A 144,179-nucleotide genomic window follows, 5' to 3' on the forward strand; every position below is an offset into this window, starting at 1 on the left:
ATAAAAGCAACATCCAAATCAAGAGTTTTTTTTTTTTTTTCTTTCTTAAGGCAGACCTCTTATGGTATTGCTCTGTGTGGTTTAAATGGTACCAAAATCCTACCCAATGGCTTGAAGGACCAAATAAGATGAAGCTTCTCACACATAATGCTGCAGGTCCTTCAACATTATCTTGCATAGCTTCGCCCTTCTTCTCCCTCTCCTTTGTTTTGGAATTACAGAAGGCAAATGCCACAGATTTCAGTTGGAAAACCAGGAGCCCAAGCTGCAGGAACAGCCAGCAGACAACATTGTCTCTGAACTGCTATTGTTTCTATTTTAGCAGCACATTGAGTGATTAGCTTGGGTAACAGTAACATCGCATTACCTTGCAAAGGCTGGAAATGTCTTTCAATAAGGAGGCAACACCGAGTCCATGTGATACAATCCCGTAGACAGAGCCAAGTGGAATACATCAAAGAGAGCCTTGATGCAGATGTTTCATGCAGAAGAAAATTAGGTCAGAGACCACTTCAATTTCAGCTTCTGCCAGCCTCGTTTGAGAGCTTCCAGTGAATTCGTAATGAATAGCTTCTAGGGCACTTTTCTCTCATTCAGTCACAGGCTGCCACAGCCAGATGAGCGTTCCATGTGGAATCTTCTCTCATTATTTAAAACTGCTACTTTGTGTTCTAAAATTCCAGAACCCTTCCAATGCACCACAACTATGGGCCTGAAACAAAAAGACTCCAAAAATACAGAGAGCCATTAATCTGTATCAGATTCTTGCGTGCTCTCTCTCTCCCCATCCATCATATACATGCATGTTTTTTAATACATCCCCAAGCCCTTTTTTTCATCTGCCTATGCAGGTACATAAACCATTGCTGAGGAATATCGGAGATGTCGGGCTTTTTTAATCTTACTCAACTCTGAAGAAGCTGAGTGGCCTATAGATGACCAAAATGCTTTGTTGGCTTCTTGCCGGGAGTGTGCATGCGTGAGTGAGTGTGGCGTGCATGTATAAAAAAAAAGCTTTTCTCTGAAAAGAGCAGAGAAGGGCAGTGTGACCTCGATGAAAGTGAATGATGCATCTTTTCCCTGCCCACCCCCCGCCCCATCTCACATGTTATTTATTATATTGGAGGGTTAGAATCTGGGGCACCCTGGTATCTTCCTGTATCCTGTGCTCTTGCTACCTACCCTTTTGGGGGTTCACACTGACAAATCCTTGCTGACTGGAGTCAGGGTGTGTGGAGTGGATCACTTCAATTCATGCCAGGAGAAGAATCATTAGATTCTAAATGCATTCAGAAGAGAGGGGGCAGAGAGACAGACTCGGAGGATCACAGAGGCTCCTCAAAGCTGGTGACACTCCGATTTCCCATGGGAAAGGAAATGAAGTGGCAGCCCTAGCTTCAGCTCCCCGTGACACAATTGCTTTGTCTTTGCTACCTCCAAAGCACCAGGGCATTCATTAATTGGTTTTCTCAATTCTAGGTTTTGCAAAGCTGTGGCAGAAAGCCTCAGAAAAGCACTGGAAGGCTGGCTTCTGCTTCAATCCATCATGAGAAGCCATCAAGAAGATGTTGCCTTTCTTGTACTGCCATTAAAAATGCAATATCTGGCTTTAAAATATACTGGTCTTTCTGCCTTTCTTTCCCAACCTGGTCTCCTCCCTGTCAGCACTCTCCTGCAATCTTTTTTTTTTTTCTCTGTCTCTCTCTCTCTCTCACACACACACACAAACTCTCACACTCACATGCTCAATTAAAATTTCTGAGGAAGGCAGAAATGCAAGGGAAGAAGTGGCAGTGGCGTAGAAAGATGAGCTGACAGATAAACCTAGATTTAAGCTCTAACTCCGGGTGAGTTTGGCCAAGCAGCTCTCTTCTCTAGGTTCAGTGTCCATACCTGGAAAAACATGAGTGCTACTCCCTGAGCCCCTCACAGCTTTGACAATAAATAATCTTTCTCTTGTGTTGTAGACAACTAATATCATTCTTGAAATGTCTGGCTATGAGTTGTAGCCACAGATCTACCTATTAAGGTGCTCACAAAGGTCTCGCTCATAGGATTAGCGCCGAGGCATTAGGGGCATGTTCATATCAGCAGGATATTCTGATTTTTTCCAGACACGCTTGCAATGGGATGCAGCTCGATGTAGGAGAAATAACATTGCTTTTGAGTCAAACAGACTTGAGTTTGAATTTAGGATGTCACTTCCCAGCTGTGTGACTGCAGGTGAATCACTTAGCTTCTCTGATCCCTAGTTTCTTCTACAGTAACATAGGAATAATACCCGTAATGGAAGGTTGTTAGAAGAGTAAATGCAATCATATGAAGGTAGAGAGCTTGGCATGGTGCCTGGTACATGGCACGGCAGTTACTCAATACACAGTAGGGTGATTTTTTTTGCTCCTAAAAATGAATACTGGAGACATACATGCATACATGCAGAAAAGGCACATAGGACCTAGAGCAGTGAAAACAATTTAACATACTATTTGAATTGACTGTTGCTGCTCCATATGGAGAATATTCTAAGACACACACACACACACACACACACACACACACACACACACAGAGTTCAGCTTCTAAAGGCAGTAGCAACCAATCCTAATTTCCTTAAGGTAATACACTTAAAATGCTGAGTAGAGATTTTGGTACATAAGTTCTCAGTAAATACTAGTTATACTCATTTTTATTTAAAATATCTTTCAGTATGGTAAATTCCAGTTTATTATATACCTCTTCCCCATTCTCCTCTCTGAAGAGGCCTGGTTTTTTGCTTTTTTTTTTTTTTTGAGACAGAGTCTCACTCTTGTCGCCCAGGCTGGAGTACAGTGGCACGATCCCGGCTCACTGAAACCTCTGGAAGAGGCCTCTTTTTAAGAGGCAACATGGGGCACAGAAAATCTTTATAAGTAGGAGCCTCAAGCCATCAGTCTGATGCTGAGTTCTTAATCACAAAATCATAGCACTTCAGAGCTTGGCTGGTAGAGAAACTGAAACAGAAATGGTTTACGTGATTTGACCAAGGTCGTGGAGGAACCCCAGTTCTCACAGAGTTCTCCTCATGTTCTTTGCCCTTGTAAGTTCCAACTAAGTCTATGAGAATGAAAATGCTTGACAAAGTCCAGGTGCTTTCCAAATGCCAGAGGCCCCTCTCCTGCACCTGCCAGCTCCTACACCAGCCTTGGCAGAGGGCCACGGCCACTGGAGGTATTTAAGGCTGTCTGCAGCAACCGCACCACTGTCAAAGTAGAGCACTGCTGCCCAAAGCTGGCCTTGGTTTCTGTCAAGGCATGGAGCACAACACCTGGAAAGGGACTCCAGGACCCTCATGCTGAGCAGGCTGTGCCAGCATCAAGGCAGAGGGTAGCCCAGTTGGAGCTGCCCAGAGTTAAACATTAGTCTGCCAAACTCTGGCTCTGTGTGCTGGTATGTGGCCATGGGGATGCACAAAAGCTAGAAAGGCCAAAAGAAGGAAAGAAAAACATCTCTTTTTCTTTTTCTACATTTATTCATTCACTCATTGCTTAGTCATTTCCTTATTCAGTTTTTCTTTTTTACTATCACGGAGAAAGGGCATGGCTAAGATTTCATTATTTAGTAAAAGAGACACAAATAGAGATACAAATAGAGATACAAACCAATTATAATTCAATATGGCAAGTGCTCTAATAGCAAAATACTGTGGCAAAGGAGAGGGAAGCATTCAATTTTCTTGGTTTCCAAATATTAACGGAGTAGAGATTGTGTAATAATCAAGGTTTAATCAGAGAAATAAAACTGATAAATATATGTATATTCATAAACATATACACATATGCATGCATACATTAATGTATATATAATACACATATATACATACACATGAATGTACATACATATATACACACACGTGAATGTACATACATATATATGCACACACGTGAATGTACATACATATATACGCACATGCACATTTAGGGATTTGACCTTACATGATTGTGGAAGTTGGTTTAACAGCCTGTATATGGTTACTGTCTTTGCTCAGATCTGGCAAACCTTTTCTTTAAAGGAGCAGACAATACATATTTTAGGTTTTGGGAGACATACGATCTCTGAAGCACAGAAGCAGCCTCAAGCAATTAATAAACACATGGATCTGGCTATGTGCCAACAAAATTTCATTTACAAAAACAGGCAGTGGTTTGGATTTGCTCTGAGGGTCATAGTTTGCAGACTACTGACCATCTTTGCCACTACTGGTTCTGGAGCCTGAAGTTAGTAGGGCAGAGAGTTGGGCAAGGAAGTTGATATGAAGTGTGAGAGAGCAAGGATGAACTGGAGCCTGCAAAGATGGAAAAGAGCCTAGAATCTGCCTCAGTTTCTCATTGTCTTCCAGCCTCCAACTTTAGTAATGTTTGAGTCCTGAAGAGGTGGTGTCTCTTCATGCACTAAATTCACATGCAAGCCAGGAGTTAAAAAAACTGAAGAAGGATCCAGTGGGAGGTGGAATTGCTGCTAGTCTGGCTGCTGGCCCAGACCAACAAGGTTTGCAAGCAGATAAGTAGCATTGGACATGGTTTGCAATAGCACCTGGTGTTCCTGCATTGACCCTCTGAATGTTAACTAACTACGGCTTCTGCTTTAATTCATCCTTCCAAAACTCATGCAAAATGTCTCCTAAGACCCATGCTAACTTGAAACAATGTAAGAAAGGAAATTCTAGGAGGCATAAGTCTACTTGAACTAAGTTGACCCAGTAAAGTCCATACAGATGAGGAAGGTTTCAGACAGGAGCTTACATTGGAACTGGACCTCAAGTATGAATGAGCATTTTTACCAACTGAAAGACACCCCTAGAATCCTCAGAAAGCATTCTTTATGGGTGATCTGTTGTCACATGACTCTAACACAGAGTTTATAAGGAGAAACAACCTGTTCTTTTGCTTGCCAAGCATTTGAATAATTTATGTCCCCCCCCTTTTTTTTTTTCACTAATTGACTACTTCCATTAAAATCCAGATGTGAGCAGGATGGTGACTTCTGTGACCATCTTGGCTCAAATTTTTCCATGAAAGTCCAGCCAGTTTGTTTGTCCATACCCGGCAGGAAAACCTACCTCTGGGAAAAAGAGGCTGCTGTGTCTAGGCAAATCATTCAATGCTCAAGCATATTCATATTTAACAATGTTTTAGCAGATAATTCCCATAAAAATTTTTTATTCTGTGTCACAGAACTGACTTTCCCCCATTTTTAGCAACTTGTTCTTTCTCGTGTTTTTCTTCATTAACATCAGATTTTACTAGATGTTCCAGCACCAGATGTTATATTTAATTCCTCCTTCTTCCAGTTCTTTCATGTTTTGAGCTTACCTCCACACCTCTTGCAATCATCCACTCATTCATTGACTTTCCATATATCTATCTTGTTATCCATCTTCGTGTTTATTTATTCGCTCATCTATCCATCTATCTCTCCATTCATTTGTCCATCCATCCACTTATCCCTTCATCTCCTTTTTTTTTTTTTCCTTTGGCTACTACCCTGAAATAGGGTAGATAGAAGACTGAAATAGTCTTCTATCATCTCATTCTTAAATGATTACAAGGTCCAATAAACTGGTTTTCCTGAGAGGCTTAGTGAATGCATAGGATGTGGAGTAACATGGGCTTACATTTGAATTCTGTCTCTGTCCTTTACTAACTCTATGATCTTAAGCACATAATTGAAACTCTCTGGGTCCATTGAGGAACTAATAATATCCACATCTCAGGATTGTTGTAGGCATTTATTGAAAAAAGGCTTATAAGGCAAGTAGTACAGTGCTTGGAACATGCAAGACACTCAATAAATGCTAATTCATTCCCTCCTCTCTATTTCTTATATCCTAACTACTTTATAATGTTTTTTTCATACATCTTCACAAACCCTTGAAATTGTCACCTAACTCTCGGGCTTTTGCTGAAACCATCCTTCTTCGAACAACTGTGTCCACCCCAATTCCTAACTTCCTATTGAGACACATCACTATTTCTAACTTCAGGTCTTCAATCATGTAAACTTTTCTTCTTGAATTATCTGTCTTCCTATTTCTTTTTGTAGAAAATGGATCTGATTTCTTGGACTCTATCCTTCCCCTATGAAAATGCTACCTCTTTCTATAACCTTCTTGAATCCCCCAATTTAAACCTTTACCCCCACTGTATTACTGTAAGACTTTATTTGCAGGTATGAGAAAAGGGATCTTCATTTCTGAGCATACATTGTTGAGTGTGGATATACTTGTTATGTGCTTTTCACAGCAATTTCATGAAGTAATTAGTATTTTTATTCTTTTTTAGTAGAAGAACTTTCCCAAGGTCACTCAGTTAATAAAGACCAAAGCAAAAATATGAACCCAGGTCCAAATATCTTAATTCAAAATATCTTCCATTTCATACTACCTTGCCTTCCATCCTCTATCATATATAGTAATAATTCTGTAAAAATGTTAAAAAACATAATTCTGACATTTATCAAAGATTTTGAAAAATGAAAAGCTATGATTGACCCCATAAATAAATGATATTAAAGGATAGGGATAGTGTTTTATTTATTCCTGTATCACCTTCACTGTCCTGGTATAAAAAACCTACCAATAGGCATATGGTAAATGTCCCACTGAAAGACATCAAAAGCATAAATAGGACCTTTCACCAGAGTCGTATTCTTGAGATTCTGCCTCAATTTCAAATGTTACAAGTGATCGTAAATCCTTCAGCCATCATATTGTCAGGGTAAGGTCAATTTCGGTGTTCTTTCTTTTTTGTAAGAATGTCTGCAACAAACATGGAATTATTACTGTTCAATTCTTATCATAATAAGACTCTTCATAAATTAGAGTCCTTGGCTATTTTGTGAAAATCCTTGGCCTGATTCCTGCAGCCAGAAGGCAGCAAGCTTCTTTATTTGTCTCTCCGTAGCATTAGTAACCCTGTACAAGTTAAATTTGTTTTATGTATAGGTTGGACGAGCTTTCACCCATAAGGAGTGCCGAAGAAATAGACTTTTTCTATCATTCTCCAAAGAGGTTGGAAAGGAACTACTCAGGAGGAAAGCCTGGAGGGTACAAATGGTCAGAATGAAGTATAGTCTTTTGTTCAGAATCAGAAGAGTTAACCACTCAAATCATAAAACACCAGATGAAGCTCACTTCACCCAATAGGAGTGAGCAAAGTGAGAAGAAGGAAGACATGGTGACACAGAAAACCTCCAAGGAGTAATCTCTCCAGTTTGAGTCAAGACAAGTTCACCTGGGATCCTCAAGGTTATATTTTTGCCTAAAAGGCCAAGGAAGTATGCTTTCTGATAGCACAGAAAAGAGTTATAGTTTAAAAAAACAGAGATTGAGAGGGCAATGCAGAATAATCTGTTGATCTGTGGAGCGTCTATGTCTAGTTATTTTTACTTGAGTGTGAGAAGAGCAACTCAAAGTTATTGAATTGAAGGAGTTCAAAGATCAATGCAACATGATTCAATAATCATATTGTGAATTAAATAAACATAAATAATCATATTAGACCTTAAATCTGCTATCTCTTTGGAGAGAAATGAGATGGTTATCATCTTTGATAAACCCCCAAATTCTCTGTTGTCCTCATGAAAGGAACATGCTGCTGTTTCACCGTGAGCTTTGAGAACCTTTCGAAGAGAAAGAATGGGTTTTTGTTGCTCAGTACATACAAACTTGCCTGGTGCCCCTTCTAATTAATGGCATTTATTTCCCCCAGAGAGTTGCCTAAGGCTGAAGGCAGGGATGTGGCATTGAGACAGAACTAACCTAACTGGCTCTCATGGGGATTGATCGCATGCATTGACCTTCCACTACAGTGTTCTAAGCATTTGAGTTAACTGAGTGTGCCTTCCCTACAAATAAGTCTCAGTCACTCCATAGAAAAGAAGATGGGATTGTCAGGTATTAGGTATAAAACACTGTATCTTTAAGACAAGGTGAAGTTTACTTTCAAAGCAGGGTGTGGAACTTTCTAAAGAGAAGCCCTGCACGGTCATAAACTATTCATGAAAGTTCTCATGTTTCTAGAACTACCTACTTTCTAGTTCCCTTAACTGGTCTTATTACTACCTGACTCATCTTGCTGACAACTCTGACCTCAGATCTACCTTTAATTTATTTTAATACATTCCCTTTTTTATCCTGGACATAAGGTGTATAAATTGTTGATATCTTGTCCATTTGATACCGGACCTTGACCTTCCTTGACACCACTGTCCTTACTTTTGCTAGAGATGTCAGTGTCAGACACATTTCTCACTGCCTGCTCTTGATATCCCATTCCTACCCCCATTTTTGGCTTTGCTTTCCCTGTGAAAACTTTACAACTGAAAGAGGTTCCACTCCATGACACAAAGCCAAAGGCAGGACAAGGGACTGCAAAGGCTCCCACAGCAAAGTCTTCAGTGTCATAGGCCAGAGGGAATGAGCTCCATCACCCTTAGCACGTAAGCAACAAGAGGCCTGGCCTAGTTTCATACACCCCAGAGACCCCTTAGCTAAGCAGGTGGTCACACCAACTTCAGACTGTGCTTCAACTGTATCCATGTCCTGGGAAAAGCCAACCACGTCATTTTGCATCAGCCAATGCAGTGCAATAGAATAGTACATGCTTTGGAGCCAGGGCTACTTGGGTTGGAATCCTGGTTCTACTCCTTGCTAACTGTGTTACTTCAATCAAGTTTCTTAACTTTTCTAAGCCTCAGTTTCCTTACCTATAAAATGGGGGTAATTGTACTTGCCTTTCACTGTCATTGTGAGAATTTAGAGATAATAATTATAAAATATAGGACATTGCATATAACATACGATAAATAGAGTTTATTATTATTTATCTTTCCTTGCTATTTTTGTTATTAATTATTATTATTGTTATGACAGGGCTTTAATGTCTAGATTCTGGCAAGAATAGCAAACATTTCAAATATCCAGGCAGCTCATTTCTTGAGAGATGGACCACAGGTTTCCTCACAAACTAGGCTGGTTGCTCAGTGTTGTAAATCACCACTTGGCTTCCTGCCTGAACTTTTAGTCTTGTCCCCATCTCAATTTAAAGAGGGTGAGAAAGCAGAGACATCAATCGTTTCCTTGTCAAGGACAACAGCCCCTTCCTTCTTCCTTGGATCTCTCCTGGGGACCCATCTGCCTGGTGCCAAGGGAGGGGGCTGCTGCTGAATACAAATCACCATGTGGTGGGGGAGGCTTGTGCTTCTATATCAGCCAAGAGCCATTTCGCCATCTCTGTGTGAGACTCCAACGAGCCCAACCCAGTCCTCCCACTGCTCCTGGGGTTAAGCGCCCCACTGCTTCACAGTCACCCTGGATAGTGATGTAACCATGAAGATGGCAGTTACCCAAGGTACTGGGACACAGACTTTATTGATTTGTTCTTCTAATGCATTAGGAGGAAACAGGAAACCTCAGGAAGGTCATAAGCGACAATTGTGCATTGACTGGCACAGACATTGACTTCATTCAGAAAGGCACGACTCAAGAGGCCTTGCTTTCAGAGAGGAGGGGGGCCATAGAGGCACGACTCAGAAAATAAAGACAATAAGCACGGGCTGGATCACAGGGAATCAGAAGGAACTGAAGAACCTAACGCTCAAGCTCACACTTGAGGGAAAGTCTTTGTTCAGTTCCTGGTAGAGCCAGATGTTCAATCAATGTTACTAAACAATTGGATGAAGGCATAAACCAGCAAGGGTGAGCCCCTTAGAACTTCCTCTATCGATTTTCTGGGCACCTCTGTACCATTTTCCCATTTGATTCTGTGGTTACATGCCCTTCTTTCCATCTCTTTTTCATGATCTTTAAAGCTGAGCACGTCAGAGAACTTTTAATGGACTCCTGCTGTTTCCTTCAGCTTTCAACCTCTTGCGATGCGCCCTGTAATCACTGACCACTGCAAAAATCAGAATGACACGTTTGAAGATCTCCTGGCCCTCCTGTACCCTCTTTTCTTCTAGGTCTGTGTTCTGGATATTTGGGGTCTGCCTCTCAAAAGTTTTGCCTTCTCTGATGATTATATTAACGAGAAGTGCCATCTTTCTTCAAGGGTTCTGGTTATTTCAACTTTATCATCCAATTCTCACTTTCTTGTGAGCAGTGATTCCAGATGAGCATTTGAGTTAACTGAGTGTGCCTCCTCTACAGATAAGTCTCAGCCACTTCATAAAAGGGAAGTTGGGATTCTCAGGTATCAGGTTTAAAACACTGAATCTTTAAGACAAGATGAGTTTACTTTCAAAGCATGGTGTGGGACCTCGTAAAGAAAACTGTGAAGCCACATCTTTCCAAATGTTTGGCTTTAATCAATTCAGCGGACTTTTGGATAGGATCCTAAGGTCTCTTCTAACCCCATAACTACAGTCAAATCATTAATCCAGAACTCAGTGGAACATTGCAGTTTTTGTAGAAACGGTTCTCTACTGATTGTTAATACCGAGAAACTATAGACCGCCAAGCAGAGATGGAACTTCAAACCATTCTTTTGTTTAGGCTTTTGTGGGCTCTGTACAGGCATCAGATCTCTAGTCCTGGTTTTAGTATCCATGTAAAACACCATCTTGGCAGAAGGAGACGCAACAGAAAAGTGATATCTCCAATGAAAGACGTAATGCAGGGGTTTACTCATAAGCAGCGTGGAGATTAAGGACAAAGACTTCTGTAGAGCTCAGATTCTAACACAAGGAGGTGATTAGTCCCAGCTCTGCAAGTTACTCTCTCTGTAATTTAGGCACATGACTTAAACTTTGTAGCCTCATGTTACATTTTTACTAATAAACTAATAGTAGCCTCAAGCTTAAAAGGGATTACTAATAAACTGATTTGGGGGTGCTATGAAGATAAGTAGACAATGAATTTTCAATAGCCAAGCACATAGTAACTGCTCAATAAACAATTGTTGGTTTTTTCCCTCGTCACCCAAGATTCCAGTGAGTTCTGGACTAATAATTTGGCTTCAATTATAGACTCACGGGTTTAGAAGGAACCTTAATATCATATCTTAGGATAAAACATCTATATTTATTAACCACTAACTGTGTGCCAGGCAATGTGGTAAGCAATTTGAAAATAATATTTTATTTATTGAGATAACAGATATTATACTCATATTTCAGATGAGAAAAGTGGGGCTCCCATGTATTAAATAGTGTTCCTTAGGTCATGCACCTCATCATTGATAAAGCAGAGGTGCACATCTTGGACTTTCTCACTCAAGAGCCCATTCTCTTAACCACACTGTTGTAAGAACATTATAGAATGAGAAAGCAGTGGTATGACTTTAATAAGCTAAAAAATCAGTGAACTGTAGAGTCCTTGGGGAAATAGGGTTTGGAGAGTGGAGGTGGAAATGTACTAAAATAATAGATTCCAGTATCGATCTAGTGAGCGGAGCTGAGGAGACAGAGATTAGTAGGATTTGTAAAGTTGTTATTAGTATTTGCCAAAGATGTTTGCCATTGCCCATGTTTTTCTTGGGAATGTTGCCTTTTGAATATTACTCTGGAAAACAGGATCACATAAAAATCCTTTCTTTCCTGTGTCCCAACATGCTTATTAAGTTTTCTCAGTACTGGGTACCATGATAGGCAGGGAGAGAACGGAGATATCAAACACAGGGCAAGTTTTGCATTTGATGTGTTTCAATTAGATATAAGAAGCTATATCTGGAAAAAAATGTGGGGCAGCATTTGGATGAGCTTTGAGTCTACACTGAGGAGTCTTGACTTCAGCAACAACCTGACATATGGAGTTATTTAGGAGGGGAGTGCTGTGAGAGCTGCAAGTTCTAAAACTCACCCTGGACCAGAGATGATGCTATAGTTTGTTACTTGGTATCCCTGAACACAAAGAAGTCCACAGATGTGATGAGATGAATACCTTAAATTTGTAGGTGAAAAGCCATGTCTATGTGCACATGAGCTTTCTTTTCTGAAAAGAATGTCGAAAATGTGATTCTCAAAGAGTCAGTGATGCAAAATTATTAAGGTCAAATACTACTAGTATTGGCTCAGAAGGAAGAAAAATTAGAGGAAGATACATAAGGGTTGGTGAAGAATACAGTTGAGAGATGAAGATGAGCAGAGATAGTGTCATGGAGATGGAGCTGGCAGATATAAAGGCTATGCTTCCTAGGACCTAGGAATGACACCTGAAATGGGCAATTAATCAGGTGTGGAAGGTAAGAGAAAAAGGAAAGATGAACCTCCAATGCCTCTTGATTTTCTAGCCTGGGAGATGAATCAACATACCAAGAAAGAAAATACAGAAGATACTATAAGTGTAGGGAGGAGATAATAAATTTAGTATTGGTATTGGTATAGATTGCTCTTTGGAACGTAATTATGGAATTGCAATTTTCTCTATGAAGCTTAGAACATATGTCAGAAAGTGTAATTTAACTCATTGACATACCATACCAATGAAGATGAACTTGTTGGTTTGAGATTTGTAATGCAAACACAAAAAGGATTGTTTTCTATAAAATTTGGATGTATACCTAAAATTGAAGGTATGACCCCATCTCCTATTTTCACCTCTCTCATTCCCCCACAGTCTCTGGGACAAAGGTAGTAATTCAAAATGGCTTAAAAATGTTTACACAATGCCCAATGTTTAAATAAATTCTTAAGAATTGGCACAATCCAGATCTTTTCCAAACTAGGTAAAAGAACAATCCAGTTATTGCCAGAATTTTCTTTTTTTAATAAAGATATTTGGTATTTTGTAGACATAGTTCAAATTATACCAATGCCTTGACCATCAAAAGTATAAAACCTTACAAGGAAGATTTTCAGCAAATACTGTGTGCCAGTACTAGATCTCTTTGTAAATGTTAATCATTCTAGGCAATTAACATATTTTCATTGCATCAACCCTATGAGGTAGATATTATTTTCCCTGCTTTACAAATGAAGAAAAATGAGAGCGAAAAACTAAGAAACTTACCCAAATGTGTCAAAGTAGGAACTGGCAGATCTTTTCTAATCCCTAGTCTATATATTTTCTGACTACATCTGCACCTCTGGGTCATTGAGCCCATTCCTTTTTAGTGTCCCCATCCCCTTTATGCCTTCCTTTCACTCACCACTCAGCTTAGGTTCCAGAATCTGAAGCTGTAATCATCTTGCAAATCCTCACCTTCCTGGCCCTTCCGTCATTCTCAGCCAGTCAAACTCAGTCCTCAAACCCAACCATGCCTACCTCGTTCCTACACCAGGGTCACTGATGGTGAACTGGAGAAAAATATTCAACCATACTGTCTGGTCAACCTCAAATTTGTGACCACAAACCTCAAGTGGACTTTCTATTTTCCCTGGCAACCTTGCCATGTTTTTTGATTCTCTCATTATCCAAGACAACCATAATGGAGTCTTCTCATTTCTCAACCTTCTTACTCTGCCCCCTTCTTTTTATTCTCAGATGATGACCTTGCTTCTTATCCAGCTAAGAAAAGAGTTGTGATCTGAAGATAAAAACATGTATTCTCATTACCAGTTTTCCAACCTATCTGCATCTTAACCTCCAGAGCCAGCTTTCTCCTGTTTATATATTTATTCATAAGGATTGTTCATGCTTCTACTAAGACCAACCCTTCTCCTTGTGCACTAGATCTCATCTCACTTCTTTCTTTTGGACTTTGTTCCTGTAGTAGTCATCCCTTTGTCCTCGTGATCATTTTTTCCTTTTCTGTTGATCATTGCCATCAGCAGACAAGCATGCTATTCTGTTATCCTGTTTCCCATGTTAAGAAAATGAAATCCGCCCTTGACTCATATTCTCTTCTAGTTCTTGCCATATGCTTTTCCTCTCTTTTAAAGCAAAACTCAAGAAAAGAATTGTCCATCCATACTTGCTCTCTCCACTATCTCACTGCTAATCCTCTTTTTAAAATGTGCCAATCAGGCATTAGTTCCCATTCTTTCAAAAACATTTTTTGAAAACTGTTATTATCAATGCCATCAAACAACGACATGTTGTCAAATCCAGTGATCAATTATCAGTGCTACTCTTAAACTCTCAGGTGCTCTGACAAAGTTATTCACTTTTTCTCTCCTCAATACTCTGTTCTCTTGGCTTCTGTGATAGTCAGTTCCAGATTTTCTTCTCCTTCACTGGTCAACCCATCTTAGTACTTTTTTTTTTTTTTTTTTTGCTGGCTCCTCCATCCCTGCTCTGACGATTCAGTGTGTTTCTCTACTGTCTCCTCGCCACCTGCATTTGTTTACGGATTTTTTCATACAGTCTGATAACCCCCAACTTTCTATCTCTTGTCCTAAATTCTTCCATGATATGTGGGATATCAATTACCTGCCAAACATATAGAATGTCTATTATTTATCTTATATGTAATACAGCTAAAACAGAAATCCTGATCTTTTCTTCCCTCTCAAAATACTCTGATTATTTCCAGTCTTTTTCAAAATACAGAAATCATTATTGATTTCTCATTTCCCCTTATTTCTTACATCTAAGCTATCAGCAAGTTTTGTCAGCTTTACCTTAATCTCACTTCCCTCCATCCGACAGTTCTGGTCTAAGTTACTACGCTGTCTTTGTTGGACTACAATTGCCTACAAATTGATCTCACTGCTTCTACTCTTCCTTCTTTCCTCTCCTCATATCTCTTCTCTACCTCAGTAGCCAGTGTTCCTTTTAAAATGGATTGTGTTTCTGTCTCTAAAATCACTTCAATTGCTTTCCATTTTACTGATAATGAAATTCAGACTTCTTAACGACCCACCAGGCATTACCTGATCCAGTCACTGCTTACCTCTCTAATCTTATTTTCTATGACTTTCCCCATTGGCCAATTGTGCTGTATCTACATTGGCATTTTGACTTTCTTCTAACCCATACAACTCATTGTTGCTCTAAGGGTTTTGCATTTCTCATTCTCTGGACTCAAATGCTCTTATCCCAGATACTTATGAAACTCTTCCCGTTAAAAAACATAGAACATCTTATTGCAGCACTATTCATAATAGCAAAGACATGGAATCAACCTAAATGCCCATCAACAGCAGATTGGATAAAGAAAATGTGATACATATGCACCATGAAATACTATGCAGCCATAAAAAAGAATGAGATTATTTCCTTTGCAAGAACACGGATGGAGGTGGAGGCCATTATCTTTCGCAAACTAATGCAGGAACAAACCCAAATACTGCATGTTCTCACTTATAAGTGGGAGCTAAATAATGAGAACACATGGACACATAGAGGGGAACAACAGACTCTGGGGTCTACTTGAGGTTGGAGGGTGGGAGGAGGGAGAGGATCAGAAAACATAACCATTGGGTACTAGGCCTAGTACCTGGTGATGAAATAAGCTGTAAAACAAACCCCTTTGACATGAGTTTACCTCTATAACAAATCTACCCATGTACCCTTGAACCTAAAATAAAAGTAAAAAAAAAAAATATGAAGAAGGTGACAATGTGACTAATAAAATAAAAATTTGGTCAAGACAGCAAGAATACCATAATTAGTATAAAACAAAAAGAAAACCACACACACTTGGCCGGGCACGGTGGCTCATGCCTGTAATCCCAGCACTTTGGGAGGCCGAGGCGGGCGGATCACGAGGTCAGGAAATCGAAACCATCCTGGCTAACACCGTGAAACCCTGTCTCTACTAAAAATACAAAAAATTAGCCAGGTGTGGTGGCGGGTGCCTGTAGTCCCAGCTACTTGGGAGGCTGAGGCAGGAGAATGGCATGAACCCAGGAGGCGGAGCTTGCAGGGATCCAAGATCGCACCACTGCACTCCAGCCTGGTCCAGAGAGTCTCAAAAAAAAAAAAAAAAAAAAAAAAAAAAAAGGACACTTGAACTACTTAGATAAAATTCTGCTTGTATTAATGTGCATCATATATTAGTATAAAAAGATTTATTTTTATACGAACACCCAGTTAAATATGTTAAAACAATCCATTGTTAATACTTGCCTGTGTAAGTTGTGACTTTTTGTTGTATGTTTTACTATCAAAGAGATTGTATAACTAAAAAAATGTAGAACATCTTTTTAAAATTTTATTTATTTATTTATTTTTTTGTTGAGATGGAGTATTGCTCTGTCACCCAGGCTGGAGTGCAGTGGCGTTATCTCAGCTCACTGCAACCTCTGCCTCCCAGGTTCAAGCGATTCTCCTGCCTCAGCCTCCTGAGTAGCTGGGACTACAGGCATGTGCCACCACGCCCAGCTAATTTTTGTAGTTTTAGTAGAGATGGAGTTTCGCCATGTTTCCCAGGCTGGTCTCGAACTCCTGACCTCAGGTGACCCACTTGTCTTGGCCTCCCCAAGTGCTGGGATTACAGGCTTGAGCCACCATGCCCTGCCCAGAACATCTTAAAAGCCTAGAACTTCTGTTAGAAGAGCCTTAGAGATCTATAACACAAAACTCATTTTTGCATTTTAGAGCTGAGAAAAGTGAAGCTTAGAAAGCTAAGAGACTTGCCCAAATCCAAAAAGGAAGTGATCAAGCAGAGACCTCCATTCCTCTGTGACCAATTCCCTTTGCTTTAAATTTTTTAGGAAAGCTAATTACTCTGTGTATGGCACTCTTCTTGTTTTCTACTCACATTAACTGTTATTAGTTATAAACAATAGCACAATTTGTGTATTAGGATTATATTCTTTTGAATTCTTTTCACAAACTCTTTCCTGGTGCAGTATGCTTACATGGGCAAGATAGATCAGAGAAAAGATTATGGAAACTCAAGGATGATAGTATTTTAACTTAATAGATGTATTTGGCTTTTTCTCTGTGGAAATCAAAGTGCTTCACTCAGAGGTGTTAATTCTCCTGTGATCCCTCTGAAGTAACTTACAAAGACCATTGCACAGATGAGAAAACCGAGTTTGCATCCCCTGTCTATACTACTGACATCAGCTGGAGGGACATTTCTAAAATATATGACTGGCTGCTTTATTCCTCTGCTTAAAATCCTCATGACCTCCTTTGCCCTCAGGATAAATTCCAGACTCTTTCACCAAGCTAAGCAGCCCTCATAACCCATACTCTCACAGTTAACCTCTACCCCTTCCACTTCCTTTGGTACACCCACTGCTATTGCCCAGTGATTCTTAACGCTTCAGCCACACATGTCATGCTCATTGTCTTTCACCTCCAAGGCCTTTACCCATTCTGTTTTCTGCTCTGAGCGCCCTTACATACCTGTTCTTTGTAAAGAGGAACAGGTGTTACCTCTTCTCTGTATCCTCTGAGGCAGTGGCATTTGCTTTCTCAGTATTTTAAACATCTTATGCATGACCCTATTAAATAATTTATAAGAGTATGAAGGGTTTTTGTTTGTTTTGTACTTCTCACTTCTCTTCTAGCTTGAGCTCTTGATGGACAAGCATTGGGCCTTATTCCTTTTGGTCTTCATGGAACCTAGTTCAAGACTAGGCTCATGGTAGTATCTGAAAAGGTACTGGATGAATGAGTGAATGAGTGAATGTGACTAGCACCCTGGCAGGAAGTGAGAACAGCCTCCCTACAGAATGTTTTAATGGATTCTCATCTGCCACTGCCTTGACTGTGCCTCTTCCAATTCCACTGATATTTCACAGACTTTAAAATAATCTCTCCCAGGGTTAAAGAGAGCAATTACTCTTGCCAGGCTCCTGGCAGGCACTGCCAACGGCTCTTTAAAGGCCTTCTTGAGCCATCTCTGAGACTCCAAACATGGACACATGCTATGGAATTTACATCCATTTGTTTAGTGCAGTACACTCACCTCTAGTGTTATACAAGATGATTTCTAGGTGATTTGTGGATGTTGTAAAATAGATATGCTATGTCATTTAAAAAGAACTCTTTTTTGATTGATGATAGCAAGTTACAGGTTCTGTTTAAAAATTATTTAGGTTTAAAATGAATAGATTTAAAGAGAAATATTAAGTTCAAAAAACACAGGTGTATGGCAAAACCTGTGAAGTGGTACCTGAATGACTAATGGTAGAAAAATAGCTGATTTCATTCCTGTAATCATTCACATACTAATTCATCAAATGTTTATGGCACGTTGCATGGTAGACCCTATCCTAAGTAAGTGGGATATAGGCAGTGAACACTTTGTTTTGGTCTCTGTCCTTTAAAATTTAGACCATTTCCTTGGGCACATTGCACATTCCACTACTGGCAAGAACAATTCGCTAGTGTTCACACTGGTGTGGGTTGACTAGATTGGATGAGAATGGCATAATCACTTTCTGGAAAAAGAAAAATATATACAAATATACATGTACATCTATATGTATGTGTGTGTACATGTGTGATCTTGTGATCTGGATTACTGTTTTGCCAATTCTAATCAACAGGATATGCCAGGCCGGGCGCGGTGGCTCACGCCTGTAATCCCAGCACTTTGGGAGGCCGAGACGGGTGGATCAGAAGGTCAGGAGATCAAGACCATCCTGGCTAACATGGTGAAACCTCGTCTCTACTAAAAAATACCAAAAACTAGCCGGGCGAGGTGGCGGGCGCCTGTAGTCCCAGCTACTCGGGAGGCTGAGGCAGGAGAATGGCGTGAACCCGGGAGGTGGAGCTTGCAGTGAGCTGAGATCCGGCCATTGCGCTCCAGCCCGGGCGACAGAGCGAGACTCCGTCTCAAAAAAAAAAAAAAACAAAAAAACAAAAAAACAACAGGATATGCCAGTGGGTATATACATATACACTCACCACACAACCACCCGAATATTAGAATTGTTAAGTCACACTGCATAGGAAATGGAGCTGTAAAACAACTTGCCAGGAGTGGAGCTGAAAGGTAGACAGTGAGTAATAGGAACAGAACTGACATTGGCATCAGATCAGAATTCAAATATCAGTTTTGCTATTTACTTCAAGACTTTGGGCATGCTCACAACATTCAAGGCCTTAAATGATTAGTTATGCCTAGCATGGATATGGGAAGGGGAATTGGATGATTAGTTATGTCTGACAGCAGCATGAAAGGGGAGAATGGCAACATGCTTGCTGCACTGCATTTACTGTTTCTGAGCTGGATAGCTTTGAAGAGATCTTTGAAGGCTAACTTTATGCAGTTCTGCAAAAATCAACTTCTCCATATTTTTCAAAAGAGTAAGTAGTGAGTGAATATGGCAAAGATGGCAGTGATGGTGCTGGTGGTAATGGTGTGGAACAACTTCAATTTACCTCCACAAAACTGGTGGTAGGAGGCCTCTAAGATAGCCCCCAATAATCCCCACCCCCTGCTGCTCCTCCCCATCTGTGATTCTCTGTCTTTCAATGTGAAAGACTTATCATTTCCCTTGTAACAAGTAAAATACAGCACAAGTAATGGAATGTCATTTCTGATATTCGGTTATAAAAAGTCTGTGACTTCTGTCTTGGGTTCTCTCTCTCCCTCTCCTTCTCTCCCTTTCTCTTTCTCTCTCTGAAGGAAGCTAGCTGCCATGTTTCAAACTGTTCAAGGGAGAGGTCCAAATGGTAAAGAGCTGATGTCACTGACAAACAGTCAGTGAGGACATGAGCCTGCCAACAGCCACATGAGGAAGCTTGGAAATAGATCCTCTCCAAGATTACTCTTGAGATGACTGCAGCCCTATCTCACACCCTGACTATACCCTTTTGAGAGATTCTTAGTTACAGACAAACAGCTAAGCTCCACCTGGATTCCTGACCCACAGAAATTGTGAGATTGCATATGCTTAAGCTTCTAAGTTTTGGAGTAATATGTGGCAAAAGCAAACAAATACAGAACTCTAAGTTCAGCAATCACTAAGATGAGTCTTGATGGTGGCCTGAGTCCTATATTTTGTATATTAAGAATTACCTTGAGCTCAGATCTCTATTTGGATACAAAACCATCCTCTGCACATATAGACACTGGGGGACCAGAGTCACACATTGCTGTGAGCTCCAAAACAGTATTCCAACTTCCAACTGGATATCGCTTAAAGAATGTCTCCACATATAACGTTCCTAAATTCTCTCTAGTCCTGTTCCTCTACTGTTAGTCTCTATTGTTAGGCTCAAGTCACAAACTTTGGAATATCAGCGATTCCCTCTCACTCTCACTGACTATAGCTTATCTCTAGAATCCTCCCCTTACTATCACTGTTCAACTTCACTACCAGGATCTCATACCTGGATTAGGGCAATAGCTTCCTGTCTATCTTCTTGCTTGTCCCAAGACTTCCTCTTGCACTGTACCCATTACAATCCTTTGTCCTTTTATCATTGGATCTGTAAATTTGTAATATTTAATGTGGAAACAAGCATATAAAAACAAAACTATCTTGAATTCCATCATCTTTAATCTGATTTAATTTCTGTACAGCCTTTCAGTCTCTGTCTACATGCAAAAAATATATCTCTGTCTATATGCAAAAATGTATATCATTTGATGGTAATAATATCTATATAATTTGTGTGTGTGTGTTTTACTTTTAACCATTTTCTCAATTTGCCACATTTTGTCTTTGAAATTATTATTGCCAATGACTGCACAATATTCCATGGAGGGGATATCCCTAAGATACTTAACTATTTCCCTATTGGACATTTGAGGTATTTCTAATATTTATTATTATAAGTGATATTGGATTATCTTCCTGTGAAAAATTGTTTTCCCCTTGTCAATTAGTTCACTATAGTAAATTTTCAGAAAGATAATCACTAGGATAACCATTCTGAAAACTTTTTGTTATTAGATAGATGTGCCTCATATTTTTCTGAGAAGATTGAACCTGGGGTATTTTGTGCCAAAAATGTAAAACAACATCTTTTAATTTCCAAATTTTTTGACATAGCAACATAATTATTTTAAAAATTCCCATTATAAGTGACTCATTTGACAGCATCAAAAAATTCCCATAGTAATGTGGACAGATGAAAGCATTTAGGAGGAAGGGAAGAGCAGAAGTACTTTAAAGTTTATTAGGACTGGACATATTTTTCTCCATTCCAATATGCAAGCAAACAAACAACTCTCACTCTATTTATTGACCTCTAGGAATGTAGATGCCTATTAATTTTCATACCAACTTTGTAAACGTAAGCCCCACTCTCAGTACTGTGCTCCTCCCCAGCGGGTGACAAGGCAGCTGTGCATAGAACCCACAGACCTCTCTTTCTTCAGAATACCCTGGGTACCTGGAATGCCAGCATACTCGGCCCAAATGGCCCTAGCCCAGATTTTCACGATCATAAACAATAAATTTAACTTTTATTCTAAATCTTCCTCCCTGTCCTATTCTTCTCCTTCCTTTTGTTCTCCCTCTCCCCTTCATCCTTCTCTCCCATCCCTCCTCATTCTTTTTCTTCTTCCTCTTCTATTTATATCAAGCTTTGTGCATAGAGGCCACACTAGTATAGAAATCAAGAGTGAATACTGTGAAATCAGACCACCTGGGCTCACTCTCAGCTTTTACACACTTAAGCAGCATGAATATAGATACAATTGTCTCACTGTTCTTTGGTTTCCTCATCTGAAAAATGGGGATAACCTGACTGCTTCCTCCTGGAGTTGCCATGATGATTAAATAAGTCAATATATACCCGGCAATTATAACAGTGTCAGCACATGGTGAGTGCTCAGTAACTACCAGCCACTATGACCGAATCCTTTCACATCATTTCCTTAGAAAAGGTTTCCAGAAGGGTAATTACTGAGACACGGGGTAATAACACCTTTTATGCTCTTTTCATGCTTAACCTCCTGAAAGTGCAGCACTGATTTCCACTGGATGGTGATAGTTTCAAGGACTCCACCTCACTCAGGGCTGGAGAGGAAGGCATGGAGGATAAATGATTCACTGTGGCCTGGCCTGATGTCACCTTAGCAGTGGGCAGCCAGGCTTGTGTCTGAGGAAAATGCAGCTAGACTCACCCACATTATACAGTTGGCTGTGCAGTGGTGTCAAGCAACAAGCTGATACTAGAGAGAAGTCAAGGAGAAATACGATTGCCTCAGGATAGGCACTGCTCTTGTCAAGAAAATTCCTAGGAACATGAAGAGAGACGTGCTTAAACGGTTCTGTGAGTCATATCCAGGAATTTGTAGAACAAAAGGGCAATCACTCCATGGCCACGCAGGGCTCCTGACAGAGGGCTTTCATGGAAGGACCAAGGAGGGCCAGAGAACACAGAGCAGACCAAGTCATTACCTCCCTGGTGATTCCTGACCCACATTTACAGGAGCCGGTTTCCCTTTCTTCTTCTATGAGGGACATTAATAGTTCAGTTCTTTTTAGTAGACAGAGAGGTTCTGGGTATCTGAGGGGTTTAAGAAAGACTGACACACAGGACTGCAAGAAACTCGACGCACGCTGACAAGACCTGACTTCCCCAAAATAACTTACTCACCAGATCCTTGTTGCTGGTAATTTAGCAGCAGTTGGGGCGTTTTCATGGTTGTCTTGAAAGTCAGGACACTGGGTTGATGCGACTGCTACTGACAATGATGAAAAAAGGTGAGAATGTGATAATGATGATAATGAAAATAATGAAGAGAATGAGAAACTAATATGGACTGAGCATGCCAGTGCTGGGAGCTTTCATATGTTTTATCTCAACTCATTTTCATGACCTCCCTAAGAGGTGAATATAATTATCCCCATTGTACCTTACAGAGGTTAGGTATCATGCCCATGGTACCATAGCTGCTATGTGCCCACCAAGGATTTAAATTCCTGTCCACATTTAAAATCCTGGGTTTTTTCCCCCAAATTCTATGCAGTAGATAAAAACACCATGAAACAAAAACAAAAAACAGACCACCCAAAACAGAACAAAACACAATCCATCTTGGAGAAATATCCCCATGTAACCTTTCTGAAGGGCATCGGACTTTCTGTAATTACAAAACTAACTTTGCTGCATGTTGTGTACTTTGTGTTTTCTGCCTTAAAGCCAATTAAACACATTATCCCTGCCAGGACCTTAGACTAAAAACCAGTTCCAGATTTGTGAGAGTCTGGAGATGTGGGGATTAAAACAGCCTGATCACAGAGGGTTAGACTATTTGAAGGGTGAGCAGCCTTCACCCAGCGATCCTAGCGACCTGGTTCCCCTTATGGGGCAGCCATCAGATTTCTCAGCAGATCAGTTGTTCCCAGCTGACTTGCTCATCTGAGCAGCCAGAGAGCCCTCACGGTTGACCACTGAGAGCACACCTGAGACTGCCCGGCTTGTCAGTGCCCGGCAAGTTTGCTGACCTGATTAACCTATGATAATTATTTTGTGAAGCTACACAGAAGGCAGAAGGTACTAGACAGACAGCCCTGTTGGCCAGGCCTTCACAGTTCATTTCCACAGGGCATTCCCATTTAAGTCTCTGGACATGAGCTAGATTCATCCCTACATATTTCTTTCCCTTTTCTGTTTGTTCTCTTCCCTGCCCTCTATCGTGCACATACCAGGGCAGGGTCAACAAGTTCCTTGTATAAAAAGATGCAGAGTGAGGAAAAAAAGAGAAAGGTGACTAACTCATTTTCAGGACAAGCTAAGCAGTCTAATGCATATTTAATAGAACAGCTTTGCAAAGCAACAGTTGTGTCTCCCAAGAATTATGGAGTTTTTAAGGCAAATGACAGAAGGGAATTTCCCGAAATGTTCCTCAGTGGAAAGAGCAGAATGTTGACTTTTATGGAATCATGATCTCCAGGCATGGTGACTGAGACAGTTTTTGTTGGTTACAAACCTGGTTTGAATCTTGTTCTTGAACACTTCTGGTCTTATGATTTTGCACTGAGTTTTTCATTTCCTGGAACCTCAGTGTCTTCATCTTCCAAGTGGGAATAATAATAGTCAGTCATAGGGTTGTTATAAGGACTGCATAAGAAAATATAGATAAGAAGCTAAGCACAGTGCTCAACACAGAGAAATACCAAATAACTGGAAGCTGTGATGATAACACATGTTGTTACTCGGGGTATCATATCTAAAGGAGAGTCCAGGAAACAAGGTCATACAGTCCAGGTACCATGATGCAAGGTAGAATCAGGAGTCCAAGAATCATGGAATGAAGGGATTCCTGAAGGGGTTCTCTTAAGAAGGCTGGAGATGTCTCTTCTACTATAAAGGGGATTGACTAAATGTGCATTCAGGAGATGGTATGTGGAAGAGTAATTTTCTTTGGTCCCAGTAGACTGAAAACCAGAACTTCTTTTAATTAAAACACAGAGGCTGGGCACGGTGGCTCAGTCCTGTAATCCCAGCACTTTTGGAGGCCGAGGTGGGTGGATCACAAAGTCAAGAGATGGAGACCATCCTGACCAACATGGTGAAACTCCGTCTCTAGTAAAAATACAAAAATTAGCTGGGCATGGTGGCGCATGCCTGTAGTCCCAGCTACTCAGGAGGTTGAGGCAGGAGAATCACTTGAACCCGGGAGGCGGAGGTTGCAGTGAGCTGAGATCACGCCACTGCACTCTAGCCTGGTGACAGAGCGAGACTGTCTCAGAAAATGAATAAATAAATTAATTAATTAAATAAATTTAAAAAAAAACCATGGATACCCCTTGAGAATTATGACTTCATTCTTTTCTTGAAGTCAGGCTCAAAGAGCAGCTGTCAAATTATATCCATCCACTTCAAGACCTTGATCTCTTTCAGAAAGTTGCAGGCAGGGAAAGGTCATATCACATTCTAGGCTCATATTATTGAGGTCTGGTTTTCTGTTCTTTCATATTTACTCTCCCTTTTGCTCATGCAAGAAGACTAGATGTCAAATCATGCAAATAATCTGTTAAATTTTTTAAAGGGAAGAATGTAATGACACTAAAATTTGGAAAAAGAAAACAAATCATTCAAAATCATTTTGTGTCATCTCCTTTTATTTACTTTATCTGAATCCACTTAGACTTTAGGTAGTCATAATGAACTTTTAAAATGTTTGCTTCTTTCCCCTATACTTATATCATAAGTGCTTTGTGCTTTTCATTTAGTCTTCATGGTTATCACTGAAGATCGTTCCATAGTATTATTGTCCCTAATGTTGGATAGCTAGGGTTTTTCACGTTTTTTTTTTCTCCTTCGAGTTAATGCTACAAAGAACATTATCCTGTATAGCTTCATTTTATTCTTTTTAATGATCTCTTCAGGATAAATTCCACATTTGGAATGATTTATAATTCTTGATATGTTATCATATTGCTTTTTAGAAGATCTATACTAATTTTTATTGTCTCCAGAATAGAACACTTACGAAATTACCAGACCTGGATGCTATTTTTCTTAATTTGCTAATTCTTTTTCTGATGATTTGTTAACATAGTCATGTTCACAAGACTTATTAATTGTTTACAATTCCTCTCAAATTATCTGCTTTTACAAAAAACAAACCTACCAGGTATCCTAAGTGTGACTGTGATGGGTCAACCCTGGGTTCCCCGAGGCTGGACCCTCAAGAGGCTATAATAGGTTGGATTGTCTCAGAAGCAGATCCTGATATAGAGAGTAGCATGGAGAAAATCTGCTAGGGAGGGCTCTTAGGATTAAGACCTTGGAAGGGAAGAGAAGAAAGCAGGATCTATTGGGCAGAGAAAGAAGTCAAGGTATGGTGTAGTCTTGATGCACAGGAGTTCACAATGTCCCACAGGAAGTTGTGAAGATAGGATGACGGCTTTTGAGAGCTATCGAATTTTAGGTTGAGAAGCTTGAGCATATAAACACCCTGACAATCAGTCACTGGATGCAGATGGCTCTGAAAGAGTGTGTGAACTTGGGTCAGGTCATCTCTTCAGCTGAGACCCTGCAGGGGCTAACAGTTGAGGGCTAGCTTCCCACAGAAATCCTTCCAGGCAGTGACAAATTCTTGATTCCTGAAGGGGTACCTGGGCAACCAGTCACAGTGTGCAGGGCCGCATAAGGAGTTTAGACACAAACCCACTTCAGTTGCATTTTTTGCTCCAGCATTAACAGAGGTGTTATATCTCATTCCACCGTGGCCCTGAAAATCTGAGCATCTGACCCTGGCCTCCTGCTCAGTCCACTTCTCAAGGCACTGTGGTGCTGGGGATGAAGGGAAGAGAGACTGAGCAGGTTAAGGGGCACAGTTTAGTAGGGGAATCAACAAGTGACACACAGTACTGTGCAGGGAGTCTCCAGAACCAAGATGGGGAGCTTAGGGAAGGCTTCTCAGAGATAAAGCTTAAGTTAACATTGGAAGGAGGAATAGGAGTTTATGAGGGGAAAAACAAACAAACAAACAAACAAACATTATAACCATCTGCCCCTCATCCCTCCACTCCTCTACATTCTTACATTCTTAACAGTACTTGAGCCTGCTCATATTGGTCTGCCACGAATGCTCTTCTTCATCCTCATCCACTTGCTTAAGTCTTACTTATTCTTCAGAGCCCATCTGAAATGCACCTCTTCCCTACAACTTTCCCTGCCTTAGTCCAGAGGTACAGGTGACTCCAAAGGAGGTTCTCTCTCCCTCCATGTCCCCTCCCACAGCACTTAGCATCCATGTCTGCCACAGCCTTCATCACATGCTTTGCCTCCTCCACTGAACCATAAACTTAGATTCTGTGACTCTTCTTTTCAGGCTTGCCACAGACAGAGAACTGGGAGACTGCTGGACCATGGTAAACCAATTGAAAGATCATCTCTTGAATTCAATCCTAAATGCCATTGCTGGAACTCAGTAGCTTCTCAGTAAAAAATACACACTGAATAAATTTACATATTCAAGTTCATTTTCCATTAGCTTTCCTTTAAGGAAATCACTTTCTTTTTTCCTCAATGGTATTTGGGAGAACGTCCACTTCCTAATACGTGTGGTTTTCTCTCCTGCTTGAGAAACCTGAGCCTTCCTAAAGATCATCAGTCCACTCCACCAGCCCCACCTACCAACGAGCAGGCCAATGCATGTCTCCTTAATTAATACAGAGCCTTTTTTTTTTTTCCTTGTGAGAATGCCAAACCTACTCTCCTATCTGAGATGAATAACCCCAGCTAAAATAGAACCCACTGAGTCTTCTAGCCAAGGAAGTGGCTGGCAGAGATGGGAGTGGGGGGCAGTTGGGGGGATGGGTAGAGCACATTTTGAAGCATAAATTTCCCAGGGTCAGGACATTTCATTAGGAGACTTCTAGATGTGTTTTTCTCTCTAAAGACTCAAATGAAAGTCCAGAGAATTTACCAACTGCAGTGAAACATTCTGGTGCTTTAAAACCCTTTCTTTATCACCAGGAGCCCTGTTGCCCATTAATTGTAAACAAGTTTGCTCGTTGATCTAACAAATGCCTATTTATTTTTTTAGGTTCACCCTGTTTCATTTTTAATTAAAATTGTTGCATTGATTTGTTTTTAAAATAATAGCGAAGACTCTGACTTTGTAGGTTGAGAAATAAATTATCATTTGAAGGATTAGAGTGGCTCTTCTTTTGATTTTAATAAAGATTAGAAGAAGAAAAAGAAGCACAAAGGAATGAATGCAGCTCCCCCAATATAATGAGTTAGACGGCTTCCCCCCTTGATCAAACAAAAGAACAAACATATTAAACAAAGAGTATAGATTTGACAAACCATCTCTGCTCTGGCAAAGGATTTTCAAGGGGATTTGGAAAGTTGTAGCCTGCCCGTGTTCTGTTATTTCTGAGTATATTAAAGCCAGTACTCTGTTAGCTTAGGTATTGTTTTTGTGTGTGCTTTGCTTCCTGGCAATAGAGTCTTTCTTTAAGAAAAGCAATTGGGTGGTACCCCGGTCCTGGTTAATCTGTTCCCCTTTTCACACACAGACCATTGTCTGTATATGCTTCCCAAGAGGCACAGGCATTATGTCCTGGGCCCCCTCTCCCAAGTCGGCAGCCTGTACAAAGGAACAGTACATCTTGAGAAGAGCCTGCTGGATTTCCATTTGACACTGGAGCTGTTTTGCTTTGTGTAAACCTCAATGCAAAATGTGCCAGTTCCCAAGGAAAAGCAACACCACCAAAAAAACAAAACAAGAAATAAATTTGGCTGTGGTTTGTCAGGCCCTCTACCCCAAAGAAGAAGAGTTTGGGAGGTTCCTGCTGTCTTCAAGGGTGACTTCAGGGCTCTGAATAACATCCATCCCCCATGGAGGTGCTGAGGGTCTGGCTGTATCCCTAGAATAGGAACTTCTGGAACTGCCCCTTTGTCCTAATGTCCACTGTGGCTTTCCACCCCAATGTAAACGTCAGGGGAGCTATCTACACACCTATCAGTCAACTCTGACAACTGAACTTGCACAATGGCTGCCCTTGTCATGTTGATATTTAATTACTCCCTGTTTACTAGTTCTTTTTTTCAGGTTATAAATATGGCCCCAGACAAATACACATACACACACACACACACACAAAAATGCCTCTGATAACTCTGGATCTCCCTCTCCTTCTCCTTCCTTCTTTCTCCATTTTAGTTTCTTAAGAGTGTGCTATATTTGCTATCTCCTAACTCCAACTTTTGCTTGCTCCTCAAGTTCCTGCAGTGTGGTTGCTGCCCTTCACTCTCAACCATGATTCCAACCTGCCTGAGATCACTAGCTACTGCCATGTTCTTAGGCACTTGCTTATTTACTTCCTCTTCCTCCAGACCATGAGCAAAGTCAGTGTTGGGGTCATACATTATTTATCTCTGTGTTCATAGCATCATGGGGCTCAGTGCCTGTAACATGGTTTGGCTGTGTCCCCACCCGAATCTCATCTTGAATGGTAGTGCCCATAATCCCCACATATCATGGGAGGGACCCAGTGGGAGGTAATTGAATCATGGGGATGGTTTTTTCCCATGCTGTTCTTGTGATAGTGAATACATCTCATGAGAACTGATGGTTTATAAAGGGCGGTTCCCTTGCACACGCTCTCTTGCCTGTGGTCATGTAAGATGTGCCTTTGCTCTTCCTTCACCTTCTGCCATAATTGTGAGGCCTCCCCAGCTGTGTGGGGCTGTGAGTCCATTAAAACTCCTTTACTTTATAAATTACCCAGTCTTGAGTATTTCGTCATAGCAGTATGAAAACAGACTAATATAGCCTGTTTAACTACATGGATGTATTTCAAAACTATCACATTGTCACAGTTTCTTCTTAAATTATGGAAAGAAAAAAACATTTCCTGAGCGTTTTGCCTATAGTAGGCATAATACTGGGAACAGCCACATACATTTTCTCAGTCGTCTTTCCTACAACAAGGTATTTTGCAGATGAGGCAGCGGAGGCTCTGAGAGACAAATTAACTTGCTCTAGATCACACAGCTAGTACATAGAAGATAGTAAATCTAGGAGGTTGTGTTTTAAAAGGAATTTCTGTTCTTTGGGATGGTTTAGATTTTGGTCCAAATGTTTCAGGCATTGAGAGCACTTCATAGAAATGAAAGACTCATCTGAGGTGAGTGTGGGAGTTTCAAATGCTGAGGAAGTGGGGAGTCATCTCCTAGCTGCCATTATGCCTACGAGACAGATTCTTCTCTTGGGCAGTGCATGGCCCACTTAATTGGAGAAAGGATAATAGCATCAACAAATAATATTTAATGAGATTTCTGCTCTGCTATAGCAATAGCTTGTGTTAAATTTATGAATTGTATGAACTCATTTAATCCTCAAAATAATCCTAGGAGGAAGGTACTCTTATTAGTTTAATTTTATTGATGAGAACCCTGAGAGACAGGTTAGATAACTTACCCAAATGATTAGATAAATTGCTCAAGGTTGTATAGCTGGTAAGTAGTGAAAGTAGGATTCAAACCCAGACAGGTATCATTCCACTGTCCAGTACTGTAACCACCATATTATCCCAGGTAAATTATCCCTGTCTTAAAAGTCCTAGGGTTTCTATATTTGCTCGGGGGTGGGAATATCTGGAATTCATTTCATTGATTCTCCAAGCTAAACATGCTGAGTTTTTTCATCGTTTCTCTATATGGTGACATTCTGATACGTTACCATCTTGTTTTCTCTTTGGGGATCGTCTTTCACTTTATATAGCTTCCTCTTAAAGCATAAACCCCAAAATGGAGCAAGATGTTCCAGGAGTTGTCTGTCTTCTTGACGTAGCATAAAGTCACTAAAGTACCAGTTTTTGTGGTCCTGTCACATATAATGATTTATGCTGTTCTTCCTGCTAACCAGACTTCCTGAGTCTTTTTTCAATGAGCTGCTGGGACATTCTTCCTCACTTATTTGAGGGTACTTTTGGCATAAATTCAGACAGTACCTTAAATTTATCCTTGATAAATTTCACCTTGTTAGATTCCTTTAACCCATAATTTTTGCATGTGCTTTCTTTAAATCAGCTACCAAGTTGCTAACCAGACATACTAAAAAGTGCATGAGATTTGGAATTGGGAAACCTTGAATTTAGAGTATGGTTTGTCACTTAATGAATTATTTTATCTTAGGCAATTTTCATTAACTGCCCTTGCCTCAGTTTTCCCATCTGTAAATTAAGACTCAAAGGACTGTGAGAATTCATTGAGAGAAAGGCTTTAAAAATAAAATCTTGTTATCATTATAATTATAAATATTTCAATCCTCACCGACCATTCAAGAGCCTATCCAAAAGTCAAAAAAAGTCCCAATATACATTTTAAGCTTTTATTTTTGTTCATTTGCATTATATTTATGTTACAAATGTAACATAAATAATTCCATGCAATGTTCCTAGGGTTTTGCATTAATTTTAAAAAATGCTTAGTAATTGTTTACACTGTTTTTTGAGAAACTAGCTATGAAATATGAAATATGTATTCTTAGAAATGCTTCTAATGAGCTCTAGTATTTATATAACAACTGTAGTAACACAGTTACCTGCACAAGATGTTAATAGAGCATTATCCTCTTCTGGAGATATAACTAGAGCTAGGACACATCAAGCAGAGCCTGATGATTTTCTGCCTTAGTAAGAGGCAAGGTCATCTTTACTTTCTGGGCTTCCTCTAAGGACTCAAGCAAATAGCCTCAGGAGGAAATATGAGAGAATAAGAGAACAGAAAAATGATAATTAATTTCTGATCCAGATCTCATTCAGAATTGCACCTTGATAATACTAAGCTCTCTAACCATTTGAACCACTAAATTCTGAACATTTTGCTAGTCTTGACTTTCAAAGTCACCCCAATCCTTCACCATTTTACTGACTTCTCAGATTCTTCCATGACAGGCTCTGATCACTAATATTAGCCTGAGCTTTCCAGACTTAAAGAACTGGCCCATCACCTCTTCTGACATCAGATGCCTGTCTAACCCTTCAAGTCTTCCACATTCAGCTGGGCCTACACTTTGAGCTGTAGATCAAATTCTGCTACTATCAGCAAGAAAAGAGCTATAAAATACATTCTTGAAAGGCTCTATTAGGTCTTCAGGATGAAAATAAAATATTTTTTTCCTACTCTCAGGCAATGTAAACCTACACAGCTGATTCAAATTGGATTTCAGTCTAATGGGACAGGCAATACATCTTAGTGGTTAAGAGGGTGAGACAGACCTGGGTTTGAATCCTAGTGATATCAATTGTCAGTGGAATGTGGGGCAAGCTCTTTCCTTCCTAATTCTCAGTTTTTTACCTGTAAAATGAAGATACTGATTCCTATATCACAGAATTATTAGAAGAATTATATTAAATAATATATAAAGTGTTTATGATACTGCTTTGTACATAATAAGCACTTCATAAGTACCAGATACTAGTTTATAATTTGATGTGGTGCACATTCTACAAAATTCTGTCCAGTCTGTCTGGCCCCAAGTCCCATGCTTTTTCCACTGTGTCAGTGGCTTCAATTTATAACCTCAAATTTATCAGTCAGTTGGTCTTTTGTAAACAAAAGGTCTTCGTTTAGTTGTAGACTGTCTATTGAATTTTTTATTTCAATAACTATATTTTTCATTTCAATAACTATATTTTTCATTTCTATAAGTTCTAATTAATTTTTAAGTATCTATTCTTTTCTCAGTGTCTCATTTTTGCAACTCTTTTTTATGCCTTTAAACTATTTAAATATACTTGTATAGTCTCTATGAAATTGGTTAATTATTGGCGTTCCTTAGGGCTTAACTCTGTAATTTTTTTTTCTGCTCATAGCCACTCACAATAGATCAATTGTTAATGTGTTTTCAGTTTGGGATTGAGAATTTATCTTGAGTGAGTTATTATCCATAGGAATCATGTTCATTTTTGACTGAAAATATTTGTCCATAAGAGTGGTATTCCAGATTCTCTAGGGATATTAAAAGCCTAGGACCCATTTTGTGTAATATTCTAGCTTGGAGGTTCCAGGATTATGTAATATAAATTATAGCACCAGGCATACATGTTATTCAAATTGGTGCTTACAGATTTCAAGAATATATTATCCTAACCACAACCTAGCTGAGAGAGATAAACTTTCTTCTTATCTGTCTTTGGGGATAGGCAGCTCATTTCTAGTGTATCCTTTTATTGTATGTGTCATTCTTCATGGGTCCTGGTTTTATGCAAGTGTGTAAGTTCTGACTCTCCTCACATTTCATAAGCACAAGACTTCATTTCCTTTCACAACATGGGCATTAAAACCCAAACTCCTAGACTACCATGAGTGACTGTGCCTGCCCTCTGTCACCTCAGGGAAGCGACAGCATAAGCACACATGCTTACAACTTTGCTTTTGAGTTCCTTCTTCATTTCTGACCTCTGACCTTGGGGGATTTCCCTTTCTTGTGAGCTCAGCCATGCATCTAAAAGGATGTTTGTTATATTTTATCTAGCATTTATATGTGGAAGGAGTTTTTTCAGAATATCTACTGTGCATATTGCTGGAACCACAAGTACTGCATGGAAGACTTTCTCCCATTGCTAAAGACTTCCCATCCTTTGTGCTTCCTTTAACATGAAAGTCTCTATTGCAAGGATAGTGCTCACAGGAGCTGAGTGGCTCTACGATTGTTCTTTAAAAATATAAGAGGTCTCCTTCAAGCCTTTGTGGTTTAACTATTCCCTTTCCTTTAGGCATGACTAATCCTTAAAGTGGGCTTTGCCATTTTGACTGAAATTATAAGGTGATAAGCAATATCCTAGATAATTTCCATTTCATTCAATTTGCATGTTCCTGCCATTGGGAACATTTCCCCCAAGAGACTAAGAGAGGTACCTGATTATAAAAGTATATATTTCCTATGCAAATTAATATACTTTCAGAATTTAAGTCTGAAGAGAAGAGAGATACCTTCATTTGCTGGAATACATGAATCTTGGAAGAGACAGTTGCTTTTATTACTTTGGCTAGTGACATCTAATTTCTCTCCACAAAATGATTGGTCAAGCCCACTGGGTCTTTTCTCACCAAAACCAAAAAAACTAGAATTGTTTGCCAGAGCAGGAACTAAACATGTGCCAAATGCACATATATACTGCCACTTCCCTTCACTGCTTTTTGTACATAAATGGGCCTCAGATCTCAATAAAAGTCATCAAGTCTGTGCAGTCCAGATAGCCTTTCTTTGGCCTGGAGATGTGTCTGTTTTGTTTCATATCACCTCATTCTGCAGTAAATTGTGACTTCTGGGGCATTGGGGCAGCATAATTACTGAGCTACTCTTTAAAGGGCTAAGGCTTCAAGACTGAAGGAGCAAAATGTTTGCTGATTGGCAAAAAGCCACAGGATTATTTTATTTTAACTAAAGATACATGAGGCATGGAAGAATGAACATCAGCTTTGGAATCAGTTGGAAATGAATTCCAGTCTCAGTTCTGTAACTCACTGACAGTATATTTGGCAAGCTACTGAACTTTTCTGAGTCTCAAATATATGAATTAGAGACTATTTTCAAGGCATAGGAAACTAATATTTGGGAAAGGCTTAATTTAGGGGTAGTGTGGTATAGAGGAGACGACTTCAGAGCCATCTAGATACAGGTTCAAATTTTGGCTGTACCCCATTCCCTTTTGTCTAAAATGGGAACAACGATACCTTCCACTCAAAGTTGTTGTGAGGATTAAAGTCAGTAGGAAAACCTCACTCAGCACTTGGTTCACCACATATATTCTTTTCTTTCTCTCGTTAGCGTGGTCTTTGGCTCGAAACATACCAGTGCTAGCTAACCCCTTGCTCCCTGAGAGACTCAGGAATTTGACTCAGGTCTACCCTCGGAGTACCCTCTGTCCAGGATGAGGCCAACTGCTCAGGTTTTTACCTAAGTAAGATGACCCTTTCATTCTCCTTCCCTTGATTTTCTAGACAGAGGGGTTATTGGAAGCTGGGGATGGCTCCAGGCCAGCAGGCTGCTTCCTGCCTGCCACCTGGCCCTCCCACGGAGCTTTCCATCTTTCAACCGCTGGGGTTGTGACAACAGGACCCAGGCAAGAGGCCACTGGTCGAGGCTTGGCCTTAGACTCCTGAGAGGCCCCTGGAATTTTCTGGAGACAGACTGGGCTCTGTCAGCAGACCACAGCCTGGAGAAGAGCGAACAGGGGTGTATGGGTTGTTACTCTGAGCCTACTCCCTCCCAGAGGCTTGTGGTTTTAAAGCTTTAATCACTGAGATCAGAGCCATCCTATTTTATTACAGTGCCAAAAAAGGCCATCCTGGCCCAGCACAGGAGATGGCGGCTCTTTCCAGAGGCCATCAGCCTGGCAGAGAGAGCCATGGCTGCCAGGTCCCAGAGCTTCCTGCGGGGCTTGTGTTTCCCTTCCTATTAAATCCTCCCTGTGCTCAGAAGGCCGCTCCACTTTCCCATCTCTCCAGTTCTGCCTCTGGCTTCTTTAAAGGCTTCAGTGTTTCCTCAAATTAAGAAACCCAGCTGCTCGAGGCCCTTTGTTCAGTGTCTCTAGGATGACCTTTCAGATAATTCGTCCCCACTTGCAGGGGCTGAGCTTTGCTGGTATTTAGACTCAGAGCTTCCTTGGCTAATCGGAATTTATTATCCTCTTTGTTAGGAGACTATGAGGTTCTTTTTCTCCATGGAGGGCTGTCTTCTGGGTGAATGATACATAGGCTGGCCTGGCTCTCTAATCCTGGCAAGCCCTGTTTCCAGGTTGTGTCTCTATGGGCCCCAGAGACTCTGTGTGTGTGTGTGTGTGTGTGTGTGCATGCACGCTCGCTTCTATGGAAAATAAAGATTTGCAGGACCTCAACATCATTCTGAGATAAAGGAATCAGATTACAGTTTGAAGGAACCTGGAGTCTTCACTTTAACCTTCCAAAAGCCCTCCTATGAGTTTTACTATGCAGTTGGCTTTACTGTAGCTGTTTAATTATTCTGGCAGATCTGATTAAACCTTGTTCATTGAGTGTTTTTATTGTGGTAGAGTATGCTTAACATAAAACTTAACATTTTGATCATTTTTAAGTGTACAGTCCAGTAGAATTAAGTACATTCACATTACACAAATTGTTGCTATGCAACCATTACCACTGTTCATCCACAGGACCTTCTCATCTTCCCAAACTGAAACTCTGTACTCATTAAACAATAACTCCCCATTCTCCTCTCTCCTCAGATAATCACCACTCTGTTTTCTATCTCTATGAATTTGAAGACTGCAGATGCCTCATGTAAGTGGAATCATGTGACATTATTTGTCCTCTTGCTCCTGGTTTATCTCATAGCATAATGTCATCAAGGTTCATCCACGTTCAGCACATACTAGAATTTCCTTCCTTCAAAAGGCAGCATAATATTCCATTGTATGTGTACACATTTCATTTCTCTATTTACTTGTTTGTTGGTTGGCGTGGGTAGTTTCCACCTTTCGGCTATCGTGAATAATGCTGTTATGAATATTGGTATACAAATATCTGTTTGGGTGCTTGCTTTCAATTCTTTTTTTTTTTTTTTTTTTTTTTTTTTTTCTGAGACGGAGTCTCACTCTGTCGCCCAGGCTGGAATGCAGTAGCGCAGTCTTGGCTCAACACAACCTTCGCCTCCCAGGCTCAAGTGATTCTCCCACCTCAGCCTCCTGAGTAGCTAGGATTACAGATGACGACCACCACTGCCTGGCTAATTTTAGTATTTTTAGTAGAAACAGGGTTTCACCATGTTGGCCAGGGTGGTCTTGAATTCCTGACCTCAAATGATTCACCCACCTCAGCCTCCCAAAGTGCTGGGATTATACACATGAGCCACCAAGCCCGGCCTCAATTCTCCTGGGTATATACCTAGAAGTGGAATTTTTGGATCATGTGGTAATTCTATGTGAATTTATTTGAAGGAGTCACTACACTGTTTTCCACAGTGGGTGCACCATTTTACATTCCCTAAACATTCCAATTTCTCCACATCCTCACCAACACTTGTTATGTTCTTTTTCTTTTTTTTAAATAGTCATCCTAATGGGTTTGAAGTGGTATGTTTGTTGAATTCTGAGGATAAGAATGAGAATAACTGCAATACTAATCACATATTAAATTGATACTATGCACTAAATATTTAACACATGTTTTCTCCTTGAATCTTCAAAACAACTCTATGTGGTTTGTTGTCATCTCTAATTTATACAAGGGGAAACTGACACCCAGAAAAGTTAGGTAACTTGCTTAACGTCATCTCTAATTTATAGAAGGGGAAACTGACACCCAGAAAAGTTAGGTAACTTGCTTAAAATAAAACAGCTAAAAGTTAGCAGAATTGAGAGTCAGGTGCAGGGTTGTCCATTGTGTCCATGATCTTTCAACTATGCAACTGGTTTTCTAATCACGTAGTTGTGCTTAGATAAAAACTTGAGATTTTCCTTCTGCTAGTGCATTGCTAATTCTAAAAGCCTTCAATATGTAAAGCCAAAGGCTTCCTATAAACGTTTGACTTTAGGATGTTGGCCAGTTTCCTGGAAACAAGCCACATAGACACATGAGCATACAAGCCACTGAAAATCTAGTTACCTGGGACACACTCCAAGGCTTCTTTGAGCCCTTGTTAAGCATAATGTTACTGTGCTGGATCTGGAGGCTGGGGTGAGGCATGGACCCTTCCTTCAGGCAGCACACAGTCTAGTGGGGCAAATACCTTCTAAGGTAGTTACAGTACAGGGTGCTGTGGGCTGTGGTACAGGAGATGATTACAGTACAGCATGCAGGGTGTTATGACCAAGGAATAGGGAGAGGGCCTTAGGAGGACAACTTATGAGAATGATGAACTCCATCCTTAGATACAGGACACTAGGCAAGAATTCACATCAGAATCATCATGTGAATTGACCATAGGAGGGTAAGCTGCATGCAACATGAGAGCTGGAAGTATGGTGACAGTGGACAGGGAAAGGTATTCTGTATGTAGAAACAGCAAATACAAAGGATTAGAAGAGGGAGGGAATGTGGTTTATGTGTCGTGGTGTAAATGTTTCTGTGGAATAAAGGGCATGTTAAGGAGTGGCAACAGGATTGGACACAGGACTACAGGATATCCATTCAAAACCTTTTCTGTCCTACAAAACATCTGGATTGGTCTTGTAGCTGATGAAAAGGCATGGAAAAATCTATGTTTTAAACATGAGAATAACTTGGTCAAATCTGTGTTTTAGAGAAGTCACTTTTACATAAACTATGGTGAATGAATTGATACTGCAGTGAGATGGGAGGTGAGGCCTGAGTCTGGCAATAGGAAGGCTAAATGTAAGAATAGGGTACATAAATTAATTGCTATGTGCTAGCACTGTACAGAAACATTACCTGCGTTGTTCATTGGATTACCACAACAACTCTGAAAAGTCTATTGTTATCCCATTTTACAGATGGGTAAACCGAAGTTAAGCAGATTAAATAACTTGCACAAAGTCACATTGCAGTAACAGTGGGGCTGGCATTTTAACCAGGGTTGTTTTAGTCCAAGGAAGAAATGCCAACTGAAATTAGGGCAGTCATAGTAGGATAAAGAAACTGTGACTGATATGTGTGGTATTTAAAAGGTAAAGATAACTAAAAAGGGTGGATGACAAGGAAGTAACTGAACATGATGAATGGCTAGATTTAGGGAATAAAAGAGAATGGGGCATTTGTGAAGACTCTCAGGTGTCTAGTTTGGAGGACTGGGCAATTGATCATGTCTTTTACTGAGAGTAGAAAGACCATAAGACGGTGGAGGGAAGAGACGGTGGGCTCTTTCTGGAAAAGTTGTGAGGCCTGTAGAAATACTGTATTGATCAAAGAAACATTTTGAAATATGGATTTATATCCATTATCATTAATGATGAATCTTTTCTTTTTTTAAGTTCCAGGATACACATGCAGAACGTGCAGATTTGTTACATAGTTATATGTGTGCCATGGTGGTTTGCTGCACCTGTCCTCTAAGTTCCCTCCCCTTGTCCCCCAACAGACCCTGGGTGTGTGTTGTTCCCCTCCCTGTCTCCATGTGTTATGTGTTCTCATTGTTCAACTCCCACTTATGAGTGAGAACATGCAGTGTTTGGTTTTCTGTTCCTGTGTTAGTTTGCTGAGGATAATGGCTTCCAGCTTCATCCATGTCCCTGCAAAGGACATAATCTCATTCCTTTTTATGGCTGCATAGTATTCCATGGTGTATATGTACCACATTTTCTTCATCCAGTTTATCATTGATGGGCATTTGGGTTGGCTTCATGACTTTGCTATTATAAATAGTGCTTCAATAAACATACGTGTGCATGTGTCTTTGTAGTAGAATGATTTATATTTTTTGGATACATACCCAGAAATGGGATTGCTGGGTCAAATGGTAATTCTGGTTCTAGATCCTTGAAGAGTCACCATACTGTCTTCCACAATGGCTGACCTAATTTACATTCCCACCAAAAGTGTAAAAGCATTCCTATTCCCCCACAGTCTCACCAGCATCTATTGTTTCTTGACTGGTATGAGATGGTATCTCATTGTGGTTTTGATTTGTATTTCTCTAATGATGAGCGATGTTGAGTTTTTTTTTCATATGTTTGTTGGCCGCATAAATGTCTTCTCTTGAAAAGTATCTGTTCATACCCTTTGCCCACTTTATGTTTTTTTTTTTTTCCTGTAAATTTGTTTAAGTTCCTTGTAAATTCTGGATATTAGACCTTTGTTAGATGGGTAGATTGCAAAAATGTTCTCCCATTCTGTAGGTTGCGTGTTCATTGTTTCTCTTGCTGTGCAGAAGCTCTTTAGTTTAATTAGATCCCAGTTGTCAATCTTGGCTCTTGTTGCAGTTGCTCTTGGTGCTTTTGTTATAAAGTCTTTGCCCATGCCTATGTCCTGAATAGTATTGCCTGGGTTTTACATTTAAGTCTTTAATCCATCTTGAGTTAATTTTTGTATAAGTTGTAAGGAAGGGGTCCAGTTTCAGTTTTCTGCATATGGCTAGCCAGTTTTCCCAGCACCATTTATTGAATAGGAGATCCTTTCCCCTTTGCTTGTTTTTGTCAGGTTTATTGAAGATCAGATGGTTGTAGATGTGTGGTGTTCTTTCTGAGGTCTCTGTTCCATTCCATTGGTTTTGGTACCAGCACCATGCTGTTTTGGATACTGTAGCCTTGGAGTATAATTTGAAGTCAGGTAGGATGATGCCTCCAGCTTTGTTCTTTTTGCTTAAGATTTTCTTGGCTATACAGGGTCTTTCTTTGATTCTATATGAAATTTAAAGTAGTTTTTTTTCTAATTCTGTGAAGAATGTCTATAGTAGTTTGATGGGAATAGCATTGAATCTATAAATTCCTTTGGGCAGTATGGGCATTTTCACAATATTGATTCTTCCAGTCCATGAGGATGGAATGTTTTTCCATTTGTTTTTGCCCTCTGTTATTTCTCTGAGCAGTGGTTTATAGTTCTCCTTGAAAAGGTCCTTCACATCCCTTGTTACCTGTATTCCTAGGTATTTTATTCTCTTTGTAGCAATTGTGAATGGGAGTTCATTCAGGATTTGGCTGTCTGCTTGCCTATTGTTGGTGTAAAGGAATGCTTGTGATTGTTCCACATTCATTTTGTATCCTGAGAGTTTGCTGAAGTTGTTTATCAGCTTAAGGAGTTTTTGGGCTGAGATGATGGGGTTTTCTAAATATAGAATCACGTCATCTGCAAACAGAGACAATTTGACTTCCACTCTTCCTATCTGAATACCCTTTCTTTCTTTCTCTTGCCTGATTGCCCTGGCTGGAACTTCCAATACTATGTTGAATAGGAGTGCTGAGAGAGGGCATCCTTGTCTTGTGCCAGTTTTCAAGGGAATGCTTCCAGCTTTTGCCCATTCACTATTATATTTGCTGTGGGTTTGTCATAAATAGCTCTTCCTATTTGAGATATGTTCCACCGATACCTAGTTTATTGAGAGTTTTTAGCATGAAGGGATGTTGAATTTTATCAAAGGCCTTTTCTGCATCTATTGACATAATCATGTATTTTTTGTGTTTGGTTCTGTTTATGTGATGGATTAAGTTTATTGATTTGCATATGTTGAACCAGCCTTGCATCCCAGGGATGAAGCCAACTTGATCATGATGGATAAGTTTTTTATATGCTGCTGGATTTGGTTTGCCAGTATTTTATTAAGAATTTTGGCATCAATGTTCATCAGGGAGATTGGCCTGAGGTTTTTTTGTTGTTGTGGCTCTGCCAGGTTTTGGTATCAGGATGATGCTGGCTTCATAAAATGAATTAGGGAGGAGTCCCTCCTTTTCAAATGTTTGCAGTAGTTTTAGAAGAAATGGTACCAGCTCCTCTTTGTACCTCTGGTAGAATTTGGTTATGAATCTGTCTGATCCTGGGCTTTTTTTGGTTGGTAGGCTATTAATTACTGCATCAATTTCAGAACTTGTTATTGGTCTATTCAGGGATTTGACTTTTTCCTGGTTTAGTCTTGGGAGGGTGTGTGTGTCCAGGAATTTATCCATTTCTTCTAGATTTTCTAGTTTATTTGTGTAGAGGTGTTTATAGTATTCTCTGATGGTAGTTTGTATTTCTGTGAATTTAGTGGTGATATCCCTTTATCATTTTTTATTGGGTCTATTTGAGTCTTCTCTCTTTTCCTCTTTCTTAGTCTGGCTTGCAGTCTATTTTTTTTTCCCCAAAAAATCAGCTCCTGGATTCATTGATGTTTGGGGGAGGTATTTTCATATCTCTATCTCATTCAATTCTGCTCTGATCTTAGTTATTTCTTGTCTTCTGCTAGATTTTGAATTAGTTTGCTCTTGCCTCTCTAGCTCCTTTAATTGTGATGTTAGGGTATGATTTGAGATCTTTCTAGCTTTCTGATGTAGGCATTTAGTGCTATAAATTTCTCTCTTAACACTGCTTTAAGTATGTCCCAGAGATTTTGGTATGTTGTCGCTTTGTTCTCATTGGTTTCAAAGAACTTCTTGATTTCTGCCTTAATTTTATTATTTGCCCAGGAGTCATTCAGCAGCAGGTTGTTCAATTTCCATGTAAATGTGTAGTTTTGAGTGAGTTTCTTAATCCTGAGTTCTAATTTGATTGCACTGTGGTCTGAGAGACTGCTATGATTTCTATTCTTTTGCACTTGCTAAGGAGTGTTTTACTTCCAATGATGTGGTCAATTTTAGAATAAGTGCCATGTGGCATTGAGAAGAATGTATATTCTATTGATTTGGGGTGAAGAGTTCTATAGATGTCTATTAGGTCCACTTGATCCAGAGCTGAGTTCAAGTCCTGAGTATCCTTGTTAATTTTCTGTCTCCTTGATCTAATACTGACAGGGTGGAGTTAAAGTCTCCCACTATTGCTGGGCATGGTGGCTCATGCCTATAATTCCAGCACTTTGGGAGGCTGAGGAGGGCAGATCACCTGAGGTCAGGAGTTTGAGAACAGCCTGGCCAACATGGCGAAAACCTGTCTCTACTAAAAATACTAAAAAATTAGCCGGACGTTGTGGTGGGCACCTGTAATCCCAGCTACTCAGGAGACTAAGGAAGGAGAATCGTTTGAACCCAGGAGGTGGAGGTTGTAGTGAGCTGAGATGGCACCATTGCACTCCAGCCTGGGTGACAAAAGCAAGACTCTGTCTCAAAATAAAAATAAAAATAAAAAAAGTCTCCCACTATTATTGTGTGGGAGTCTAAGTGTCTTTGCAGATCTCTAGGAACTTGTTTTATGAATCTGGGTTCTCCTGTATTGGGCGCATATATATTTAGGATGGTTAGCTCTTCTTGTTGAATTGTTCCCTTTACCATTATGTAATGCTCCTCTTCATCTTTTTTTTGATATTTGTTGGTTTGAAGTCTGTTTTGTCAGAGACTAGGTTTGCAACCCCTGTTTGTTTGTTTGTTTATTTTTGCTTTCCATTTGCTTGGTAAATTTCCTCTCTTGGTAGATTTCCTCCGTCCCTTTCTTTTGAACCTATGTGTGTCTTTGCATGTGAGATGGGTCTCCTGAATACAGCATATCAATGGGTCTTGACTCTGTTCAATTTGACAGTCTGTGTCTTTTAACTGGGGCATGTAGTCAGTACATTTAAGGTCAGTAGTATTACGTGTGAATTTGATCCTGCCATCATGATGTTAGCTGGTTATTTTGCACACTAGTTGATGCAGTTTCTTCATAGTGTCGTTGTTCTTTATATTCTGGTGTGGTTTTGCAGTGCCTGGTACTGTTTTTTTCTTTCCATATTTAGTGCTTCCTTCAGGATCTCTTGTAAGGCAGGCCTGGTGGTGACAAAATCCCTCAGTATTTGTTTGTCTGGAAAGGATTTTATTTCTCCTTCACTTATGAAGCTTAGTTTGGCTGCATATGAAATTCTGGGTTGAAAATTTTTTCTTTAAGAATGTTGAATTATTGGCCTCCAATCTCTTCTGGCTTGTAGAGTTTCTGCTGAGAGGTCCACTGTTAGTCTGATGGACTTCTCTTTGCAGGTGTCCTGGTCTGTCTCTCTGGCTGCCTTTAACATTTTTTCCTTCATTTCGACCTTGGAGAATCTGATGATTTTGTGTCTTGGGGTTGTTATTCTTGTGGAGTATCTTAGTAGTGTTCTCTGTATTTCCTGAATTGGCATGTTGGCCTGCCTTGCTAAGTTGGGGAAGTTATCCTGTGTAATGTCCTGAAGTGTGTTTTCCAGCTTGTTTCCATTCTCCCGTCTCCATCAGGTATTCCAATCAACCCTAGGTTTGGTCTTTTTACATAGTCTCATATTTCTTGGAGGCTTCGTTTGTTCCTTTTCATTCTTCTTTCTCTAATCTTGTCTGTATGCCTTATTTTAGCAAGGTGGTCTTCAAATTCTCATATCCTTTCTTCCACTTGGTTGATTCAGCTATTGATACTTGTGCATGCTTCCTAAAGTTTACCTGCTGTGTTTTTCAACTCCATCAAATCATTTATGTTCTTCTCTCAACTGGTTATTCTAGTTAGCAGCTACTCTAACCTTTTATCAAGGTTTTAGCTTATTTACATTGGGTTAGAACATGCTCAGTGGAGTTTATTATCCATCTTCTGAAGCCTTCTTCTATCAATTCATCCATCTCATCCTCCATCCAGTTCTGCACCCTTGCTGGAGAGGCACTGCAATCATTTGGAGGAGAAGAGGCACTTTTGGGCTTTCAGTGTTGTTTTTTCTCAATTCTTTCTCATCTTCATGAGTTTGTCTAGTTTCGATCTTTGAGGCTGCTGACCCTTCGATGGGGTTTTTGTGGGGGATTTTTTTGTTGTTGTTGATACTGTTGTTGTTGCTGTTTGTTTTTCTTTCAATGGTCAGGTCCCTCTTCTGTAGGGCTGCTGTGGTTTGCTGGGAGTTCATTTCAGGCCCTATTCATCTGTTTTGCTCCCAGGCCTGGAGATGTCACTCAAGGAGGCTGGGGAACAGCAAAGATGAATCTCTGCTCCTTCTTCTGGGATCTTTGACCTCGAGGGGCACCAACCTTATACCAGTAGGATCACTCCTATCTAAGGTGTCTGGCAACCCTGTTGGAGGGTCTCACCCAGTTGGGTGGCAGGGGGAACAGGACCTGTTTAACGAAGCACTTTGACTGTCCCTTGGTGAGGGGGTGTGCTTCACTCGGGGGAAACCCACTAGTCTGGGCTGCCTGGCTTCCTCAGAACTACCAGGAGAAAAGGCTAAGTCTGCTAGTCAGCAGAGACTGTGGCCACCTCTCCCCCTAGGGGATCAGGCCCAGGGAGATCAGGGTTCTGTCCCTGAGCCTCCGGCTGGAGTTGTTGGAGTTCCTGCAGGGAAGCCCCGCCTAGTGAGGAAGGATGGGTCAGGGTCAGGCCTGAAGACATGCTCTGGCCGCAGTCTGTCACAGTTGGTGTGTTAGCCTGTGGGGGACAGCTCTTGGGACCAAGTTATCCAGCCTCCCTGGCTCCAACAAGGGAATAGTGCAGCCTGGAGCTACAGAGATGGATGCCGCCCTTCCCCACTTAGTGTGTTAGGCAGTTATGTGTCCCAATGCTGGCTGCTGCCCCTTCCCCAAGGAGCTCAAATGGCTCAGACAGCAGGCAGAGTCTGTTGAGAATCTGCATGGCTCCAGGGTTGGGAACCTAGACCCTGGTGGCAAGGGTTCACAAGTGGGATTTTCCTATCCATGGGTTGCACAGTTCTGTGGAAAAAGCATGGTTTCCCCAGCTGGGTAGCACACTCACTTACCACCTCCCTTGGCTAGGGAGTAGGGGCTCCCCTGCCCCGTGTGGCTCTCAGGTGGGCCCGCACACCACAGCTCTCTTCCCTCCTCTCTGTAGATCATGCCAGCCACCTAGTCTGTTCTGATGAGACAGCATGGATACCTGGGTTGGCGGTGCAGGATTCACATGCTGTTTATGGTTCTTTTTGATGGGAGCCTCTGATCGCAGCTACTTCTAGTAGGCCATTTTGGCCCTGTCCCCCGAGAAAATGAAACTTTTCTTGATATACCAGCCAATGATAGGCACATATATAATATACATATAATATATATGTGTATAATATACACTATATACACATTATATATCTATATTATATATGTATTACATACATACTATAGTATATATTGTATATATTATATTATATATTGCATATATATTATATATTGCATAAATATATAATATATACTATACACACTATATATTATATGCGTATATTTATATATGCTATTTATAGTACATATAATATATAGTACATTATATTATACATATATGATATTTTATTCCCTGGTCATATTTTAAATTCCAACAACTTACATTCTTACCAGTATATATAATATATGTACAATACATAATATATTTTTGATAAATATCATATATATTTATGATACATCATATTATACATACATTGTACCTATATATTATACATATATAAAATATGATATTTTATTCCCTGGTCATATTTTAAATTGCAACTTACCTTCTTCTAGAATTAACGCTATAGAATTAACGCTTCTCAGGTGATGCGGGGACCCACCTGAGAGTCACACGGGGCAGGGGAGCCCCTACTCCCTAGCCAAATATATTGTGTATTACAATACATAATATATTTTGATAAATATATTTATTATACATCATTATATTATACATATAATATATTGTACCTATAAAATGTATTATACATATATATAAAATATGATATTTTATTCCCTGGTCATATTTTAAATTGCAACAAATTACCTTCTTCTAGAATTAATGCTATAAGCCCATTCTCTATAGAGTCCCTGGAGAGACCCTTTCAAGGTGGAACCCATCCATGTCACTTTTGCTGCTTAACTTTTCCCATTTGCCTCAAGAATACCTGCCAGACTCACTTGCAGCTGCACTGTTTACCCTGCGATAACCTTTGCCATGAAATATGTGGCTTTTATTATCATTTTTGTCTCACTCTAGTATATTGACTTTGGGAACAAAAGACATCCCTCTATTTATAGCACTCTGTTTTTAGTAGTGGTATTTCCATTTACAAAATATAGTAATTATTGATCACTGAAAATGTCAAATCCTAGAAAAAAATAGCATTTCTACCTGTGATGTTAATTAACATCGTCCTCAAACAGTTGTTGGCCGAAGATTCATTTGATGAATCCGATTTATCTGAAATAGATGATTCTGATGACTCAATTTTTATATTCGTTTTGTCTGAAATAACTCAAAGAATGGTTTTTATGTTTTTTCACATTGAAAATCAGTCAGATTTGCTTGACCCTCAAAGAGTGTATTTATGTAAAATTAAACGAGTGCTGGCAGTGAGCTGTACCTTTTTTTTTCTAAATGGGAAAAGGGTTAAAATCTTTCAGTGGCTCGATATTGCCCATAAGGTACTCAAGGCCTTGGTCATCTGTGTCTTTTCCTCTTCTCCCACTGCCAGCTGCAATGAGATATTTATGATGTAATAAACAAGGCGTGCCATTTCATAGCACCATGTTTTTGTGCATGATGCCCAACATACCAATGTGGCTTTCTGTTCTTATTGATTTGGAAATTGCCTATTTATTTTTTTAAATGCCACTCTTGTTTCCTCTAAGAACTTCCCTCCCGTTCCCAGCACAGTCAATTGCTATTTCCCCCAAATATACAATATACATATTTATAAAAATACATTTGACATCTGTTTTGTGTCATTGGCTATGAGCTACTTGAGGGTAAGGACTTTATCTGTGTATCTCTGTAGCTTCTCACAGTCCCTTATAACATGCCAAATACGCAAAATGTTTCCGAAGTTGGTGAACTAAATGAATGAATGAATATTTATTATGAGAATTAAACATTATTCTTATGATCATTTATTATAAGAATTAAATATATACATATATATAGCTATTAATAGAATGCCTACCACAGGCGCCAGTAGTCCCAGCTATTCGGGAGGCTGAGGCAGGGAAATGCTTGAACCTGGGAGGCGGAGGTTGCAGTGAGCCGAGATCGCGCCACTGCACTCCAGCCTGGGCGACAGAGCGAGACTCTGTCTCAAATGCCTACCACATAATGGGTGTTATAGAAGTATTTTCTATTATTATTCTCCTGCATAATTTCTGTCCATATTTCTTTCCATTTGGTTTTGCCATCCAAGCAGATTAAAGGAAAGAAATGTCACATTCCTGTGTAACACCTTATATAAGCATTTAATGAACTTGTCCATACATTCATCAAGAATTTGTGATTCCCACAGTCCAAATCTCTGTGAATTTTCTTTCTAGCCATGTGCGGCATAGCTCTCTCTCTGACTATAGTCTAATACCCCACCCCTCTTTAGCATGGGTATATTTACTTTGTTTTTGTTTGTTTGTTTTTAGATGGAGTCTAAAACAACAGCTCTGTTGTCCAGCCTGGAGTGCAGTGGCGCGATCTCAGCTCACTGCAACCTCTGCCTTCTGGGTTCAAGTGACTCTCCTGCCTCAGCCTCCTAAGAAGCTGGGATTACAGGCACGTGTCACCACACCCAGCTAATTTTTGTATTTAGAGATGGGGTTTCGCCATGTTCGTCAGGCTGGTTTTGAACTCCTGACCTCAGGATCCACCTACCTCTGCCTCCCAGAGTGCTGGGATTACAGGAATGAGCCACCGAGCCTGGCCTATTTCCTTTCTTTTCCCCACGAAGAATCCCCAATTCCTATTGCTTTTCTAGCCTTTTCAATGGGGTTTTCAACCTCTTAGGAATCTCAGAGATTCTTTGCAATAACATTAATCTTTATTGCACAAGACTGCCACATTATTTTGCTTTGGATTTATCTTTGCAGATTCTGCCCCCATTTAAATAAATACAATGAAATGACACATTTCTACAGCTGAACAGTGAAGTTTGTTTTTCTTCTATGAGGCTGAACATTTATTGATGAATCCATATTGTACTGACAGCAACTTCTTCAATAATTTCATGGGTTATATAGCAGTTGGTAATAGTGCATGCACGTGGGCAGGGAGAACTATGCAAATATCAATAATAATTATGCTTGGTGTATGCAAATTCCAGCAGGTATTTTCAGAAATTAATCTTCCAAATTACTTTTGCACAATTCAGGAAAATTGAAATGTGCATTTAAATAATTGTAGAAAAATGTAAAAGCAATCTCTACTCATTTAAATCACCCAGTTAAGGTGCTATTGTAAACAAAGGGATTGTAGATATTTCAGACACAGAAGCCATACTGTCAAAACAGAATTATAGAGATCATGAGAGCTTTGCTTTGTTTGTAGACAACTTACCAGGGATGGCATTGTTTGCATTAGTTTGTTTTGTTTAAAGCATTATTATTAATATTCCTCAAAAATCATTAGTAAAAAGAAGCAATATTGTTTTGCTTGTTTATATACTCACTTATATGTTTCATGCATCACTGTGTCCATTTATCAACCCATCTATCTATCAAATGAATGTTTATTAAGCATGATTATATGCCACAGACTGAGGTAAGTAAAGTTATGTGAGTAGGAAGACCTTTTGACTTGTGCCTCCAGCTCAATAGGGGAGCCACAAGTTTACATAGTTTAGCCATTTTGGGGTCTTTTCATTTCCTCCATGAGTTTAATATCAATTGTAACTTCATATGAAAGCTAGAATATGGGGCCATAATTAATGCATTTATATAAGCAAAGCACTTTCAGTGTCTTCTGCTTTCATGCAGTTTTAATTCATCAAATTATGGCCAGAGGCTTTAATTGCTGAAAGTAACCCTACGCTTCTCTGACTTTCTTGAATACCTAACATGCATTTCTCAGGGAAAATACTGAATTCATAGATAAAGGCTAGAAAGATACGCAATCCTTGCCCTTAAGAAGCTGACATCTCATAGGCATCTGGGACAAGGAGCATTCGCCTATTATTAATGGTTGTGACTAAAAGTACTGCTATCGGAGTCCACGGACATTTCGGGAACAGAAGGTCTCCTTCCAGGAGTGATCAGGACACTTTTGGGATGTCCTTGAGTTGTGCCTTGGGAATGCATTTTACAAAGGAAAATGGTGGAGACAGCTGTTGAAATAGGAAAGTCCAGGGTTTTGGAACTAGGTTCAGCAGCTACAGGACTGTGAAGTCTTAACAACTAGCCTCATCTGTAAAATAGGGATGAGGACACCAGCCTCATAAAGATCTCTGGGAGGATTTAGCTAACGTTTGCTAATGTGCTCATTAAATTATATGAAGCAGGGATTCCTAGGTAGAAGAGCTGGTCCAGGGTAAAGGCACAGAAGGGAGGAAAAAAGACATATTAGGACCCTGGTGATAGCCAGTTTGTCTACTACTTACGGTTCTTCTACTGCCTCTGCTTTTCTTTCTAGAAAACCACAGGCAGTAACCACAAATCTATTTGTCTGTTTTGCCAGGTTGAATTTGTGACTTGACTGTTTTAACTGTTTTATCTTTAAAAGGAATCAAGAAAACTCATTTTATGCTGCCCCAGGTGGTGGGAGGTAAGATGACAGATATAGTACCTGCAAGTAAGGCTTTTGTGTTCCTCTTCCAGTTGGTGCTCTCTATTCATTTAAGTGTTTCTTATCAGCTTCTGCCCAGGGAAAACCTCCTAACAAAAATACACATTTCCTTGCCTATATGTCACAAGTCAGCTGTTCCTTTAAAGGACATACCTATGATCTTGAACAATGGGTTCAAAATATATTATAAACCAGCATAATATTCTAGTTTTTTTTTTTCCCCGAGACACAGTCTTTCTCTGTCACCCAGGCTAGAGTGCAGTGGCTCGATTTTGGCTCACTGCAACCTCTGACTCCCAGGTTCAGGCGATTCTTTTGTCTGAACCTCCCGAGCAGGTGGGACTACAGGTGTGTGCCACCACGCCCAGCTAATTGGTATTTTTAGTAGAGACAGGGTTTCACCATGTTGGCCAGGCCAGTCTCAAACTCCTGACCGCAAGTGATCCGCCTGCCTCTGCCTCCTAAAGTGCTAGCATTACAGGCATGAGTCACCACGCCAGGCCCTATTTTTAAAAATTTTTATTTTGTTGTTGTTGTTGTTGTTTGAGGGAAATACTGAAACTACAAATAAATTAGCAGTCATTGTCACCAACTCATTTGATGAAAACCATTTATTCTAATTGTAACTGGTAACCTGGCCTTTGTGCCCCAGATCAGACGATCCATTGTGTTTTCCTATGTTTTTGAGTGCTGCTTAGTTTTTCTTATTTTTTTTTGTTTGTTTGTTTCCCATGGCTCCACCTGTGATCCTACAAATAGCATACTGATAGCAGAAGGCAAACAGGTAGAATGGTAAAGAAAGAAGGTTGGGAGCAGAGAAAAATGGAACAGTGTCTTTCTTGTCTTTCACTTATTTATTTACCAATTACCGCTGAAACTGTGGTGGAAGCCATAAAGACAAAGTCCAAGAAGGTACCACCTGTATCTCTGAGGCACTTGGCAGTTGAGAGATAACAGTAATTGGACCATAACCGTGATGACCAGTACTTCAATGGAGGATATTCAGATGTTCCAGAAGCATATAGGTAGGAGTGACTAACTGGGCTGGGAGAGCTGGAGAGGCTTCACAGAGGAGGTGATATTAGACTGAATCATGAATGTAAAAAAGAGTCTGGATGAAGGACATTCCAGACAAGGGGAATTATTATCTCAATGATTAAAATCTATGTCAGAGAAAGATTAGGCCATAGAAAGATATACAGCGCTAAGGGATTCAGAAGACAGAAATGTTACATTTCATAAAGAGATAAAGAGAGACACTTCAAGGAAGAAGTAATATTTTAAATGGGCCATGACATTTTAGAAGGGATAGATGGGGCTAAAGAGGGTCCTTGAGATGGAGGAAATAGTATGAACAATGACATGGAGGTAATAAGAGAGTTCAATGTGGGACTTAGGGAACATGAAAGAGTCATGTATGCTTAGAGTGGAGGCTGGATGTAGTTAAGATGAGAAGGGTCAGGTGGGGTCAGACGGGGAGAGTTCCAGATGCTGATGTGAGGGCTCTGTACCTAGTACTATTATTTGGTAGGAGTCACCAACACTTTATTTGGGAAACAATAGTCCATTCAGTTTAATTCCTCCAGTATTTTTGGAGACCTTCCTTGCTCTGAAACAGGTACTGTGATAGATTCTAGGGACACAAAATGAATCAGACATGATTCCTGACCTTTTGAATCTTTCATCAAAATATTTATCCACGTTTCTGTCTAAGTCAATGTCCATGTCTATGTTCACGTCCATGTCCATGCCTATGTCTAAGTCAATGTTTATGTCAATTTCTATGCCTATGTCTATATCTGCATCTGTCTGCATCTGTATCTAGACTTTTAGACAGAGATTAATTTGACTGTGGTGTGTAGGATGTGTGGAAGCAGGGGAAGAGGGGCGGGAGAGGTGAACGGGCAGCAGCCATCCACATGGAAAGGGCTGAACCAGTCCAGATGGGATGGCCTGAACAGGGGCAGTACAGCAGGAAGAGCACTGTCTTTGGAGTCTAAGGAATTTGAGCTTGAATCCAGGCTCTATCACAAACTCTCCTTGAGAGTTTATTCCAGTAATTTCCTCAGCCTGATTCTCTTCATCTGTAAAACAGGGAAAATAACACTTACCTTTGAGGGTGGATGAGAAGATTTAAGGTGATGTATTAAGCACTTGGCACATGGTCGGCATCAGCAATCGGCAGTGATGAAAGAGGCTGCAATGCCTTTGATTTGCCACTCCCTGTTCAGAAAGAAGTCAACACTTTTACCCTAGTGAAAGAGGCAGGTTTAGTGGCTCCAGGTAGGGAATGATGACTATGGCTTTAAACCTGCCCTTTGACCTCTACATCTGTTTCCCAGGTAAGGAGCACAAATATCCCTTGCTTGGCTGGCAGAGCCAAGCTCACCTTGGGAGGTCCTTTCGTGGACTGTTCTTCCCATCCCACCAATGAACCCACTGACTCAGCCACTGAGAAGTCTGGCAGGAAGCACGGCTACAGCTGTGACCAGGCCAGGTTGCTCCATCTCCAGCAAACATTTAGAGTGGCTCAGTGCCTGCTGCTCCTGCCTTGACACAGAGGAAGCTGAGAGCCAGGCCAGTGAGTGGCAGCCAAGAGGATGCTGCCAGCATGGCAGCCAGGAGCTACAAAGGCCCCGAGCACTAGACGGTTTTGCCATCACTGTGGGGAGTGTCCCCAGCTGTCAGTGCCACCGGTGGGGATGCAGCTTCTCCCAGGAGTTAACCTGAGCATGCAGGACTGTTGCCCGGGGCCCTCACTCTCCCTGGCTGATGCGAGGTGGTTTCCAGGGGCGACAGCACTGTGGTGAACAAGGAGGAAGCCAGGATACAGTGAGGAAATGTGGAAGAGCATTTCCAAAGGCTGTTTCTGTTGGGGATTCTTGTTTGTCCAAGACTGTGATTTATCTCCAGGATACTTAGAATTTGTTAGCAGCAGGGTGCTAGTAGAGGTTTAACAACCAGGTCTGAGAACGGAGGCAGGGAGGGAGGGGGAAAAGGAGTGTCCTGATTTGTAGTTTTTGATGATTTCCATGGAGTAAAAATTTCCACCACAGAAGATGTCAAGGTACCAACATGGTACCACTGAAGTAAAGTTGAAGAAGAGATGGGAAGTGTCGCATCATTATGAAGTATTTCCACTAAAGATAGACAGTAGATACAAATAACCTCACAACTGTTGATAATAGTAAAAGATAGTAAAATGATTAGGAAGTGAGGATTTTGAGTATTTATTGTCTGTGCCTTTAATATAATTTATTTAATTTTAAGTTTATATACTTTAACATTTAACAATGGGCTAACTTGACAACAGCCTCTCAAAATTCCTCATCACTTTTTGAAGGCAGTGCAGAGTGTCTTTGTTTTTACCTTCTCTGGAGAATAAACCTCCAGTCTTTTGCTTCATTTGCAAGGGAAAATTGCTTGGCTGACTGGTGGGTGGTAAGAAAGCTGGTGGGGGGGGGTGTCTTTTTTTTTAAATTTATTGAGGTGGCATTCACATGACATAAAATTAACTCCTTTGAAGTAACCAACTCACTGACATTCAGTACATTCACAGTGTTATGCAAACACCAACTCTATCTAGTTTTAAAACATTTCTATCACTCCAATACAAAACCCCTGAGTTAGTTTGCTAGGACTGCTATTAAAAAGTGCCAGACACTGGGTGGATTACATAACAAAAAATCATTTTTTTCACAGTTCTGGAGGCTGGGAGTTCAAGATCAAAGTGTCAGTAGGCTTCATGTCTGCCGAGGGCCATGAGGGAGTGATCTGCCCCAGACCTCTCTCCATGGCCTGTCAATCGCTGTCTTCTCCCTGTGTTTTCATGTGGTCCTCACTTTGTATGTGTCTGTGTCCAAATTTCCTCTTCTTATAAGGGTATCTGTCATATTGGAGTAGGGCCCACTATAATGACCACATTTCAACTTATCTACCTCTGTAAAGACCCTGTCTCCAAATAGAGTTACCTTCCTAAGTACTATGGGTTACAACTTTAACATATCATTTTTTCTTTTGCAGGAGGTATTACAATTCAGCTGATAACAACTCCCTAACCACTAAGCAGTCTCCCTCTATACCCCCTTACTCTCAGTCCCTGGCAGCCAATAGTCTATGTTTTGTCTCTATGGATTTACCTATTCTGGATATTTCATAAAAAGAAATCATATAACACATGACCTTTGTGTCTGGCTTCTATCACTTCAAAACATTTCCATTTTCATGTGGTTCACAGGAGTATCATTAGTTTTGTGTGCTGTGGTTTAAAAAAAAGTGAGGAGCAGATAAAGGGCTACCAACAGCAACTGCTTCCAAGTTAAGGAATTCTCTTAAAGACCACAAAACTGACCAGCATTTGGTAGATAATTTTGCCTCCTACTTACAAGAATAGAGACAAGAAGACTGATCAAGAGACCACTGGAACAGTTGATGCAAGACAGTTCTAAGGCATAGACTTAGGGAGAGGGCGAAAGGGATCAAGAGGAAAAGGTTTCATCAAAGTGATTAGAAAATGCAAACCACTTTCAAATGCTTAAACATTACATATTTTAAAAGTATATGAAAGCTTAAAGAAAAAAGCCACCTACGATAGCACAACTCAGTTATACATACTGTAAATATTTTGATATATCTACTATTTTTATCAAAAAATAACATATACACAGGAAACTGCAAAAGTGATAAAATTTTGGAAACTTAAACACCCAATTATCTACCTCACAGGTCACAAAATGTATCCTAAAAGCCTTCCTCATGCCCTCTACTACCAAAGGTAATAATTACTTGTTTTAGCCCTTTCTTTTTTTTTTTCCTTTTTTGAGACAGGGTCTTGCTCTGTTGCCCAGGCAGGAGTGCAGTGGCACAATCTTGGCTCACTGCAATATCTGCCTTCCAGGTTCAAGTGATTCTCCTGCCTCAGCCTTCCAAGTAGCTGGAATTACAGGTGCCCACCACCATGCCTGGTAAATTTTGGTATTTTTAGTAGTGATGGGTTTCATCATGTTGGCCAGGCTGGTCTCGAACTCCTGACCTCAGGTGATCTGTTTGCCTCAGCCTCTCAAAATGCTGGGATTATAAGTGTAAGCCACCATGCCTGACTAGTTTTATCCTATTTTTGAGCCAGAGAGAAAGAAAATAAAATTACACTTTTATTTTTGGCTTATTTTCCTCACATTTTGTGAAATGGATCCATGTAGTTGTGTGAAGTAGTTGCTCTTTCATTTTCCTACTATTCTATGATATGAATATGTGGAAAAATAACTAAACTGATTTTATTATTGGTGAGTATTTGGGTTATGTCCAAATTTTAGATATTGTAACAATGTTGCTATGTTCTTGTCTTTTGTGCTTATATGGATACCACATATTTGCACATATGTATCTGGTGGGGTATGTCCTCCCAAGATTTCTCCTTCTGTTAAATATGATCTGGGAATGGAATTGCTGGTCATCAAGTACACGTTCAGAGTTAGGAGATGCCCCATCAAAGAGTCATCCACAATGGTTATACTACTGTACACTCTTACAGACAGCATGTGAGGGTTCCTGTTCCTCCATGTCTTCATCAACACTTGATAACGTCAGTTAATTTAACTTCACCATACTGGTGGGTGTTGTTTGGTGGTATGTAATTGTGCTTTAGTTTGCATTTTCCTTATAATTTATGATGATAAGTTTTTTACATGTTTACTCAACATTTTAATAGTTTCTTTTGGGAGGAACCCATGCATTGGGTTCTCTATTCTATTTCTGGGCTTTCTATTCTGTTCCATTGGTCTATATGTCTGTTTCTATGCCAGTACCATGCTGTTTTGTTTAATGTAGGTTTGTAAGTTTGTAATATACTTTAAAATAAAGAAGTGTGATGTCTCCAACTTTGTTCTTTCTGATGATTACTTTGGGTATTTGGGCTATTTTGTGGTTCCATACGAATTGTGGGAAAGTTATTTTTTCTTTCTATAAAGATTGACATTGGGATTTTGATAGGGATGGCACTGAATCAGTAAATCACTTAGGGTAGTATGGACATTTTAAGAATATTACTTTTTTCCAATCTATGGCCATGGGAAATCTTTCCATTTATATATGTCTTTAATTTTCTTCCTCGATGCTTTATAATCTTCAGTGTCTTTAATTTCCTTTATCAGTGCTTTATAATTTTCTTTTTCATCTCCTTGGTTAAGTTTATTTCTAAGTATTTCATTCTTTTTGTTGCTGTTGTGAATGAAATTGTTTTCTTCTTTTTTGGATAGTTTATTGTTTGTATAGAAATGCAACTGACTTTGTGTGTTGAAATAGTATCTTGCAAATCTACTGAATTCATTTATTTGTTTTAACAATTATTGAGTCTTTAAGGTTTCTACATATATGATCATGTCATTTGCAAAGAGATAATTTTACTTCTTATTCAATTAGATGCCTTTTATTATTTTTTCTTTTCTAATTACTCTGGCTAAGACTTCTAGCACTATGTTAAGTAGAGGTCTTGAGAGTGAGCAAATTTGCCTTGTGCCATATATTAGAGGGAAAGCTGTCAGTTTTTCCACAGTTTATTATAATATTAGCCATGGGCATTTTATATATGGCTATCATTGCATTGAGGAAAGTTCTTTTTGTACTTATTTTGTTGAAAGCTTTAATTATGAATGGATGCTGAACTTTGTCAAATACTCTTCCTGTACGTATTGAAATAATCTTGTAATTTTTTTCCTTTCGTTTTGTCAGTGTGGTATAATATGCTGATTTACATATATTGAACTGTCCTTGCATCCCAGGGATGAATTCCACTGGTCATGGTGTATAATCCTTTTAGTGGGCAGTTTAATTCACTTTGCTAGTATTTTATTGAGAATTTTTACATATGTTTTCATCAGGGATATTGGCCTGTAGTTTTCTTTTCTTATTGTGTTCTTGTCTGACTCTGGTATCAATCAGGTGATGCTAGCCTCATAAAATTCATTTGGAAGTGTTTCCTCTTCTTTTATTGTTTGGAAGAGTTCTTAGCTAGTTTTTATTGATGGCTTCTTTTTGTTACTGTTTAGTAAAAGTTTGTTACTCTGAATGACTCCCTCATCATATCTTAATTTTATAAATACTTATCTTTACCAATTCTGTAGTATGTCTTTTAATTAATAGGTGTTATAATTTTTTTCTATAGTCCAATTTGTCAATCTTCTCTTTTATGGTAATGCTATTTGTGTCTATTTTAAAAATCATTACCTATTCCAAGTTCATACAAATATTTATTCTGTTATATTGTAAAAATTTTATTGCTTTAACTTTTGTATTAAGCTATCTAGATCTATGTAGATTTGATTTCTATGTATGTTGCAGCACAGAAGTTTATTTTTCCATAAAAACATAAAACTGATCTTGCGCCACTTATTGAGAAGATCATCCTTTTCCTTTGCTGTGGCATTTTAGTCATAAATATTGAGATTGTTCATGTGTGGTGCTGTTTTTAGACTCTTTATTTTATTTTATTCAACTCTTTTCTAACCTTCATATCAATATATCTTACTCTAATTTTTTAAAGAAGCCTTGCTGTCTAGTAGGATATGTCCTCTAAAGGTTTTCTTCTTAAAGATTATTTTTTGCTATTATTATTATTGCTATTCCAAGCTATTTGCATTTCTGAAGAAATTTTAGATTAATTTTGCCTATTTCCCCCAGCTTACTAGATTTTGCTAAAAATAAGTTTTATTGATTTTTTTTAACTGATGCGGAGGTTTTAAATTTTAGTAAATGTTTTCTCTGCATTATACGAAATAAATGATATGGCTTCTCTCACGGTGGTGAATTGCATGGGCTGGTGTTTGTTGCACTGTCCTTCTATTCTTGGAACATATCCAATTGGATCGCAGTGTCCTATTTTTTCATAAATATTTGCAAATATTTTTGTTATTTTAATAGATATCTACTAGTGTTTTTACATGTATGCTCATAAATCTGACATTTTACTTTTTTTGTAATGTTCTTATCAGATTTTATATCAGAATTATTCTGGATTTATAGTAGAACATAGAAGTATTTTCTCTTTTTTCTATTCTTCTGAAATTTTTTTTTCGTAAGATTGGTGTTATTCCTTGAATATTTATAAAAATTATAGGTGAAGTTTCTTGGGCTTGGAAACGATTTTATTTGTAGATTCAATTTCTTTAATAGATGTATAGGTCATTCGGTTTTTAAAAATTCTTCTTGATTTAGTTTTGATAAGTAGTGTTGTTCCAGATATTCATTAATTTTAACTGATTTTCCAATTTATTAACAAAGTCTTTCTTAATAGTCTTTTATTATCTGTTTAAGGTTCATAAAGACTACAATTATGTCCTCTTTATATTTCCAATTGGTAATATATTCGTCCCTTCCTTTTTTTTTTTTTTTTTACTTCATTAATCTTATCAGGGCTTTATCAGTATTAGAAATTTTTTACAAAGAGCCAGCATTTAATTTTCTTAATTTTCTATTGCTTAATTTCTACTTTGCTAATTTCCCTACTCTAAAATTTATTTCAGTTTACTTTTAGTTTTGATTTCTCTTCTTTCTCTAACTTCTAGAAATTGGCACTTAGATAATTGTTTGCAGCTTTTTTCTTTTCTATTATACTATAGGCATTTAAAATAATACATTTCTCTCGAAGAACAGCTTTGGCTATATCCCTTAAGTTCTGCTATATAGTTTTTTTTACTTGTCAAGTAGTTAAAAGTATTTTCTAATTTTCATTGAGATTTCTTTATTGACTTTTAGCTTATTTTGAATAATATTGTTTAAAATTCAAATATTAGGGAATTTTCTAATTTTTTTGCTATTTGTTTTCTAGCACAATTCCATTTTAGTTTTGTAATCTTCTTCCACATTATTTCAATTCTTTGAAATTCATTGAGACTTTATAGCTCAGTATACGGTGGATTTTGGTAAATATTTCATGTGCTCTTAAAACAAAGTACATTCTGGCCCGGCGCGGTGGCTCACTTTTGGGAGGCCGAGGCGGGTGGATCACGAGGTCAGGAGACCGAAACCATCCTGGCTAAGGCGGTGAAACCCCGTCTCTACACAGAAAAAAAAATTAGCAGGGCGAGGTGGTGGGCGACTGTAGTCCCAGCTACTCGGCAGGCTGAGGCTGGAGAATGGCGTGAACCGGAAGGCGGAGGTTGCAGTGAGCGGAAATCGCGCCACTGCACTCCAGCCTGGGTGACAGAGTGAGACTGCGTCTCAAAAAAAAAAAAAAAAAGAGAAAGAAAAAAAAGGAAAGTACATTCTATAGTTGGTGGTTGCTGCATTCTATATGTGTCAATTAAGTCAAGTTTATTAATTTTGTTATTTGGATCTCATAATTTCTTACTGGATTTTTCGTCTTTTTCTTTAATCATTTATAAAGAGCAACAGGCCAAAATCTTAGCTCTGATTGTTGATCTTCTATTTCTCCATTTTGTTCTATCAGTTATTGTTGTATATCTTCTGAATCTATGTTTTTGGGGCAAACAAGTTAAGAATTGTCAGTCTTCTTGGTGAATTTACCTTTTGATCTTTTTGAAGTAATCACTTCAATTTCTGGTAATGATTTTTGCTTTAAACCTTTCTTCATCTGTTGTTAAAGTGCTAATATTGTTAGGTTCATCTTTACATGGTTTACCTTTTCCCCCATCTTTTTACTTTTGAACTTTCTCCATTAAGAATTGTTTCTCTTAAGTATCATGCAGTTTGATAATTTTTTCTTTTTGTTGAAATACTTAGCCTATTTTTATTTAATGCAATTATATATAATACATTATATATATATTTATATATTATATATATTTATATATTATATATATATTTTTGAGGTTTGGTCCACAATCTTACTATTTGCGTCTTACTTAAGTAAGATTTTACTTGCTCCACTCACTTCATATTTCTTTTTCTTGACTTTCTTTTCTTTTGGATAAGTAATTTTTATTATTCTATTTTCCATTCTATTAGCTTCTTAGTTATTACTATTGTTTGAGTAGTTATCTTTATACAACATTCATCCATCATTTATTATAGTCTAATATAATATATATGAGGCTTTTGTTTTGTCTTTTACAATTTCCCAGGAAGTATAAGAATCTTCCAAGAGTTTAATTTCATTTGACCAACTCCTTTGTTTCTTTTGTACGCTCTTCACACCTCATTTTTTTCTTGTATTTCTATCTGGGACAGTTTTTCTTCTATCTGAAGAACCTCCTTAAATATTTCTTTCAGTACAAGTCTACTGGCAATGAATTCTCTTATATTTAGTCTGGAAATGTCTTTGTTTTTCACTTACCCTTAATATTTCTATTGAAGTGTACACATGTACAATACCTGTACAACTCTAATGTATAACTGCATTTTGTTTTGCAAAATATGTATCTATGTAATCACCTAGTTTGATCAAGGTATTGGGTATTATCTGCACCTCAGAAACCTCCCTCTTACACCTTCCCAGTTAATATTCACTCTAAAGGCAACCACCATTCTGATTATCTATCACTATGGTTTTGATTGTTTTTAACTTCATTTAAGTGTATTCATTTAGTATATATTTCTGGTGTCCAACTTCATTTACTCAATATTGTATCTCAGATTCATCCAAATGTTTGAGTATAGCAGTAACTTCTTTTATTTCACTGCTTTATGATAGTTTACTGTGTGACTATGCCATATTTACTTATTCATTTTAAACTTGATTGACATATATTTTCCTATTTTGTGACTATCAATTATGAATACAGCTGTTACAAACATTGTTGTACATGATTTTGGTGCACATGTAAGCACATTGCTCTCAAGTATATACTCAGAAATGACAGTGCTGAGTCACAGGACATGCATATAATCCAGCTTTAGTAGATACTGTCAGTTTTCCAAGTTATCAGTTTACTTTCCTATTTGTAGTGTATGGATGTTTCAGTTCCACATTCTTGCTAATATTTGGTGCTACCACCTTTTAAAAACAATTTAGCCACTCTTGTGGTTGCATACTGACATCTCATTGTAATTTTAATTTGCATTCCCCAGATGACAAATTATTTTACATACTTTTCACATATTTACTAGCCACTTAGATATCATTGTTCTTAAGAGCTTGTTCCAATTTCTGACCATTTTTATGTCACTGTATGTGTTCTCCCTTATTTGTAGAATATTAAAAATGTCTATTCTGGAATATGATAATAAAAGTCATTCAATTTGTATTTCATTTATTTACTTATGAAGGACTTTTTTTCTAGGCATAGAATTGTGGTAGGCAGTTAATTTTCCTTCAGCTCTTACAGAAAGTTATTCCATTGCCTTTATGGCTCCCATTGTTTTGGTGGGAATTTAGTTATAAATCTTATGTTTGTTCATTTGAAGTTAATGTTGTTCTCTTCTCTTAAAAATCTTAAAAATGTATTTTGTATTTGTTCTTAGTTTTATGCTGATAGGCTGAAGTGTGTGTGTGTTTTTTAAATCTTGCTATTCTTAGTGCTTCTTGAATGTGTGGTTTAATTCCTTTAGTCGGTTTTGAAAAATATATTGACATTATCTTTTTGCTGCTATTTGATTCTTTTTCTATTCTCCTTCTGATAATTAATTTTAAAATATATTCAACATTTTTATCATGTCCCATTTATCCCTTAGGGTATTTTATGTGTTTTCCGTTTCTTTTGCTCTTTATAATTCTCTTGAATATTTTCTAATCATCCATTTTCTAATTTATTAATCCTTTTGATTTTGTCCAATTTTTATTTTTTTTATTTCATGTATTTTATTTATTTTGAGATGGATTTTTGCTCTTGTTGCCCAGGCTGGAGTGCAATGGCGCAATTTTGGCTTACCGCAACCTCCGCCTCCTGGGTTCAAGCGATTCTCCTGCCTCAGCCTCCTGAGTAACTGGGATTAAGGCATGCGCCACCATGCCCAGCTAATTTTGTATTTTTAGTAGAGATGGGGTCTCTCCATGTTGGTTAGGTTGGTCTCGAACTCCCGACCTCAGGTAATTCGCCTGCCTCAGCCTCCCAAAATGTTGGGATTACAGGCGTAAGCCATCGTGCCTGGTCTAGTCAACTTTTAAATCAAATTCTTAGTTTTCACGACCACATTATTTTTAGTTCTGGAATTGCTATTCAATTAATTTTTTATAGATTCAGTATTTTTGGTGAAATTCTCCATCTTGTCATCAATTTTCTTGAGCTATTAATTAGAGTTTCATGTCTGGTAAGTACAGTGAATTGACGGTGCATATCTCTCGTCTACTTTGTTTTGGTCCTGTTCTTTGATATAGCTGACATTTAAAAAATTGAATTCCAGGCCGGGCACAGTGGCTCATGCCTGTAATTCCATATATATGCACCATATATATATATTCTTAAAATAATCTATTTTGGGCCAGGCGCAGGGGCTCACGCCCATAATCCCAGCACTTTGGGAGGCTGAGGGCAGGCAGATCATGAGGTCAGGAGTTCGAGACCAGCTTGACCAACAAGGTGAAGCCCTGTGTCTACTAAAAATACAAAAATTAACCAGGCATGGTGGCACACACCTGTAATCCCAGTTACTCAGGAGGCTGAGGCAGGAGTCACTTGAACTCGGGAGGCAGAGGTTGCAGTGAACTGAGATTGCACCACTGCACTCCAGCCTGGGTGACAGAGTGAGGCTCTGTCTCGGAAAAAAAAAAAAATAGAAAATTAAAAAAAATAATAATCTATTTTGTTAACAATTTCTAATTTATTAGCTGGCATATTTGCCATTTTATTGCATAGATGTCTTTTATATTTTGGATTATAATCCCTACCTGTTTCTAATTTAATTTCCTTATATATCCTATATTTTATTATTTTTTCAAGAAATAGCTTGCAGATGGCTTTATCAATATATTATTGTTTTTAATTAATTTTATATTTATCTATATCTATTTCTTCTTCATATTTTGCCAGGATCCTGATTTCCTATTTCAAGCTTCTAGAACTAAATAATTAGCTCATTTATTTCCAGTCTCTTGTGCAATGATAAAAGCTTAAACAGTCTTTTTTTATTGATACACAATAATTTTACATATTTATGGGGCATATGTGATATTTTGATACATTCATACAGTGTGCACTGATTAAATCAGAGTAACTGGGATATTTATCACTTCAAACATTGATCATTTGTGTTGAGAACGTTCCATATCTTCTCTTCTGGCTATTTTGAAATATACAATACATTACTGATAACTATAGTCCCCGTACTGTACTATTGAACACTAGAACTTACTTATTTCTAACCGTATTTTTGCAACCATTAACCAGTCTCTCTCTATCTCCCCTCTCCCCCATACTTCCCAGCCTCTGGTAAACACCATTCTAATTTCTACTTCCTTGAGATAAACTTTTTTAGCTCCCATATAGGAGATAGTACATCCCATTTTTGTCTTTTTGTGCCTGGCTTATTTCACTTAAATAATGACCTCCAGTTCCATTCATGTTGCTGCAAATGACAGGATTAAATTCATTTTTATGGCTGAAGAAAATTCCATTGTGAACTTTTCTTCTTGTCACAACTTTTGACAGGATCCTGTGAACTAGTATATGTACTGGTTTTATTTTGGCTATTTAAAAATAAAGTTGAAAAAGTTTTTCTTTTATATTAAAAATTATTTAAATTAACATTGTTACTATTCCAAGTGACTGGGCTATTAATATTCCTCATTATTGATTATCAGTTTTATTGCATTCATAAGATAGAATTGGTTTGTAAAATCTTAAAATATATTAAGTTCTTCTTGGGAGCTTATAATTAACATTTATAACTGTTTCATAAACCTGTGAGAAGGGTTGCATTTTCTACTTGTAGACTTACATTTCAATATGTGGCTATAAGAAGAACTTTAATCCCATAAATTAGATATTCTATCTCCCATTTAAAAAGGTATGTTTATTCTTTAATCTTTAACAATTCTTGTTTTATATTTTAAGACATTTTGTTACCAAATTCATTAGATTCATAGCTATTATATCTTTATCTTCATTTATGCACTTTGTCAAAATATGTTTTCCATCTTTTTAATAAGTTTTGCTTTGATTTCTAGAACATTCTATTCCAGCATTTTTTTACCTGTATTTTCTGATATTTGACTACCCATCCTTTAAGTTTTAGTCTATCAAAAACACTTTTCTTTCTGAATATCCAATGCTTATAATTGGAATTAGTTTTTTTGCCCATGTTGGAGAATTTTTGCTCTTGAAATATAACTGAATTATCCCATTTACAGTTATAATTAGATTTTATTTTACCGTGCTTCCATTATTTTGATTTATATTTTACATTTTAAAAAGTTTTTCTATATTATGCATGTATGTAGATATCTTTTCATTATTTTATTTAATAATTCAGAAATTTTAGAGCACATATGTATTAGACAGGGTTCTCCAGAGAAGCGGAACCAATAGAATATATATAAATATAAGGAGATTTATTATAATTGGTTCATGAGATTATGGAGACCAAGATGTTCCATGATATGACATTGGCAAGCTGAGGACCTAGTAAAGCCAGTGGTGTGATTCAGTTGAGTCCAGAGGCCTGAGAACCAGGGAAGTCCATTGTTTAAGTTCTAGTCTGAAGCTACGAGACTGAGAAAAGGGGATTGCAGTGCTGGTATAAGTCGCAGAGTCCAAAGGCCTGGGAACCAGGAGCTCTGATGTCCTGGGGCAAGAGAAGATGGATGATCCAGCTCAAAAAGAGACAGAATTTGCATTTCCTCAGCCTTTCTATCCTACTCTGTTCCTCAATAGATTGGATGATGCCCATGCACAGTGGGGAGGGTGGATCGTCTTACCCAGTCTATGAATTCAAATCTCCTCTGGTAAGCACCCTCACAGAAACACTCGAAATAGTTTTACCAGCTACTAGGCATCCTTTAGCCCAGTCAAGTTGACTCATAAAATTAAGTATCACAATGTCCTTTATTCTATCAGTGCATGTGCCCCTGAGTAAGTACAGCAATGTGACTTGGATGTGCAATTGTGCCTTGGACGTGCCATGCCACATGATAAATAAGGCACATGCTCTTGAATTATCATATATATGTTATATATATAAAATATATAATATTCACATATTATATAATATTAAGCATCTATATCTTATATACAAGCATATACAGAAACATACTTCTGAAAATAAACCCTCCAAAATAACCAAAATGTATGTTAATGCAATGAGAGGAGTGCCGTCTACCTATATATATGTATGTGTATGTATGTATATATAGGGATACATATATAGAGTCAGTCCTCATCATTCACAGATTCTGTATTTGCAAATTTCTCTACTCACTAAAATTTATTTGTAACCTTATAATTAATGCCCAACAGTGCTTCATAATCATTCAAAGATGAATGGCAAAAAATTTGAGTCACTGAACTTGCACATTCTCAAGTGAGATCAAGCAAAGCAATGCTCTGCCTTCTTGTTTCAGCGATCATAATGTAAACGTGTCCTTTTGGGGGTACATTTCATGGTACATTCTTCATTTTTCTTATGTTTTTGTTTTGTTTTTGTATACAAGCATGTATGTATGCTTGTATATAAGATATATATTATATCCACATATAACATATATATGTCCATATATAATTCATTAATATTTAACTCAAAGCCAATAAGCACTGTATCATGCCTGGACAAAGCTAATCTAACACCCGTGTTTCTCTGTAAGGCACACCACAACCTTCTTGCACATAGAAACACTAGACAGCACTTTAGCATAATGCTTAGGGGCCATTTTAAACAGGGAAATCACCAATGAAAACAAAAACACAAGAAAAATGAAGAATGTGCCATGAAATGTACCCCAAAAAGGACACGTCTGCATTATGATCGCTGAAACAAGAAGGCAGAGCATTGCTTTGCTTGATCTCACTTGAGAACGTGCAAGTTCAGTGACTCAAATTTTTTGCCATTCATCTGTGAATGATTGTGAAACACTGTTGGGCATTAATTATAAGGTTACAAATAAATTTTAGTGAGTAGAGAAATTTGCAAATGCAGAATCTGTGAATGATGAGGATTGACTCTATATATGTATCCCTATATATATATATATATATATAGGTAGACAGCACTCCTCTCATTGCATTAACATACATTTTGGCTATTTTGGAGGGTTTATTTTCAGAAGTATGTTTCTTCTGTTACTCCTCCCGGTTTTTTTACGTGGCAGTATTTTCTATGTTAATGTTCTTTCTCTTCATACTGTACCTTCATCCAGTAATCAGCTCACTTGGGTTTGTGTCCTTCTCTTCCCTTAGATACATGTTTACTTTTCTCTGCTATTAGGAGTCCTTGACATGCATGGGCTGTGCTGACCCCAGGAAAAATGACTTGTCCTTGGTTCCCTTTCTGCCTTTGTGTGGTGAGTACAGCCCTTCTTTATATCTTTAACTAGTAGGCAAGTTGATGAGCACAATTCCCAGTCTACTTCTCATTTATTAGCAGGTTTTCACTTTTTGCAACAGATCACAAACTCTAGACTTTAACGCTCACTTGAGAGGAAGCGTTCACTAGTCCATCTAAATATTGAAAAAAATGCAGGCAATGTAATAAGAATACATTTATTCAATTTAAAGTGCAATTCTTTATTTGAGATAATTTTTCCATGCTTTTGTTAAGTTCTTAACAATTTGTTGTTACTTTTAAAATTACGTTTACTTGTAAAATAAAATAAATGACAACCCATTGCTGAGTCCTAAACTTTAATTTGAAATTGTATTGATGTATAAAATTAGGAAATCTAGATATAATGCACTCTGTTCTAGGAGTGTAATATCATTTCCTTTGTTCAACCACCTTTCTCCTTGTAAAGAAAAATAGATATAATAATAATATTTATGTAACACTTATATGCGGGGGCCTGCCTAAGCACTTGACATATATGACTTCTTTTAATTCTCACAGTAACTCTGAAGGTAAGTACTATTACTCTCCCCATTTTACTGATGGAAAACCAGGGAGAGGGCTTCAAGGTCACCTAATTAGCAGATTCAGGATTCTGGCACAGGCAGTCTGGTTCCTGGGTCTACCCTCCTAAATACCACACCGACTTCCTTATTTATCAGCGTTGCACTTAGACTGCAGTTCTCACCTTCATCGTTGTGCTCTTCTCTTTCCCACTCCAGCCCTAAAATTTATGGCATTATTTAGTTGCATTTCCAAACATGTAGTGTTGCTGTCATTCCTACTGATCTTTCCATTCTTGCCCTGTTTCCAAACCATTCCTGTCTTCCCTGAAGAAATAAAGAAGGTCAGAATGGGAAGGTAGATGAACAGGGGGAAAGGAATACAATGTTGCCTGATTCTAAATACAGTATAGAGCAGAGAGAGCCCCCTGTCCATTTCCTGTTTTCTTGAGATCCTGAGTATCTCATTCTAACACTATAGAGAAGACACAAAGTATCATTCTATTTATTTTTAGGTCTCCTTTTTGCAAAAAGCAATATTGATCTGTGCCACGCACTTAAGTTTGAATATGTTTTACTCAGTCCATCTCATATGTCTTATAGGGCCAATAAATTTCATAATTTGAAACATTATTTCTCATTTTTATCTTTTAAGGCTGTTTGGTTGTGTGTTTGCTTTTTATTGTCTTTATGAGCATGTTGGTGAAAGCTGTATTAGTCAGCATTTTAAATTCCAAGCAGGTACTCCTTAATTTTGTTTCCTCTCTTTGCTTCAGTAAAGTTTTTCTAAAAATAAGCACTTCTTCTGAATCTTGAGTGACGTTTTTCCTCCTTTTATTTTGCAGCAACTTTTCACTGTTTCCATTTTGGTTCTGTCTCTGTTCAGTGAAGTCAAAAGAGGATACATTTTATACAAGACTGATGTTTTCTCATAAACAGAATGAGTGGATCATTCCTGATTTTCTCTCATCTGTTTTTTCCCTTCATTGTTTGGCTGCTAGATGCCTCCTTTCAGATCCTAAGCTAGGTTAGCAATTTTGCCAGTTTTCTGCTGTGGTGCCCTGAAGAGGGAGGGATCCTATCCTACCTTCATCTGTGTTGGATGTTCCTGCCATGCTGAGAACTCAGTGTCTATCTCCAGCTTTCTCTGTCTTGGTCACTACAAGCACACGTGTGCCCTTCCTGCCTCCTGCCTTCTGCTGTTGCCCATGCATTATGGAAAAGTCTCACTGACCGTTTTTGGTAGCACCTCTGCAAACTGCTTTTGGAATGTTGTCAATCTGCAAATGTGGATGGAATTCTCAGTGCATTATTTCCTCTCTGTAGCTCTGCCTGCCTGTGCCTGCAGTTCTCCTTCCCTCAGACAAGACAACTGCCAGGATTTCCTATGTCTGATAACTTCCCTCCCTCCAGTCCAGCTCTATTCTTTCTATGAGAAAGTCCTCAAAGTTTGAGCAATGTGATGAACAAATTTCCTGAGCTGTCAATGCCAGTGCAGAATTGGTATTTTTATATCCCTTTGCTTATTTTGGTGGGGATCAGAAGGGGCCTTTAAGAGAATTGTACTCAAGTTCCTATCTTCCATCAAAGTCTTTTAACTGATAGTTACTATTTTTCAGGCATTGTGCCAGCTGCTTTCACTTATGTGGTCTCATTGAATCCACCAAACATCCCTTTAAGATAGCTCATTGTCATTCCTGTTTAACAGGCACGTAAACTGAGGTTCAAAACAGCATATTAATTTGCTTAAGTTGGTACAGCTGGTTAGAGAAGGATGCATGCAGGAATTAGAACCCCATCTTCCCAGTAAAATGTGCTGCTTTACTACCAACCTGCCTTGTTCCCAGCTAATTACTAGGTTTGCAGGAGTTCAAGTCTAGCCTTTGATGGCACTTGGCTCACTTTCTTACTTTAATTGACCCAATGTCACACAGCAAGAGTGTGAGTTTCAGTTTCAGATTCAGGAAAATGTAAATAATAACATAATTGGTTTTAGAATTAAGAACAAAAGTTCTTTGAAAAGGAATTTGGAGGAAAGATACTTTTTTTTTTTTTTTTTTTTTTAAAGGGAGTCTGGCTCTGTCGCCCAGGCTGGAGTGCAGTGGCGCGATCTGGGCACTCTGCAAGCTCCGCCTCCCGGGTTCACGCCATTCTCCCGCCTCAGCCTCCCGAGTAGCTGGGACTACAGGCGCCCCCTGGGTTCACGCCATTCTCCTGCCTCACCCCGCCCCGAGTAGCTGGGACTACAGGTGCCCGCCACCTCGCCCGGCTAGTTTTTTGTATTTTTTTTTAGTAGAGATGGGGTTTCACCTTGTTAGCCAGGATGGTCTCGATCTCCTGACCTCGTGATCTGCCCGTCTCGGCCTCCCAAAGTGCTGGGATTACAGGCGTGAGCCACCGCGCCTGGCCAGGAAAGATACTTTATTCCCGGGAACAGTTTGCAAACCGAGGAGATGCAGTTGCTAATGTAAAAGGAAGGTGTATTCCAGAGAACAAAGGGAAGACTCCGGTTTTATAGCAAAGATCCCACCCGGATTCCCAATTAGGTCTGTTCATCAAAGTGAAGGATGGAAACATTCTTAGTTCTGCCAGGTTGGTTAAGCTGAGCTCTAATTGGTCAATGCAGCTGAGCCATGATTGGCCAAGGCAAGTGTGCCCTGAATGGTTCATTCAGGTGAGCTCTGAAAGTCCCAAAGATAAAAAGGTTCTGGTTTTCAGGGAACTCAGAGTACATATGTGACCCCTAATCAGTAGATGGCTGCTTGACCCTATTTAAAGTTGGCTGTTTGCCACTGGGGATCCATATTGAAGGATTGGCTCTTTCAAGTTCATATTTGTTCACAGAATTCAATGAGAGAGCACATGACAGAGTTTCAAACTAATTGCCTTTAGGCATGTAGCAGGTAGCATAAATCTGTGAGGTGGCCTTGTGTGAGACTATAAGGACTGATGGGGTTTGTCAAAGCTGCAGATGGCTTGTTCTGCAGACATGAAATTCTACTTGTTAAAACTCACTGGGCTGACTATATACCCATGAAGAGGGCTAAAAAGAAAAGAAAAAATACAGAAAAAAAAAAAAGAAAAATACCAAGTGTTGTCAATGATGTGGTACAACTGAAATTATCATAAACTGCTGGTGGGAATGTATAACCACTTTGGAAAACTCATGGGTGATGTCTACTGAAGTTGAACATACACATAACTTTGACCCAGTATTTCAACTCTTGAATATACATTCAAATGAAATGAGTACAGGTACCCACCAAAAGATATGTTCAAGGACATCCATAGCAGTGCTATTTATAAGAGCCCCAAACTAGAAACCTATATCAACATTACAATGAATCAATATATTATAAAATATTCACACAATGGAATAATACAGAATGAGAATGAATAAGCTACCCTACCTGCAACAATATAGATGTATCTTATGAACATAAGGTTGAGCAAAAGAAGTGAGATATAGAAAAATATATATTGTATGATTCCAAATATTTAAAACTAGGAAAAATGAATCTATGTTGTAGGAGCCAAGATAGCGAGGGGTGGCTGAAAGGGAGTTTGAGAGGAGATTTTGGGGTGCTGCTACCGTTCTGGTTCCTGATCTTTTTTACTGGTGTCCATTTGTCAAAAATAATTGAGCTCTCCACTTAAAAACTGTTTACTTTCTTTGTGTATGCATGTTACACTTGGGTATACAATTTTTTCAAACAATAATAATTACTCTTCTTCTAAACAAAGTGATAGTGACAGGAGGCAGCCAAATGCCTGGGCAGATAGGAGCGGTATGCAGTGAAACTCCACCTCCAAGCTGAAGACAGTTTAACTCCTGAAAGCCAAGATACAAGTTAAATCCTTGGATTGGATTGAGAACTTGTCTTCCTGTTTAGTGTGCTTTCTTCTGATTGATCCCCACCGTTTCCCTATTTTACATATATCTACCCTTTCCTAATTGGTGTTCTACCCTGTCATGCCCACCTTTGAGTGGTGTCTTCACTTTAACCTTTTCTGCATACTCACAAATCAATCAGCATGCACTCCCCATCCTGTGCCTATAAAGACCTCAGACTCAATCAGTAGAGGAGGAGATGGCCTGACTTTGGGGAAGAGACAACCTAACTTTGGGGAGGACAACCTGCCCTTCCCATCTCCTATCCACCCCCCCTCTCCATTAGGAGCCATTTTCATCACTCAATAAAACTTTCTGCCTTCACCATCCTTCAGTCATCTGTGTGACCTCATGCTTCTTGGATGCTGGATAAGAGCTTAGGACCCACTGAATGTGGGTACCCAGAAAAGGCTGTCACACTGGTCCTTTGCCTTTGTTGGCAGAGGGCAGCCGCCCCACATGACGAGGCAGGGGGCCAGTTGAGCTGCTAACACACCGCTGTCCATTGGACTGTGGATGGCAGAACTAAAAGAGCACTGTAACACCCCCTCTGGGTCTCTGGGATCGGGGACACCCATGCCTGGGTGCTGCCATATTCCCCTCAAGGTGACATGCCATCTGACCGCAGGCACCAGACAGAGCTTGCTCCTGTATTAGCACCTGGAATAGCTGGCTAGATCTGGCACTTGCTTGCTTACATGCTCCCTCCTGCAAGGGCCTGAGTGCCGTGGGCCTAGAAGAAAGGGCACCCCTGCTGCAAGTCTGGTGAAGGGGCTGAGAAAAATCCTGCATTAAAAGCACTACATTGACCATACATATATGTTAACTGGCCATGTTTGTTACTTACTTTTTCTCCCTTTATGTTCCCACAATCCTTTCTGTCCCTTGGGATTCTGTTCTGTTCTGTAGCCAAAGCTGGGGAGAAGCTGCTGTCAATGTAAAAGGAAGAGGCCTTCCAATGCTGGCTACAGAAAAGAACAGAACAGATTTTCCTTTTTTCCATTGTATAGGTTTTTTTTTCAAGTAAGCAATGAGAAGGCACAGATGTGGCAAGGGTGCAGGATGAAGGCCGAAATATTATAATAAATGCAGACACAGGTCTTAGTCATTGTGCTGGCTCTAGTGCTTTGGGGTTCCCCTGATATACTTTGGTCTGCTTTTGTTACTCCAACTGTGTATCGGGTGTGGAATTTGAGCAGCAATCATCCTGAACCATTCCTTAGGAAATCCTGGATTCTCCTACTTCCTTGGAGCAGCATGGGGATGCAGGGTGTTGGGGGAAGTGAGTGAACACATGTCTGTGCAAGGGCTTCCTGAATAACAGTGGGCTGTTTCCATCTCTGAGGAAGAGGTTTCTCCTGGTCACTAAAGTATCACACTCAAATCAAGAATCTCAGTTAATTCCAACAACAGAACTGAGGCTGAGATCTTACACCTATTTTGCAGAAAAACCTAGATAAATGAAATAATTTAACTACACTCTGCTGAGTGACAGTGTCTGAATTTGAACTCAGATCTTCTGAATCTCACAGTGGGCTTCCCATGTAAAGGAAACTGGAAGCCTCACCTCAGGGCATTTCCTCTTGAAGCCATGCAGGCCTTATTTTCCTGCCCTGCCATCATTTTGAGTAAGTGGGAGACAGGCCCTGATGCTGTGTAACATAGTGACAATTCTTCAAAGAACTTCCTGTGGCTGCAGAAAAGGCAACTGCTAAAAAAACTTGGCACCATACTTTGTGATTTCCTTTTCTCAAACTAACCACTCTGGAAAACTCGGTTGACTGGATCCCACTGCTTTCTTAACAAAAGCTAATTAGAAGAGAGACACTGGGGCTCCATCAGTGCCCTCTCATGGAGGGACCATCTGCTTCCCTCCTTAGCAGCCACTCTAAGACCTGGACCTGGCCCAGGCCCAGCTTTGCTAAAGAGGAAGGAGGAAGTCTGGGAAGTGCCAGGGTGCTGACACAAGAGCAGGTGCTTTGAGCAAGCAGAACTGAGTTCGAATCCTGGTTCCTTTATTTCCTAATTGTCTGCGTCTGCCTTCTTTGAGCCTTTGATGCCTCCGTGGTGAATTTAGGGTTGTAATAATAATTGTAAAACTATTTGAGGGAATTTATAAAACTTAGTATATACAAGGTTAATACATCAATTTGATGTTTTAAAACTGTGGTCCAGGTTTCCTTACTCAGAATCCTGCAGATTAAAATGCAGATTCCTGAGCCCATTCATGCCTTATTGTCAGAATCTCTTAGGGGCTGGGCTTGGAAATTTATATTTTAATAAGCCTCCAGGGAGGAGACAGTTGTAAGACAGAAATGTAGGTTCTGTGGTAAAATAAGCAAAGAAGCCCAGGAAGCATAAAATAAGGTCCCCTAAAGGGTCAACAATCACTGCCCATAATGCTTGAGCTGAATCTCTTAGGGTGTATGAGAATTGGTGTGAGAATTGGCCTCTTTAGGAAAGAGGCTGACCTGCCAAATCTTGTCACTGGAAGTATGAATGTAAAATCCACAGGTTCGACCGGGCGCGGTGGATCACGCCTGTAATCCCAGTACTTTGGGAGGCTGAGGCGCGTGGATCATCTGAGGTCAGGAGTTCAAGACGAGCCTGACCAATGTGTTGAAACCCATCTCTAACAAAAATGCAAAAATTAGCCAGGCATGGTGGCATGCACCTATAGTCCCAGCTAGTCGGGATGCTGAGACAGGAGAATTACTTGAACCCAGAAAGCAGAGGTTGCAGCGAGCCAAGATTGTGCCTCCAGCCTGGGCAACAGAGTAAGTCTCCATGTGGAAAAAAAAAAAAAAATCCACAGGGTCAATGGTCAGGAGCAGTCGGAGGGAAAAGAAATGGTTGAGAGACACAGGCATTGGAGAGAGGAGAGTCAGAAAGAAACTGATTCAACACAACAAGCAATGCTTCTGAGTAGAGTTATGAGACTCTCACTTCAGCTCATCTGCTCTGGATGAGCTCACAGCTAGTGTGGTCTAGGGTGGTTGGTGTCCAGGTATCCTTGAAACCTATCGAATTAGTTTCTTGTGCTTTTCTATTTCCTGTGTATCTCTTCAATAAATGCTAATTACCACTTGAGTATGGTATGGGTTTCTTGCCACATAAAAATTTACCAACACATCATAATAAGAGGTTTAGACTTTATCATGTAAAAAAAAAAAAAAAAGAGTAGCTGGGGAAGATACTAGTATTTGTTTAAAACCAGTCGTTCTTTGCTGCACCTTTGCAGCCATCTGCTGCTTCTTTTTTTTACCCCACTGAGATGGAATCTCGCGCTGTTGCCCAGACTGGAGTGTAGTGGCATAATCTGGGCTCATCCCGATTATGAGCAACCTCCGCCTCCTTGGTTCAAGCTATTCTCCTGCCTCAGCCTCCTGAGTAGCTGGGATTACAGGCATGTGCCACCAGGCCCAGCTAATTTTTGTACTTTTGGTAGAGACATGGGATTTCACCAGGTGGGCCAGGCTGGTCTCAAACTCCTGACTTCAAATGATCCGCCCCCCTCAGCCTCCCAAAGTACCAGGAGCTACCTACTTCTTTTTTACTGACATAGCCCATCTCCCACTGTGGAGGCTGGACTTCACAGATTCTCACTGTCCCAGACTCAGCTGTAGCAAGCTGATCTGTGACTCAGATCTGGCCAGCAAGGCATAAGGTAAATTTCTGGAGGATTTCTAAAAAGATTTTCCTCTGTGATAAAAAGAGAGAGACAACGTCTCGATTCCTTCATGCTTTTGTCAGTGTATGAAAATGTGATTTTCGGACCCACGGCAAACATCTTCTGTCTAAAGATAGAAAACAAAAAGACATTCAGAGAAACCAGTGCAGGGCTCTGACATCACTAACTGCTAACTGACCAACTTGTCAACTGGTTAGCTTTGGATCTATTATTTGCAAGAAAATAATTATCTTAATTCTTCAAAGACATTTTTACTCTGAAAGAAACTTCACTAACATAAGATCCATGGAGAGGTTGCAAGCAAGAGGTAGATATGACAAGTTTTGTGTTTTATAAAGATTCCAAGTTGAGGTACGAAGTATGTTTCTGAATAGGAAAGTGAGAGACAGAAGGCAGGGGGACCAGTAAGGAAACTTTTGTAGTAATCAAGGCAAAGGTAATAAAGATCTGCACACAAATTGAAACCTTCTATGTACTAAGCCAATGAACTGCAAATATCAGTGTTTCTTGTATCATATGTAACTTCTTTACTAGGTAGTTTATTTTCTTCAAATGACTTCCTTTTCAAATTAGGTCACAATGTGCTAATTATTCTTCTAAATACACATTAAATAAGTAAAAATTTGTCTCCACTTTTGACAGCGGCCAAATAGCATTTAGGGACAAATGTTCCTGTTGAGAATAACTAGTAACCTGGGTACAAATACTTAAAAGTCACTTGTTTGCAAGCTTCGGGAGCTACTAAGGCAGCCAGGACTTGAGGGTCCAAGGATCTTGAAGGAAAGGGAGCACTGAGAAGCTGATCAGAACTTTCCACAGTCTCGGATTTGATAAGACAAAAAGTCAGAGTTCAGGGCTACGAAAACACCATGAGTTTTCAGTTGGGACCACTAAAGGTTCAAAAGTATAAGGTTAACCAGAAATCAACCAGCTCTCTCAACGGCTAAACCCAGCATCAAATCAGCTTAATATCTATTGGCAATAGATATCTATTGGCAGTATCTATTGGCATTCCCAGTAGTAGCCTAACTAATGTTAGTTGAGACTCTTGTCATTTTGCGGGGGGATCCTGCAAATCTACTTTCTCCAGAGAGGCAGAGATATGGTGAGAAAAGTAACTACAGGGATACCTACCACTTAATAAGCATTTATCATGTGCCAGATTCTTACTACTACACTGTGAGAGAGATGCTGTGATAATCCTAGTTATCTATTCAGAAAATCGAGTCTCAGAGAGTTAAATAATTTGCCTAAGGCCACAAAATTAGTACATGAGAGAAAGTAGATCTGAATCATTTGCGGCTCCAGAGCCTGCCTGCATTCATCATACCAGGAACCTTTTGTCTTGCCAGTTTCTGGCTGGCCTTGTCCTACAGGCAGCTCAACAGGGCTGCCTATCTACAGTCATAGTAGCTCCTGGTTTACATGGACATTGAGTGCCCAACAGTCAGGTCAAAGCACTTTCTCTTTTAGGCAACAATGGTCAAACTTAAGTCCCTGGAAGTGGGTAATAATTCCAAGTGTTCACCTTGGTTCTGTCTCTTCCTTTCAAAAACAATTTTTTTTTTTTTTTTGAGATGAACTCTCACTGTTGCCCTGGTTAGAGTGCAGTGGTGCTATCTCAGCTCACTGCAACCTGTGCCTCCTGGGTTCAAGTGATTCTCATACCTCAGCCTCCAGAATAGCTGGGATTACAGGCATGGACCACCACCCCCAGTTAATTTTTATATTCTTAGTAGAGATGAGCTCTCACCATGTTGGTCAGGCTGGTGTCAAACTCCGGACCTCAAGTGATCTGCCCGCTTTGACCTCCCAAACTGCTGGGATTAGAGGTGTAAGCTACCATGCCTGGTCAGTTCCCTCTGTTTCTGAGGATTCCTAATACACGCGACTTTACCTCATCCCACTTTATTAGTTGTTTTTTTCTACTGCGGGACCACAGCACCAGCAGTCCTTTACATTCAATCTTTTCTTTGCTTTCCATAAGACAACTATCTTTCCTGAGTCCATTCAGTTAATGTTTCTGACATTTATTTCAATAAAATTCAGTGCCTTTGATTCCATCATTCAGACTAAGCTCTAGGCCAGGGATAGCAAACTGTTTTCACCTCAAATTTTCTCTCCAATCAATTGATAGTGGCTGCCTGGAGCACTGTGGTTAAAAGAAAGGATTGTGAGGCCCATTCACACTCATAGTTAGAGCCTGCCATGCTTGATTAATGATGTCTGATGTGAGCACAGGTTGGGAGGGAGGGGAGAGGCAGCCTTTACACCACATAATGGTGTCTATCACTCAGTGCTCTGGACACTGTTCATCTTCACACCCTCCCTGATTTTAATTCTAGAAGGATGACCTATGTTTTCCAAGTTGAGGAATGAAATACGTTTTTGAATGGTACAGTGAGAGACAGAAGGCAGGGAGACCAGTAAAAAAACTTCAGCAGATGCTGATTTTGTTGGGATTCTTTTAAACTTGATACTTAGAGAGGTTCAACTGCCTGATCTGACAATTTTTTTTTATTTTGATACAAGAAGCCTAGCAAAGTTATAAAAATGGAATCACATTTAGTTACACATTTAATGAATCACCTTCTTTACTGCAAAGAATCAGGTTACATGAAATCAGGATGGTCCCTGAACACCAAGAACATATATTTTGCATTAAAAAAATGGGTGAGAAAGAATGATTTACGTCACTCACCTGACAGTGGCTGTGGACACCTTGAAGCAGCTTTTCTTTCTTTCTTTCTTTCTTTCTTTTTTTTTTTTTTTGCCTCTAAGGTATTTTTCTTTACAAGTCTCCCTTCCTCCTTGCCTTCAAGTTCCTCTCTAACAAATTTCCCCTATGTGTTCAGTTTCACTTTTTCTGCAACTTCAATTACCTTCTGCTCTCTCAGTGAGGAGTTTCAGTCAAATTTACAACTTCTAGCCCTGAAACTTGTAGAAAAGTAGTTTTAATATTTATAAACTGACTTTTCTATCTTTAGACCAGGAAAATGTAGCTATCACTTACCTACACTACATAGTATCCTATATGTTAATCTATTTGTGAATAGATGGTGCTTACAATTATACTGCAAATGATAAAGCTTTGGGAAGCTGGAATGGGAGGAAGCATAGAGGTCATGTAATCTTACTTTAAATGAGAGCACAATGAGTGAGATTCAGAGAGTTGATGGAATGTTAACATTACTTGACAAAGGCTGGGATTCAAACCCAGGTCCTGCATCAAAATCCAGGGTGTTTTTGTCTGTGCCATTCTATCTGTTATGATCTCTGATGCTGTTCACTACAGCATATACCTTGCAAATATACATTTGTTTTTAGATTTATAGATTACATATTGCTGCTTTGGGATTAGGTTGAGCTATGAGTAACAATAAACAATGACAGAAAAAACACAGAAGTTCATTTCTTTCCTTTTTAAAGAAATCTGGAAGTAGCAGTAGAGGGCTGAATTAACTGCTTCATCATCTTCAGAAACCTAGGCTTTTGTTAGCTCACTGCTTCATTCACCCTAGAGTGATCCTCACCTTCATGAGGAAATATGGCTATAAGAACTCCAGCCATCACATCTTCTTTCTAGGCAAATATCTTTTAAGAAGGCTTCCCGGAAGCTGTTACGTGTCATTGGTATCTCCACGTATAGGTTATGGCAGAAATTTAATCACGGGGATAACTAGCTTTAAAGAATCTGAGAAATATAGTCTTTGTTCCATAGGTGCCATGTATCCAGCTAAGAATTAGGGGTTCAAATGCTAAGGAAGAAAATAATAAATATTGAGGGAGGTCTCTGTTTCAACATCAAAGCACACTTACTGCTTCAATGACATTTAATAGGTAAAATATACACTAGACACATGGATCAATTTACTGACATTTTTTTAACCCATTGTTGCATTTAATCCTCAGATCGAGTTTATGAGATAGGTACTTTGTCTCATTTTATTTATTTATGTTTATTTTTAATATTTCAATAGCTTTAGGGGTACAAGTGGTTTGGGGTTAAAGGGATTAATTGTATAGTGATGAAATTTCTGATTTTAGTGCACCCGTCAACTGAGTAGTGTACATTGTTCCCAACAGGTAGTTTTTCATCCCTCACTCCCCGCCCAACCACCCCCTTCTGAGTCTCCAGTGTCCATTATATCACTCTGTATATGCCTTTGCATACCCATAGCTTAGCTCTCACTTATAAGTGAGAGAGAATGCGGTGTTTGGTTTTTCATTCCTGAGTTACTTCAATCAGGATAATGGCCTCCAGTTCCATCCAGGTTGCTGCAAAAGACATTTATTCATTTTTCTTTCTTTTTCTTTTTCTTTTTTTTTTGAGAGTGTCTCGCTCTGGCTGTGTCACCAGGGCACGATCTTGGCTCACTGTAACCTCCTCCTCCTGGGTTCAAGCGATTCTCCTGCCTCAGACTCTCGAGTAGCTGGGACTAAAGGTGTGTGCCACCACACCCAGCTAATTTTTGTACTTTTAGTAGAGATGGGGTTTCACCATGTTGACCAAGATGATCTTGATCTCTTGACCTCGTGATCCGCCCACCTCGGCCTCCCAAAGTGCTGGGATTACAGGCATGAGTCACTGTGCTCAGCCTATTTTATTCTTTTTTTATGACTGAGTAGTATTCCATAGTGTGTGTGTATATATGTGTGTGTGTATATAAACATGATATATATACACACATATATATCCACTCATCAGCTGATGGGCATTTAGGTTCATTGCATATCTTTGCTATTGTGAATTGTGCTGTGATAAACATACACATGCAATACATAATGAATTCTTTCCATTGCTGGATCAAATTGTAGATTTACTTCTAGTTCTTAGAGAAGTATCCATACTGTTTTCCACAGAGGTTGTACTAAATTCCCATCAGTAGTGTATAAGTGTTTCCTTTTCACCACATCTGTAGGAACATCTATTGTTTCTGGCTTTTTCATAATGGTCATTCTGGCTGGGTTAAGGTGGTATCTCATTGTGGTTTTAATTTGCATTTTCCTGATGATTGAACATTTTTTCCATAAGTGTGTTGGCCATTTGTATGTCTTTTTCTGAGAAGTGTCTCTGTATGTTTCTTGTCCACTTTTTAATGGGATTATTTGTTTTTTTTCTTGCTGATTTGTTTGAGTTCCTTGTAGATTCTGGTTATTAGTCCTTTGACAGATGCATAGATTGCAAATATTTTCTCCCGTTCTGTAGGTTGTGTGTTTACTCTGATGATTATTTCTTCTGTTGTGCAGAAGCTTTTTAGCTTAATTAGGTCTCATCTATTACTTTTGTTTTTGTTGCATTTGCTTTTGGGGTCTTAGTCATAAATTCTTTGCCGAGGCCAACGTCCAGAAGAGTTTTTCCTAGGGTTTCTTCTAGAATTTTCATGGTTTCAAATCTTAGATTTAAGTATTTAATCCATCTTGAGTTAACTTTTGTATATGGTGAGAGACAGGGATCCAGTTTTATTCTTCTACAGGTGCCCATCCAATTTCTCCAGCACCATTTATTAAATAAGGTGTCTTTTCCCCACTTATCTTTTGATGTGCTTTGTCAAAGATCAATTGGTTGTAAATATTTGGCTTTATTTCTGAGCTCTTATTCTGTTCCATTAATCTATGTATCTACTTTTATACCAGTACCATGCTGTTTTAGTTACTATAGGCTTCTGGTATAATTTGAAGTCAGGTAATGTGATGCCACCAGATTTGTTCTTTTTGCTTAGGATTGCTTTGGCTATTCAGGCTCTTTTTTGGTTCCATATGAATTTTAGAACTGCCTTTTCTAGTTCTGTGAAAAAATGACAGTATTTGATAGGAATTGACTTCAATATGTAGATTACTTTGGGCAGTATGGTCATTTTCACAATATTGATCCTTCAATTCTATGAATATAGATGTGTTTCCATTTGTGTCATCTATGATTTCTTTCAGCAGTGTTTTGTAGTTTTTCTTGTAGAACTCTTTCACCCCCTTGGTTAGCTGTATTCCTAGGTACTTTTTTGTAGCTATTGTAAAAGAGATTGAGTTCTTGATTTGATTCTCAGCTTGGTTGTTGTTGTATAGCAGTGGTGCTAATTTGTGTAAATTGATTTTCTAACCTGAGACTTTTCTGAATTCATTCATCAAATCTAAGAGTCTTTTGGGAGCATCTTTAGACATAAGATCATATCATCAGCAAACAGATAGTCTGACTTCCTCTTTTTCAATTTGCATGCCTTTATTTCCTGCTCTTGTCTGATTGCTCTGGCTAGGACTTCTCATACTATGTTGAATATAAGTGGTAAAAGTGAACATCTTTGTCTTTTTCCAGTTCTTAAGGTAAATACTTTCAGCTTTTGCCCATTCAGTATAATGTTGGCTGTGGCTCTTATTATTGGCTCTTAGATGGCTCTTATTATTTTGAGATATGTTCTATCTATGCCTATATCTATGTCCATGTTCATACCTCATAGAACATATCTCATACATATGTTTGTTGAAGGTTTGTATCATAAAATCATGCTGGATTTTATCAAATACTTTTTCTGCATCTATTGAGCTGATCATATGATTTTTGTTTTTAATTCTGCTTATGTGATGAATCACACATATTGACTTATGTATATTGAATCATTCCTGAATCCCTGGAATGAAAACCCACTTGATCATGGTAATTTTTTCTCTTGATGTACTGTTAGATTCAGTTTGCTAGTATTTTGTAGAAAAATTTTGCATCAATGTTTATCAGGGATATTGGCCTCCAGTTTTTTGTTTTGTTCTTTCCTTTCCTGGCATTGGTATCGGAGTGATATCAGCTTTGTAGAATGAGCTAGGGAGAATTCCCGCCTTGATCTTTTAGAATAGTTTCAGTAGGATTGGTACCAATTCTTCCTTGAATGTCTGATGGAATTCAGCTGTGAATCCACTTGGCCTTGGGCTTTTCTTGTTGAAAGGTCTTTGTTTTGTTTTTTTGTTTTACTGATTCAATCTCACTGCTTGTTATTGGTCTGTTCAGGATTTCTGTTTCTTCCTGATTCAGCTAGGGAGGTTGTATGCTTCCAGGAATTTATTCATTTCTTCTGGATTTTCTAATTTGTTTGCATGGGGGTGTTATAATAGTCTCAAGTAATAATTTGTATTTCTGTTGTCAGTTTTAATATCTCCATTTTCATTTCTAGTGGAGCATGTCTGAATCTTTTTTTCCTGGTTAATCTAGTTAGTGGTCTATCAATTTTGTTTCTTTTCAAAGATTCAACTTTTCATTTATCTTTTTTTTTTTTGCGGGTTTCAATTTTATTTAAGTCTGCTCTGATCTTATTCCTTTCTTCAGCTAGCTTTGGGTTAATTTGTTCTTGTTTCTCTAGTTCCTTGAGGTGTGATGTTAGGTTGTCAATTTGTGATATTTCTGACTTTTTTTGATGTGGGCACTAAATGCTATAAACTTTCCACTTAGCACTGCTTTTGCTGTATTCCAGAGGTTTCGATAACTTGTGTCACTGTTATCATTCATTTTGAAAAATATTAAAATCTTCATCTTGATTTCTTTGCTGACCCCAAAGTCACTGAGGAACAGGTTGTTTAATGCTCTTTTTCTTTTTTTTTTTTTTTATGAAGTCTTACTCTGTTGCCCAGGCTAGAGTACAGTGGCATGATCTTGGCTCACTGCAACCTCCGCCTCCCAAGTTCAAGTGATTCTCCTGCCTCAGCCTCTTGAGTAGCTAGGATTATAGGCACACACCACCATGCCTGGCTAATTTTTGTATTCTTAGTAGAGATAGGGTTTCACCATGTTGGCCAGGCTGGTCTCAAACTCCTGACATCAGGTGATCCGCCCATCTTGTCCTCCCAAAGTGCTGGGATTACAGGTGTGAGCCACTACACCTGGCTAATTTTCATGTATTTGTATAGTTTTAAGCTTTCCTTTTGGAATTGATTTATAGTTTTTTTCCACTGTGGTCTGGGAAGATACTTGATATAATTTCAATGTTTAAAAACGTATTGAGATTTGTTTTGTGGTTCCTTATATGATCTATCTTGGAGAATGTTCTGTGTATTGATGAGAAGAATATATATTCTGCATTTTTTGGGTAGAATGTTTTATAAATATCTGTTAGGTTCATTTGTTCTAGAGTAAAGTTTAAGTCCAGTGTTTTTTTGTTGACTTTCTGCCTTGATGATCCCACTAATGCTGTCAGTGGAATATTGAAGTCTTCTATTACTACTGTATTGCTGTCTATCTCTTTTCTTAGGTGTAGTAGTACTTGTTTTATGAATCTGATAGCTCTGGAGTTAGGCATATATATATTTAGGATTTTTATATCTTCTTGATGAATTCATTCTTTTATCATTATACAATGACTTTTTTTCTTTTTTTCTTTTTTATTGTTGTTGCTTTAAAGTCTATTTTATATGATACAAGAGTAGCTACTTCTGCTTGCTTTTGGTTTCCATTTGCATGGAATATCTTCTTCCACTCCTCTACCTCGAGTCTACAAGAATCTTTATGTGTTAGGTGTGCCCTTAAAGACAGTAAATAATTAGTTTGTGGTCTTTTCACCCATTCTGCTAATCTATATCTTTTAAAGGGTACATTTAGACCATTTATATTTGTTAATATTGAAATGTTAGGTACCATTCCAGACATCATGTTGACTGTAATATATCTCAATTTATAAGAGCTATTTATGACAAACCCATAGCCAATATCATACTGAATGGGCAAAAACTGGAAGCATTCCCTTTGAAAACTGGCACAAGACAGGGATGCCCTCTCTCACCACTCCTATTCAACATAGTGTTGGAAGTTCTGGCCAGGGAAATCAGGCAAGAGAAAGAAATAAAGGGTATTCGGTTAGGAAAAGAAGAAGTCAAATTGGACCTGTTTGCAGATGACATGATTGTATATTTAGAAAACCCCATCGTCTCAGCCCAAATCTCCTTAAGCTGATAAGCAACTTCAGCAAACTCTCAGGATACAAAACCAATGTGCAAAAATCACAAGCATTCTTACACACCAGTAACAGACAAACAGAGAGTCAAATCATGAATGAACTCCCATTCACAATAGCTTCAAAGAGAATAAAATACCTAGGAATCCAACTTACAAAGGATGTAAAGGACCTCTTCAAGGAGAACTACAAACCACTGCTCAGTGAAATAAAAGAGGACACAAACAAATGGAAGAACATACCATGCTCATGGATAGGAAGAATCAATATTGTGAAAATGGCCATACTGCCCAAGGTAATTTATAGATTCAATGCCATCCCCATTAAGCTATCAATTACTTTCTTCACAGAATTGGAAAAAACTACTTTGAAATTCATATGGAACCAAAAAAGACCCTGCATTGCCAAGACAATCCTAAGCCAAAAGAACAAAGCTGGAGGCATCACGCTACCTGACTTCAAACTATACTACAAGTCTACAGTAACCAAAACAGCATGGTACTGGTACCAAAACAGACATATAGACCAATGGAACAGAACAGAGTCCTCAGAAATAATACCACACATCTACAGCCATCTGATCTTTGACAAACCTGACAAAAACAAGAAATGGGGAAAGGATTCCCTATTTAATAAATGGTGCTGGGAAAATGGGCTAGCCATAAGTAGAAAGCTGAAACTGGATCCTTTCCTTACTCCTTATACGAAAATTAATTCAAGATGGATTAGAGACTTAAATGTTAGACCTAACATCATAAAAACCCTAGAAGAAAACCTAGGTAATACCATTCAGGACATAGGCATGGGCAAGGACTTCATGACTAAAACACCAAAAGCAATGGCAACAAAAGCTAAAACTGACAAATGGGATCTAATTAAACTAAAGAGCTTCTGCACAGCAAAAGAAACTACCATCAGAGTGAACAGGCAACCTACAGCATGGGAGAAAATTTTTGCAATCTACTCATCTGACAAAGGGCTAATATCCAGAACCTACAAAGAACTCAGACAAATTTACAAGAAAAAAACAAACAACCTTATCATAAAGTGGGCAAAGGATATGAACAGACACTTCTCAAAAGAAGACATTCATACAGCCAACAGACACATGAAAAAATGCTCATCATTACTTGCCATCAGAAAAATGCAAATCAAAACCACAATGAGATACCATCTCACACCAGTTAGAATGGCAATCATTAAAAAATCAGGAAACAACAGGTGCTGGAGAGGATGTGGAGAAATAGGAACACTTTTACACTGTTGGTGGGATTGTAAACTAGTTCAGCCATTGTGGAAAACAGTGTGGCGATTCCTCAAGGATCTAGAACTAGAAATACCATTTGACCCAGCCATCCTATTACTAGGTATATACCCAAAGGATTATAAATCATGCTGCTATAAAGACACATGCACATGTATGTTTATTGCAGCACTATTCACAATAGCAAAGACTTGGAATTAACCCAAATGTCCATCAGTGACAGACTGGATTAAGAAAATGTGGCACATATACACCATGGAATACTATGCAACCATAAAAAAGGATGAGTTTGTGTCCTTTGTAGGGACATGGATGCAGCTGGAAACCATCATTCTCAGCAAACCATCGCAAGAACAGAAAACTAAACACTGCATGTTCTCACTCATAGGTGGGAATTGAACAATGAGATCACTTGGACACAGGAAGGGGAACATCACACACCAGGGCCTATTGTGGGGAGGGGGGAGAGGGGAGGGATAGCATTAGGAGATATACCTAATGTAAATGATGAGTTAATGGGTGCAGCACACCAACATGGCACATGTATACATATGTAACCTGCACGTTGTGCACATGACCCTAGAACTTAAAGTATAATAACTAAAAAAATAAAAAGAAAAAGAAACTAGTATTTAGAGAAACTTAAAAATTTGTCCAAGGGTTACACTGTAAATAAGTAGAAAAGCCTGAAGTTTATTTGATATTTATCGAATGAGCGAGCCCAAGTTTATCTAACATCAAAATTCAATGCACTTTTTGCTTCACCAAAACACAGAAACTAGAAGAACTGAGGTAGCTAGACTCACTGGCCACTATAGAATGGTAGAAGGTCATATTCAAGGAACTTGAAATGTCTTTATCTGCCCCACTATCCAGATGGAATCACTGGCCTATTACTTCTCAAACCTGGATTAAATATGTGGAGCACCCTGCACTTTCATTAGAAACTTTATTATCTTGTTTCTAATGGGGCTAGTGTTTCTTATAAGCCAGGACAGCACCTTCTTCACCTCTGTGAAATGTCCAAAATAACGAGTGCTCTTGGCTGTAGAATTAAAAGGAAAAGTAGGTAAAAAAAGAAAGGGCTGATTATTGTTGTTGATGAAGCACTCACTGCAAGATTTTCTGGCTTATTGTAACAACATCTGATCATACCTCTCCCTAGATTAAAACACTAGTTGACTCCCTCTTCACCTACAAAATTAAGCTTAGTTTCCCCATTATGGAACACAAAGCCATGCAGAGTTTGGATGCTGGCTACCCCTTTAGCCTCATTCTCTGCTGCTGTTGCATAATCTCATTGCCCTGGTTGTAAGTCATGGTCACTTGTGAGACTGTGATGTCTCCCTAGGGTATGTTGACATTGAGAAAGGACTGGTAGAGATATATTCATCACATCCAAGGAGGACTGATCAAATAAGTTACTTCTCATAGCTACTTTCTGCTTTAAAAATCCAGGTCCCATGTTGCCTCTTTTACATCAACAGTATCACATTAGCGTTCTCATTGACCATGCCCTTTACATTCCTCTATGCTCTCTTGCAGTGGTCTATAGCTTTCAGATTATAAATTGACACCACCTATGAGAAATGAGTTTTTAGCATTGGCTGTGATTTCAAATTCCTTGCCCCAAGCCACAATGTATACTCTTCAAAACACACAACAGTCTTACCTTTTGTGATATTCTGTTCTAATTCTATGTGTCAACTTGGCTAGGCTATTGTTTCCAGTGATTTAATTAAATACTAATCCAGGTGTTGGTATGAAAGTATTTTATAAATATGGTTAACATTCATAATCAGTTGGCTTTAAGTAAAGAATAATATCCTAGATGATTTGGGTGGGCCTCATTCAATCGTCTGAAAGTCCTCTTGAGCAGAACTGAGGTTGTCTAGCTGAATAAATTTCGCCTGTGGACTGTACCTTCCATTTGTGTCTGAGAGTTCCAGCCTACGCTTTCTGATGGCCAATCCTTATGGACTTTAGACTTGCCTAGCCAGTCTTCGGAATGGCATGTGCCAATTCCTTGGATGAATAACGTAATATATATCTCCTACTGGTTCTGTTTCTCTGGTAGAAGCTTAATACACCTGTCTCCCAAGGAGTTAGTTATTGTATATATATTTTTTTGTTAGAATTACCTAGTTAGAAGACTATACAGAATCTGTCATATTTTGTGAATTTTGTTTTTCAGAAGTAGTATTTCTGTTACACAATTCAGAAAGTTTTCGACTTGGCTCTGTGCCCTTTAGCACAGTGATTACCAAAGCATATACACAAAAGAAAGATGAGTTTCTCATAGTGTATTTATTCTCTGTCTGAAAACATGCCTTGAAATAATTTTTATTCCTAAAATTAGTCCTCTTTTCTCTTAAACATTGTTGTCCACATTTCCATTGTTAATATATAGAATTGCAATTTATGTTTTTGTATTTATCTTGTGTCTTGTGATCCTACTGTACTTACTAGTCCTAGGATTTTTTTGTTGTGGTTGTTGACCCCTTGGGATTTTCTCTGTGGTCAGTTACATCATCTGCAAACAGTAACAGTTTTATTTCTTCCTTTTTGATTTGTACAGCTTTTATTTACTTTTTTTGCCTTATAATGCTGGCTAGAACTTACATCATTATGCTGAATAAGAGTTGTGTGAGTTAACATCTTTGCCTTATCGATCATAGGAAAAAAACAATCTTTTTCACCCTCAAAAATAATGTAAACTTTAGAGGCTTTTTGTAGATGTTCTTTAATAAGTTGAAACATTTCCACTTTATTCCCAGTTTGCTAGGAGTTTTTATCATAAATGGGTGTCAAATTTTGTCATATCATTTTTCTGAATAATTGATATGATCATGTGATTTTTTTATCCTGTTAATATGGTAACTATGTTGGTTGATTTTAGAATATTGAACTGTCTTTGTATCCCTGAATAAACCCCAGTTGGTCATGGTGTATAGTTATTTTTGTATGTTGCTGAATTGTATTTATTAATATTTTGTTAATGATTTTTAACTCTTTATTCATGAGGGATATTGGTCTTTTTCTTTTTTTGAAGAGTATCATCTTTGTCTGATTTTGGTATCAGGGTCATACTGCTTCATAAAATGAATTGGAGAGTACTCCCTCTTCTATTGTCTGGAAAAGATTTTGTAGAATTAGTGTTAATTCTTTTTTAAAGGTTTGGTAGAATGTTCTGGATTTAAAGATTTCTTTGCAGGAAATTTTTTCATTCAAAATTTAATTTCCTTGACAGTAATGTGGCTATCAAAATTATGTACTTCATATTGGGTGACTTGTGGTAGTTTGTTTATGTCAAAAAATTGGTCCATTTCATCTAAGTTGCTGAATGTGTGTAGAATTGTTCATGGTATTCCCTTATTATCCTTTTGATATTGCAGGGTGTGTAGTGATACAAACAGTTTCATTTTTTATGTTGGTAATTTGCGTTTTCTTTTTTGTCAGTTTTGCTAAAGGTCTATCAATTTTTTTGATGTTTTCAAAGAGCCTGTTACTTGTTTTACTGCTTTCTCTGTGGTTTTCTAGTTTCATTTTTATTGATTTCTGGCACTTACTTTTATTTTTTTCATCCTTCTGCTTGCTCTGGGTTGTTCTTCCGCTCCTAAATTCTTGATGCGGGAGCTTAGATTACTGACTTGAGACATTTCGTCTTTTCTAATATAAACATTTAGTGCTATAAAATTTCCTCTCAGCACTGCTTTAGCTGCGTCCCATCAATTTTAACAGTCATATTTTCATTTTTATGCAGTTTAATGCATATCTTTTATTTTCTCTGAGACTCTTTGACTCATGGGTTATTTAGATGTGTTTTGTTTAGTTTTCAAGTGCTTGGAGATTTTTCTGTCATCCTTCTATTGTTGATTTCGTATTCAATTCCAGTGTAGTCAGAGAACACACTGTGATTTCAATTCTTTTAAATTGAAGTTTCCAGGATGTGATTTACATTGGTGAATGTTCCATGGGTGCTTGAAGAAAATGTACATTTTGCTGTTGTCAGGTAAATGTTCTATCTATGTCAATTAGAACATATATAGCTTGATTAGTTGACAGTGTTGTTTAGTTATATATCTTTGCTGATTTTATGTTAGTTCTATCAGTTTTCTGAAGGTGAGGAGTTGCAGTTCCCAGCTTTGATTGTGAATTTGCCCTTTCAGCTCTATCATCTTTTGCTTCGTATATTTGAGGCTCTGTTGTCTGGGGTACATACATTTAGAATTTTTTTGCGGGGGGTGGATTAATCCTTTCATCTGTGTAATGTCCCCCTTTGTCTCTAGTAATGTTTTTGTTGTGAAGCATAATCTATCCGATATTAACATAGCAACTCCTGATTTTTTAAATCATTTTGCTTTCGACCTACTTATGTTGTTGTATTTGAAATTAATTTTTTTAGATGCCACAGAGCTGGATCATGTTTTTTTCTTGATCTATCCTGCCAATCTTTACATTTTATTGTGTGTAGTTAGATCTTTGCTATTTAAAATAATTATTGGCATATGAGAACTTATGTCATTTTATCATTTATTTTGTCTTATCTCTTTCTTGTTCCCTTATTTCTCTTGTATTACTGTGAGTTACTTGCATGTTTTTTTCCAGGATTCCGTCTTGATTTATTTATATAGTTTTGAATACATCACTTTGTAAAGTTTTCTGATATAGTATTAACATTTTCATACGTCACTTTTCAAGATTACTGGTATTATTTCATTGTTTTGAGTGAAGTGTGGAAAACTGGAATTCCGCTTGTAAGTACTTTAAGCATTAAGGATATTAGTTATTTGCTAAGTAGGATTTATTTTCTGACTTTGTGACTTTGAACTTGAGTTCCTACATACAGAAAGAAATTTAAATTAGTTATTTTAGTATTGCTTCTTTTCTTCATGTTTTCACTGGTTGTTTAATGATTCCAAAGTATTTTTATAACCCCATCTATTAAATATTTCTCTAATTTTAGAAGTATCTCATCAGGGTTGATATAAAACACATATAAATCTTTATGAATTTGAGAAGAATGGCATTAATCATATAACAACGTGGAAAAATTAAAATCTCATTAGTATTTGGAAACACATACCCTTCCACCTTTAGATAGATAGATAGACAGATAGATAAGCAGATGGTAGGTAGGTAGATAGATATCCATATGAGCATAGATATTACCTCAGTAATATTCTGTAGTTTTTCCTGTAGAAATGCAAAAAATATCTCATTAGGATAAATTCAAAGTATTTAATATTTCATGCCATTCTTGTATGAAAAAGAGCTGTTTCAGTTTGCATTTCTCTAATGACCAGTGATGATGAGCTTTTTTTCATATGTTTGTTGGCCGCATAAATGTCTTCTTTTGAGAAGCGTTTGTTCGTATCCTTCACTCACTTTTTGATGGGTTTTTTTTTCTTGTAAATTTAAGTTATTTGTAGATTCTGGATATTAGCCCTTTGTCAGATGGATAGATGGAAAACTTCTCTCCCATTCTGTAGGTTGCCTGTTCATTAGATCCCATTTGTCAATTTTGGCTTTTGTTGCCATTGCATTTGTTGTTTTAGTCATGAAGTCTTTGCCAAAGCTTATGTCCTGGATGGTACTGCCAGATTTTCTTCTAGGGTTTTTATGGTTTTAGGTCTTATGTTTAAGTCTTTAATCCATCTTGAGTTAATTTTTGCATAAGGTGTAAGGAAGGGGTCCAGTTTCAGTTTTCTGCATATGGCTAGCCAGTTTTCCCAAAACCATCCATTAAATAGGGAATCCTTTCCCCGTTGCTTGTTTTTGTCAGGTTTGTCAATCTCATGCCAGTTAGAATGGTGATTGTTAAAAAGGCAGGAAACAATAGATGCTGGAGAGGATGTTGAGAAATGGGCACACTTTTACACTGTTGCTGGGAGTATACATTAGTTCAATCATTGGGGAAGACAGTGTGGTGATTCTTCAAGGATCTAGAACCAGAAATACCATATGAACCAACAATCCCATAACTGGGTATATACCCACAGGGTTATAAATCATTCTACTATAAAGATACACGCACACGTATGTTTATTGCAGCACTGTTCACAATAGCAATGACTTGGAACCAACCCAAATGCCCATCAATGATAGACTGGATAAAGAAAACGTGGCACATTTACACCATGGAATACTATGCAGCCATAAAAAGAATGAGTTCTTGTCTTTTGGAGGGACATGGATGAAGCTGGAAACCATCATTCTTAGCAAACTAACAAAGGAACAGAAAACCAAACACCACATGTTCTCAATCTTAAGTGAGAGTTGAACAATGAGAACACATGGACACAGGGATGGTAACACAACACACAGGAGCCTGTCAGGGGGTTTGGCCTAGGGGAGAGATAGCATAGATGACAGGTTGATGGGTGCAGCAAACCACCATGGAGTGTATATAACTATGTAACATGTTCTGAATGTTCTGGACATGTATCTCACAACTTAAAGTATAATAAAAAGATTAAAAATCAGCTTTAGTGAGCTGTAATTTACATAGAATAAAATTTACCAGTTTTAAGTATATAATTTGATAGATTTCAATGACTGCATAGAGTTGAGTAACCACCACCACCACAATCAAGATATAGAGCACCTGCCTCATCTTGAAAAATTCCCTTGCGCCCCTTTGGGATCATCCCTGTCTCCACTTCCAGCTCTTGGCAACCACTGATCTGATTTCTGTTCCTATTTTGCCTTTCACAGAATGTCATATAAATGAAATCACAGACATGTAACCTTTTGTAGCTGGTTTCTGTAACTTAGAACGAAGTTTTTAAAACTCATTCAAGTGTGCATATATCAGTAGTTCATATTTTTTATTGCTGAGTATTCTGTTAAAAGGATGTACCAGTTTGTTTACCCATTTACTAGTTGAAGAACATTTGGACTGTTTCCAGTTTGGGATCATTATAAATAAAGCTGCTATAAACACTTATGTATGGGGGGAAAAAAGAAAAAGAGCTGTTGATTTTATATATTTATTTTAGTTCTAAACTCTTTTTTAGTTTAAGACAAGCTTGTCTATCCTGCAGCCCAGGGGCTACATGTGGCTCAGGAAAGCTTTGAATGTGGCCCAACACAAATTCGTAAACTTTCTTAAAACATTATGAGATTTTTTTGTGTGATTTTTTTTCAAGCTCATCAGTTATGGTTAGTGTTAGTGTATTTTATGTGTGACCCAAGGCAATTCTTCCTGCAACGTAACCCAAGGAAGCCAAAAGACTGGACACCCCTGGTTTAAGAGTATTTCAGGAGATACTCTTGAGGTTTCTAGCTGTATAATTAGATACATTCTTAATAACAGTAAAGTAGTTTAAATATAACTAGTTTATAAGTTTGATCCTATCAAAGAGGGACGGCATAATTGGTGTAAGTGATAGAACACAGCGTTTGAGTTCATACAGACTCTGATCACTTTTCTACCTACATTATCTTTATGGTAATTAATTTCTATGAACCTCAAGGCTATGAATTGAATGTATCGCCTTCAAATGCAGGTGTTAGTGATATGGTAGCTTTAAGAGATGGGCCCTTGAACAGTGATTATGCCAAGAGGACTCCTTTCTCATGAATGGAATGAAGGACCTTGTACAAGAGGCTTCTCTCAGCATTCAGCTAGCTTGTTAGGTTGCCATTCTGCCTTCTGCCATGTGAGGACATAGCATTCCTCACTTCTAGAGGATTCAGCCCTCATCAGACAACCAAACATACTGCCGCCTCGACCTTGGACTTCCTAGCCTCCAGAACCGTGAGAAAATTAATTTCTCTTCTTTATGAATTACGCAGTCTCAGGTGTTCTGTTAAAGCAGCACAAACAGACAGATTCAGTATCCTTAGCTGTTAAGAAAAGTTTATATCATGGAGTAGTTGCAATGAGTAAATAAAGAGTGTAAAGTTCTTAGCACAGTACTGATAAAGAGTGACTAATCAGGTATTGTTTATCTTTTATATCATTTAACTTCATACATTTTGCTTCCACTCTATTATACTATAGAAATGTTGGTGTCAGTATTGGTAGTTAGAAAAAACTTGTTGGTTTATTGGCTTTTTCGCTGGAATGTAGGTTCGTAGATATTAGGAATGACAAATAGTATCAGCTAATACAGTAACTCTCACTGATTATGAATTTCCGTCTAGAGATCTGGATTACCAACAATGAATGCTGAATTGATTAGTGATGTCTGCCATAGTATATATCGGGAAGATAAAGGACATGTGCAAATACATCTGGTGCTATGCTTTGTCTGATCCACCATTACAAATTATAGGCAGGAAGACAGTCCTTAATCAATACTGAATAAAGACAAAAATGAATGAATCTCCCACATTCTGGCATAAAACAAATAATGGACATAAATTTATACATGTTCAGTGTTTAAAAAAAAAGAGAGGCTAATTTTCAAATTTAACAAAGCCTATTTGCACATATAGACTTTATAAGAAGCAGTATCATTAGAATGTGAGCTCTAGAGTCAAAATAACTCTCTAAATTTTAGTATATTATTAAAATAAATAACTATGTTCAAATTCTCTTAGCTTTCTTTATCTGAAAATGTCTTGATTTTTTCTTCATTCCTGGAGGATATTTTCTTTGGATGTAGGATTCCAAATTGACAGTTTTCTTTTCGTAATCGAGAAATGTATCATTTATTTCTGGACATCATAATTTCTGATAATAAATTCACTCTCATTCTAATTTTTCTCCCTTTCTAGGTAAGGTGCTTTTTTCTTGCTGCATTTTAGATTCTTGCTTTGTCTTTTGTTTTCATACATTTGACTTTGTTGATGAGTATTGAGATAAATTTATTTGGTTTTATCCTGTTTGAGGTTCAGCTTCTTGAATATCTAGCTTAGTGTGTATGTATCTCTCTATATATGTATATGTCTCCAAATTTAGGAAGTTTTCCACTATTATTTGAGTGCTTTTTTCTTCTTTCCATTTTTCTTTTTTCTTTTTTGAGACAGAGTCTTACTCTGTCACCCAGGCTGAAGTGCAGTGGCTCAATCTCGGCTCACTGCAAACTCCGCCTCCTGGGTTCAAGTGATTCTCCTGCCTTAGCCTCCCAAGTAGCTGGGATTACAGATGCCCACCACCTCGCCCAGCTAATTATTGTACTTTTTTAGTAGAGACAGGGTTTCACCATGTTGGCCAGGCTGGTCTTGAACCCCTGACCTTAGGTGACCCGCCCACCTCGGCCTCCCAGAGTGCTGGGATTACAGGCGTAAGCCACTGCAACTGGCCTCTTTGAGTGCTTTTTAAACCTATTCTGTTTCTCCTCTCCTTCTGAAACGCTGATGAAACAAATGTTAGACTTTTTGTTATTGTCCCATGGGTTGCTCCTACGGCTCTGTTCATTTTTATATTCTATTTTTTCTCTGTTGTTCAGATGGGATAATTTCTATTGTTTTATCTTCCAGTTTACTGATTCTCCTTCATTCTGCTGTTGAGCCTATCCACTGAGATTTTTATTTTAGTTACTGTAGTTTTCAGTTCTAAAATTTTAATCTGGTTTTACTTTATATCTTATTTCTTTGTGAAGACTTTATTTTTTCATTTGTTTTAAGTATGTTCATATTTTCTCCTTGAAGTAATCTTATGGTGGATGCTTTAAAATCTCTGTTAGATAAATCTAACATCTCTGTCATATTGATATGGATGTCTATCATTTGTCTTTTGTTCATTCAGGTTGAAATTATCTTGGTTGTTGATGTGATAATTTTTTTTATTGAAACCTGAACATTTTGGTTATTATGTGATGAGATAATAACCAGTTAAAAGAGAAGTTAAAAGAGAAGAGATAAAATCTTCTCTTTTAACTGGCTTCTTCTGACACTCCTCCAGCAGGGGTGTAGGGGTCACGGCCTCATAACTGCCAGGAATACATAGAAACTTGGGTTCCCCACATGACCTCCACTGACATCCAAGTTAGGGGAAGGGGCTTCTTGCTACCATTGGGTGGGGGTAGACATTTCACTTCCCTAGTTGCCTTCCTCTGCTACTACCAACTTGCCAGAAAAGAATAGGAGTGCCTCATTGCTGCTCCTCAAATGACCTTCACTGACATGAACTAATATACTTTTTAAGAAATTCAAGGGTGGGGGACTTGCCCTAGCAGATAGTAAGACAAATAACAAAGTTGTCACAATTAAGGCACTGTCATTGATCTCAAAGGTAAGCAAACTGATCAACAGAACAGAATACAGAGCCTAGAAATGCACATATGAATGGATAAAGACAAAATATGTGACTGATCATATATTAAAGAATGACTTATTGCATAATTGCCCTGGAAAATTATTTATCCATTTGGAAACAAATATAATTAGATTATTTGGCACTAAATAATAACAAAATAATTGCAGTTGTACTAAAACATGAAAAGCAAATGTTTTAGAGTTAAGAATAATACATGGAAAGATATTTTTGTGAACTAGGAAAAGTATTTCTTAGGGGAAAAAAACAAAAAAAAGCACATAGCATTTATTTATTCATTCAAAAATCTTTAGTAGGCACCTGCTATATGCCAGGTACTATTCTAGGCACATGTTAACAAAACAGCAATTCCCCTTCATCTAAAAAGCCTTATATACTTGTAGAATAGATGAAGAAAATGATAAATTTGATTATATTAACATAACAACTTTTGTACAAAGAACAAGAACAGAGAAACCGCATGCAATATACATAACCCAAAAAATTTAGTCATAATACTACTAACTTATTTAGGTACAATTTAAATTGATATGTATATGTAGTTCAATTTTCAAAAAATATAAAGACTAGTTTACAAAGCATATGAAGACACCACAAGAAAATGAGAAAAAAACCAGATACTATGCTTGATCTTAGCCGAAATGTTAGTACAACAGAACAGAGGCCTCAGAAGGAACACTACACATCTACAACTATCCAATCTTTGACAAACCTGACAGAAACAAGCAACGGGGAAAGGATTTCCTATTTCATCAATGGTTTTGGGAAAACTGGCTAGCCATATGCAGAAAGCTGAAACTGGATCCCTTCCTTGCACCTTATACAAAAATTAACTCAAGATGAATTAAAGGCTTAAACATAAGACCTAAAACCATAAAAATCCGAGAAGAAAACCTAGCAACACCATTCAGGACATAGGCATGGGCAATGACTTCATGACTGAAACACCAAAAGCAATGATAACAAAAGCCAAAATTGGCAAATGCAATCTAATTAAACTAAAGAGCTTCTGCACAGCAAAAGAAACTATCATCAGAGTGAATGGGCAACCTACAGAATGGGGGAAAAATTTTCCATCTATCCATCTGAAAAAGGGCTAATATCCAGAATCTACAAAGAACTTAAACAAATTTACAAGAAAAAAACAATCCCATCAAAAAGTGGGTGAAGGATATGAACAGACACCTCTCAAAAGAAGACATTTATGAGGCCAAGAAACATGAGAAAAAAGCTCATCATCACTATCATTAGAGATGCATATCAAAACCACAATGAGATACCATCTCCCGCCAGTTACAGTGGTAAGCATTAAAAAGTCAGGAAACAACAGATGCTGGAGAAGATGTGGAGAAATAGGAACTTTTTTACACTGTTGGTGGGAGTGTACATTAGTTCAATCATTGTGGAAGACAGTGTGGTGATTCTTCAAGAATCTAGAACCAGAAATACCATTTGACCCAACAATCCCATTACTGGGTATATACCCAAAGGATTATAAATCATTCTACTATAAGGACATATGCACGTGTATGTTTATTACAGCACTATTCACGATAGCAAAGACTTGGAACCAACGCAAGTGCCCATCAATGTTAGACTGGATGAAGAAAATGTGGCATATATACACCATGGAATACTATGCAGCCATAGAAAAGGATGAGTTCATGTCCTTTGCAGAGACATGGATGAAGCTGGAAACCATTATTCTCAGCAAACTAATACGGGAACAGAAAACCAAACACTGCATGTTCTCACTCATAAGTGGGAGTTGAACAATGAGAACACATGGACTCAGGGAGGGGAATATCACACACTGGGGCATGCCAGGGGGTGGGGGTTAGGGGAGGGATAGCATTAGGAGAAATACCTAATGCAGATGACGGGTTGATCGGTGCAGCAAACCACTATGGCACATGCATACCTATGTAACAAACCACATTCTGCACATGTATCCCAGAACTTAAAGTATAATAAAAAATAAAAAAAAAGAAAAGAAAAGAAAAAAGAAAAGAAAATGAGAAAAAGAGAAATAATAGAAAAATAGACAAAGGATTAAAACATGGAAGGAAGACTTAATTCACAATCGATATGTGAAAAGATGCTCGATCCCCTTTAGAATCAGGGAAATGTAAGCTGAAATAATATTGATATGTCAATTCATATTAATCATTTTAGCAAAAATTAAGAAGTTGACCAATACCAAAGTCTGTCTATAATGTGGTACAATAGTAATGCTTGTATAATACTAGTGGGTGCAGGGTGGCAGAACCATTTTGGAAAATGGGTTACCCTCCAGCTGAAAAACTCTACTTCTAAGTGTTTATCTCTTGCACAGGTGGTTAAAAGGTTATGGACAAGAATGTTTACTTGATCATTTGTAATATCATTTGTACTAGCAAAACATCATAATCTAAAGATTGTTCAACAGGAAAATGAACAAAGTACTTACTTGAAAATAGACTATAACAGTAAAAAAACTGAAGTACTTATTTGAAAAATAGACTATAACAAAGTACTTATTTGAAAAATAGACTATAATAATTAAAAACTAAATTTTAAACTACAATTTAGTTTTTAACAATATATATTATTAAATACTATGTTATTTTAAAATAATACATATATATAAAGATGAAGCTAAACAAAAGAACAAGTTGTACAAAAGTACAACTATAGTTATGCTTTATAACTTTTAAAACATATAGAAAACTCTATTATTGGTTCGTTTGTATGTGATAAAAAATAAAAGAGATATGAAAAAACAAATACTAAATTCAGTAGTTTATTTCTGTGGAAGGATGACAAAAATGGACTGAGGTTGGTTACCACTTTATCTGTACTAATCTATTATTTATTTTAAAAAATCTATATTAGTTTTTTTGAACACATACTATTTCTTAAAAAGAGAGAGAGAATTTCATATTTGCAATTTCCCAAATGTATAGCATGAAAATCTGTCAGTTTGGGCAGAAGCTAATTCGGCAGGAATTTCCTGAGGGATATTTGTTTTCATTTTTGTTTTATAGGATAATTAATTTATTTCCTCATTTAATATACTCACCAGGCCAGGCACGGTGGCTCATGCCTGTAATCCCAGCACTTTGGGAGGCCGAAGCGGGCGGATCACGAGGTCAGGAGATAGAGACCATCCTGGCTAACATGGTGAAACCCCACCTCTACTAAAAGTACAAAAAATTAGCCGGGCGAGGTGGCAGGCGCCTGTAGTCCCAGCTACTTGGGAGGCTGAGGCAAGAGAATGGCGTGAACCCGGGAGGCAGAGCTTGCAGTGAGCTGAGATCGCACCACTGCACTCCGGCCTGGGCAACAGAGCGAGACTCCGTCTCAACAGCAGCAACAACAACAAAATAAAAAATAAAATAACTCTCACCAAAGAAACTGGAGGACTATATAACACATCAGCAAACCCAAAACTCACTTTTTTTTTTTTTTGGAGACAGAGTCTTGCTCTGTCGCCCAGGCCGGAGTGCAGTGGCGCAATTTTGGCTCACTGCAACCTCTGCCTCCCGGGTTCAAGTTCAAGCAATTCTCCTGCCTCAGCCTCCCAAGTAGCTGGGACTACAGGCGCACATCACAATGCCCGGCTAATATTTTGTATTTTAGTAGAGATGGGCTTTCACCGTGTTGCCCAAGCTGGTCTGGAACTCCTGAGCTCAGGCAATCCACCTGCCTCGGCCTCCCAAAGTGCTGGGATTACAGGTGTGAGCCACCTATCCAAGATAGTGTGGATGCCTTTTCCTTTATCTTAAGTGAAACTTCACCACTGATTTCCGGTGTGTTCTATTAGGGAAATAGGCTACATTTTTAATAGGCTTTGACAAGCTCTTTTCTTTTCTTTTTTTTTTTTTGAGACACTGTCTCACTCTGTCATCCAGGCTGGAGTACAGGGCGCAATCTCAGCTCATTGCAAGCTTCGCCTCCCAGGTTCATGCCATTCTCCTGCCTCAGCCTCCTGAGTAGCTGGGAAGATGTCCGCCACCATGCCTGGCTAATTTTTTGTATTTTTAGTAGAGACGGGGTTTCACCATGTTAGCCAGGATGGTCTTGATCTCCTGACCTCATGGTCCACCCACCTTGGCCTCCCAAAGTGCTGGGATTACAGGCATAAGCCACCACGCCTTGCCAACAAGCTCTTTGATTTTTAAGTTAACTCTTTCCCCTTTTTCAAATCTCCACTTTTTCAACTTCTCAAATGTCCTGCCTGTGAGTGCAAAGCCAAAGTAATTTGGTGAGGTCTATTCCTGGCCCTTTCTCTTCCTTCTACTTTCATCAGCTATTTTAGATTTTTGAAATTGTGTTTATATATGCCACCCATATAGACAGAGAGAGATGCACAAATTTCTTCTAGTAGTGTAGAGATTCTAGAAGGCTCATAGCCAGAAGTTATTGGACAGTCACGCGTTGTGTGTAGATTCCATCACAGCCTGTGGTTGTGATGCTTTGTCAGAACTTGCAGACTCTCTTCTTTATAGAAATCAGGTATTTCTGGCTGCTACAGTCTGAAATGTTGAATGCCAAGCTCCAAGGCTGCATCAAGGGCAGAGAACCAAAGAAGCAAAGGGTCATCTAATAGGATTTCTATACTTGTATTTCACTTCATTTGTCAGCCAATGCAGAAACCATCTCCATATTATATACTGATGGTAAGCTCAAAGGACCTCTAGATCCAGCCCAGTCATCTCATTTCACAAAGAAGGATATGGAGTCTCAATTATGGGAAACTGGCATATTTTCAGGTCACTTGATATGACAGTGGAAGACTTGGGACAATGCCTTGTGTTCTCAACTCCAATTCTGGAATTCTTCCCTTGTACCATTACATGTACCCAACAGCCTCAACCTGGATGGGTTTTGATCACCAAAATGTGAGATACATATGATAAAGCTAAACTGCCAGGAATAGGGTTTGGCAGATCTGGTCTGTGCTAGCTAAGACCAGACAGCACAGAAGTGAACTAGTGCCTACTTCCTTTCTTCAGGCTGTGCCACAGCCATGCTGGCCAAGAAATGGGAAGCACCACACTTCTTAGGCCTCAGGCAGTAGAAAGGACCTAGGCAAGTGTCATCCACTCACTTGCACTCATTATAAAATATGGTAGTAACTGATGTATGCATGGCCTCATTGCTTCAAGAGTTGGAATCTGCTTGGGACCGAGGTGTAAGAGACCTAGGTCCTCATCCCAACTATGCTGCTTACATGCTGTGAGGCCTTAGACAATACACTTCCCTTTCTGTTTCTCAGAGTTCCCATTTGTGATAGGCAGAATAATGGTCTCCAAAGATGCCCATATCCCAGTCACTGGAATGTATTAATGCATTACCTTACACAACACAAGGGACTTTGCAGATGTGATTTAAAAGATGGGGAGATTATCCAGGTGTGCTCAATTTAATCTCATGGGCCCTTAAAAACAGAGAAACTTTCTCAGCTGTGAAGGGGAATGGGACTATGGAAGATGTGACTATGAAAGAATGGCCAGAGAGATGGAATGTTGCTGGCTTTGCAGAAGGAGGAAGGAGCCATAGGCCAAGGAATGCGGGTGGCCTGTAGACTCTGGAAAGAACAAGAAAACAGTTGAACCTTGGAGCCTCTGGAGAAGAATGCAGCTGTGCTGACACCTTTATGTTAACGCATTTAGACTCAAGTTGGATTTCTGATCTACAGAACTATAATATATTTGTATTCTTTTAAATAGCTTTATAGTCATTTGTTACAGCATCAAGAGAAATCTAATACACCATATTCAACTCTGAAAGTAATAATAAGTTACTTTAACAGTCAATTATTTAAGGGATCTGCTCTTCAACCACTGGCACGCTCTTGGTTCAGGTGTCACCATCTCTCATCTTCCCTCGGTCTGTCTGCCTTTACTCCCCTATGCATCTTCCACACTGGTACTGGAAAAGTCAGTCTTAAGTATGTTTCTGATCCCACTACCACTTTCTTAAAATCCTTTAGCAATTTATTATTTTCTAGACTGCTGATCTCATATGTGTTTTAGGAGGATGTGATGTCAGGAATGCAGTGGAAAATAAGTAAAAATGAAGCTATCCCTCCCAGTAACAGTTATATACACATAGATACAGAAACACGTATTGTAATTCCCAGAGGTTTGTGGATCCCTTGAAGTTCATTCATGGACTCAAATACAAGACACTTTGATCACAAAGATAAAATATTAATTCCTTCACTGGAAGGGATAAGGACTTTGCCTGCTTCTTCCCAATATCCCTCTCAACTCCCATCATACCCTATGCCACATCAAACTCCTTCCACCTGTCCAAATGTGCCAAGCTGGTTTAGGTCTCAATGTTGTTCTATCTGGCAGAATAATTCTCCCCTTTCCACTCTCATTGCTTAAAAGGCAAACAGCCATTAATTTTTCAGGCTTATCTTAAAAGCCTATGCTTTTCATGACAGCCCTCCTACTCTTTTCCCACCTACCCCACAGGTATGACAGTACACACCTTCCTTCATGACCCCACGGCACTTTGCCCAAAGTCTAGCCAGCCCAGTCTTTCACCTGTGCTCACCTGTTCAACCTCTTCTCAACTAGATGGCGTGCACTGGATTTGGAAGGGAAAGGGACAGAGACCACACCCCACTCTTGTGTTCCTACCACCAAACATGGCTCACACTAAGAACACAAAGCGTGGCTGGGTGCAGTGGCTCATGCCTGTAATCCTAGCACTTTGAAAGGCCAAGGTCGGTGGATCACCAGAGGCCAGGAGTTCAAGACCAGCCTGGCTAACATGGCAAAACTAAAATATACTAAATATGCTAAAATATACTAAATATACAAGTATACTAAAAATATAAAAATTGACCAGGTGTGGTGGCTCATGCCTGTAATTCTAGCACTTTGGGAGGCCAAGGTGGGCAGATTACTTGAGGACAGCAGTTTGAAACCAGCCTGGCAAATATGGTGAAACCTAGTCTATACTAAAAATACAAAAAAATTAGCCATGCATGGCGATGGGAGCCTGTAATTGCAGGTACTCGGGAGGCTGAGGCAGGAGAATCCCTTGAACTTGGGAGGTGGAGGTTGCAGTGAGCCCAGATGGTTCCACTGCACTCTAGCCTAGGGGACAGAGCAAGACTCTGTCCCTCCCCCTGCCCCGCATAAAACCAAACCATACAAAAATTAGCAGGGTGTGTTGGCACATGCCTCTACTCCCAGCTACTTGGGAGGCTGAGGCAGGAGAATCCCTTGAACCAAGGAGGTGGAGGTTGCAGTGAGTGGAAGTAGCACCACTTCACTCCAGCAGTGACAGAGCGAGACTCTGTCTCAAAAAAAAAGAACACAAAGCATGATTGAGTGGATGACTGACTCTGAAATCGACACTTACATTAGGATGTTTGTTTAATTTACTCATTTTTTTTCTCTTTGCAATGCATCGCTTTGCTTTACAAGCCACCTAGCTTTATTGTTTCCTAAGTATTTGTCTTGCTGAACAAAGCCATTTAATTTCAGCAAGGGTCTGTAGCGGATGGGAATCCATTTGCTGCTCTTTGAGTTTTTTCATTCAGAGTTAACTAATACCCATCTTGACCAATATTGTACAGTTTGTTCTCAATTCACAGCTCCTCACTGAGGATTATCTCCCCATTGACCAAAGTGTCTATTTTCTGCCAGAAACAGATCTATTATCTGGAACACAACACTGTGCTCTAGATTATAAAATCATTATGCATTAACAGTGTCAATTCCATTTGAGGATCTAAAAATGTGGCATCAAGAACACTGAGCTATCAGCTCAGTGTTGATAGGTCTGGGTCTGGTCTAGATGGACTTAGATCACATATATTTTTTCAGCTTCAATTTCCTCATTTGTACAATGGAGGAATTTGGACTCAATCACTGTAAGGACCTTCTGGATTGAAATTATATCAGCTATAAGGTCATATAGTTTCCTAATCCTCACCATATGCTTACTAGCCTAATATAGTTTTTCTACTAGCAATTAGGATACTAAAGTTCTGAAAGGGATGCATTCAGAACACCAGAGAAAAGTTTAAATGTTTGTACCTAAATCACTCATTACGTTGTCATTCAACATGTATTTTCTGAGAATCTGTTATATGACTGGCACCCCACTAGGAGAAGAGAATCCAAAACTGAATAGGAGGAGATCCTTGCCTTCATGGGGCTGACAGTCTACTGTGGGAGTCAGTTACATAAACAAACACCCTGCAGTGAGATAAACAGCATGTCAGAGGGAAGTCCCAGGGTCTTTGGGAGCAGAAGAGAAAGTCACTAACTGCTTGAACTAATGACAGGGTCTGCTGTTTACCAACACTTTAACATGCAAAACTCCTGATTGTCACAACCCCCATGAGGCAGAGAAGAAGTTTTATTGCCTTCCTAAATTAGGAAACTGAAGGTGAAAAGTAGAGTGACTTCATAGAGCCTACAGGGCTGTTAAAGGCAGGCCTAAGGAATGCAAAAGAGCTCCTTGGGTGCTGGTTCCGTGTCTGCTCCCTCACACCGAATTGCTGCCTCTCTTAGATCCATAGACCCAATCCTCAGACAAGTTGTAACACAACAGAAATTCACCTGGGGTTCACCACATGCCTTGATAGATAAGACCAGGCCTCATGTACCTTTGCATTGAGGAGTTCTAGTGGGATCTAAGTAGACTCCACCAGAATTTAACTGAGTGAAGACATTTGTGGTGGGCTGGTGACAATTTGCAAGAGTAATTTGAAGGCCCGAGAGGTACATGTGCTGGTGAGGAGGGCAATTAGGAGAGGGTAGGGTTTGTTGCAGAAATTGATCCTTCAACACCTACCATGAACAATCACCAGAGCCTGGCACAGGAAGGTTAAAGGAGGTATTTTCAGTTAGAATTTCATGAAATTTCTTTCAGTACTAAGTCACAAAGTGTGGTAAAGATCACTGTGGAGTAAGATGTTCTCCTTACTTTTATGGGGAAACCAATAGCTTTGGCATGCTGTGGGCTCCCTTAGAAAGCTCAAGAGAGACATGCCACCCCAGTAGAGGATGCTACTGTTCAGGACCAGCTATGCCCATGTTGTCTTGCAGCATCACTCAATGGTGGGCTTGGGAGGGAGAAGATACAGCTGCTCCTTGAGTTATGATAGGGTTACATCCCAATAAACGCATCATAATTTGAAAATGTCGTAAGTTGAAAATGTATTTAATACACTCAACCTACTGAACATCATAGCGTAGCCTAGCTTACCTTAAATGTGCTCAGAACACGTACATTAGCCTACAGTTGAGCATAGTCATCTGGCCACACAGTATACTGGCCACACAGTGTCAATTGTCTACCCCTGTGATTGCATGGCTGACAGGGAGCTACACAAGAGTGTATTTTACTGCATATCATTACTCCTGGAACACATCACAATTCAAAATTCAAAGTATGAATTCGACTGATGCATATTGCTTTTGCACCATTGTAAAGTAAAAAATAAATCGTAAATCAAACCAGTCTAAGTCAGGGACTATCTGTACTTCTCACAAGGTAGCAAGTGGAGGAGGTCTTGTGAAAACATTCCACTTCAATGAGCCAGCTTAAGACACATTCATGAGTGATGTATCCCTGTGATGTATCACCTGGGATGCCCAGAAAGAACAGGGTAGAATTTGTTGGTGAGTAAAGCTCAGTGAAACATGAGTTACATTTGCATCCTCAGCATTTACCTTCAACCTGGCACACAGCAAGAGCTCAATGAATGTCTTTTCAACTTAAGGGAGGTACCTTTTCAGCATTGCCCCAACCCCCACCTGACCACAGGTCACTCCACTCACACCTCCTGGTGGCTTTTCCCTATAACTGGTGGCTCTGCACTTTAACCCTTTTCAGTTTCATCTACTCCCCTCCTCTTTCAGGTCTCAGGAGTCTCACCCTCTTTATGTATCAGTTTAGAACTTGGAATTCAAAAGATGTTTGAGCCATAGGATTTAATTTTGAATACAGTAAATGCATGATGATTAATCTTATTCTGACTTATGGAGTTGAAATATCCCAAGTGCTAATGGCACAACCTAACTTTGTCTTCTTTATGTCTTCGATAATCTTCCTTGCTTCCTAAAGTAGCAAACACAGAAAACATGTACAGTTGTCAGAAGCAGATACCATTTGAGATTTGAACAATTACCTAGAGGAGGTCACTGAACATAAGAATAACAAGAGGACCTGAGGACTTACTGCCATTCACTTTTTTAACAGACATTTATTGAGCCTCAGTTGTGCAGCAGGTCATCTGCTGTAATACTTGGTTGTATTTACTGATTTTCCTGTTGTTCTCCCACCTCCCCCATGTCTATTCCTTGTGAGTTCATTAGGGACTCTGTACCTGCAAAACCTTCCCACAGCACTAGTAGTGATTCGGTCTTAACTTCTCTAATTCAGAAGTGACCAAACTTCTGGAAAGCTCTTCAGATGTTTAGTGAGCCTCCAATTCTCCTTCTGTAATCAGAGCTGTGAATACTATAATTCACAAAGTATGAGACAATTACTTCAGAAAGTATTTCAGTTCCTCTTCTGCATTTAGTCTAAGAATTTTGTTTTACTCTCTTTCTCCCTCATTTGAGGTTTTAAGGATTAAAGAGTAAATGATTGCTACTTAAAGAAAACTGGGCTCTTTTCATCTTACTTACCTCTGACCTAATAAGTCTAATAACTCATATAAACAACTATTGATTGAATTTGTTCACTGATGGGAACCATGACCTAAGCTACGGGCATCAAAACCTAGAGACAAGCAACTTGGATATGAATTCCGGTTCTGCCACTTAACAGCTGGGTGACATTGAGCAATTTACTTAAATGTTTCATGCCTCATTTTTCTCAACCATAAACTCAGGAAGATAATAAAAGTGTGCAGACTTGAGTTCATATATGGAAAGCTATTAGCACAGCCACAGTAGTAACTCCTATATAGGCTTGCTATAGCAGTAGTTATAGTAGAACTACTAATAGAAGATGTAGAAATACTGGTAAAATAAGACATACATTTACACACTAATAATACAAAATAAAAAATGAGAACTCATGGAAACAGAGAGTAGAATGTTTGTTACCAGAGGCTTGGAAGCATAGTGAGGTGAGGGTAGGAAACGGGGATGCTTAGTGGGTACAAAAATATAGTTAGATACAGTGAATAAGATCTAATAGTTGATAGCATCACAGGGTGACTACAGTCAGCATTAATTTATCATACATTTTAGAACAACAAAAGGAGTACAGTTGGAATGTTCATAACAAAAAGACATAATGAATGCTTGAGGTGATAGAAACCTCATTTGCCTAATGTGATTATTACACAGTATATGCCTATATTAAAATTTCTCATGTATTCCATTAATATATATACCTACTATATCCCCCCAAAAATTAAAAATTAATTTTTTGAATGAAATGATTCATACCTGATACAAACTAAATTTTAGCCTGCTCAGAAGTATTCATTGCTGTGTGGCAATTTCTCCACAGAGGGCGATGTCAAAGTTCCCCATCTCCCTTCACTAGACTTCCATGCCTTCCAAGCAATCTTCCAAGGACTAATTCAACTTTCCAGGTACCTCAATACTAGAAAGGTGGTGTGGTAAATAGAGAACAGAATGATCCTGGCCACAGGGAAGTGGGAAATTGACATTTCAAAATCAATCTTGTGTGAATTATTATTAGCATGTCACTGGAAGTCTCTCCTCTCCAGGAGTATGGATAAGGTCATGTTCTGGACCTCCAAGACTGTGGACCTAAGACTTCAGATCATAGTGAATTTATGGAAATTGACTCTCCTGAAGATTCGTTGTCAACCTTGCCTGGAGACATTGCTTCTGCTTCATGATGTGCTATGCCTCTTCATTGCAGTCAGACTTTAACAGGCCATGCTTTAGCCGTAGTGGAATCTCTAAGTACTGCAATCCACACTGAAATAATACCTTTGCATGGAAGACATGTTCAGGAAGTAGGACTGGAAGCTCTGTAAAATTAGAATCTGTGTCTGTCTTATATACCTAGCACAGTGCCAGGCATGTAGTAGCGATCAGTATTTGTCATACAATTTTATGCACTCCCAACAATCTTAAAGCCTTCCGGGAAGAATGAGCTTATCCTCCTTTCACAAATAATATAAGCAAAATTTAATTAAACAATCTATGCATCCTAATTTGCTGCATACAAATTATTTACACTGAAAACCCATTTAAACTCTCATTCTGCTAAAAAATATATACATAAATAAAGACCCTCCTTTTCACATGTCGCATTTCTAACACTTTCAAATAATTTTAATCTACCACTAGTAGTGGAGAAGGTCACAAAATTTCTCATTCCACAAAGGCAATGTAAAAGAAAGGAAAGCTAGATAGTACATTCAGAATGAGGGATATTCTGATGTCTATTTTGAGGAGAAGGTCAACTCAAGGTTAAAAGACAATGTAAAGAATTGCCAAAAATGAGAGACTATACTTCTTGCACTTTAGGGATTATGGCAAAAGTCTGACCTGCTTGAGATGCCCTTAGAAGTCTGGGACCTCTGGTTCAGATGATCAAGTGCAGTGTTCAGTTAAAAGATGCCATTTTTGCAACACAAACCACAAAGCAGCTACCCACATTCATTATCGAGTCCCAGACGCCATCTGGGAAAACCAGCGAGAGCAACCACCAATAGTATTGGGCAGATTTTCTATTTCAAGAATTTCTGCTTATATCTTTATTCTTTCTTTAGACATTAAAACATATATATTTTTAAAGTTTTTTTCTTGGAGTTTTTTTGGCACTTCTTTAGTTAAATTCCAAAGTTTCCATTTGGATTTCTCATTAATCAGAAAATTGTACAGAACTATGTGCGTGGGGGCTTGTGTTTATATTTAGGTGCCTGTTTGGGTTTTGTTTGTTTTTGGACATCTTGTAGTTGTTAACTTCTAATTTTATCGCATAATGGTTAGTAAATTTGGCCTATAAAATTAGCTTTTTGAAATTTGTTAATTTTTTAGTTGTGGCCTTGTTGATGGACAAAGTTTATGACTGCTGGACGTGTTTCAAAGTGATGTAGAATCTCTGTTTATTGAGTACCAAGTTTTTTATATGTTAGGTGAAATCTATTGATATATTATGAAAATTAATATCTTCTTCTATTTTCTATCTGTTTAATTTTTGTTTCTGAGAGGTTTGTTCAAGCTCTCAAAAATAATTTTGTTTCTTTCAGTTTTTTGTGATTATTCTCTCAATTTTGAGTCAACTATTTTTAACTATTTTTTACATGTATAACGGTCTATTTTTGGTTGCATTTATCAATAGTATATATCATCATTTCTTTCAATTATTTTTCCCTTGAATCTTATTTTTATACTTTATTTTTACATTTACATAATGATACTTATTTATGGGGTCCATGGTGATGTTTCAATACATATAAGTATAGCAATCAGAGCAGGGTAATTAACATATCCATCAGCTCAAACATTTATCATTTCTTTGTGTTGGGAATATTCAATATATTTGAATATCTCCTTGATTCTAATATAAATATTATTGTTAAATTCATCTGACAGTGGTATAGCACACTATAACTTATCTCTCCTGTTAAGTTGGATTTTGTATCCTTTAACAAATCTCTCCATATTCCTCCCTTTCCCCTGCCCTTCCCAGCCTCTAGTATCTTCTATTTTACTTTTTACTTCTACGAGGTTAATTTATTTCGGTTCCACATATGAGTGAGAACATGTAGTATTTAACTTTCTGTTCCTAGCTTATTTCACTTACTATCGTGTCCTCACTTTCAAAAGTGTTGCCAGGATTTCATTCTTTTTTTGTGGCTGAATAGTATTTCATTGTCTATACAGCACATTTTCTTTATCCATTCATCTGATATCGGACACCTAGGTTGATTCCATGTCTTGGCTATTGTTGATTCCATGTCTTGGCTATTGTGAATAGTGCTGCAAGAAACATGAAACACAGATGTCTCTTCAGTATACTGATTTCCTCTCCTCTGGGTAATGCGTGGCAGTGGGATTGCTGGATCATACAGTTGTTCTATTTGTAGTTTTTTGTGGAACCTTCATACTGCTATCCATAGTGGCTGTGCTGTTTACATTCCCACCAAGAGAGTATAGGAGTTCCCTTTTCTCTGTATCCTCATCAGCATTTGTTAATTTTTGTCTTTTTGATAATAGCCACCCTACCTGGGGTGAAATGATACCTCTTATTTTATGTGATATTAATACAATTATGTCTTCTTTAAGTTTGTTAACCATTTATAACCAAGTATTTTCACTCCTTTATTTTAGTAAAAAGATTGTTCTGTCACTTGAAAATAGCAGATGATTAGATTTTTAAAATACAATCTGAGAGTCTGTTTCATATAGGTGAGTTTAACCCATTTATGTTGATGGTCCTTACCAACTTTGGGCTTATTCCTGCATCATAGTTTGTGTTTTCAATTTACCATGCTTTCTGATTGCTTCTGTCTCCCTCCAATTTATGCCTTCACTTGTCTTTATTGAGTTTTCTTTCTTTCTAAAAGATAGATTATTAGTCATGAAATCTGTGACTAAAACACCAAAAGTAATGGCAACAAAAGCCAAAATTGACAAATGGGATCTAATTAAGCTAAAGAGCTTCTGCACAGTGAAAGAAACTATCATCAGAGTGGACAGACAACCTACAGAATGGGAGAAAATTTTTTCAAACTATCCATCTGACAAAGGGCTAATATCCACAATCTACAAGGAACTTAAATTTACAAGAAAAAAACAAACAGGCCGGGTGTGTTGGTTCACGTCTGTAATCCCAGCACTTTGGGAGGCTGAGGTGGGCAGATCACGTGATCAGGAGATCAAGACCATCCTGGCTAACATGGCGAAATGCCGCCTCTACTAAAAATACAAAAAATTAGCTGGATGTGGTGGCGGGTGCCTTTAGTCCCAGCTACTCGGGAGGCTGAGGCAGGAGAATGGCGTGAACCTGGGTGGCAGAGCTTGCAGTGAGCTGAGCTAATGCCACTGCACTCCAGCCTGGGCAACAGAGCAAGATCATCTCAAAAACAAACAAAACAAAACAAAACAAAACAAAAACCAACCCCAACAAAAAATGGGCAAAGGATATGAATGGACACTTCTCAAAAGAAGACATTGGCCAGGCGCGGTGGCTCACACCTGTAATCCCAGCACTATGGAAGGCTGAGATAGGTGGATCATGAGGTCAGGAGTTCGAGACAAGCCTGGCCAAGATAGTGAAACCTCATCTCTACCAAAAAAAAACAAAAACGAAACATTAGCTGGGCGTGGTGGCAGGTGCCTGTAATCCCAGCTACTCAGGAGGCTGAGGCAGAGAATTGCTTGAAACCAGGAGGCAGAGGTTGCAGTGAGCCGAGATCGCGCCACTGCCTGGGCACCAGAGTGACACTCCATCTCAAAAAACAAACAAACAAACAAAAAAAAACCCAGACATTTATGCGGCCAAGAAACATATGAAAAAAAGCTCATTATCACTGGTCATTAGAGAAATACAAATCAAAACGACAATGAGATACCGTCTCCCACCAGTTAGAATGGCGATTATTAAAAAGACAGGAAACGACAGGTGCTGGAAAGAATGTGGAAAAATGGGAACGCTTTTACACTGTTGGTGGGAGTGTAAATTAGTTCAACCATTGTGGAAGACAGTGTGACGATTCCTCAAAGACCTAGAACCAGAAATACCATTTGACCCAACAATCCCACTACTGGGTATATACCCAAAGGATTATAAATTATTCTACTATAAAGACACATGCCCATGTATGTTTATTGCAGCGCTATTCACAATAGCAAAGTGTCGGAACCAACTCAAATGCCCATCAGTGATAGACTAGATAAAGAAAATGTGGCATATATACCCCATGGAATGCTATGCAGCAATAGAAAAGGATGAGTTCACATCCTTTGCAGAGACATGGATGAAGCTGGAAACCATCAGCCTCAGCAAACTAACACAGGAACAGAAAACCAAACACCACATGTTCTCACTCATAAGTGGGAGCTGAATAGTTAGAGAACATGGACACAGGGAAGGAAACATCACACACCGGGGCCTGTCAGGGGTTGGGGGATAGGGGAGGGACAGCATTAGGAGAAATACCTAATGTACATGATGGGTTGATGGGTGCAGCAAATCACCATGGCACATGCATACCTACATAACAAACCCGACCGTTCTGCACATGAATCCCAGAACTTAAAGTATAATAATAATAATAATAAATAGATTCTATTTGAAAGGTTTTCATCTATGTCTTCCAGTAGTTACCATTACATTTTAACAGCCTTATAATTTATTCATAAATTTTACCCATTTGAAGTGTACAATTAAATAGTTTTTAGTATATTTACAGTTATATGACCATCCCCATAATCTAAATTCAAAACAGAAGGGAAATGGTTTTCCCCTGGAGTCGGTCTGCTTGGCGGCCTGGGCTGGCGTGCCAGTGCCTGTCAGTGGTGCGTTCCTCTCAACATCTAGCCACCCGTGGATTCATCTGCTAATGTGCTCCTCTTGATGTCCAGTTGCTTGTGTGTGCCTGCTAGGGTCTCGGGTTTTTTTTATAGGCACAGGATGGGGGTGTGGCAGGCCAGGGTGGTCTTGGGAAATGCAACATTTGGACAGGAAAACAAAAATACCTGTCCTCACCCAGGTCCGTGGGGGTGGAGCCCTAGCCAGGGACCACTTCCTCTTCTAAGCAGCACTTCTCTTCCCCTAGACACTGCTGTGGGTTCAGAGCCCCACAGCCTGCCTGTCTGTATGCTCCACTAGAGGTCTGAGCAATGGGGCACTGAAGAAGTGAGCCACACCCCCATTGCATGCCCTGTGAGGGGGACAAGGAAACCTTTCTTATTTCACAGGTTTGTTACAGAGATAAGCGTGTACCCTGTGTGTGTGCGTTTGCTGCACAGATCATCCCATCACCAAGGTATTAACACTAGCACCCATTAGCTATTCTTCCCGATGCTCTCACATCACCCCCACTCCCACAGGCCCCAGTGTGTGCTGTTCCCCCTCTTCAAGTGTCCATGTATTCTTATAATTCACCTCCCACTTGTGAGAATATGTGGTGTTTGGTTTTCTGTTACTGCCTTTGTTTGCCGAGGGTAATGACTTCCAACTCCATCCATGTATCTGCAAAAGACATGATCTCGTTCCTTTTTATGGCTGCATAGGATTCCATGGTGTATATGTACCACATTTTCTTTATCCAGTCTGTCACTGATGGGCATTTAGTTTGATTCTATATCTTTGCTACTGTGAATAGTGCTGCAATGAATATATGCTTGCATGTGTTTTTATAATAGAATGATGTATATTCCTTTGGGTATATACCCAGTAATGGAATTCTAGGTCAAACAGTATTTCTGCCACTAGATCTTTGAGAAATTGCCACACTGTCTTCCACAATAGCTAAACTAATTTACACTCCCACCAACAGGGTAAAAGTGTTCTGAAGCACAAATTTTAAAATCTAATGAAGTGCATGCCTTATCAATTGTCTTCTTTTTTGATTGTGCTTTTGATATCATAGCTAAGAAATTGTTGCCTAACCTAAGGTCATGGAGATTTATTCCTGTTTTCTTCCAAGAGTTTTATAGTTTTAGTTCTTACATTTAAGTCTTTGATCCACTTTGAGTTCATTTTTGTATATTGTTTAATGTAGGGCATCTACAATTTTTTTGCATAAGGATATCCAATTTTCTAAGAACCATTTAATAAAAAGGCTATTCTTTTGCTATTGAATTGTCCTCTACTCTTCCATTGAAAATCAACTGGCCATAAATGTTGGGTTATATTTTTGGCCTCTCAACTTATTCCATTGATTTATGCCCATACTTGTGCCAATACCACATTGTCTTGATTACTACTACAACTTTTTAGTAAGTTTTGAGACCACAAAGTGTGAGTCCTTTAACTTTGCTCATTTCCAAGATTGTTCTCACTATTCTGAATTCCTTATATTTCCATATGAACTTTAGGATCAACTTCCTGATTTCTTAGTTCACTAATATTTGGATAGGGATGGTTTTGAATCAGTAGATCAATTTGGAAAGTATTGCCATCCTAATGATATTAATATTTCCAATCCATAAAAATTGGGTATCTATTTTTGTAGATTTTCTTTAATTTCTTTCAATAATGTTTTTTAGCTTTCCAGTGTATGTCTTACATTTCCATTATTAAGTTTATTCCCAAGTACTGTATTATTTATGATGCTATTATAAATGAAATAATTTTCTTATTTTTATTTTCAGTTTAGTTTACTAGCTATAGAAATATAATTTTTCTGTTGATCTTATATCCTACCACTTTGTCAAAATTCTAATCAGTTCTAATAGTTTTGTTTAGTGGATTCCTCAGGATTTTCTTATATGCAAGATCTTATCACTGACAATAGACATAGTTTGATTTCTTTCTTTTCCAATCATATGCCATTTTTTTCTTTTGCTTGCCTGGTTGTCCTGGCTAGAACCTCCTGTATAATGCTGAACACAAGTGGCAAGAGCAGCCATTTTTGTCTTGTTCCTGATCTTCTTAGGTATAAATAAAAAGAGTCTCACTATTAAGTAGGATGTTAGCTGTTGGCCTTTCATAGATACTCTTGATCTGATTGAGAACATTCCTTTATTTTTTTAGTGCTTTTTATCATGAAAGGGTGTTAGATTTTGCCAAATGCTTTTCTGCATATGTTGATTTGTCATGTAATTTTTTTCATTGTTTTATTAATGTGATCCATTAAGTTGATATTTGGATATAAACCCACCTTGCATTGTTAGGATAGACACCACTTGGTCAGGGTGTGTAATTCTTTATATATCTTGCTGGATTCAGTTTGCTATTCTTTGGGGGATTTTTTTGAAAATTGTTGCATTCATATTTGCGAGGAACGTTGATCTATAGTTTTCTTGTGATGCTTCTGTCTAGTTTTGTATTATGCATTGAATTTTTAACATCTACTTAAACGTATTTTAACATGTTTTTCTAAGAACTGCTATAATAATATCTATATTTAGCTTTTCTGCAAACAAAACAAACATTAATATATTTTTCCATTCTGCTCTCCCTATCAATTCTTCAATTCATATACCAACCTATAGCCTACACTGAAACAATAATTTTTTTTTTTTTTTGAGACAGTCTCATATCATTGCCCAGACTGGAGTGCAGTGGTGCAATCTCGGCTCACTGCAATCTCCACCTCCTGGGTTCAAGCAATTCTCCTGGCTTAGCCTCCTGAGTAGCTAGGATTACAGGCATGCACCACTACACCCGGCTAATTTTTGTATTTTTAGTAGAGACAAGGTTTCACCATATTGGCCAGGCTGGTCTTGAACTCCTGACCTCAAGTGATCTGCCCGCCTCAGCCTCCCAAAGTGCTGGGATTACAGGCGTGAGCCACTACGCTCAGCCTAAAACAGTAATTTCTTATTTCTTGGACTCATCATTGCTTCATGCATCTCACCTTCTACTTCCTGATTTTTTCTCCTTCCTGTAGAATATCCTCTAGTTATTTTTTTCTTTCAGAGAATGTGGGTTATATATTTTCTGAGATCACGTATCTCTAGAAATATCTTCTTTTTGTCTTTAATCACCAGTGAAATTTTGGCTGGTCACAGAACTCTTGGCTTGAAGTAATTTCCATCTAGAACTTTTCATTTTTCATATAGCTTAAGCAATGGCTGATGATAATCTGACTCTTCTTCCTTTGTAGGTGAAGTTTCTTTTCTCTATCTGGATGATTTTCTGACTTTCTTTCCCCATTGGGATCCTGAAATTTCTATGTGCAGGCTTTCTTAATTCTTGCTGAGTATTTTCAATCTATGAAATGTCTTTCCTTAGTTCTGGGAACTTTTATTATTTATTTAAGGATTCATTTCTTCCAGAACACCTAGTAGACGGATGTTAAAATGTGGAATTTTTTTTCTATAATTCTTAACCTTTCTTTAGCTATCCTAATCTCTTCATTCGTTTCTGCCACATTCTGTGAGAATTCCTGGCCTCAATCTTCCAGCCCACTAGTTCCCTTGTCACTTGTGTCCATTCTACCACATAAGTGGTCTGTTGAATGTTTTTCTTTACATTCATCAACTAAATTTGTAATGAATGAGCTCTAGTTGATGTTGCATCACTACAAATCCTTTTAGCTTTAACTGTGTGATTTTAACTTCATTTATCCTAGAGACATGTTCTGCTTCCTCGCACCCTTCTGATTCACCAGGTAGAGGTTGTGAATTTGAGTCTGCTATTTCTTTTTCATAGTGTTGGCTTTCTTCCAATTATTTGGTGAGGGTGGGTTGTGTATGTACCTTTGCAGCTGAGTTTCTCTGTTTGGCTCTGCAATCTTTGTTCCTGCAGTCTGTTTGAGGGAGGAGTGAGCACACTTCCTAGATTGTACTCACCCTTTTCGCTGAGATCTGGGGAGTGGTGGGACCTGCATTTGAATAGCTTTGTGTGGTGACTTGTGTGCCCACTGTGGATGCTCTCCTTTCTCCTGGGTTTTGCCAGCCACCTGTGGTCTTGCCTTATCTCCCTAATCCAAATTCCTGCAAAATCACTGCGCCTGGAGACAAGCACTCCTGTAGTAGCATGTTGCCCTAGGGGGAGGAATGGGGTCAGAATGGTGCAACCCCATTGCATCAGCTCAGTCACCTCCTCTGGGTCTCCTCCTCTTCTCTGGATCTGCCCTTTCTGGGCAAGTAAACTTTTTCAATAGAACTTCTTCGGTGCTTTTTGGGTTATAGTTTCCCTTTCACACCAATCTCACCTGCTTTCTGCTTTTAAAGAATTCTTTGTTGCTTTTGAACCCAACTGGGGCCTCACTTCTTGGTTTAGGAACTCAATTTGGAATTTTTTTCTTTCATATTTTTTCCTATAATGTTTAGAGATTTGGTATGGCAGAGGAGGCTGTAGCAAAGTTGAGACTGTCATCTTGTAACAAAAGTTAGGGGCCCTTTATTGGAACACAGAGTTCTGTGGCCACCATCATCCTCCTTGTTCAGCTGAATCCTCTGATTGAGAGAAAGGGACAGAGCAAGGGAGACGAACTCGGAGAGCTATTTGAGACTCATTTGAGGAAGGGGCATCTCTTAAGTAGCCCAGGGCTGCCTATTCTATTTACATGCCCTGTAATGACAGGTGCCACCTGCAGCAAAGGAACAAAGAGGGTATTTTTCAGAAGTATGGGACAGAATCAGAAGCTCAGCTATAGACAAACCCCAGCTGGCTCCTTTTACCCCATCAATAAAAGGCCCTGTGCTTGCACTGTGGCTCCATTATCCCCTGCAGCATCAAAGCCAGGACAGGCTTCTCCTATCTCGGATGCTGACTGCAGCTCTTCAGCTGAGCTCTGCTTCCTGGTGCACACGCAGCTGCACACACTCCACATGCTCTTTGAGTGTCTTCTTATTCTTTCTTCAGACTCACCAAAGGCAGCAAGACATTTCTTCCAAATGAGTTGCTTCAAAGCTGCTAAAGTGTTTGAATTTTCAGCTTGCCACATTATTCTTTTTCTTTAACCTCTATCTTTACTGTTAGATATGCCAAAACAATTATTAATAAACATTCATTGAGAAGATGCTATGTGCAAATCCCCCGGATAAAGAAAAGGTCAGGAAATCCATGGTATTCCCAGAGAATCATCCGACGTATCCCTGAAGGAGGAAAGTCCACAAATGAAGTGGACACCTATAATTTTGTTTGTCCAAAACCATTTCCCATCTTCTGGTAACAGCAGTCCATCTTCCTTTGAGGAACTATTCCTTGACTCTGTGCGGTTTTGGAGATCCAGCAATCCTAGAGCCTTACCTTAGTCATGTTACCCAGGCCTGCTCAAGCATGTACTCCACAGTGATGACCAGGAGTTAGTCCTGGAGGCATTCATGTGACAAGCAGGCCAATCCGAGCCCTTCCCTGGGATTAATATATGCTGAAGCAGTATTAGGTACTGAATGTGTCCCCCTCCCTCAAATTCTGATGATGCATTCTGACCCTAAATGTGATGGTAATTGCACAAGGGGTCCTTGAGAGACAGGTCGTGAGGGCGGAGCCCTCCAGATGGTATTAGTGCCCTTATAAGAAGAGGCCATAGAGCTTGCCTGCTGTTTCTACCACATGAGGATACAAGGAGAAGTTAACAATCTACAACTGGGAAGAGGGCCCTCACCAGAACCAGACCATGCTGGCACCCTGCTCTGGGCCTTCCCAGACTCCAGAACTGTTGAGAAATAAACTTCTGTCATTTAAGGCACCCCATCCATGGTACTTTGTTACATCAGCCAGAACTAGGGCAAACAGTGAGAAAACAATTCCTTCCTCTGAGTCCCTTCAGCTGCGATGATGTAAGCCTGAAGTTGCGTCTGCACATGCCACCTTCTTCTCCTACCCACTTCCCAAGGAAGACGCTCCTCCATCAGAGAGAAAATGAGACCAACATCAGGGAAGAAAAGACAAGGGAGACAGAGAGAGAGAGAAAGATCTGACGACACCATGTGAGGTCCTGCAGCCACTGATGCCACTGATGCAGTCTTGCCACTGATGCAGTCTTACCTTTTGACACCTGCTCTCTATTCAAGTATGCCTTGTATTCTAAATATTCTACACCTGTGTCTTCTATGCATCTTTGCGCATGGTTTATAACACAGAGAAAGCTTTTAGCTCCTTCTGTTGTTTTCCTCCTGGGAAATGCTTAATCAGCGCCTGAGGACTAGCCCAGATATCCTGAGCTCCTCCACATACAGTTAGAATCTCTGCCCCTGCCCCCACCCAGAGCACTTTGGGCACACTTCTAGGATGGCCTTGTGTATTAGTCCATCCTCACACTGCTAATAAAGACATACTCGATACTGGGTAATTTATAAAGGAAAAGAGGTTTAATGGACTCACAGTTCCACATGGCTGGGGAGGCCTCACAGTCATGGCAGAAGGTGAAAGAGGAGCAAAGTCACATCCTACATGGTGGCAGGCAGGAGAGCATGTGCAGGGGAACTGCCCTTTATAAAACCATCAGATCTCGTGAGACTTATTCACTACCACGAAAACAGTATGGGGGAAACTGCCTCCATGATTCAATTATCTCCACCTGGCCCCTCCCTTGACATGTGGGGATTATTACAATTCAAGGTGAGATTTGAGTGGAGACACAGCCAAACCATATCACTTCATGATAACTGTTTCTACTATTTTTTTACATCATACTGTGCATGCCTTGAGGGCAGGGGCTGCGTCTGATTCATCCCTAAATCTAAATCTGGCATCCCTATCTGGTGCCTCAGACAGGTCTAGGCACAAGGTAAGAGTGTCTCAGTCCCTATGTGCTACTAGAACTTTCTCATGAGAGGAATGTGGGGGGAATGTGTGGGAATAGGAAGGTGATTCTTCTAGGAAGAGGGCTTGCACCTGCCATCAACCACCCCACCACTGTCTCTTGAATCTTTCCTTTGCCAGAGGGTCTCTGACTCATATGGTGAGTGAAGACTGAATTCCCTCTTAAGGGACAGCAGGAAGGGGGTTTAGGGAACTCTTGTATGTCATCTGAGGTGCTTGGATTCTATAGAGTAACTGGGGGCCACTAAAGGATTCTAATCAGGGGCATCTAAATTATGCTCAGGTGATTTAGAAAGACCATCAGACTTCAGTGTGGAGACTGGACTGGTAACAAATTGAGGCTGAAGACTATAAAGATAGTAGGGCAGCTAAAGGGGATACTTTGGTCCAGGAGAGAGGGAATAAGGACTTGGACAGTGCCATGGGCTGAGAGAAAAAGAGACAGTGGCCCTTCTTATCATCCTGCCTCCCTTGTTCCCTTCAGCTGAGCTGCCGAGACCTCCACCCTGGTGGCCTTCCGCCCTGGCTTCTCTCTTTCTTCTCTGTCTTGTCTATAAACCCCATAATGGCTCTAAATCATGAGAGAATGATGCTTTCTCCTTGCCCCACAGAATCCTTGGGAGTTACATCTTTGTCAGCACTTCTGCTTCCAGCTCCCATCGGATCAGTTAATGTTTCTTTTATGAAGCGAGGACACCTGATTTCTCTCAGCGTAGGGCTTAAGACTGCCTTGTCAGCACTGTCTCCCTGGCCATATCAAATAGTCAGAGGAAGAAGGCAACCAAGCCAGTGATCAGATTCTAAGACAATGATGCCAGGGCTGCACACTGGGCGAGTGGAGTGAAATGAAACAAAAGGGTCCCGTAATGCTAGGATGATAGAGTTACACACTCAGAAGGGGCTGCCTTTTCTGGCAGGGTGGGAAAAGCTGAGCACTATCTGCCAGTCATTTGGCCATCTAGTTAAGCCTTTTCCCTTGTTTAAGTTTCAGTTTCTCATCTGTAAGGTGGCAGTGGTCTTTGAAGGCCTATTCCAGGCTCGACTAGTCCAGACTAAGGGATGTAAGGGGTCTCTTCCTTGTTACCACCTGTGGTGGTCCCAAGAGTTAAAGCAGTCCTCACTCTACTTGGTACATTTATATAATCATTCATTTATGAAATAAATTAATCATTCATTCCTTTATTCATTTATCCATGAAATAGCCACTCAGTCCCTACTCTTTGCCAAGTCCTATGCTCAATGCTATGAACACAGATATAAATGAGAGGTGTTCTGGCTGTTAAGAGTCTACAATCCAGAGAGCGAGCCAGAAATGTAAATGGATAATCACCACAAAGTGACAAAGTCAGGAGAAAGTGCAGAGAGTACAGAGGGCAGAGCCATTGCTAAAGGATTTTGTTTTATTCATCCTCAAAGCATCTGGCATTTTTCCTGGAACAGAGGTTAGGTCCTCAATGAATGAAGTAAAATTTTAGCTGGGCCTATGAATGAGTGAAAGTTTCCCAGGTAGGCAAGGTGAGGGAAACTCGATGCATCCAGACTTGTAAGCATAAAAGGACTTGTCTATCTGGGAAAAAAAATGAGCAATTCTAAATTCCTGGGGTTCAGGACACTGCAAAGTCCTATTAGGAGGTAAGGCTGGAGAATCAGATGCAGGGAGAGTTGTTTTAGGTCCAAGAATTTGAGCTTTATCCAGGGAAATGAGGGATCATTGAAGGTGCATCACAGCAACTTTTGAAAGGTTGTCCTAGGCTCAATGTGAGTGGATTGGGGCAGGTCATGTCTTAGATAGGGAGGCCTGTTAGGGATGTTTATCAGGGTAATGCTACTCAAGCTCAAGGCCAGTTGGGAAGAACAGGGCATCTCCAAATCTGGATTCTTTTCCATCTCAACAGAAAAGATTGGGTCATTGACTCCTGAAGATCCTGATGAAGGAGAGGTGGACTATTTGAGGAGCATGTTCACCTAAGCAGTGCCCCTACAGATGGCATATATCAGGAAGACAACTGACATCTAGTCAGAGACCCAAGGAAACAAGAAAGCACTAACCATTTGAAATTCCTGGCTCATCTTTCCCCAACATCTCCTAACCTAGGCCTGTCTGATTAACAGAAATCACCTTTATTGCTATATTAAATGTAAAAGTCCAGAGAGCATTTTGGCTAAAAGCGAATCAGAGCAGTCAGATACTGCCAGCCTCACGGAGAAGCACAGATTTGTTTAATCTCCTCATTGTTTGGGGTGGAGAGCTGAAGACCACAGCCCAGGAAAGATTTGGCCAAGGTCCCTCAGCAAGTTTGTACCTGCAGGTAGATCAGAACCAGGGTCTCCTGACACTCAGGACACTGGTTTCCCAGTGTGACCCAAGGCTTCTGGCTGTATCTACCAAAGGAAGAGTTAAAGCAATTGTGCCTTAGTAAGCACAGGTGGTCAGGCTTTCAGAGAAGATGAAGCCAGAATTTCCCCTGAGGCTCAGCCAACCAAAGCTTTTCCATTGTGCTGACTCATTTCCTATAAGTAAGGTCACTTGGCTGTTTAAAAATCTTGCATGTCCACAGGGGAAGCTCAAAGTGTTTAGAGTGGCATCCAAGGCCTTTCATCTCTGAGTCCTTACTTAGGCTCCGTACTCATCTCTCACTCTAGCCTAGATGTAACCTGGGCAGTATACCAATGGTTCTCAACCTCCCCTTGGAAGTTTTTAAAAATATATGTGTTGATACTCAGACAGTTCCTCTAGAGATTTTGAGGGGTGGATCTCTGCCACCTGTATGTTTTAAATCTCCTATGATTCTAATGTGCAGCTAGAGTGGAGAACCATTATTCACCCGCAGCTAACTACTTCCTATTATCCATAGTATTATCCATATGTACCTTGCGCTCTCTGAGACTTTGCACATGGCTTCCTTATTCTGCCTTGTCCCACTTTTCCACATACTCTCCCCTGCTAACTTGGATCTCTCTTTTTGCTTTGGGCCTTTGAACATACCACCATCATAGCATTTGGAAACCTTTGCTTATGTATCCTTCAGTCACCCTAAGGAGACTGTGAACTCTGCAAGATGCTGTTCTACCTATCATTTCTTCATTGTCAACATCACAGGACCTGACAAATAGTAAGTGCTTAGGAAATAACAGTGATCTGAATAAGACTTTCTGAATGCCAGAGTGGCCTCTGTTCAGAAAGCTTCCCACCTTCCTAGAGTAGTGAGTCATGGGGCAGAGCTTTTGAGAGATCCCTAGGGTACTGTGTTCTAGTGACTGGTCTATCTTCTGTTTCCAAGGAAGGGAAATCATCAAAAAATTTCTACTCACCCGCAACTGAAAATGGGAGGCTAATCTCTCTTTTGTGTAGCTGGGCAACCCCATAACTAAAACAGGGAGGTGAGAATATTTAGAGCCAGAGAGACCTTGGTAGAAACCTGTGGCCCTAGCTGTATGACTTGCATGACAAGTTAGTGGAAGTGTGTAAGCCTTCATGAAATAATGTATAAAGAGTTCAGGCCGGGCGCGGTGGCTCACGCCTGTAATCCCAACACTTTGGGAGGCCAAGGCGGGAGGATCATGAGATCAGAAGATCAAGACCATCCTGGCTAACACAGTGAAACCCCATCTCTACTAAAAATACAAAAAAATTAGCTAGGTGTGGTGGTGGGTGCCTGTAGTCCCAGCTACTCAGGGGGCTGAGGCAGGAGAATGGCATGAACCCAGTGTGGTGAGCCAAGATCGCACCACTGCACTCCAGCCTGGGTGACAGAGCAAGGCTCCGTCTCAAAAAAAAAAAAAAAAAAAAAAAAGAAAAGAAAAGAAAAGAAAAGAGTTCAGCACATTGCCTACCACATACTGAGTTCTTTATAGGTGTCAATTTTCTTTCTTCCAGAAGAACTGGTTTCAGAATCCCCCAATGTTTCTTTCAACTGTCTTCTCCTAAATGCACTCATTCTCTGTTATCTTTCTCACTCTCTCTCCTACCTATTCTCCCTACTTCTCTTTCCCCTGACCCTTTCCTTTTTTCTGTCTCCTTCACACTTTCTTACTCTGTATGCCAACTGGTTCTTTTTGGATTCATATTTGGAGAAGGAATGAATTCCTCTGGCACCCTTTCTTTCCATGTGTCATTTTAGAGACAAGATGAGCACACCCAGCAGGATTCACGGAAGTTGGGAGGAAAGTCTAATACCAACTTTTGCTACTGTACAGTGCCAGTGCAATGAGGGCCTGGTTTCTCTATGCTGGGACAGGAGGCAGGGAAGGAGAGAAGTAAACCTCTGACCTAAATTCTGCACAGTGTGTTTTTATTACCGAATAATCCATGCTCGTGCCACTGGTCTGCATACCACCAGTTAATGGAAACCTCATGTTCTACTGATCTGGGATGCCTCATGGTTAACCCTTGCAGGGCCAGCTATGCACCCAGGCCAAAGGAAATCCTTTCCAGAAAGAAGCTGGGTTATCAGACATGCAGGCACTGCCTCACATGTTGAAGAAAACCACCATGGGGTGTGGTTAATGATAAAAGCTGGAATGTGACAGGCAGGCACTCATCTGGACCTGTCTGCAGAACTACTCATGAAATGCCCTGTGGCATTTGGGTACCCTCATCACCCAGAGCATGAGCTACCCCTGGATTCGTGGAACTGGCTGCTCCTGGCTTGCTGTCCACTCTCCTAGAGCTCTGTTTCATCCAGTAGAAAGATCTGAGGAGTCTTCCCACAGACCCAGCCAGGAACAGTAGGAATACACGATGGAAGGAGGTCACTGCATTGCAATACAGTGTGTGCTGTGGATTCACACAAGGGATGTGGGAACTCCAAGGAGAAAACCATTAACTGTGCCTAGAGGTGCCAGGAATGGCATCCAGAAAAGGGGATATTTGATCTTGAAGGTCTTGATGAACAAAGATATGTTTTTAAAACCAGGCAAATAAAGAGAAAGGCCAATTAATCCTATGCAGACAAAGCAATGTGTGCAAGGTCTTTCTCATCCAGACAAGGAGGTAAGAGAGTGATGACATGGTTAAGGCCTGGCCATGGGGTTGCACTGCCTTCTAATCTCAGCCTTCCTGAGTTGTGACTCAGTTTTACATCCTCTATGCTCTTGTTTCCTCATCTGTAAACTGAGGGCCATAATAGTATCTACCTCAGAGATTGCTCTGAAGATTAAATGATGAAATGCATAAAGCTTTTAACCCTGTTCCTGGCATTTTAAAGGCCTGGATAAATGTCAGCTATTACCATCAGGGAATAAATGACAGTTTGGAAGGGTTAGAACACATGTTTGGGAACAATGGAAAGACCCAATGTTAGTCAGGGGCCAGATGGTGAAGGAACTAGAATCTGTACTGAGGATTTGGACTTAATCCTCTGGGACATGGGAAATCACTGAAGGTTAATTCATTCAAATATGATCCTCCGGATGGTTTCCCTTCTTGGAAGATCTTCCCCAGAAAGCCTTTTTACCTTCCCATCAGAAATCTAAACTGTCCTGGTGATGTCCATCTCCCTCCGAAAAGAACACCATCCCCATGTGGCTCAGCCCATACTCACTACACTGGTTACCACCATCAGACCTCCTCATTGTGACACTTTAGCCCTGGGGTATCAGATTCAAGAGCCTGCACTTGGATATTTCTTTGCATCACTGCCAATGAATGTCCATGATCACAAAACGAGTAGGAACCGGGTCTGGACCTCCCCAAAGTTCTGTGCCCCAAAGCAAAGTTTGTAAAACAATGTCTCCTTGTCCTAGTTAGGATGAGTTGCTTGGCATCTGAAAACCTCTGGAAATTTGCCACAAAGTGGTGATGCATCCTGCAAGTAACGCTGATGGGATTTGAGCAGCAGTTTGCCAATGGAGGCTGCCGGTCTGTTTGTGGGGTTATCAGGGTAATGGATCCTGGCATTCTGCTCGCAACGTCTTTACAAACGTCACTTTCACTTTATTGTACATTAACCCCAATCTCTTCACAAGCTCCAAAATAAAACTTCTTTGCAAACAACCAAGGTCCATCTGCTGTGCTGTTAAAAATACCCCAGCATGAAAATACAGAAGCATTAGATGCACCCATGATTAGAAAGCTTACAGTGGACTCACCTGAAAATCCCTAGCTTTTAATAGGAGAAATCATTCTTTCTTTCTCTCTTAGGTGAGATTGATACCTCCCATTCCCATGGTAAAAATAGAACCCCAAATTCCAAGACTGATTGGATTCCAAATATTAGAGCCAACTGTCCTGAGGAGCCCATATATACCTATTACTATGTACTCTCGACAGAACTCACCATATCAGCTGCTGCCAGGTTAATCCTCTAGCTGGGAATGAATGAATGAGCCAATGAATGATTAGCAGGTAGAGGTCCCATGTCCCCACATAGTGCCCATGAATTGTATTCACTTCTTTTTCCATTCCTTGATCAATTATTCATTGCAGAGAGAGAAGACTTCTCTATATTATTGACAACAATCTGCAGGTTGGGTCTCATTTCCTCTAAAAGAGCAACCCCCAACCGTGGGTATTTAAATTAATCCAGCTCTGCAGCCATACTGCACAGCCCATCTATCACAGCAATTTTTACAAATGCCACTCTAGTATCCAGGCCTATGTATCATGTATTTTGAGATTGCACAGTTCCTGAGGCCTTTGTAAAGCAAACCTTTCATGAATAAATCAGGAAATACCCTGATGCATGCTTTATGTAGAGGAAGATATTCTATTTAGGTCATGCAGGGAAGTTCTGCCAAGTTTGCTAAAATGAACAAATCCCCTGAGTGCAGTCTACCTCTACACATTCTGAAACACAAGCAAGTATCTCCCAGGCCCCCGCGGCTGTGCTGTATAGACGCTGAGGGCTCTAAGTCTATAAAGTCTTAGTTTGATTACCTGAGGCTCCAAAGACTTTCAAGTCAGGAGCCAGGCAATGAGTTTTGCTAGTCCATGGGAAGAACTCTGCAAATGGAAAATTTGTCCACTGTGGAGCCTGGGGCAATGGGACTTCTGCAAAGCAAAGGAGGAAAAAAAAAAAAAAAACCAGGAAAAATTAAAGTGAACCTGTTGTCCTAGTCTGTTTTTTGAATCCACTTAAGAAAGCCCCTGAATTTGTTTGAGTCTAAAGTATTTCTACTGACTCTTGAGCCTCTCCCAGAACACAGGATGTGGCCTAGTGCACCCTCCCCTTTAGCAATGGAAATTCTCCTGATAAGAATAAGGATTTCCAGATTTCCAGCCAACCTCAAATTAGAGAGGGTTATCTCGGGTAGAAGAATGCAGAACAAAATGCTGAATGATTCCCTTCCTTTTAACAAGGGCAGGCAGGCCCAGTCCCTTTTGCCCAGAAAAAGCTGTGTGAGATTGGAAGATCTAGCTTGAAGAAACAGATACAGCCATTGACTTGAATGACTTGGAGGAACAACTTTGTGCTCTCAGCATGAAGTACAGAGTATGGAGAAGTGGAGATGTCATCAAGAAGGTGGACAAAATGCTTGGACAGGGTTTAAAATAATAGAATCTGTTTGGATCAAGAACTGATCTTTGCTTTGTTGGTTTCCAGATTAGTCTCTGGCAGTGCAATTAAAGCCAGTCAGGCACTTAGGGACAAATTCTTTCTAACAAAAGTCAAAAGAAACAAAACAAAAAATTTAAGAACTTCAAGTTGTTGCTAGGAACATATCAGCCTATACCCTGATTCGTTGGGAAGTTAAAAATAACCTGAAGGTTACCTGTGAGTATAGAATCTGAACAAAGGGACTTTGTTCTTATTGATGTCCCTAACGTGAAATGGTGCCTCTTCGCAGCTTTGCCCCTTTGATTGTGCTGAATACATAAAGACCATATCCACTTTCCTTCCTTCTGTTTCCAGTACTCTCTTCCAAACATCTGACTTTGGTTGAAGCTTTCTTTCTTAGGTTCATCAATATCCAGCTTTAGAAAATTGAACTACTTTGAGGTTATTCTTTAAAGGTCGCATTTGGTGGCCCCCAAAGTTTTAGCCTCCATTACCATTTGTTGCCGAGGTGAAGAGTTTACTTACAGTTGGTCACAGTAATTTACTACTTGATTTGCCAGTATTACCTTCTCGAAGTGTCACTAATTTTCAACATCTTAGGAATAATGATTTATGCTGTTGTACCACTCAAGTGATTCAGAAGTTGAGTTTAACTTCATTGCTAAGAGATTAAGTGACCTTGGCTAAGTTTCTTCATTGGTAAAATGTTGACTAAAATATATACTCTCCCTAATCTAGAGAAAAAGACCAATTGAGAGAATTTATGTTCAAGCATGGTAGGAACTATAAGTTGCTACACAAATGGAAAGTGATTTGCTGAAGATTTTTCATGCAACATGTCTAGTTTTTCCTTTTCTTAGCACTTTCTGCAGTGTCTGGTGTATTGTAGGCAATCAATAAAAGCTAGTCACTTGATGGTTGCTTGTAAAAGGGAGCCTGAATCTGGGAACCGATTCTCTAAGGAGAGGAAAACAGGAGAGGGCTTGAAAGAAGATGTACCTTTTTTTCTCTTTATAAAAGTAATTTAAGCTCAAATGATAAAATTTAGAAAAGTCATGAGAAGAAATTGAAAATACTTCATATTTGCAAACTGTTAGTGTTTTGCTGTGGTGCACAGAACACTGGGCCTGTAATCTCCTCTCTCTCTCTCTCTCTCTCTGACTTGCACATACATGTGTCCTCAAAGCACAGAGTTGTTCCTTTATATGCTGACTACAGCCCAGACTAGAAATATATTTTCTCATCAGGCAAAGGGATGAGAGATTACCCCTCTGGCAACCCTATTAGTTCACTAATTAATACAAATCTGAGAAATGTCCATTAAGGCCTGTTAAGCCTCATTCTCTCTTGGTTTTACTCTTTAAGGTAATAAAAGTGATACTATCTAATATTTATTCAATAATTACTGTATGCCAGGGATTTGTCTAAGCAGTTTACACATATTAACTTATTTTATCCCCATGCCTACACTAAATGGCAGGTAGTACAGGTGTATAATCCTTTATCTATAATTCCATAGTCCAAAAAGCTCTGTGACTCACGCCTGCAATCCCAGCTCTTTGGGAGGCCAAGGCGGGTGGATCACGAGGTCAGGAGATCGAGACCATCCGGGCCCACATTGTGAAACCCTGTCTCTACTAAAAATACAAAAATTAGCTGGGTGTGGTGGTGCACAACTGTAATCCCAGCTACTCAGGAGGCTGAGGCAGGAGACTTGCTTGAACTCGGGAGGCAGAGATTGCAGTGAGCCGAGATCGCACCACTGCACTCCAGCCTGGCAACAGAATGAGACTCCGTCCCAAAAAAAAACAAAAAACAAAAAACAAAAAACAACAAAAAAAACATAAAACAACAAAAAAGGCATGTTTGTTACAAACTTTTTGACAGCAAACCTTATCAAACCTGATGTGATGCTATTCATGGTCTTTATTCATCCCACTTACAAATAGTCAAGTTTCATTGAAAAATAAAACATGAATGTGTTTAATTACATGGTGTTGTCCCAGAACTTTCTGAAGGTTTTAGGTATTGGATGGTTTGTACACTTTATTACCTTTATAATATTTGAAAAAATGTACATCCAAAACATAATCCAATCCAGAGATTTCAAGTCTGTGATGCTGAACATATCTTAATACTCCCACTTTACAGATGAAGTGGATAATAGAGATAGTAAGCAACTTATCCAAGTTAGGTCAGGATTCTAATTCAAATGGACAACTGGCTTTAGAGTCTGCACTAAAAACCTTCACATTTGTGTGGCACTCAAAAGCTTATGCAACTCTTTCCAGCACACTAATTTAAAAATTCTGCTTAGATTTTACTCATTCTATTCACTGAAGACAAGTGAGATTTGGAGAAATTATTTGACTTGCCCAAGGTCCCATAAGTCTAATGCAACAGAATTAGGACTTAAGCTCCCAGTCTGCTGGTTCTTAGCCCATCTTACCCCAGTGCCCTTATGGCTTGGGACTACCTGGATAGTCACCAAACTCATGTCATAGCATAGTGGTTTTTTTTTTTTCACTTATATAAGCACGGCTACCCAGGCAGGCTGCACAGAAACAGTTCTACCTCACAGAAATCATAAGAAACAGTCTCTCAGACCACAGTGCAATCAAATTAGAACTCAGGCTAAGAAACTCACTCAAAACTGCACAACTGCATGGAAACTGAACAACCTGCTCCTGAATGACTACTAGGTAAATAAGGAAATTAAGGTAGAAATAAATAAGTTCTATGAAAGCAATGAGAACAAACACACAATGTATCAGAATCTCTGGGACGCAGCTAAAGGAGTGTTTAGAGGGAAATTTATAGAACTAAATGCCCACAGGAGGAAGCAGGAAAGATCAAAAATCGACACCCTAACGTCACAATTAAAAGAACTAGAGAAGCAAGAGCAAACAAATTCAAAAGCTAGCAGAAGACAAGAAATAATTAAGATCAGAGCAGAACTGAAGGAGATAGAGACAGACAAAAAGCATTAAAAAAAAATCAATGAATCCAGGAGCTGGTTGCTTGAAAAGATTAACGAAATAGATAGACCGCTAGCCAGACTATTAAAGAAGAAAAGAGAGAAAAATCAAATAGATACAATAAAAAATTATAAAGGGGATATCACCACTAACCCCACAGAAATACAAACTATCATCGGAGGATACTATAAACACCTCTATGCAAATAAGCTAGATAATCTAGAAGAAATTGATAAATTCCTGGACAAATACCCCCTCCCAAGACTAAACCAGGAAGAAGTCGAATCCCTGAATGACCAATAACAAGTTCTGAAATTGAGACAGTGCTTAATAGCCTACCAAGAAAAAAAGCCCAGGGCCAGACAGATTCACAGCCAAATTTTACCAGAGGTAGGAAGAGGAGTTAGTACCATTCCTTCTGAAACTATTCCAAACAATAGAAAAAGATCGACTCCCCTCAACTCATTTTATGAGGGTAGCATCATCCTGATACCAAAACCTGGCAGAGACACAACAAAGAGAAAATTTCAGGCCAATATCTGTGATGAACATCGACGTAAAAATCCTCAATAAAATACTGGCAAACTGAATCCAGCAGCATATCAAAAAGCTTATCCACCATAATCAAGTTGGCTTCATCCCTGGGAGGCAAGGTTGGTTCACCATATGCAAATCAATAAACATAATCCATCACATAAACAGACCAATGACAAAAACCACATAATTATCTCAATAGATGCAGAAAATGCCTTCAATAAAATTCAACAGCCCTGCATGCTAAAAACTCTCAATAAACTAGGTATTGATGGAACGTATTTCAAAATAATGAAAGCTATTTATGACAAAACCACAGCCAATATCTTACTGAATTGGCAAAAGCTGGAAGCATTCCTTTTGAAAACTGGCACAAGACAAGGATGCCCTCTCTCACCACTCTTATTCAACATAGTATTGGAAGTTCTCATGAGGACAATCAGGCAAGAGAAAGAAGTAAAGGGTATTCACATAGGAAGAGAGGAAGTCAAATTGTCTGTGTTTGTAGATGACATGATTGTATATTTGGAAAATCCCATTGTCTCAGCCCTAAAGCTCCTTAAGCTGATAAGCAACTTCAGCAGAGTCTCAGCATATAAAATCCATGTGCAAAAATCACAAGCATTCCTATACACCAATAATAGACCAAAAGAGAGACAAATCATGAGTGAACTCCCATTAAAAATTGCTACAAAGAGAATAAAATACCTATTTACAAGGGATGTGAAAGACCTCTTCAAGGAGAACTACAAACCACTGCTCAAGGAAATAAGAGAGAACACAAACAAATGGAAAAACATTCCATTCTCATCAATAGGAAGAATCAATATCGTGAAAATGACCACACTGCCCAAAGTAATTGCTATCCCTATCAAGCTACCATTGACAATCTTTACATAATTAGAAAAAACTACTTTAAATTTCATATGGAACCAAAAAAGAGCCCGTATATCCAACAATATACTAAGCAAAAAGAACAAAGCTGGAAGCATCATGCTACCAGACTTCAAACTATACTACAAGGCTACAATAACCAAAACAGCATGGGTACTGGTACCAAAACAGATATATAGACTAACGGAACAGAACAGAGTCCTCAGAAATAATGCCACACATCTGCAACCATCTGATCTTTGACAAATCTGACAAAAGCAATGGAGAAAGGATTCCCTTTTTAATAAGTGGTGTTAGGAAAACTGGCTAGCCATATGCAGAAAACTGAAACTGGACCCCTTCATTACACCTTATACAAAAATTAACTCAGATGGATTAAACACTTAAAAATAAGACCTAAAATAATAAAATCCCTAGAAGAAAACCAAGGCAATACCATTTAGGACATAGGCATAGGGAAAGACTTCATGACTAAAACACCGAAACAATGGCAAGAAAAGTCAAAATTGACAAATGGGATCTAATTAAACTAAAGAGCTTCTGCACAGCAAAAGAAACTATCATCAGAGTGAACAGGCAACTTACAGAATGGGAGAAAATGTTTGAATCTATCTATCTGACAAAGGGCTAACATCCAGAATCTACAAAGAACTTAAACAAATTTACAAGAAAAAAAACAAACAACCCCATCAAAAAGTGGGCGAAGGATATGAACAGACACTTCTCAAAAGAAGACATTTATGTGTCCAACAAACATATGTTAAAAAGCTCATAATCACTGGTCATTAGAGAAATGCAAATCAAAACCACAATGAGATACCATCTCACACCAGTTAGAATGGTGATCATTAAAAAGTCAGGAAACAACAGATGCTGGAGAGGATGTGGAGAAATAGGAATGCTTTTACACTGTTGGTGGGAGTGTAAATTATTTCAACCATTGTGGAAGACCATGTGGCAATTCCTCAAGGACCTAGAACAAGAAATACCATTTGACCCAGCAATCCCATTACTGGATATATACCAAAAGAATTATAAATCATTCTACTCTAAAGACACATGCACACGTATGTTTATTGCAGCACCATTAACAATAACAAAGACTTGGAACCAACCCAAATGCCCATCAATGACAGACTGAATAAAAAAAATGTAGCACATATACCACATGGAATACTATGAAGTCATAAAAAAGGATGAGTTCATGTCCTTTGCAGGGACATGGATGAAGCTGGAAACCATCATTCTCAGCAAACTAACACAGGAACAGAAAACCAAACACCACATGTTCTCACTCATAAGTAGGAGTTGAACAATGAGAACACATGGACACAGGGAGGGGAACATCACACACTGGGGCCTGTCAGGGGGTGGGGGGCCAGATGAGGAGTAGCATTAGGAGAAATACCTAATGTAGATGACAAGTTGATGGGTGAAGCAAACCACTGCGGCATGTGTACACCTATGTAACAAACCTGCAGGTTCTCCAAATGTATCCCAGAATGTAATGTATAATAATAATAATAATAATAATAATAATAATAATAATAATAACAGTTCTACCTCATTCCAAGTCAACAATGATCAGAAGCAGGCTTATTTGGAGTAAAAAAGCTTGGATCTGTCAAAAGTAACTGATTGATCCCACACATCAGTATTCCCCAGCCAAAGCATCAGGCTTAAGCAGCACTGCTTATACCTGTCACTTCAGAAATCACGGCGTGGATTTTGAAGCTAACAGATCTTCCTTGCTAGAATAAAATAATCATGAAAATGAAAAGTACACTGGAACATGAGGCCATGGATTTGAGACCTGGGTCTAGCCTCTTCCACTTTGGACAAGTCAGGACTTCTCTGAGACTCTCTGGGGACATGCCCTGTCCAACAAACGGCACATAAATATAGTGTGGATCCAGAAGAAATTGCATGTAGTGGAACCCAGAGACACACTGGTATCACTGAGAAATGTAACAACATGAAAATTAGCTGGGGCTCAGGATTTATGTGGTTTTAGGATAGTCTAATCTTGTGAATGCAGCTGGACAGTCCAATTGATAAAAGAGTATATTCCAGGTGCTTAGTCTAGAATGTGGAAGAAAGAGACACTTCTGCTCCTCTATGCTGGGGTCAGACACACCTATAGTGCTATTACCAGTTTTGAGTCTCATGTTCTAAGATAGATAAAATAACCCTGATGAAGCTCGGCTCTCTGATAGTGAAAATGGCTTGACACTGTATTTTCTGACTCTAGTGAGCCCTAGACCTAGTTCACGCTCTCCCCTCTGCTTGGAGTGCTCCACTCTGCTATGATAGAGACGTTGACTACCAAAATGAGCTTTTAACATTGCAGTTCAAATTTTGGCAAAAGTCCTTTGCTTCTGCTTTGCTCCAAGCACCTGGCTCAATTTTTGTTTGATCTTGGCTGCTGACTTTGGCTTTATCTCTACCCCAGGCCAGAGTTGCCCCTTCCAGCTGATGAGGGATGCAGCATCTCTGGCTTTGACCTCTGTCCATCTGGCTGAAGAGTCAAAGGAAAAGTGACTTTCCCTTAGAGTTTGCCCACATGTCCCAAATATTCCAGAACTTTATTTCCCTTCCTCTCCTCCACATCCCCTCAGATGGGTGAGGGACTGCATTCCTGAGTGCTCCTCTACTTCTTCATGTTGGGACCCTAGAAAGGAACTCAGGCCTACAACCAGTTCTGCTATTCTTTGGAAATGCCTGAGACTGCTATCCAAGGCCCTGATGGCAACAAATTGACTGTGGGCAGGAATTTAATAGAGGAGTGTAATAAGCAATTGAGGATGAGGCAGAAGACTTTTCCAATTCCTTTGGAATTTTTTTTCCTTTGGAAACCCAAAAGGAATTGGATGCATTTCCACCATGCATCTCTCCAAATACCAACCATATTGAACTCTGGTCCTTTGCATGTATTTACCCCTCTTTCTTTGGGCTATAAGGACCTTGCAGGCCAGTACAACTCCTCTTACTTGCATCGAATTCCCCAGGGCTTAGCCTGGGATCCTGCTCCAGATAGGGGCTCAGAGCAGCTGCTGAGCAAATAAATAAATGACTATGAGACTGGATCACTCAAGCATTACTATTGGAAATGAGTGTTGCCATCAAGCATACCCACTGCTGGTAACCAGACCTGTTAGAGGGGGTTGACAGAATTCTATGATTAGAGAAGTTTTATAAAATTGAGATGATCTATTCCCAGATTGGATATTGAATGACTACTTAGTCTGGGCAGGATAAAGCTGGAGGTCATGAGGTATGTTGTATTAGTTCATTTTCACACTGCTATAAAGAACTACTGAGACCGGATAATTTATGAAGAAAAGAGTCTTAATTTATTCAGTTTTGCAGGTTTAATAGGAAGCATAATGGAGAGGCCTCAGGAAACTTACAATCATGACAAAAGGTGAAGAGGAAGCAAGCACCTTCTTCACATGGTGGCAGGGCAGAGAGAGCTAAGGGAGAAGTGCCACACACTTTTAAACCATCATATCTCATGAGAACTCACTCACTATCTTGATAACAGCCAGGGGAAATCTACCCCAATGATCCAGTCATCTCCCACCAGGCCCCTTCTCCAATTTGACATGAGATTTGGGTGGGGACTCAAATCCAAACCATATCAGATGTTGAGATACAAAACTCTACTTGTACTCCAGCATTGCCTGATGCACATCACAGGTGATGACCCTTGCCTTCTGCATACCCACAGGCCCAACACTACACAGAAGCTGCCAAGTCTTGGGGCTTGCACCCTCTGAAGCCACAGCTGGAATTGTACCTTAGGCCCTTTTAGCCATGGCTGGAGCTGAAGCAGCTGGGACACAGAGTGCCACGTCCCGAGACTGCACAGAGCAGCAGGGCCCTGGGCCTGACCCATAAAATCATTTTTCCCTCCTAGGCCTCTGGGCCTATGAGGCAGGGGCTGCTGTGAAAGTGCAATGTCCTGGAGACATTTTCCTCATTGTATTGGCTATTAACATCCGGCTCCTCTTTACTCATGCAAATTTCTGCAGCCAGCTTGAATTTCTCCCCAGAAAATAGGTTTTTCTTTTCTATCACATGGTCAGGCTAAAAATTTTCCATACATTTACGTTCTTCTTTCCTTTTGAATATAAGCTCAATTTCAGACCATCTCTTTCGCCACACATACACTTTTGCAAACAGCCAGGTCACTTCTTGAATGCTTTGCTGCTTAGAAATTTCTTCCACCAGATACTCTAAATTATCTCTCTTGAATTCAAAGTTCACAGATCTCTAGGGCAGGAGCAAAATGCTGCTAGTCTCTTTGCTAAAGTATAGCAAGAGTGACCTTTACTCCAGGTACCAATAAGTTCCTCATCTCCATCTGAGACCACCTCAGCCTGGACTTCAGTATCCATATCACTATCAGCATTTTGGTCAAAACCATTCAACAAGTCTCTAGGAAGTTCCAAACTTTCCTACATCTTCCTCTCTTCTTCTGAGCCCTCCAAATTGTTCCAACCTCTGCCCTCTACCCAGTTCCAAAGTCACTTCCACATTTTCATCAGGTAGTTTTATAGCAGTACCCCACTCCTAGTACCAATTTTCTGTATTAGTCCATTCTTACACTGCTATAAAGAACTACCTGAGACTGGGCAATTTATGAAGAAAAGAGGTTTAATTGGCTCACAGTTCCTCAAGCTTAACAGGAAGTATGACTGGGAGGCCTCAGAAAACTTAAAATCATGGTGGAAGGTGAAGAGGAAGCAAGCCTTCTTTACATGGTGGCAGGAGAGGCAGAGAGAGAGAGAGAGAGAGAGAGAGAGAGAATGCAAAGGGGGAAGTACCACATATTTCTAAACCATCAGATCTCATGAGAACTCACTCACTATCAAGAGAACAGCAAGGGGAAAACCCACCCCCATGATCCAGTCACCTCCCACGAGGCCCCTCCTCTAATTTGACATGAGATTTGGTTGGGGATACAAATCCAAACCACGTCATACATTGAGATGCAAAACTCTACTTGTACTCCAGCATTGCCTGATGTCAGAAGTTCTCATTCCTGGTGGCACATGGAATCACCTGGTATTTTCAAAAACAATCCCTGGGCCCCACTGTAGACTAATTGAATCTATATCTGATACTGGCGTTCAGGCACTGGCATTTTTAAAAGCTTCCCATGATACCCTAGTGCAGTCATGGCCGAGAATCGCTAAGTGATGGTTAAGCTCGGGAATTATATTTACAATCTTATTTCATCACTACCAGCTGTGTGGCCTCAATTTCCTCATCTGCAAAGTGGGACTAATTATGTCTCCCTCCAGAGATTACATGATGATAAAATAAGATAATGTGTGCAAAGAATAAGCCTTTGTGCATTAGTGATTGCTACTATTTTCATTAGCATTATTATTTTTATTATTGCTTGATTTCAGTGCCTTAGAATGTTTAAGTAGCAAAAAATGTCCTGTTTACTATAATTGATCAAGATTTCATAATATTTACAAACTAAACATCTGACAAAGGCCTAATATTCAGAATCTACAAGGAACTCAAATTAGCAAGAAAGAAATACAAATAATCTCATTAAAAAGTGGTGAAATGACATGAATAGACATTTTTCAAAAGAAGACATACAAATGGCCAACAACATATGGAAAAGATGCTCAATGTCACTAATCATCAGGGAAATGCAAATTGAAACCACAATGAGACACTATCTTACCCCAGCCAGAATGACCATTATTAAAAAGTCAAAAACAGTAGAAGTTGGAGTGGACGTGGTGAAAAGGGAACACTTATACTTTGTTGGTAGGAATGTAAATTAGCACAACCTCTGTGGAAAGCAGAGGTTTTGAAGAAATAAAATTAGATCTCCCATTGGATCCAGCAATCACACTACTGCGTATCTACCCAGAGGAAAATAAGTCATTATATCAGAAAGACTCCTGCATACGTATGTTTGTCATAGCACAGTTCGTAATTGCAAAGATGTGGAATCAACCTATGTGCCCATCAACCAATGAATGGATAAACAAATGTGGTATATATACACTGTGGAATGTTACTCAGCCATTAAAAAGAACTAAATAATGTATTTTGCAGCAACTTAGATGGAGCTGGTGGCTATTACTCAAAGTGAAGCTTTTGCAGCAACTTAGATGGAGCTGGTGGCTATTATTCAAAGTGAAGCAACTCAGGAATGGAAAACCAAATAACATATGTTGTCACTTTTAAGTGGGAGCTAAGTTATGGGTATGCAAAGGCATACAGAGTGGTAGAAAGGACATTGGAAGCTCAGAAGGGGGAAAGGTGAGATAGGGTGGGGTGTAAAAAACTATATATTAGGTACAATGGACACTATTTGGTGACGGGAGCACTGAAATCCCAGACTTTACCACTGTACAGTTCATCGTGTAACCAAAAACACTTGTACACCTAAAGCTGTTGAATTTTAAAAACATATTTTCATGCTGAAAATGTGACAAAATTATAAAAATACAATACAAAAAAATGAATCAGATACAGCGTCTAGGCAAAGGAGACCATATATAATAAATTACCTATTATGTGCTAGGCTCTTTATGTACATCAGCTCATTTAATACTCTCACTTATCCCATGAAGTAGTCATTACCACTCAGGTTTACAGAGGAGGAAATTGAGGCTGAGATAAGTCATCCCCAAAGTCTCACAGATTTAATGTGGGAGAGTCTGGATTTCAGTTCAGGCCCTCCTATTTCCAGGTTTGTGCTCAGTCCACTGTATTATCATTGAGTACCTACTATGTGTTAGCCTTCCCCCTCTCAAGAAATTTACAAACAAGAGAAACAAATGACTTGTGCTGGGTAAATAAAAATCAGAGAAGGCCTTTTGAAGGAAGTGAAAGCCCAGCTGGGACTTGAAAGATGAAATGAATTTTACCAGGTGGGAAATGGGAGAGTAAGACCATTTCTGGCAGGGGAATTCAACATGAGCAAAAACAAAAGGACAATGGTACGCTCTGATGAGCTGGGCTGGATGTGTCTCATACAGTTGGCTACATCAGCTTTATTTTTCACCTCTTAAATCACTCCCTTGAGACAGACCCATTCCTCTGGGCAATAATAATAATAATAATAATAATGATGGAGAGATCGAAAAGTTGTGTCAATAACATTTTCTTCTTCACCTGTCTTCTTATCCATAGCAAAAATCACTTATGCATTCTGAGTTACTGTCCTTCTGATGTCCATGGGAGTTTTATATGTCAGTCAAATGCCAAATGTGCAATAGGGAGCTCCAGCATGGACCAGGGTGTTTGTCTTTCTCCTGCATGTCAGACACAGCCGGTGTGTGTATATATGCACATGCAAACACACACACACACACACACACACGCACCAGGGAGGAAGAGACTGTTGGGTCCAGCTCTTGTTCTTCAAATACTATCAAGGAGGTTCAGTTCATTTTTCTTTGCTAACCAGACTCCAGGTCCCATCTGCTCCTTGCAAAGCAGCAAGGTCAATGCCAATTTCCCTTTCATCATCCATATCTGTGGCTGAGCTGTCTGCGGTGGCAGAAATGAATATTCTCCGTAGCTCTCAGCTCTGGGGTGGCCACTTCCAGCCTGCCTACAAATTGTGATTATGCTCCATTACAGCCAAGCAAAATACACACTGCTGTGTCTGTGTCCTTTGCATGGCAAGGCCATGGGAGAGAAGAGCCTCCTTTGGAGGCAGCTATTCCACCACCCAAGGTCAGCTTGAGCCTGTTGAGAATTGCAGCACACACACACAAAGCCTAATATATGTAACATGAACTCTGTGGTTTTCCTCTGGTGCTTGACTTAGCTGAGGCTGTTACATTTGAGCTCTCCAGCTCTATGGAAACAAAAAGACTATATGTGTTAACCATGGCGCCCCTGAGATTAGATCAAAATTCTGATTGGAGAATAAGGTTAATCATAGGTTCATCACATGGTGACCTATGCAGGCAGGGCTGCAACTCAATGAGATTGTTATTGTGCAAAGACCAGATTCAGAGGGAACCCTATAGGTTTCCACAGCTCTGGCTGCCTGGATTCCAAGGGGAGGGGTCTCTAAGCTCCCAGGCTGATGCCTGCAAGGGAATGGGGGTGGGGTGGGGAATGTTACAGGAAGTGAGCTTGTAAACTTGGTGTTCATAGAACTTCCCCTGGTCAGTCAATTAGTGATGCTGCATTTAGTAATGGGAAGGAGAAAGAAGCTCTTAGCAAGCTGGCTCATGGGCTTATTGAAGGAAAAAATCCCGTGTCTCCTCTTGGGCTGAAAGGCTCAGCTCCATTTGGAAGGGCACAAAGAAACACGACTTTGTAATGCAAGGTTAAGAGGACCTGGTCAGGGATCAAGGAAGAAAAATATTTCCGGAAATTGGCATGGTAGGGATGAAAATGAACTCTGTTACTTTGTTTACAATGATCAGGGGTCATATGACTTTCCCCACATACTAAAGTAGGTCTTAAATGCTGGCTGTAGTTTAACTCAGACCTCTTGGTAGAGAATAAGCACGTGGGTTCGAATCCTGGAGCCAGGTGTGAATCCAGGCTTCTCAGTTTACTAGTGACGTGATCTTGGGCTAGCCATTTACCCTTACTTAATCTGTTTCTTCATCTGGAAAATGGAATTAATAATAAAAGGAACCATATTTTGTAAGCAAACGCACCAACAGGCCTAAATACTTATTATGTATAAGTTAGTAATATTTTTCCCAACCTCTCAAACTCCCTCTACTGCTCCTGTCTCATCTGTGACCTCTCTTGCACTTACTTTATTCTGGAACCACAGAGAGCTTCTGAGGTTCTCTTGTTAGGCCAGTCTAATGTTTATTGCATTGCTATAAAGAAATGCTTGAGACTGGGTAATTTGAAGAAAGGAGGTTTAATTGGCTCATGGTTCTGCAGGCTGTATAGGAAGCGTGGCATCTGCTTCTGGAGAAGTCTCAGGAAGCTTACAATGATGGCAGAAGGTGAAGGGGAAGCTGACATCTCACAGGGCAGAGCAGGAGCAAGAGAGAGAGCATGAGGTTCCACACTTTTAAACAGCCACATTTCGTGAGAAGTCACTATTGCGAGAACAGCACCAAGATGATGGTGCTAAACCATTCATAAGGAATCTATCCCACTGTGATCCAATCACCTCCTACCAGGCCCCACCTCCAATACTGGAGATTACAGCTGGCATGAGATTTGGGCAGGGACACATATCCAAACTATATTACTTGCCATCTTATCTACCATTCTCGGGGACACACACACACGCTCGCACACACACACATGCACACATGCATACACACACACAAAGGAGAAAGAAAATTCTGGTCCAAGGCTTCCAGGGCTCTATCCCTTGACACCTACTATTTCCTCTGCCTGGAAACCCTTCCACTATTCCCAAATGTCTTCAAAACACTGCTCAGGCTTTGTTCCCTTATGAACCTTCATTGAGGCTTAAGTCCTTCCAACACAACAGAGTTCATCAGTCTTGTTTCCCTTCTCTTTGTTCTGGACTATAATAATACATGCCTCTCATTGCATGGTTCACATTCTGTTATATTTATCTGTGCATATGTCTCTCGTTCCTACTGGTAGGTAGAGCTTGAGGGTAGGGTCTATGTCTACTCTGTGTCCCAGGTTCTTTGCATAATGTCTGAAACATAATAAATGCTCATAAAATATTTCTTAAATTGACCTGAATTCATCTCAGTGGGGCAACTGAGAAGAGAACGGTTTTGATTCAAACATTTATGTAGTATTTTAAGGTTACCCAAATTTTTTTTTTTCTGACTGCCTCATTTAATTCTTACAGCAATCCTCTGAGGCCAGGAGGGCTTCAGGAATTTTATTGTCATTTTTGGATATGTGGGAACTGAGGCTCAGAGTGTAAAAGCTGTGTGCATGGACATCCCACTAGCAGATTACAGAGACAGGACTAGAACCAAGGTCTGTCTATTTCTAAGGTATTTTCCTCCACTGAGATTTGTTGATACAAAAAACAATTAGGGCATACTTCTGTTTTTTCCATAGCACTTCATCCATACTTCTATTTGTCAGGGACCATATTGTACATATGTCTCTCTCTCTCTCTCTCTCTGTAAATCATGCTTTCTTTGTTTTTCCTTTAGAGACAGGGTCTCACTGTGCAGCCCAGGTTGGAGTGCAGTGGCTATTCATAGGCACAGTCATAGCTCACTGCAGCCTCAAACTTCTGGGCTCAAGCAACTCTAGTGCCTTAACTTCCTGAGTAGCTGGCATTCTAGGTGCTCACCACAGTGCTCACTGCTCACCAATTTCTTTCTTTTTTTATTTAATTTGAGATGGAGTCCCACTGTCACTCAGGCTGGAGCACAATGGCACCATCTCAGCTCACTGCAACCTCTACCTCCTGGGTTCAAGCGATTCTCCTGCCTCAGCCTCCTGAGTAGCTGGGACTATAGGCATGTGCCACCACACCGGGCTAATTTTTGTATTTTCAGTAGAGATAGGGTTTCACTATGTTGACTAAGCTGGTCTCAAACTCCTGACCTCAAGTGATCCACCCACCTCGGCCTCCCAAAGTGTTGGGATTACAGAAGTGAGCCATGGCGCCTGTGGTCACCAATTCTTAACCTGCGCTGCCCCGTGATGTGCAGGAAAGATGAAGTTTACTTTGACTACAAAGAATGAGATGGTACACACACAAAATAAGCTCTAGACGATGCGTTCTTCTGGCACCAGGTGAAATTCCACATATTTTCCTCCATTTTGGAAATGATATATGAATACAACCAAAGGAAATATTATTATAGAGATACCTTAAGTTCTTCCTAATTAAAATTAAAAACCATTTACAAGTGACATTTCTTTACATTGTATTAATAACAAATGATTTGCCATTTACCTTACAATTATTCACATCGTATAAATGCATCGTCAAACAGCAATTGAGAATTGTTGAACTTTCATACATATTTACAGAGACCCAAACTGTATTGATGGCTGGGGATAAATATTAAAAGAAAATAGAGTCTGCAAACAAACAAATAAAAATAAGCTAGCAGACAAATAAATGATTGTAAATGTTTAAATAACTATAAATATAAAAATATACAGTTCCACAACATGAGATTAAGGGTGCTGATCCTATGAACAGTGAAAAATCCATGTATAAATATTGGCTTCCCAAAAACTTAGCTACTAATAGCCTACTATTGACTGGAAGTGTTACCAATAACAAAAACTGTCAATCAATATATATTTTGTATATAATATATATTCTATGCTGTACTTATAATAAAGTAAGCTGGAGAAAAAATGTTAAGAAAATCACGAAGAAGAGGATATGTATTTACTATTCACTAAGTGGAAGTGAATCATCATGAAGATATCTTCATCCTTATTGTCTTCACATTGAGTAGGCTGAGAAGGAGGAGGAAGAAGAGGAGTTGGCCTTGCTGTCTCAGGGGTGGGAGAGATGGAAGAAGATCTGTGTGTAAGTGGACCTACAGTGGATAAAACCCATGTTGGTCAAGGGTCAACTGCATATTATAGACAAAAATATATACACATAAATATCATAATTGTAAGAAGCACTTGCAGCAGGAATAACAGGACCTGCTTCAGGTAGGTGGTCATCAAAGACATCTCGAGGAGGTAACATTTAAGCTGATAAATTAATTAGTGGTCTCCAGAAAGAGGACCCACTGACAAAAGACTGTCAGAGACCTACTAAGATGTAGAAAAAATGTTAACTTCAATTGATCTTTTTTAAAATCAAAAAGTAAGTTAAATTCTACTAATATCTACTGATGTTCTCTATCTCTCTTTTTTCCTCCCTATGCATTTGTCAGATGTCACGTGTCATCTGTGTGATCAAACTGTGTGACCACATGTCACATGTTTCAAATTGTAGCAAAAATAACAAATGGATTTAGTCCTTCATTGTTCTGTTGAATGTTCTATTTTGGCAGTCCCAGGTTCCAGAACAAAGATAAAAGGCCAAGGGGCTGATCCCAGGAGCAACTCTACTTTTGCCTCAGGATTTTTCATGTGACCACATGTCACACGGTTTGAGTCTCTGGAGAGAGAAAATGGAATTCCACAATGTTGATGGAGAAAAAAAGACAGCAGCACCTCACTTGTTCCTTCTCTTCCCACGATAGTAATGCATAACACTATGTATAACAGTATATGTAAATGCCTGGTTAAGCAAATTTTCAGATTATATTATCTAGTTTTCAATAAATGAAAACTGTCAACATTGACAGACAGCTTTAATAGTTTCTTCCAAAGAAACCATGGATAAAAAATAATCATAATAAGGCAAATCCAAGCAACAATAAGAAAACAGCAACTGAGACATCTATTTGGAGTATAAGATCTTCTTACGCTTCTTTATGGAGTTAAATGATAGTCATATATACATGACTTAAAAAATAAATTGTACCAACTATCCTTAACAATGTATTATTAATGAAGCAAAATAATTAAATAGTATTTTATCTTTAATACTTACCTTATGCATCTATACTTCTGTATATTTCAGAATGAAAATAATACATTAGCAAAGGAGTACTCGTATATAGTTTATAAATAAATAAATATAGTTAATTTAGTAGTACAAGTTCAATGTTTTCGTTTGTTTTGTTTTGTTTTTCAGATGGAGTCTTGCTCTGTTTCCCAGCCTGGAGTGCAATGGCACAATCTCGGCTCACTGCAACTCTGCCTCCCAGGTTCAAGTGATTCTCCTGCCTCAGCCTCCCGAGAAGCTGGGATTACAGGTGCCCACCACCATGCTCAGCTAATTTCTTTGTATTTTTAGTAGATATAGGGTTTCACCATGTTGGCTAGGCTGGTCTCGAACTCCTGACCTCAAGTGATCCACCCACCTTGGCCTCCCAAAGTGCTGGGATTACAGGCATGAGCCACTTCGCCTGGCCAGGTTCAATGTTTTTGTCCCATGATAATCAAAAATATTTGAAGACAATGTAAGGGATGAGAGGCAATTAGCCATGTGACAAGTAGAGAAATAGACAATTTGGGCAGATGGAATAGTATCTGCAAAGGCCTGTTTGAAGAACTGAGGAAAATCCAATATAGCTGGGGTGTGTACCCTGGAGAGGAAAAGTAATGTGAGATGCAATGGAGTGACAGGCAAGGGCAAGTTCACAGAGGACCCTGGAGTACAGTAAAAGATTTATACTTTAGTGAAATTACCAAGACCTTTAAGTGTTTAAAGCAGTGATGGAATGATGAAATTTAAGTCTAAGTTAAAAAAAATGTATTTGGCTCTTATTGGATGATGAAATCATGCTGGGTAGACATGGAAGAGAAGCAACCAGTTAGGAGGCTGGTATAGTAATTCAAGCAAGAGATTATTATGTCATAAACAAATGTAGTGACAGTATAGATAAAGAGAAGCAGATAGATTTTAAAAACATGTTGGGTACTCACTCAACAGTACTTGCAGATGGATGGAATGAGAGTGGGAGGTTGATGAAGAGAATGAAGAAATTAGGAAAATTTTCCAGGTTTCTTGCTTGAACAACATAGTGTAAGTTGGTATTATTTATTAAGAAGGGGAGTGGATTTGATGATAGAATCAAGATTTCTGTTATAGGAATATTAAGTTTAGGATTTCTGTGAGAAATTTAAGAGATGATGGTAATCAGGTGGTTGGTTGTACATGTGTGGAACTCACAAGAGAAATACCATTGGCTGTCCTTAGCTGTTAGTACCTTCAAGGTAAGATCTAACATCTCTAAAGCCTTAGGACTTAGTACAGTGATAGGTGCTGAGAAAATGTCTGTTGAATCCAGGAGTTTGGGAGAAAGGGAGTAAAGGGAAGAACACTTGACTGGAACTTGTAGGTTAAGGTGGCAGCCATTGTCCCGGCACATACTAGACAGACCTCCTGTGGCTAATGGTACAGTCATTCTCAACTGAAAAGGAGCAATTAGGTATGTTAAAGTCAATGACAAAAGAAAAGTGCCTCAATCAGTTCTGGGACCAGCTCTGAAAAATCCTGAGGCAAAAGTGGAGTTGCTCCTTGGATCAGCCCCTTGGCCTTTTATCTTTGTTCTGGAAATTGGGGTTGCCAAAATAGAACATTCGACAGAACAATGAAGGAGTACATCCATTTGTTATTTTTGCTACAGTTTGAATATCAACTGAAAAAAAATTAAGATTCATTAGAAAATTTAAGGAAGTGATTGAATATAAGATAAATTTTGAAAATTCAATAATTTCCCTATATAACAAACAGTATTAATTAGAAATATAAATACAAAAAGTATTCAATTCATCATAAGCCTCCCCTGCCATAAAACATCCTAAGACTAATCTTCATGAAAAATGTTTAGGAATAAAGTAAACAAAACCTATAAAACTACACTTAGAAATATAAATTAAGATTTAAATAATAGGGAGGCAGATTGTCTTCCTTTACTATCATTATCTTAAGTATTTCAAGACTATAAATTCTTCCAAATTTTGGTATAGGACTAAGAAAATGACAATCAAAATCACAATGGAGTTATTTTTGGAACTTGGCGAAATCACTCAAAAGTTTATATTGAAGGATACACGTGTGAGAATCAATAGCCAGTGGGTAAAGAGTGAGTAAGGAGGAGCAGAGTCTGTGGCCCATGGTAAAATCAGAAGGATTAGGACAAGATAGGGGCCCTCTTTATATAACAAGGGTATCTACTCTCTCTGTAGGTGCTTGATACCACCCATATCTGGTAAGCACCCGAGGCCAATTTCAGAACTTCCATTTAACTGTACCATCCATTAT

General features: G+C 39.2%; 1 long non-coding RNA gene across 1 annotated transcript; it reads right to left on the reverse strand.

Moving 5' to 3' along the window:
* Positions 1-5,751: 5,751 nt before the first annotated feature.
* On the reverse strand, positions 5,752-67,876 carry LOC112607579. Its single transcript, XR_003115881.1, has 5 exons — positions 67,866-67,876; positions 62,500-62,505; positions 51,337-51,448; positions 22,376-22,463; positions 5,752-6,793 (listed from the first exon to the last, which is right to left on the reverse strand). It is a non-coding gene; the product is annotated as an uncharacterized LOC112607579 (long non-coding RNA).
* Between the last annotated feature and the right edge of the window lie 76,303 nt (positions 67,877-144,179).

Source organism: Theropithecus gelada, chromosome 15 (assembly GCF_003255815.1).
Source record: "Theropithecus gelada isolate Dixy chromosome 15, Tgel_1.0, whole genome shotgun sequence".
NCBI lineage: Eukaryota > Metazoa > Chordata > Mammalia > Primates > Cercopithecidae > Theropithecus > Theropithecus gelada.